Below are 144179 nucleotides of genomic sequence, written 5' to 3'. Positions count from 1 at the left end.
TTCTTGTTTCTTGAATATTTTCTTTCTCCTGTTCATCCTGTTTTTTTGTTTTTGTTTTTGTTTTTTTTTTTTACAACTCCAGTTAGGTGGCTATTGAACTTCCTGAATATCCTCCATGTCTCTTAACTTATCTCCTACGTTTAAAATAGGCAATGTAGAATAATAATAAAGAGCAAGGTCTCTGAGGTCACATTCCCTGGATTTGAATTTCAGCTTTGTTACCCATTAGCTGTGTGACTTTGGACATGTTGCTTAACCCCTCTGTGTATATAATAATTATCCTTAGCTCAAAAAAGTTGTTATCAGAATTAAATTAGTTATTATAACTAAAGCAATTAGAATAGCCTGACACATATTAAACTACTCTTATTTCCTTATTGACTCTTTGCTCTACATATTCTAAAGAGTTCATTGAATTTACTTTTATACCATGATTTTGTCTATTTGTCCAATTCATTATTCAGTCCATTTATTAATTTAAAAAAAATTGGCCAATTGTATTTTTAATTGCAACAAACTCTTTTCCATTTTTTGATTGTTCTGTTTTCATAGTAGCTTATTTTTATTTTCAATTGCAAAATCTTTATTCTGATACTAATTTTTAAGTGTAAATTCTTGTTTGCTTATTAAGGTGTTACCTTTTCTGCATGGCTTTTCCTTTACATCTTGGTCTTTCTCTTTTGTGGTGTTGGTTTTTCTCAAATGACTGGTAACCCTTGATTTCCTTTTTCTGTTTATAATATTGGGAAGTATACATTCTGAGCTTGGCTTAAGCCAAGTCAGAAGTTGGTGAGAATTTCAGAAAACCTTAGAAGAGTTTTCTTTTCTTTTTCTATTTTTTTTTTTTTTTTTTTTTGGAGCTGGAGTCTTGCTCTGTTGCCCAGGCTGGTGTGCATTGGTGTGATCTCGGCTCACTGCAACCTCCACTTCCCAAGTTCAAGCAATTCTCCTGCCTCAGCCTCCGTAGTAGCTGGGATTACAGGTATGCACCACCACACCCAACTAATTTTTTCCTTTGCAGTTGTGTTCAACTGTACTTCCACCCCTTCAATCTGGCCCTGTTATCAGTCAGGGTCCAAGCAGGAAAACAGAAACAACTCTTCATGTTCCAAACATTGATACAGATCAAATTTAAAGCAGAGATTCTTTAAAAGATTGTTGGACATCTGGAGGAGCAACAACAAGATTAAGTTACTCAAAGATTAATAACTACAAGAAACTGCCACTATCTTTGTGCCAAACAGGCAAAACTTTGCCCAAAGATTAGGTAGGATATGCAGCTCAGGTTCCTGCTGTTGGAACCCAGCTGCCTGAGTAGGAACCCAGTAATTTGATCTAAATGGTTGGAACTGGGATCTACAAACTTAAATGCCTCTAGAAGCTTGGCACGTCCTGTAATGTGTGAAGCAGGTGGGCCAGTGGGCATGAAAGAAGGGAGGTAGAAATGGTGACTAGCTGGAGAATGCATGCTCTGCCCAAGATGTTTGCCTTTAATTTTTCCAAATTATTATGCTGTTGAACAAAACCGATTTTCAGCTAAAACCTATGCCTGCTCGTTTTTACTTCTGAAAAATATATACATATTTATTTTAAAGAAAAACTCATTTTCATATTTACCAAAGGGCTAATGCACTTCACAGAGAATTAGTTTACTATTATTGACAGAGTTGAACATTAGCAAATTGTATCCTATTTCATCTTTTTATTATAATCATATATTGTAATATGGATTTGGTCATACAAGTCTAAGAATTCAGTTGGTTTTTGTTCAGTTCTTTTGAGGGTATAGAAAAATAATTCTGTTACTTTTAATATTTTATAGTCTGTTTTTGTAGCTATGTCTGACAAACATGAGCTAGAGTATCATTATGATCTGGATGCTTACCAGATATGAATATCGCTTTTCAGACCATAAAAGGAGCCTTGGGATCATTGGCAAATGGACTAGAACTGACTGAAGCTCAGAATGACTAACTTCATGCTGACTGAAGCAGTGAAGAAAAGAAAACAAGAGAAAGCAAACTGGACCTGTCATATAATCACTTAATTTTTTTCATACACTATTAAATTTATGGGGGATAAAAAACCTATACCAAAACCAAGCAATTACCTTCAATCTGAGGAGAAGGGAACTGAGCTTTTGTGTGCCAAACACATGCCAGAAACTGTATATGTGCATTTTATTTTTCTCAAATCAACCACATAGGGCAAGCATTTTAGTCCACGTTACAGATAGAAAAACTGAGGCTTAGAGAATTTTAAGCACTTTACCTAACGCTATTATATGGCAGCTGTGATATTCAAACCTAAATGGCACATCCTGGGGTCCAGGTCCAGCCCATGCTGAAGTCTGAGGGGAGTGGGTGGATGGACAGAAAGAACACTCGAGGGGCTGTAGGCAGGTGAAAGATGATTTTATTCAGCAGCAGCTCTCATTAACAGCTTACTTACACTAGCTCTTTACACTGTCCTCCCTGTCTTGGCTGCCTGAGCCAGGGGCTCCCACACACCACTGTGTGGCCGGCTCTCTCTTGCCTTCAGGGTCAGCAGCTTAACTCTTTCTCTGGGCACTAGCAAGCCGAACTGTGTCCTGGCTGTCTCTTGCAGACAGACAGCTTTGGCTCTTTCTCTTTCTCTGGGTGCCAATGTGCCTGCTATTCCAAGCTACCTTGAGGTGAGCCGAGCCCCAAAAGCCCCTGTACAGCATTAGCAGGGCAATTATACCTTTTGCAGACAATAGTGGCTCAGAGTCAAGTATGAAACTGCACATCAAACTCACTGAGTCATGCAGGCCTGGATATCTGCTCTGGCATATTCCTTGACCAAAGCACATCCATATACCTTACACTAGATCTGTTTGAGTTCAACAATTAGATTCTCTCCTCTATATCACACTATCTCTTCATGAAGTCAGAAGTTGGTGAGAATTTCAGAAAGCCTTAGGAGAATTTTCTTTTCTTTTTCTTTTCCTGGAGACGGAGTCTCATTCTGTTGCCCAGGCTGGTGTGCAGTGGTATGATCTCAGCTCACTGCAACCTCTACTTCCCAAATTCAAGCAATTCTCCTGCCTCAGCCTCCCGAGTAGCTAGGATTACAGGTGCGCACCACCACTCCCAGCTACTTTTTGTATTTTAGTGGAGAGGGGGTTTCACCATGTTGGCCAGGCTGGTCTCAAACTCCTGACCTCAAGTGATCTGCCCACCTCAGCCTCCCAAAGTGCCGGGATTATACATGTGAGCCACCGTGCACTGCCAGGAGAGTTTTTAAGAGCTGCCAATGTTCTCCTAACACTGTGTTTTTTTTTTTTTTAAAGAGTATTATAATTTTTGACATTTTACTGGCTAATTTGCAAGCAGAGCAATACATGAGTAGAATTATTCCAATTTAACATCCTCTTAGATAACTATGGAGCCAAGGCAAGTGCTGAAGATTATCTGGCAATCTTCTTCCCCTTTCCACAAATAGAGCTGGGATGACTCATGTGCGTGGAATTGGTATTACACACATACACTCAGCACCCTGAGCTGTGGTCCCCAGTGACTTACTTCTTCTGAATGTTGACAGCAGCATCTAAAATCACAGCTAGGAATAGAAGGGGGCCAAGAAATTAGATACCGCTCTCAACTTCCAGAAACCTCACAGTGGCATGATGAAAAAAACAGAGTAAGGCTTCAATAGGCAGTTGGAAGATTAAATTCTGGGATGGTAGAATTAATCAATTTGAAGTATAATTGTTCAAGGGTCAATTGATCCTGTGACTTGAATAAATAAGATGCCCCTGAAAGCCTGGTGGTTCACAAACACTGTCTAGTTTTATTCCCTTTTAAGATCAGCGTGTTGATATGTTTATGAGCAGATAATAGGCATTGCCTAATACCACTAATTGCCACTTAGTGTTAATCTTGGGCTTTCTTCTTCCTATGTGCTTTCTAATATCTTTATTGGTTAATTAGAACAGCACCTGCTGTGGAGATAAGTTAGTGTTGCCATCTGCATCTGCAGGTTAGAGACTAGAAGTCAATAACCACTACCCTGTGGAGACCTCACCTCAGTTTTTCCTTTGCTACATCCTGTTTCAAAATTAGGTGCCCCTGGGAGGACCTACCTACTTGTTAATACTGTAAATAAAATAAAAAGGTCCTAACTGGCTTCCTAACATCTTCCTGTCTTCCTCTAATGTAATCGTCCTTAAAATTTAGCATGCATCAGAATCTTAAACAGAGATTGCTGGGGCCCCAACCTGACAGCTTCTTATTCACCAGGTCTAAGGTGGAGCCCCAAAATGTATATTTCTAGCAAGTTCTCTAGTGTTGCTGATGCCACCTGCCTGAGGGCTACACTCTGAGAACTACTGCTCTAACCAGATACTTCAGGGCTGTCCTAAAAGACAAAGTCATGGGCAGTCTTTAAAGACTTTTGAAAGAAACACCAAGGAACAAGTACTCTGTTTTCCCCTTTGAAATAAATAGAAGTCAAGGGAAAGCTACAATGACTCTAATTTAGTGGATATCAAAGAATGGTTCCCCAGCCAGAAGTATCTGCATCACCTGGGAACTTGCAAGACAGGCAGATTCCCAGGTCCCACCCAGACCAGCTGAATAAGCAATTCTGGAGGTAAAGCCCAGTGATCTGTGGTTAACGAGCCCTCCAAGCACTTCAGTGTGAGAACCACCGCCTTCGATCCCGTCTCTACATGACAGTCAGAGTGATCTTTTTTTCACTGAAATTTTTATTGCAATAATTGTAGATTCACATGCAGTGTAAAAAGTAACACAAGAAGATTCCCTGTATACTTTCCCCAGTTTCCCCAGTGGGAAGATTTTGCAAAACCATAGTCTAATAATGTTATTAACATTGACATGGCACACCTATTTTCATCAGATTTTCCCAGCTTTACTTATAGTCATTTGCATGTGTGTATGTGTGAGTGTGTATATTTGTGAATGTATGTGTGAGTGTATTAAGTGCTATACAGTCTTATCACCTGTGGTTTCACATACCCACCACCAGTCAGCCTTCAAAGCCGCAAGGATCCTTCAGTTTGTCCTTTTACAAGTATAACTACCTCCTTCCTGCATGGCCCCCACCTTCCTCATCCCTAACTCCTGGCAACAACTAATCTGTTTTTCATTGCAAGAACTTTGTCATTTCAAAAATGTCATATAAATGGAATCATACACTATGCAACCTTTTAGGACTGGCTTTTTCAGGCAGCATTATTCCCTGGAGATTGATCCAAGCCATGTGCATCAATAGTTTGTTCCTTTTGATTGTGGAGAAGTATTCTGTGGTATGTGCCACAGTTTGTTCAACCATTCCTGTTGAAGGGCATCTAGATTTATTTTGATTTTTAGCTTGTAAATAATGCTGCTGTGAACATTCCTGTACAGTTTTTTTTTTTTTTTTTTGGTGTGTGAATGTATGTTTTCATTTCTCTGGGGGTAAATATCCAAGAATGCAATTATTGAGTGTTATGTAGTTGCATATTTAGCTTTATAAGAAACTACCAAGCTGTTTTTCAGAGTAGCTCTACTATTTACATTCCACGGTAAAGTACGGATGATCCAGCTTCTCCATGTCCTTACCAGCATTTGGTGGTGTTACTCTTTCAGCCACTCTGATAGGTACGTAGTGATATCTCCTTGTGGGCTTAGTTTACATTTCCTTGATGGAAAATGATATTGAACATCTTTTCATGTGCATATTTGCCATCTGTAATTCTCCTCGGTGAAATAGCTGTTCACGTCTTTTGTCCATTTTCTAATTTAATTTTTTTTGTTGTTGTTTTTACTGTTAAGTTTTGAGAGTTTATTATATATTCCACATACTAATCCTCTGTTGGGTATGAGGTTTGCAAATATTTTCTCCCACTCCGTAGCTTGTCTTTTCATCCCCTGCACATGAACTTTCACAGAGCAAAAGGTTTCTATTTTGATGAGATCTTATTTGTCAAGTGTTTTCTTTTATGAAAAAAATTATTCATAGTGACTTTTTAAAAGATAGTGTGGTGAAATATAAATAACACCGTGACCTTTTAGAACACCTTTATAGGGTGGTCTTTTAAAACACAAATCTAACTATGTTGCTTTCCTATCTCAAACCTTTCAATGGTTTCCCACTGCCATTAGGGTAAAGCTCAGGTAGAAACCCGGAACATGCATAAGCCTTCCACTTCGGCCGCTGCTCCTCCTTGTGCCCTCTGCACTTCAGCCAGATGGGAACATCTCTCTACAATCCTGGGACCATTTTTTTCTATCCATTTCTCCCTGTACAGATCCTTTCAGATTTAGCTGCTTTGCTATGGTTCTCCTTTGTATTCCATAGCACCAACATCTACATTCTGGAAGCATTTGCCGCAGGGAATTGCGAGCGCCCATTTTTCTGCCTCCCCGATTCTCTAAGCTCCTTGAAGTCAATAACAATTTATTCATTTCCGTCATTCCATTGCTGTCAAAATGCCCACCACACAGGAAGCCCAGACCTAAGTGACTAACTCTGGAGATGTGCAGCCCTCCTCACAGCACCACAAGAAAAGAAAACAAAATCTAAACAGAACGTTAGTTCCCACATTGACATCATCCACACCCTCTCTGATCAGCCTTCAAAACATTCTGTAACTATAAAGCGGCCTTTATTGTTGAGCCCTGGTGTAACATCACATTTTGGCAAAGTTTTTTATAAGTAGCTCATCAATTGTTTCTCAAAACCCTTAATGAGAAATGTTTATCTTCTCTTAGAGTTGAGGAAATTGAGCCCAGATAGACCAGAAAACCGCATCTAAAGTCCTATGGCAAATCATTAGCCCTCACCACACAGTGGCTTTGTCTCCTTGGCTTTGACTGGGATGTGTAATTGCTCACAGCATTGTGGAAATCCACAAAGCCTGGGGAACACACAGAGAGAGGTTGTTCAATTCAACATTCTCTTTTGGACCATTAACAAAAGTCAAATGTTGATCACTTTAAACGTCTGTTGAATGTATGAATTGAACAAATACATTTTTATTTTTCTTTCTGTGAAACTAATCATTCTTATCTAGAGGTAGGCTCTTTATGAGTCCTGCTTATCTCTAGCTTACTGGATGGTTTCTGGTTTGTGGAACAGACTCTAAAAAATTAGTAGAATCATTTATACAGCTTCTATAATGTTGTAAGCAGAAAAGTATCTTCACAAATGTCACTCGTTATTTCCTTTAATTTTTGTACAATTTGATCTGTATGTCTTCTTCATTAGCTGAGAGGTATTAAACATGATCATTGAAATCCACTCACATTGTCAGCTCAACTTGAGCTCTCTGTGAGAGGCTCTTACAAAAGGAAGAAGGGCCTCCTCAAAGGGAACAGTGAACAATAAAAAAAAAAACTTAGAAAGAAGACTAAATAGCTACCCTCTCCCCCATATAGCCTGCTTTTTAGCTCTAAGGTAGTATATTCTCAGAGTCCAGTCTCCCTCGACCTGGCTGTGGTTGGGACAACTGTAGGATTAGAGCATCTTCTTGCAACAAGGCTTGACTGACGCTGAATCTCCACTCCTGCCCTCTTGTCCAGAGAGAGGAGAAGAGGGAATAAAGCAGCTTCAAAGCATCATCTGAAGCAGCGAGCTAGATCCAGTGGCAACCCCAACCTCTCCAGGGCTCAGGTCTCACCGCACATGTATTCATCAGAGTAGGACCTCCTCATTAGTGGTGTGTCTGCCCCAGAACTATTGCATTGGGAGCAGAAGTTTACTTCCCATAGGATTATTTTCTCCTAAATCCACCTAGAAATAGATTATAGGCTCAGTGGTTTTTATCTTGCTTATGAAGATAACATTTAACTAATACTGGGACTTAAAACATTTTTGTGGTCTGGTTTTACTCAAACAAGCATCACCTAAACAAGCATCACCTAAACACGTAGAATATTCAGATGGTTTTTAAGGGTCTGCAGAGAAGAAAAGGATGTATGGGGTGAGGAAATACAGGGAGCAAGGAGCTTGGCCTCACTGATAAAGTAACTTCTGAGCAGAGGCATAGAAGGAGGTAAAGAGAAGAGCCATGAGGATATGTGTAAGTGCAAAGACCTGAGACACTGAATGGCTTGCAAGTTTGAGGAGAAGCAGAGATGAGCGTGGCTGGAGATGAGTAAGGAGTGAGGGGAAATAAAATCAGACAGGTATTGAGGGTATTGTGTGTGTGTGTGTGTGTGTGTGTGAGAGAGAGAGAGAGAGAGAGAGAGCACACCACATCCTATGTAAGACTTTATAGGCCTTCCTGAGGGTTTTGTTTCTTACTCTGAATGAGATGGGAAGTCTCTGGATGGTTTTGAGCAGAAAAGTGACAGAAACAAGCATTAATATTCTTTAAAGACCATTGCAGTTACTGTGGTGAAAATAATTAGAGGAGTGCTGTGGTAGGAAGAATTCCCTCCCCCAAGATTTCCGTACCTTGGTTATTCAAACACGAATGTAGGTCCTCCTGGAATTAAAGTTATCAATTAGCTCACGTTAAAATAGGGAACTATCCTGAATTGTCTGGATAGGACCAATCTAATCACTTGGGCCCTTGAAGATGGAGAAATTTCTCTGTCCGGAAAAAGAAAAAGAGAGGCAGAACAAGAGAAAGGCAGGGGAGAGATAAGGCAAAGGGAAGGTCAGAGAGATTTGAGAAAAAAGAGGGCCAATGAGCTGAGGTGTACAGATGATCTTTATAAGTTTAGAACAACCCCCAGCAAACAGCCAACAAGGAACTGAGGACTTCTATCTTATATTCAGGTGGAGCTGAATTCTGCCAACAACTTGAATGAGCTTGGAAATGGATTCATCCCTCAAACCTCCAGAAAGAAACACAATCCTGTCTTGACACTTAACTTTGTGAGATCCAGAGCAGAAAGTCAGCCAAGCCTATTGGACTGGTATGGAATTGTGAGATAATAATTAATGCTATTTTAAGTTGCTGAGTTTGTGACAATTTGTTACAATGGCAACAGAAAACAAATACAGGAGTAAGGGCATTAATTAAGAAATTATTGCAAAATTCTAACAAATATGGTGGCATGGACAAGATAATGGTATGGCAATAATGAGTGGTCCCATTTCATACATATTTTGAAGGTAGATCTGAAAAATTTGCTAACGTGGTGTATGACTGGGAGGAGGAAAGGGTGACTCCAAGACTTTTGGTTTGAGAAATTGAAAGAACAAAGTTTTTCACTTATTGAGATAAAGTCAACTGGGAAAGAAATAGTTTGCAAAAACGAATTTAGAGAGGTAGGTAGGAATCAAATTATAGAGTATTCTGAGTCATGTTAAAAATTTTGAATTTTATATTAAAAGTAAAGGAAAATTACTGAATACTTTTAAGTAGTCAAAGGTTAGGATCAGATGGCCATTTTAAGAAGTTCACTCAGGAGCCCTTACAGGGTGGAAAATGATGTAGTGAAATATCTCCACCCAACGTAAGAAGGTAACTGGAAATTTTTTTTCCCACATTTAGGATGACCAGGAAAGCCAGGATTCTCCAAAGTGGAACCAAGTAGTTTCCTAGCTCGTAAGAACAGAATTTCTCAAATATAAGTAATAAAATAACAGATGATCTCAAAGGAAAAACATCCACATAGATTTCCAGGATTTATTTAAACTACTTTAATTATAGTTACTTAAATGTGTAACAACACTGGGTATAATGACAGTATAATTATTGTTCTTATACCACTATAAAACCAAATACACTTACAAAGTAAGCACTAGGAAAAATATAACTAGAATTTAGAACATAAATAAACTATTATGGAAGATGTTTTGTGAAAACTAAATTGTCAAAGCTTGATTTAGTAGTTAAAAGATGCTGTCTGTACAAATGCCTGTTCACAAATGTATTGTATAAAATGATGTTACTAACATCAAAACTTTGCTTGCTACCTCAGGGTAATCAGATATGTTAGTCAAAATTTTGCCAATGGGCAATCTTTAAAAGGTATTTTTAATGAGGCACAATTTGATAATTCCGTAAAGTTTATTTACTGGTATCAAGATGATATAGCATTGCAACATCACAGATATCTTCATTAACATGGCATTTAATAGTTCTTTTGGATATTATTCATCACATATTTACTTCTCCACTTATTACCAATGAACTATTGCAAATTGATACATACAAAGGTGGAATTTGTTTAATACATCTACTTACAACACAGCCCACTTTATTTGATAATTAGCATGCCTTTATGCAAAGAAGGCAAAAATAAGAAGATAAAATTAAAAGGATTAGAAAGGAAGAAACAAAATTGAAATTACTTGCAAATAATATTTTTGCATAAAAACTAAAAAAAGATTTTTTAGATAAATTAGAAGAATTAGCAGGAGAGTTTGGAAACAAAATTAAATAAATATCAGTATGCATCTCACATGCCAGCAGTAGTTGAAAAATAAAATTAAAGAGATTATTTAAAGTAGCATTAAAACAAGTACCTAATAATAAATATAACAGGAGACATGCAATACCTTTCTGGAGAAATATAAAACTTTTCTGAACAAAAAGGCAGTCTAATTACATGGAAAGCCAGACCAGATTAGAAAGTGCAATATTCTAAAAAGGTCAATTTCCCCTAAGTTGATTCAATAAAATAGTAATCGTATCCCCAACAGGTTTTTTTCTTTGAAAATTGATGCTCTTTTTTATTTTATATATTCAAAGAACCAAAAATAACCAAAACACTTTTGAAGAAAAAATGGGTGAGAGTGACACCCTAATTGTACATGCTTTAGGTAAGGTATTATCAAGCTAAATTGATTACAACTATAAGGTGTTGGTGCAGGCATAGAAAAATAGACCAACAGAACAAATTAGACTCCCAAAACAAACTCATCAATATATGGGATGTTGAAACAAGATGGGGTGGGGTCATACTGCAGATCCATGGGGAAATAAATATTTTTTTAAAAAAATAAATCATTCTCGGAAATTGGTTATCCTTTTAGACAAATGTAAAGTTGTATGTCTTTCTCATGCCGTATTTTTTAAAAAATAATCATAGCTGGATTTAAAATCTAAATGAGAAAGCCACAATTATTAAACTTTAAAAAGACAATAAAAGAGTATGTCTTTATGACCTCAGGGTAGGAAAGAATTTTGTAAATATGGTACAAAGAACATAAGTCATAAAAGATAGATTAACTGAATTACATTAAAGTTAAGAACTTCTGCTCATCAAAAGATACCACAAAGAGAGTGAAATGACAGTCTACAAACTGGGAGAGATTATTGATAACACATCAATAAGATGAGAGAAATGAGAGCTTCTTCTTAATGTGGGAAGGACTTACATAAAAGGGAAGGTAAAGACAAGGGCCAGGGACAGGACATTGTGATAATCAGTAGATTGAGGTCTTTTGGGGAGAAGAAAAAGACATCTGAGCATTCAAGTAGATACTTGCCTTTGATAACCATGGAAACACTTGTCCGTTAGCAGGAAGGATGAAAAAGATGGGTACAGATGCAGGAGTAGTTATAGATTTGCTGGTGCTAAGATGGGGGAGCTCGTGAGTAATAGTTTCTATTTTCTTTTTATTTTTTCATTTTACTTTAAGTTCTGGGATACATGCGCAGAATGTGCAGGTTTGTTACATAGGTTTATGTGTACCATGGTGGTTTGCTGCACCTATTGACACATCCTCTAAATTCCCTCACCTCGTTCCCCACTCCCCAACAGGCCCTGGTAGGTGTTGTTCCCCTCCGTGTGTCCATGTGTTCTCATTGTTCAACTCCCAGTTATGAGTGAGAACATGCGGTGTTTGGTTTTCTGTTCCTGTGTTAGTTTGCTGAGGATGATGGCTTCCAGCTTCACCCATGTCCCTGCAAAGATGTGATCACATTCCTTTTTATGGCTTCAAAGTATTCCATGGTGTATATGTACCACATTTTCTTTATCCAGTCTATCAGTGATGGGGATTTGGCTTGGTTCCATGACTTTGCTACTGTAAGTAGTGCTGCAATAAACACATGTGTGCATGTGTCTTTATAGTAGAATGATTTATATTCCTTTGGATATATACCCAGTCATAGGATTGCTGGGTCAAATGGTATTTCTGGTTCTAGATCCCTGAGTAATTGCCACACTGTCTTCCATATGGTTGAACCAATTTACATTCTCACAAACAGTATAAAAGTGTTCCTTTTTCTCCAAAGCCTCACCAGCATCTGTTGTTTCTTGACTTTTTAATAATTGCCATTTGGACTGGTGTGAGATGGTATCTCATTGTGGTTTTGATTTGCAATTCTCTAATGATCAGTGATGTTGAGCTTTTTTTTTTTTCCCTATGTTTGTTGACCACATAAATGTCTTCTTTTAAGAAGTATCTGTTCATATCCTTTACCCACTTTTTGATGGGGTTGTTTTTTTCTTGTAAATTTGCTAAGTTCCTGTAAATTCTGGAAATTAGACCTTTGTCAGATAGGTAGATTGCAAAATTTTTTTCCCATTCTGTAGGTTGCCTCTTCACTCTGATGATAGTTTCTTTCACTGTATAGAAGCTCTTTAGTTTGATTAGATCTCATTCATCAATTTTGGATTTCTTGCAGTTGCTTTTGGTATTTTGGTCATGAAGTGTTTGCCCATGCCTATGTCCTGAATGGTATTGCCTAGGTTTTCTTCTAGGGTTTTTATGGTTTTGGGTTTTACATTTAAGCCTTTAATCCATCTTGAGTTAATTTTTGTATAAGGTGTAAGTAACAGATCCAGTTTCAGTTTTCTGCATACAGCTAGCCAGTTTTCCCAGCACCATTTATGGAATAGGAGATCCTTTCCCCTTTGCCTGTTTTTGTCAGGTTTGTCCAAGACCAGATGGTTGTAGATGTGTGGTGTTATTTCTGAGATTGCTGTTCTGTTTCTTCAGTTTATATGTCTGTTTTGGTACCAGTACCCTGCTGTTTTGGTTACTGTAGCTTTCTAGTATAGTTTGAAGTCAGGTAGCATCATGGCTCCAGCTTTGTTCTTTTGGCTTAAGATTGTCTTGGCTATATGGGGCCTTCTTTTATTCCATATGAAATTTAAAGTCTTTTTTTAATTATGTGAAGAATGACAATGGTAGCTTGATGGGAATAGCATTGACTCTATAAATTTCTTTGGGCAGTATGGCCATTTTCACAATATTGATTCTTCCTATCAATGAGGATGGAATTTTTTTTCCATTTGTTTATGTCCTATCTTATTTCGTTGAGCAGTGGTTTGTAGTTCTCCTTGGAGAGGTCCTTCACATCCCTTGTTAGCTATATTCCTAGGTATTTAATTCTCTTTGTAGCAATTGTGAATGGGAGTTCATTCATGATTTGGCTCTCTCCTTGTCTATTATTGGTGTAAAGGAATGCTTGTGATTTTTGCACATTGATTTTGTATCCTGAGACTTTGCTGAAGTTGCTTAACAGTTTAAGGTGTTTTTAGGCTGAGATGATGTGGTTTTCTAAATATAAAATCATGTCATCTGCAAGCAGAGACAATTTGACTATCTCTCTTTCTATTTGAATACCCTTTATTTCTTTCTCTTGCCTGATTGCCCTGACCAGATCTTCCAATACTGTGTTGAATAGGAGTGGTGAGAGAGGGCATCCTTGTCTTGTACCAGTTTTCAAAGGGAATGCTTCCGGCTTTTGCCCATCCAATATGATATTCTGTGGGTTTTTCATAAATAGCTCTTATTATCTTGACATATGTTCCATCAATATCTAGTTTATTTATGGTTTTCAATATGAAGGGATTTTGAATCTTATCAAAGGTCTTTTCTGCATCTATTGAGATAATCATGTGTTTTTTGTCATTGGTTCTGTTTATTTGATGGATTAAGTTTATTGATTTGCATATGTTGAACCAACTTTGCATCCCAGGGGTGAAGCTGAGTTGATTGTGGTGGATAAGTTTTTTGATATGCTACTGGATTCAATTCGCCAGTATTTCATTGAGAATTTTCACATCAATGTTCATCAGGGATATAGGCCTGAAGCTTTATTTTTTTGTTCTGTCTCTACCGATTTTGGTATCAGGATGATGCTGGCTTCATAAAATGAGTTACAGAGGAGTCCCTCCTTTTCAATTGTTTGGAATAATTTCAGAAGTAATAGTACTAGTTTCTCTTTGTAACTCTGGTAGAATTTGGCTGTGAATCCCTCCCGTCCTGGGCTTTTTCTTTTTTTTTTTTTGGCTGGTAGGCCATTAATTACTGCCTCAATTTCAGAACTTGTTATTGGTCTATTCAGAGATTCGAGTTCTTCCTCGTTTAGTCTTAGGACGGTTTATGTGTCCAGGAACTTATCCATTTCTTCTAGATTCTCTAGTTTATTTCCATAGAGGTGTATGTTCATAGTATTCCCTGATGGTAGTTCTTATTTCTGTGGGTTCAGTGGCAATATCCCCTTTATCATTTTTTATTCTGTCTACTTGATTTTTCTGTTTTCTTTTTTATTATTCTCGCTTGCTATCTATTTTGTTAATTTTTTCAAAAAACCAGCTCCTGGATTCACTGATTTTTTCAAGGGTTTTTCGTGTCTCTATCTCCTTCAATTCTGCTCTGATCTTTGTAATTTCTTGTCTTCTGCTAGCTTTTGGATTGGTTTGCCATTGCCTCTCTAGCTCTTTTAATTGTGATGTTAGGATGTTGATTTGAGATCTCTCTACCTTTCTTATGTGGGCATTCAGTGCTGTAAATTTCCCTCTTAGCACTGCTTTAGCTGTGTCCCAGAGATTCTGGTACATTGTCTCTTCATTCTCATTGGTTTCAAAGAACTTCATTATTTCTGCCTTAATTTCATTACTTACCCAGTAGTTATTCAGGAGCAGGTTGTTCAATTTCTATGTAGTTGTGTGGTTTTGAATGAGTTTCTTAATTCTGGATTCTAATTTGATTACACTATGTTTTGAGAGATTGTTTGTTATGATTTCAGTTCTTTTGCATTTGCTAAGGAGTGTTTTACTTCCAATTATGTGGTTGATTTTAGAATAAGTGCCATGTGGCACTGTGAAGAATGCATATTCTGTTGATTTGGGGCGGTGAAATTTGTAGCTGTGTCTTTGAAATAAGTCCAGTGATTACAGTGGGATCCTGGTGTGCCTTCACTAGTAGAGGCAGCTACAGTGGCCAAATGCACAGTAAGCATGAGGCTTGTAGTCTCTTAGTGGACAGGAGAATAGGGTCTCTAGGTGGTCCAGTTTACTCTTCCCATGAATCATTTTTTGTTACATATAGTTTAAATAGTTCCCCATATACGAGCTGATAACTGTTGTTCTTTCCTCCTTCCCCAAGACAAAAGATACTTAACTGTTATTTTATTTTTAACATTTCCTTAAAATATAAATTTTAAAAATAGATTTACAGGGTACAAGTGCAGATTTCTTACATACATATATTGTGCTGTAATGAAGTCTAGGGTTTTAGTGTAGCCATCACCCGAATAGCGAAGAACTTAACTTTTAAACTATCTCATTTAAATATTTGAAGTTGAGTCATTTAAAATTGCATATAAAGTTTTAACAGTGTAAGTATATGAATTATTTACTCTGACTGAATTTTGAAACTTTGCTAGTTGTGTTATGTTTTGGGGCATCCACTGGGTGCTGTGATAATTCCAGATAATAAGGTGGTATCCATATAAAAGAATTATACTGTATGTTAAAAGGCACATAACACAATGGAAAGGTTTATGGAATATGGCTGGGCAGGTGTGGTAGCCTTATTATGTGTATCAGCAAAGTTCTTAGTTGTAAGCAATAAGGCAAATGTTAGCTGATTTTGGCAGAAAACATATTTAAGAAAAGAAGCATGGGCAGCTGAGGGGCCCACAGGAAGGACAGAGGCAGAGCCACCATGTGCTGACAGAGCCCTGCACCTGCCAAGGGCACCTTTCCCTTTTTCACATGAAGGCCCTTGACAGACAAGCTGTGGCTTTGGGTGGAGAATCCAGTATGGAGTTACAGAATGTAAAAACTGCCCCATTACACCAGAGGGCTTGTTTGAGGAAGCCATGCAGTGCTCACACCACTGGCATTCCCACTACTACTGCCAGAGAGTGCATCCTCCACTGTTGCCAGAGAGTACATCCTCCATATCTCTGTGGCTCCAGGGTGGGGTGTGTTGTGCTTAACTGCAAAGAAGGTGGGGGAAGCAAGTTCCTGACATATTCAACTTTAATAATGAGCAGAGCCTGAGTCTCCCACTGAGACTCATAAGATGAGGAATTCCCCAAACACCAAAAGGGGAGTCAGATGCTGAACAGCTAAGAAATGCCACACCATTTATTCACTGTTGTTCTTTCCTGTCCTTTTTGTTATTGTTGTTGTTTTACCTTTATTTCACCTTTACGCTGGCATTCTGAAACATAGACAAATGAGTTGGTGCCTAAATGCAATGGAAGACCACAGGAAATCAGCACAAAGCTAAAAAAGGACCAACCTATGTATAAGTGAGGACCTTAACTGAAAAAAGAAATTATTTTTTCAATAATTGTGTTGTCCTTCAGGCAACTGATACTTGTTCCATTCACATGGATGACTGTGTGACATGAACAGATGTGATTGTTGAGGTGTTAGTCCTCAATAGAAGCACTAGGTATGATTAAGCTTGACTCAATTTTTTATTAAAAGTTGACCATGCTATATTATTACTATTGTTATTATCTATATCTACAATGTATAATGAATAGATGTAGCACTGTTAATCCTTGAAAATGTTGTCTTTTGATTTCTCACTTTTTCTTGTCTTTTATTTTCTTCTTTTCCATCATTTTCTACCTGCTACCATAGCAACATGTTTCTCAACCATCAGCCATCCGATCTTGATCCTGGTTAAATTTAATTTAATTCAGTAAGTATTTATTATTTGCCTAATATGTACAACACATCACAGATGTTCTAAAAAATTTAGCAAGAAGTTCACTCCTTGTGTCACTTCTCACAGCTTATAACATATCAAACTCTACCAGATAGATAGTTGATAGAAATGGTGAGATGAATGGAGGGATGTAGGCAAGATACACATAAAACAAATGAATCAAAGTTATGCATCAAATGTCAGGACAACAATCCTCTTTGTCACAACTTCTTTGTTATTGTTGCTGTTACTCTTTTATATCTAAAACAACTTTCTTTTAGTATACAATTCAATATCAAACTTTAAATCACTTTAGAAACTCACTATATAGAAGATAAAACCAATGATGTATAAATAAAAGAAAGCATATTTCATACAAGAAAAAATGTTAGAAATGCCTTTTATTTTTAATTTATTTTTCTAATATTCAGCAAATATATTTTCTTGAAATAGTGAATGATTTGAAGAAACATGCATTTGAGATTAAGAAAGTTCTGAGGCACTTATAATTTATAAGAATTTAATTAAGATATAATTGTTTAAATATGTTGTTTACAATTACAGTCAACTTATTGATAATATTATCTTTTCAATGCTTCACCGGGGCTGTAGTACTTCTGCCTTAGGAGGGCAATCATTCAGTGCTTGCCAAAGCCCAGCAGAATAGGGCTAAATGGCCCCTATGAGGAGTATGTTAAAATCTGAATAAGACTCTAACAAGAATGCAATTACAGCTTTTTATCTAAATATTATCTTGTCACTTAACAGTTCTATAGATATGAATTAGCTATTACTAGTAAATTTATGATGAGTTGAAGATACTTCTGCAAATGACAATTGGTGGTGGTGGTGTGGTAAAGAGAGGGCTAATTAACACATGCTGGAAGAAAAAGACTCTGCTCTTTAAAAACAAATAGGTAACACACAGAATCAACCTAAAATATCAAGTTCTGGGATTTGAACTTGGAGACATTCATGCAAAGTATGCACAGCTATGCTCTGGTTTACATGTTCTTAGTCGACTGGTGCCCCCTTTCGTATAGCTGCTTTTCCTAGCCTCATCATTTCTTTCAAGCCCCCTACTCAATTCCATTGCTTTTCTGAACAAATGACCTTGCCTCCTATCTTTCAGAGAAAACAGAAGCATTCAGGGTAGAACTCTTCCAAAGTCCCAACATTTGTACTGACGTAAAAAGGTGTGTAATTATTTGCTTAATGTCTTTTCATGTCTCCTGCTCCGGGAGATCAGGAATGGAACCTGGCCACCAGTGTCCCCAGGACCCAGTACAAGGTCTGCAAGGTGTTCACTAGGTATCTATTATCTAAATGAATGAACATCCTTCCTTTCTTTGTTTATAATTTTTTGTTTTAAAAGCAAGAACTTTATTTTGAATATAATATATGATCATGGTAAAAAGCCAGAATAGTACCAACTTATATGAAAGGAAATGTTAAAGTTCTCCTCCCTGGTAAATTCCACAGGCTCCTTTCCTTACTTCTTTGTTTTCCAGCTTCAGAAGTCAACCTTCCCCTGAGCCCCAGATTTCATTCTTTTGTTGCAATCTCCTCTAGTAAACACTTCTTCTTTGTGTGGACAGCCAGTGAGCAGGGCTTGGCAGGGCAGTTACACAGAGTGGCCAAAAGAGTTGCAACAGCTGAGGGTTAAGGCAGCAGTATTGCCAGGCAGAACAGTGACTGGGTGCCAAAGATGCTAAATCAATCATCAGGTCCTAAGGGTGAATAAAATAAGAGGCAAAGCAAAGGTCAGAGGAATGCAGGAGGAGGTCAAGAATGTAAATGTAAGGCAAGACTAAGTGAGAAGGTCCAGGACCACATGGGTGAATGGGAAAAGGATACTAAAAAGGCATTTAAAAATTTTATTTTGGGGGATATTACTGTGGGATGCACCAGTGGGTTAATGAAGGCTTCATTGACACTGAGGAGATGTCAGTGTCAACCCTATTAATTATTATCTCTCTCTCCAATATATTGAACACCTCCCTTTTCTCTAATTGTCTTTCTCAGACCACAAATATGTTGTCTTTTAACCTAAACACAAAAGAAGAAAAGAAACAAAAAACCTCTCCGCCAACCTGGTCTTCGCCTCCAACTACCTCATCCAATCTCTCTTCTGCCAATTCTAGACATATTTCAAAGAATAATGTAAACTAATGGCTGGGCACAGTGGCTTATGCCTGTAATCACAGCACTTTGGGAGGCTGAGGTAGGAGGATAGCTTGAGGCCAGGAGCTCGTCGTCAGCCTGGGCAACAAAGCAAGACTTCATCTCTACAAAAAAACAAATAAAAAATAAAAGTAGCTGGGCATGGTGTGTGCCTGTAGTCTCTGCTACTTGGGAAGCTGAGGTGGGAGGATCATCTGAGTCTAGGAGTTTAAGGTTGTCGTGAGCTATGATGGTGCCAGTGTACTCCAGCCTGGGCAACAGAGTAAGACACTGTCAAAAAAAAAAAACGAAAGAAAGAAAGAAGGAAAGAAAGAGGAAGGAAGGAAGGAAGGAAGGAAGGAAGGAAGGAAGGAAGGAAGGAAGGAAGGAAGGAAGAAAGAGAGAGAGAGAAAGAAAGAAAGAAAGAAAGAAAGAAAGAAAGAAAGAAAGAAAGAAAGAAAGAAAGAAAGAAAGAAAGAACTGAAGGAAGGAAGGAAGGAAGGAAGGAAGGAAGAAAGGAAGGAAGGAAGAAATATAAGCTTACTGTCTGTATTTCTCATTTCCCCTTCACTATCCAGCTTAATTGATTCTGTCTTCTATCCCAGTTTATTGAAAACTGTTTTTGCCAAAGTTGCCAATGATCTTCTTATTTCTGTCACTAGATTTGGATGACATGCTTCATTTTTATCTGAACTGACTCTGTGAAAGTTTGATACTATTGCCTTCTTCCTCCTTGTTTTGGCTTTCTGACATGCCCCTCTGCTGGTTCTGCTCCTCTATCTCTGGCTTATTTTTTCACTTTCTTTGTGAGGCTGTATTTCTTTTCTCTCTCTCTCTCTCTCTCTCTCTCTCTCTCTCTCTCTCTCATATATATATATATATATATATATATATATATATATATATATATATATTTTTTTTCCTGTGGACATCCAGGTAACATGGTATGGTAGGGAACTGGTTGTATGTGACTTTCCATTTGTTAGCATTTGCAATAGTCAACCTGCCAAGGCACCTGACCCTGAAACACCTTCTGTGGATGACTGTCTAGGATTTCCACCCTTCCCCACCCTAATACATACACTTTCAATTATTTCCCTGCTTCCTTTTTCTTACAAGAAAGCATCTTTGTTAGTCATTTCATAATATTACTATGATTACAATTTGTTGAGCACTTGCTATTTACCACGGATTCCACTGGGTGCTTCACTTTCCTTCATCTATTTGTTTATTCAGTTATGTCTTTAGTCTGTAAATATTTACTGACATTTATGGCACAGGCACTGTGGATATATATTCTCTAGTTGTTAGAAGTAACTTAGAGGTAGTATATTGTTATTTTACAGATGATGAAACCAAGGTTTGGGGTTGTCCAACTTGCCTCCAGCTCTAAGAACACTCAAGAGGCAGACCCAGGATTTGAATAAATAGCTCTTTCCCTTTCATTAATATACCTCAAAAAATATTCTATCTTTCATAAAGCACCTTATGCCAAGCGTGTTCCTACCCTTTATCTCATTATACCAGTGAGAACATTAGCCTATGGCCTGATGTCACCTTTGAAAACAGGAGGGGAGGATTTACAGCAATGAAAACTCAAAATTCCATAACTTTGTTATTCATACCATCACACATTTTCACAAGATCCAGACAAGGCTGCTGATAAATTATGTAGCTTGAGAATTACTTATTTATTCATGTCTTCATAGTGTTTACAATATAGTGGTAGGGACTGGGGTATATTTTTACATCTGAGAAAAGTCCCAGGGAAGAAAAGAGTACAATTAAATAAAAGCTATTAACAAAGAACTGTGGCCAAGATTGGTGGGGGAGGTGAGCAGGGTTAGGGAAGCTTCCCAAGAGACAAGGGCTGGGCCAGATCATGCACACTATGCATCATTCTATTTATCTTAAGAATGATGATCCAGCAGGATAGAGGTCATATAATCAGATTGGTGTTTTGAAAAGTTCACTCTGGCTACGGTGCAGACAATCTGTTGGAGGGGCCCAGGAAAAATGCACGCAAAATAGTTAGGAAGCTATTGCTGAAGTTGGAATAAGGGATGATGATGGCTGGGACTAGTGGAGTGGTCACAGAGGAAGAGATAAGTCAATGAATTTGATACATACTGAGTAGGTACAATCAGGAGGACTTGCTGACAGATTAAATAAGCAGTTGATGGAGAAGAAGTTATCAAGGTTAAATCCCAGAAGTCTGAGATGCTTAATTTGATAAACGATGGTGCCATTTGCTGAGAGAGAGAAAGGCAAAGGTTAGGGAAATCATGGTTTTGGTGGGTCATGTGGGTTAAACTGAAGACTTTGTGGTATGATAAGATAACTGCTGGGTGTATAGGTCTGTAACTCCAAGGAGAGATCTGAGTTGACGATATGATCTCAGGAGCTGTCATCAGTGGAGGAGTAATTAAGCCATGGGCATGGATGAGATCAAGTGGGGAAGTAATATAGAGTGAGACGAGGAGAGGAGAAGGGAAGGGAAGGGAAGGGAAGGGAAGGGAAGGGAAGGGAAGGGAAGGGAAGGGAAGGGAAGGGAAGGGAAGGGAAGGGGGCCTAGGATTCATCCATCCAGAACGCCTCATGTAAAGGATTAATTTCCTAGTCATTTAAAAGGAAAACACTTTCTGAAGAAATTTATGTACTTCTTAATATTTCTCTTAACCAAGTATTAAAATCTTAATATCAACAAAAAGGTGAAAAAAATCTACACCTGTCTGGCTTCAAATGAATCAAACGTAAGGTTTCACTTATACAAAAAATTCCAAAGCATGCATTTATTTAAGTTTAAGAGTGAATACGTGGGTGTTTGTTATAGGTCTCTGTACTTTTGTATGAATGAAATATTTCATAACTAAACAACAGCAATAACAAAAATGTCTAGGGAATAAAGCCTAAGTCAATAAAAAGTCAGCCTGGAAAATTAAACACCAAAAGCAATTTAGAGAAGAATAAAGGATTAGAGACAATTGCCAAAGAGCCCCTTGGCCCCAATAGAAAAGAGTTTAGGTACAACCTAGAAAGATGCACCCTGAAAGATTCTGCTGATAACTTTTTAAGGTAGAAATTTCTAACATTATAAGGACCACAATAAGTTAAAGTTTGGTTCCGTTTATATTTCAGGGCAATTAGAAGTGAGAAGTTGGCCAATATTATTTTATTTAGCTGTGCAGAAAGGTGGTTGGTTTGGTTTAATGAATGAATGTTACTTTTCCAAGCCTATATGCACAGGAATATTATTTAAAATGTGGAAGAAAACTATGTCTGAAACAAAAGTGGTGATCTACAAGTGATCTCTAATGAGAAGTGGCTTTGGTAGTATAACCAAATAATGAAACTATGTTTCTACTCCTCAATACTATCTACTACTACCATCACTAGCATCCCTTCCTCTCCAGTACCCACAAGAGATGATTTTAGAAGGGATCTTTTCTCTAAGAGCTTACTCAGGCTCTTGTATTAAAGGATATATGGCTTAGTATTGGAGGTTTCTGTACCTAACAAAATGCAAACTATTGTTTTGAGAAACTATCCTTGAGAAATGTGAGACAATTAGAAAAAAGAAAGGGGCATAGCTGTAACTCCCAATGGTGAGGTTATTTCAAAAGAAACTGAGCATGGAGGGCTATACTTAGCCTAGATTATTCTGCCAGACTGGGTTTCCCAAGCCCACCTTGGATCATTCTGTTGGAGTTACTTCCATTGTGTTACTCTAGTAGTAAATAACTCAGACCTAGGAAAATAGTAATGATTGGGGCCCATGCACTAGCTGGTGGGGAAAGGGAAAAGTACTTGCGGTGAAGCCAACCCCTGGAGTATTGAAGGGACAACTACGCTGTCAAGGCTTGAAGAAGAAAGCCTCCCACAGGGGTCATGGACTTAAGGTAGAGTCTAAATTATTCACGAGATGATGGCTATGAAAGGTTTAATTTCTTAAAGACTCTTATTTAGCACAGGAAAAGTATGTTTAGCATATAGTTGTTTCTTCCTTATGTGCTCTAATTTTTTTATTTCTGCCAAACTTTCAGCAAAATGTGATTAAGCCATATAATTTTATATAGTGATATATAGAGAAAAACAAGGAGATGACAAAAATGGAAGTGTTCATCCACCCTCTGAAGCGGGTTGAATAGTGTCCTCCAATAATCCACTTAATGATGTAATCTTATTTGGATGAAATGTCTTTGCAGATGTTAAGGTAACGATCTCTAGATGAGCCCATCCTTTACTAGGGTGAGCCCTAAATCCAATGACTAGTGTCCTTATAAGAGACAAAGAGGAAGATACAAAGAGGAAGAGGCCACATGAAGACAGAGGTAGAGATTGGACAGACCCACAGGCCAAGGGACTCCCCCAGCAAAACATATACTTCTACAAAGGTCCTTGCAAAGGTGGAAGCATTTATTTGAGAGTGACTGGAATTCTAGTTTTAAGCTGTAAAGAGAAGCAAAGCAGACAACGACCTCTGGCCAAGAGCAGTGGAGCAGAGTTGAACATGCAACTCAAAAGATCAGTAGTCAAGTGGACCACTTAGAAGCAGACATAAGTCAACTCCTTTTCTCCTTTCTTAAGAATGCAAGAAGGAAGGGATCCAAAGGGAGAGAAAAACTGATGCTTGGGTTCTGTCGGAATCTCCCTTCAGATTTCAGGACAGTGTTCATCATATGCTCTTTCTTTCGTTTTTTCTTCTTATCGCCTTCAGACTTCTATGCTTGGCAGAGCCTTATGTCTCTCCTATGCCCACATTCAGCTTGTTCTGAGTCTTATAAGCAATTTTGAATAAAATTAGCTTAAATTTTGGTTAATGTCATGCAGAATTTCTTGGGTAATTTCAAAGAATGAAGTATCAGGTTGACAATTTTTTTTACTGTATAAAAAACAGCTTTACTGAGATATAATTCACATACCATATAATTTACATAATTTAAAGTGCACAATTCAATGGTTTTTAGTATATTCACAGGTTTGTGCCACCTTTACCATAATCAATTTTAGGACATTTTCATCACTCCAAAGGGAAACCCTGTACCCATTAACAGTCACTCACTATTTCTCCCCATATCCTTTACTTTATCCTTCATCTACAGGTCTAGGCAACCACCAATCTACTTTCTGTTTATAAATTTGCCTATTCTGGACATTTGATACAAATGGAATCATACAGTATGCATTTTTTCTGGCTGGCTTCTTTCACTTACCATAATGTTTTAAATGTTCATTTATGTTGTAGCATGTATCGATTCATTATTTCTTTCATTGACAAATAATATTTCATTTTATGGACATCTTATTTATTTATTCATCAGTTGATGAGCATTAGGGTTGTTCCCACTTTTTAGCTATTATAAATAATGCTGATATAAGCATTAGTGTACAAGTTTTGTGTAGATGTATGTTTTTATAGGAATGGAATTGCTAGATGACACGATAGTTCTAAGTTTAACTTTTTGAGGAGTTTCCAGACTGTTTTCCAAAGCAGCTGCACCATTTTATGTTTCCTCCAAATGTGTATGAATGTTCCAAATTCTCTACGTTCTTTCCAACACTTTTTGATTATGGTCATCCTATGGAGTGAAGTGGTTTTCATTTTGTAACCCAAATTGCAGCGTCATGCAATATATCCATGTAATAAACCTGTACATGTACCCCTTGATTCTAAAATAAAAGTTGAAATTATAAAAATAAATAAATAAGCAAACAAACAGGGTTATTTGCCTTTTATGATTGAATAGTAGGAGTTTTAAAATTATTCTAGTCACTTATCAGATATATGATTTGCAAATATTTTTTCCCATTTTATGGGTTATGGTTTCATTTTATTGATGGTATTCTTTAATGCAAAAAGTTTAAAATTTTGATGAAATATAATTTATCTAATTTTTTCTTTTGTCACTTGTACTTCAGTTATCATTAAAAAAATCATCCCCTAATCCAAAATATTGAAGTTTTACCTCTAAGTTTTTGAATAAGGGTGTTATAATTTTTCCCTACACTTAGGTATTTTATTCATTTTGAATTAGGTTTTGTTTTTCATGGGAATAGGGGAACAACTACATCCTCATACATGTGGATGTTTATTTGTTTCAACATCATTTGTTGAAAAGAGTACTCTTTCCAAATGAAATTGTCTTGTCATCCTTGTTGAAAATCAGTTGCCCATATATTAATATTAATATGCATAAGTTTATTTATAGACTATCAACTATTCCATTGTTCATACAATCCAAAGTTATCTATGGATTGAATGCAATCACTATCAAAATTCAGGTAACATTTTTCACCAAAATAGGAAAAAATAGACCTAAAACTTGTATGGAATCACAAAAGACCTCAAAGAGCCAAAGCAATCAATCATAGGCAAAAAGAATAAGTTGAGGTATCATACTTATTGATTTAAAAATGTATTATAAAGCTATAGTAATCGATACATTATGGTACTGGCATGAAAACAGACATATAGACTAATGGAAGAGATTAGAAAGCCCAGAAATAAGTGCATGAATTTACAGTCATTTGATTTGTGAAATGAAAATATCCTGGGCTCTCAAAATCACTAAGCTAAAGGGAAAAGTCAAGCTGGGAACTGCTTAGGACAAACCTGCCTCCCCATTCTATTCAAAGTTACCCCTGTGCTCACTGAGATGAATGCATCTCTAACTGCCTCCTTTGAAGAGACTAATGAGAAACTCAAAAGAATGCAACCAATTGTCTCTTATCTACCTATGACCTGGAAGTCCCTTTCCCACTTCAGATTGTCCCACCATTCCAGACCAAACCAATCTTCATTATACATATGTTGATTGATGTCTCATGTCTCCCTGTGATGGTTAATACTGAGTGTCAACTTGATTGGACTGAAGGATACAAAGTATTGATTCTGGGTGTTTCTGTGAGGGTGTTGCCAAAGGAGGTTAACATTTGAGTCAGTGGGCTGGGAAAGGCAGACCCACCCTTAATCTGGGTGGGTGCAATCTAATCAGCTGCCAGCGAGGCTAGAATATAAGCAGGCAGAAAAATATTAAAAGGGAGACTGGTCTAGCCTCCCTAGAGGTTAGGCATGGGAGAAAGCCTACATCTTTCTCCCATGCTAGATACTGTCTGCCCTTGAACATCAGGCTCCAAGTTCTTCATTTTTGGAACTTAGACTGACTCTCTTTGCTCCTCAGCCTGCAGACAGCTTATTGTTGGACCTTCTGATAGTGTGAGTTAATACTTAATAAACTCCTCTCTCTCTATATATGGATACATATATATGTGTGTGTATATATGGATATATATATAGGAGTTTTATATATATGTATACATATCTAATGAACTAATGAAATATATATGTATATATATCCATATATATACACATACACACACACACACACACATATATGAATCGAATAGAATGGGGAGGCAGGTTTGTCCTAAGCAGTTCCCAGCTTGACTTTTCCCTTTAGCTTAGTGATTTTGAGAGCCCAGGATATTTTCATTTCACAAATCAAATGTATGTGTGTATATATATATATATATATATATATATATATATATATATATATATCTATCATTAGTTCTGTCCCTCTAGAGAACCCTGACAAATACAGACTTTTTTACCAGGAGTGGTTATAGAGGAACAAAATATTAAGGGTGGAGTTCTTTTGTTGGTTTGGGGGTTTCTGGAGTTAGCTTCTTAATACGATTAGATTAAAAAATGCTAAGGACTCTACTAATAGTATGGAGGACACTGATAGTCCTTGGCATGAACTGTTTAGAGACTTATGCAAAATAAATGCATTCGACACTCCTGATTTATTGCTCATGAGAGGCAAGGAGTTTAGTGACTCTACACATAATACCTTTGACCATATGGGAACAACCAAGGAACATAATAAAGCTGGTTGGTTGCTCCTAATTTCACTGGACAAAGTGATGAAAGAAAATCATGAACTCAGGGATTCTATCTCCCAGCTTCAGAAGCAGATACTGAGTCTCAAATCTGCTAAGATTGCCCTGAGTGAGAGTCTTATCTCCTGTGGAGAAAGAGCTGAAATTGTGGAAAAACTGACACAGACTTTTACCATGAAAGTGGCTGACCTATGCACAGCCTCCCCAGGTGTCTACTGTCAAAACGAGGGCATGGACTGGAAAAGAATGGGACCCTGAAACTTGGAATGGGGGCATGTGAGAGGACCCTGATGAAACTGGGGACACTGAATTTGTAAAGTCTGATAAACCTTTTTTGCCAGAAGAAACAGTTTCCCCATTACTAGTAGTGGTAACATCGCCTCCCTAACCCATGCTGCCATCAGCCTTTCCACTTTTGTCTGAGGACATAAACCTTGTGCTGCCTGAGGCAACAGTGATGACCTCCCCTGAGGCAGTTGCCAGGCAAGATAACGTTGGTTTCTCCTCAGGAGCCACCCCAACACCCTGTTTGCCTCTAGACTTATAACTAGACTAAAGTACCCGCAGACCCCTAGAGGTGAGGTTGAGAGTGTGACCCATGAGTAGGTGTGCTACATTTAAAAAGAACTGCTTGAATTTTCTAATTTATATAAACAGAAATCTGGAGAACAAGTATGGGAATGGATATTAAGGGTGTGGGATAACGGTGGAAGGAACATAGAGTTGCATCAGACTGAATTTATTGATTTGGGGTCACTAAATAGGGACTCTGCATTTCATGTTGCAGCTCAGGGAGTTAGAAAAGGTTCTAATAGTTTATTTGCTTGGATAGTTGAAATCTGGATTAAAAGATGGTCCATTGGGAGTGAACTGTAAATGCCTGATTTCCCTTGGTTTAATATAGAGGTCTTCCTCTATATTAAATATATCAAAAGGCTTAGGGAGATTGGGATAGCGGAGTGGATTAGTCACTTTAGACCTACTCATACCAGCCAGGAGGGCCCAGAAGATACACCCTTGATCAATGCCTTGTGAAATAGATCTCTGAGGGCAGCGTCTGCATCTTTGAAGGACCCTGTAATTGCTCTTCTCTGTATGTCAGATCTAATAATGGGAACCACAGTCACTCAACCACAAAATTTAAATACAATGGGAATAATTGGATCCTGAGGTGGCAGGGGCCAAGTAGTGGCACTCAATCATCAAAGGCAAGATGGGGGTAGTGGTCAGCAAGGGCAAAGCAGCCATCAGAACAGTCTGACTTGTGTAGAGCTCTGGTTTGGCTAATTAACTGTGGTGTTTCTAGAAGTGAAAATGATAGGAAGCCTATGGCATTTCTACTTAATTTATACAGGTAAAAAGCTTCTAGGTCGAATGGACAAAAGACTAATTTGAATAATAAAAACAGAGCATCATGGTCCCTCAATCAATTTCCAGACTTGAGCCGGTTTACAGAGCCAGAACCCCTTGAATGAAGGGGAGGCCAGGTCCCACTGGGAAAGGACTTTACCACATTACTGACAATTTATGAAGTGAATCTTTCTCCCATCCTTCCCCAAGGAGACCCCCGACCTTTTACCAGGGTAACTGTACATTGGGGAAAGGTAAATGATCAGACATTTTGGGGACTACTGGACACTGGCTCTGAGCTGACACTGGCTCTGAGCTGACACTGATTCCAGAAGACTCAAAACATCATCGTGGTCTTCCAGTTAAAGTAGGTGCTTACGGAGGTCAGGTAATTAATAGAGTTTTAGCTCAGGTCCAACTTACAGTGTGTCCAGTGGGTCCCTAAACTCATCCTGTGGTCATTTCTCCAGTGCCAGAATGTATAATTGGCAGAGACATACTTAGCTGCTGGCAGAACCCCCTCATTGGCTCACTGACTAGTAAGGTGAGATCTATTATGGTGGAAAAGGCCAAATAGAAACCATTAGAGCTGTCTCTACCTAGAAAAATAGTAAATCAAAAACAATATTACATCTCTCGAGGGATTGCAGTGATTAGTGCCACCATGAAGGACTTGAAAGACTCAGGGGTGATGATTCCCACCATATCCCCATTCAACTCTCCCACTTGGCCTGTGCAAAAGACAGATGGATCTTGGAGAACGACAGCGGATTATTGTAAGCTTAACCAAGTGGTGACTCCAATTGCAGCTGCTATATCAGATGTGGTTTTATTGCCTGAGCAAATTAACATATCTCCTGGTATCTGGTATGCAGACATTGACTTGGCAAATGCTTTTTTCTCTATTCCTGTTCATAAGGCCCACCAGAAGCAATTTGCCTTCAGCTGGCAAGGCATTACTATCCTACCTCAGGACTATATCAACTCTCTGGCTTTGTGTCATAATCTAATTTGGAGAGACATTGATTACTTTTTGCTTCCGCAAGATATCACACTACTCCTTTGCACTGATGACATTATGCTGATTGGATCCAGTGAGCAAGAAGTAGCATACACACTGGACTTATTGGTGAGATATTTGCATGCCAGAAGATGGGAAATAAATCCAGCTAAAATTCAGTAAAATTTCTAGGGATACAATGGCGTGGGACCTGTCAAGATATTCCTTCTAAGATGAAGGATAAGTTGCTGCAAGAAAGAGGCACAGCACCTAGTGGGCCTATTTGGATTTTAGAGGCAACACATTCCTCATTTAGGCATGTTACTTCATGCCATTTATCAAGTGACCCAAAAGGCTGCCTGTTTTAAGTGGGGTCTGTAACAGTAGAAGGCTCTGCAACAGGTCTAGGCTGCTGTGCAAGCTGCTTTGCCCCTTGAACCATATGACCTAGCAGATCCAATGGTGCTTGACATGTCAATGGCAGATAGAGATACTGTTTGGAGCCTTTGGCAGGCTCCCATGGGTGAATCACAGTGGAGACCTCCAGGATTTTGGAGCAAGGCACTGCCATCTTCTGCAGATAACTACTGTCCTTTTGAGAGAAAGCTTTTGGCCTGTTACTGGGTTTTGGTGGAAATTGAACATTTGACTACAGATTACCAAGTCACCATGTGACCTGAACTGCCTATCATGAACTGGGTGCTTTCTGACCCATCTAGCCATAAAGTGAGACATGCACAGCAGCATTCCATCATCAAACACAAGTGATAAATATGTGATCAGGCTCGAGCAGTTCCTGAAGGCACAAGTAAGTTACATGAGAAGGTGGTTCAACTGCTCATGGTCTCCACTCCTGCCACCCTGCCTTCTCTCCCCTAGCCTGCACTAATGTCCTCATGAGGAGGTCCCTATTCTCAGTTGACAGAGGAAGAGAAGACTAGGGCCTGGTCACAGACGGTTCTGCACGATACGCAGGCACCACCCAAAAGTGGACAACTGCAGCACTATAACCCCTTTCTAGGACATCCTTGAAGGACAATAGTGAAGGGAAACCTTCTCAATGGGCAGAACTTTGAGCAGTGCACCTGGTTGTGCACTTTGCAGGAAAGGAAAAATGGCCAGATGTGCAAGTATATACTGATTCATTGATTGTAGCCAACGGTTTGGCTGGATGGTCAGGGACTTGGAAGAAGCATGATTGGAAAATTGATGATAGACAAATTTGGGGAAGAGGTATGTGGATGGACCTCTCTAAGTGGTCAAAAACTGTGATAATATTTGTATCCCATGTGAGTGCCCACCATTGGGTGACCTCAGCAGAGGAGGATTTTAACAATCAACTGGATAGGATGACCTGTTCTGTGGACACTGCTCAGCCTCTTTCCCCAATCACCCCTGTAATCACTTAATGGGCCCATGAACAAAATGGCCATGGTGACAGGGATGGAGCTTCTACATGGGCTCAGCAACAGACTTCCACTCACCAAGGCTGATCTGGCTACAGCCGCTGTTGAGTGCCCAATTTGCCAGCAACAGAGACCAACACTGAGCCCTCAATATGGCACAATTGCTTGGGGTGATCGGCCAGCTACCTGATAGCAGGTTGATCATATTGGACCTCTTCCACCATTGAAAGGGCACAGATTTGTCTTCACTGGAATAGACACTTACTCTGGATATGGGTTTGCTTATCCTGCAAGCAATGCTTCTGCTAAGACTACCATCTGTGGACTCACGGAATGCCTTATCCACCATCATAGTATTCTGCACAGCATTGCTTCTTACCAAGGCACTCACTTTATAACTAAAGAAGTTCAGTGGTGGGCTCATGCTCGTGGAATTCACTGGTCTTACCATGTTCCCCATCATCCTGAAGCAGCTGGACTGACTGAATAGTGGAATGGCCTTTTGAAGTCACAATTACAATGCCAACTATGTGACAATACTTTGCAGGACTGCGACAAAGTTATCCAGAAGGCCATGTATGCCCTGAATCGGTGTCCAATATATGGTACTATTTTCCCCATAGCCAGGATTTATGGGCCTAGGAATCAAGGGGTGGAAGTGGAAGTGGCACCACTCACCATCTCCCTTAGTGATTCACTAGCAAAATTTTTGCTTCCTGTTCTCACGACATTAAGTTCTGCTGGCCTAGGCATCTTAGTTCCAGAGGGAGGGATGCTACCACCAGGCGATACAACAATGATTCCATTAAACTGGAAGTTAAAATTGCCACCTGGACACTTTGGGCTTCTCCTACCTTTAAGACAACAGGCTAAGATGGGAGTTACAGTGTTGGCTGGGGTGACTAACCCGGACTATCAAGATGAAATCAGTTTACTACTCTACAAAGGAGGTAAGGAAGAGTATGCATGGAATACAGGAGATCCATTAGGGTGTCGCTTAGTATTTCCATGCCCTGTGATTAGGGTCAATGGGAAACTACAACAGTCCAATTCAGGCAGGACTACAAATGACCCAGACCCTTCAAGAATGAAGGTTTGGGTTACTCCACCAGGAAAAAAACCACGACCTGCTGAGGTGCTTGCTGAAGGCAAAGGGAATACAGAATAGGTAGTAGAAGAAGGTACTCATCAATACTGGCTATGACCACATGACCAGTTGCAGAAACAAGGACTGTAATTCTCATGAGTGTTTCCTCCTTCTTTTGTTAAAAATAGGTTTGTGCATGTATATATTTGTACCAAGAAAATATCTTCATTTTATTTCCTTTCTCTTTTATCATGTGCCATAAGATTTATTGACTTCACGTCAGCATTTAAGTATTGTTAATGTTAAGTAATAGTATTTGGGTTGGAGATTGGTGTTTCTGGTTGTGTAAAGGATAGTTGTATCATGTTAGGCATAATTATGACCTTATTAATGTCTTTATTTGAAGATTATGTATGATCTCAGGAGATGTATATGGGTTCAAGTTGACAAGGGGTGGACTTGTGGTGGTTAATACTGAGTGCCAACTTGATTGGATTGAAGGATGCAAAGTACTGATCCTGGCTGTGTCTGTGAGGGTGTTGCCAAAGGAGACTAACATTTCAGTCAGTGGGCTGGAAAAGGCAGACTTACCCTTAATCTGAGTGGGCACAATCTAATCAGCTGTTAGTGAGGTTAGAATATAAGCAAGCATAAAAATATGAAAAGAGAGTCTGGTCTAGCCTCCCAGCCTACATCTTTCTCCCATGCTGGATGCTTCCTGCCCTGGAACATCGGACTCCAAGTTCTTCAGTTTTGGAACTCAGACTGGCTTTTCTTGCTCCTCAGCCTGCAGACAGCCTATTGTTGGACCTTCTGATTGTGTGAGTTAATACTTAATAAACTTAATAATGTGTATATATACATACACATACACACACACACACACACATACACACACACACATATAATTAGTTCTGTCCCTCTAGAGAACTCTAATACACTCCCTAAAATGTATAAAGCTGAACTGTGCTGTGAGCACCTTGGGCACATGTCATCAGGACCTCCTGAGACTGTGTCGGGGTGCACGTCCTCAACCTTGGCAAAATAAACTTTCTAAACAAACTGAGACCTGTCTCAGATATTTGGAGTTCACATTTTGGTAACCCAATGGGATTCTGAGTGTAGGTGCCCCAACATTTGACAAATCCTCTATTGGTGCTTGGTACCAGCTTGAGCTATCTTTATGGCTCAAACCAATAGGACAATTTGTGGAGGCCTGGAAGTACCCCCTCCAGAGAATCCCTGATCTCCCAAAATTTGGTTGAGATCTAAAGTTTATTTTGCTATATAACTCCTTTTATTTTTGGAGTTTTACTTGCTTCCAATACAAGGAAGGCAAGTGTACTGTGACAATGGAAGTCAGGTAACTACTTTATGGAGTTTGAGCTTGCTTTCGACAGGGAAGATAAGAGTTTTTTTCCTGCTTCTAGGATGGTAGAGAGCCATCTTCAGCCTGAGACCCATCCCTAGGTAAGCAACTGAATTGGGGTTTGTCTTTTCTAAAGTTAAGATTAACAACCAGCTGGTCTTAATTTCTTCTTACCATTAGAAACCTCAGTAATCATATAAGTTGTGCAATCATTTGTTTTACTTAACTTTGTTTTTGGTTGTTGTTTCTGTTTTTGTTGTTGTTTTGGTCTTTTTCCCAGTGGGTTTGATCAACTCTATCCTACTTGATTAAATCCAAACGATCTGACTTGATCAAATCCAAAGGAAGGAAGTTCCAAATTACGAGAAACAAGGCCTCTGAAGTTGCTAAATTCCTACACATGCACACACACACACACACACACACACACACGCACACACACACACACACGCACACACACACACAGGTGACGTGGTAGGGGTTGAATAAAGGCCAGCAAAAGGAAAAAAAAAGATTTTTTATTTTGACTACTAAGGGGCTTTATTTACATAATAAGGCCATGTTTTTGCTAGCTAGGCCAAACTGAAATAGCAATGGCTGTACTTCTGAAATAGCAGAAACTTGTCCTAGCTGAAATATGGTAATGAGATTTAAAAAAGATCTTTTAAAAGAAGATCAGTGGTTAAAGTCAACTAAATTAAAACCTAACATCAAGATATATATGCATATGTGCATATCTGAATGTCTCCTTTGGAAAGGCTGACCAGAAACTCAAAAGAATGCAACAATTTGTCTCTCATCTACCTGCGCCCTGAAACCCCTCCCTGTTTTGAGTTGTCCAGCTTTTGCTTCAAGTTGTCTTGCCTTTCTGGAAAAAACCAATGTTCATTTCACATTTGTTGATTGATGTCTCATGTCTCCCTGAAATGTATAAAACCAAGTTGTGCTCTTATCACCTTGGCCACACGTTGGCAGAACCTCCTGAGGCTGTGTCACAGGCATGGGTCCTCAACTTTGGCAAAATAAACTTTCTAGATTAACTACAACCTGTCTTAGATTTTAGGGGTTCACAAATATAAGGTGTCAAAATTTGGCACAGGGGTTACAAAACTAAAAACCCAGTGAAGACAGAATGATCTTTGCTTGTGTAATCTTTAATAAATAAGACATTGATATTGATTTGATAAAAACAGCTCCATCTTGAATTTAGTAAGATTACTATAACTTCTAATCTTGTGGCTTTATGCAGTCTAGTCTACAGACAGTCAGGTTTGTTTTGGGAAAGGACTGTTATCATCTTTGTTTTGAAGAAAAAATATGAAGTATGTTCCTCCCATAGTTAGTTGGGTCTACTCCCAGGAATGAACAAGAACATCTTGGAGGTTAGAAGGAAGACAGAGTCAGTTACATCAAATCTTTTTCACTGTCTCAGTTATAATTTTGCAATGGCAGTTCCATAACTTTAAATAATGACAATCACAGTTTTTATAAATAATCTAGATAAATAATCAAAATAAAATAATTAGGTAAATGTAATAGGAAAAATACTTGTAGAGAAACTTACAATTTAGAAACTAAAAATATGTTAAATAAAATTAAAAAATTATTATTTGGGTATTTTCCAATAAAAATATATTTGTAGGAAAACATTCTTTCAAAAAAAAAAAAAAGTGTGTCCTTTAAAAAAAGGTGAACATTTTTGTCTAATTCAAAGCTTATTTAAAGGTCATTTAAAGGTCACGTTTAAACAAGGTAACAGGAACCAGGAAATAAAAAAGATGTGAAGAAAGTTATGAAAATAGAGGGTTTTTTTTTAATTTTTGTTTTTGGTAAGAAAGTGTAAAGGTAAATAATTCCATATGAGAAAGAATCTTGTATGGTAAATTTAGTCCCAGAGTAAAATGAATAGTTGTTTAAGTTCAGGACCAACTGGAAAGTCCAAGCATGTCATGAATGGTCTGCGTGTGTCACAATAATAGGATTTATTTTAAAAAACACAAAAACTTTTATATGATCAAGTTATCCATGATAAAAGAGAAATTATAATGGTCTTTCTAGAAATTCGGTTTGATCAAAAAATACTTATACACTAAAGAATTGGTTAGAACAATAAATTTTTCATAAGGAGTTGGTTTACTCCTAATAAATTATAAAAGATTTTAATTTCTTTTAACCCCAAGTTAAACTTTTATTCCATCTTGCTGGTTTTGGTTTTCTCTCCTCTTTCAAAATGTGTGAAATAGTGACATTCTCCTTCAAGTCATTTTCAGTTTATGTAAGTTTTTTTTAATCCTTTTTGGGTTCTGTTTTTTGTGGCTAACAAATGTTTTCTTAAAGGCCTAAAGGAAATGTTTTCTTCCAAAATAATATTCTGTGCACTTCAAAAGGTCTTTTCTTTTGCCTTTTGGTAACTGACCTTGAGGTGGGAAATGAAAGAAAAAAATAAAAATAAAATTAAAACAAGAAAGAAATAAGATTTCCTGTATTAGGCTGACTTGTCCCAGAGGCAGCAATGAGCACAGCCCAGACCCAGGGAAAGTCTTGATAATACTATCTGAGAAGCTAGGACACAAAGGAATGTGTTCTGGAGACTCTCCCAGCACTCCCTCAACATAGAGAGAAGAGAAACAAATTTTCCTGTTTTATGGTATGAGTTTATAAATTCTTGTTCTCTGTAACTAGTAACATCAAGTATTCTGTTTTATCTAAGAAGTACTGTGAAGGTCATGAGAAGCCTAAGCAAGCCTAAACTACAGTTGTCTGGGCACCATAGTGAAGAATTTGAGATAAATCAGTAAAAGGCTCTTTAGAGCAAAACATAGATAACAGACATCTGGGTTGCTTGGCAATAGTCATGTGTAATCCTGAGTTATGAACCTGTTACAGTTTGATTAATCATCTTTGTCCTGCCTCTGTATCCCTGCTTTTGCACCACTGTAAGCCTGCTTCAAGATAGTCCACCACCCCCTTTTTGAAGTGTGTATAAAAGTGAAGTGCTGTCTTTGTTCTGGGCCCAGTCTTTGAACGTTAAGTCCGCTGGACCTAAGTGCACTCAATAAAAAAGGATATTTTTATTGTATACACCCGAAGGTCTCTGTCTGGTCCTCCTGATCCCACAACAACCTAACAGATTTTACATTTCATCAAAATAATTCCTATGCCATTATTATTAAATTTGGTTTGCTCGGGGAAAACTGAGATTAAATTTTTTAAAATTAGGATTATACATCCTTGTGTCTTCCTGTATGTGCTTTTAAAGTCCTTCTGACATTGAGTTACAGGGCTTTGACTCCTGGGTCTAAAATGAACACCAAGTCCTGCTAAATCTTAAACACTGAAGCAATTGAAACCTCATCTTCAGGCCTGATAGAAGATGTCAATCAAAATAAACTGCCTTCCTGAAACACGGGGCCAGAAGTTAAAGCTATTCAATTCTTCAAGGCCCAGGGACTATCGCAGAAGAGGTAGGTGTGTGAGACTGTGATGGCTGATTTTAAGAGATAAAATAAGTTCAGTTTCTCTATAAATTAATCATTAATGTCAAAGGCATACTGATATAAGACCAACTTAATCATTAATATAAAAGGCATACTGATGTAAGACCAACTGATGTAAGACCAACTTATGTCAGATTAATAAGGTTTTCTTGAAGCATTAATGGACTCCTTAATAAAGTTATAAAGGTTATAAAGGCTTATGGAAGTTATATCCTATGATCAAGATGAAAATTTTATAGATTGTTTATAAAATTTGGAAAACAAATTTAATTGACTTCATGCTGTTTTTATAGGGCTTATTGTTTGGGAAATTAAGTCTCTTCTCTCAAAGAATAAAGACTTTCACCATTTTTTGAAATCTTTGAGTTATCACTTTGGTTAAATGAATGGCTAATTTTACCATGGCCTGTGATCCTAGTTTTTAGCATCAAGTGTTTTAAACCATTGATGTTTCACAAATCTTCCAAAATCAAATTATAAATTATGTCTTTTTCTGACCGAATTAATCCTTTAAGATATTATTAATAGGCTCAAGTCCAAAAATGACAGATTTGGCTTATTTGGTATAAACATTTTACAGGAAGTATTGTCAAATATAAAATGGTGTTTGGTTTTCTTTGTGCTATACTTGTAAAAATATGTTATTGGTATGTGTCCCAAAATCATGGGAAACTCCTATAATTCTGATAGGACTTAATGTACATCATCAGTAATAATTGTAATGGTTATGTTAAATTATTGTGCGTCATGGAGGTAACAAACTTCCTTGTCAATTGTGTCTTTGACTATGGCTGCCCTAAAACTTTTTGTCATACTTGGACAGTTGTCTTGTTTTGGTCCTCTTTAGAAGGTGGTTTTATAATCATCTATAAAACTGATTGCAGGTTTCTGATAACTTTGTAGATTGTGACATCAGAATAGAGGAAAAACTTAGGACTCATGGAGAGCTGAAATGTTCATGAATATCAAGCAGAACAGGAAATAACTGCATGGACTAAACTAATAGAAGTCTGAAGTAATTTTTTTTTTTAACTTTTTGCTTAAAATGTTGCTGACCCTTTGTTTTGTTTTTCAGAGTCAAGAAAACTTCTTTCTAAGCTATTTACAGCTGTCAACAATTGAGTAAATTATACTCCTGTGAACAAAATTTGGAGCCTATTTGTTTCTCTCTACCTGATTTCTACAGAATTTGGAAACTATTTGTGAGTATTCTTTACTTACAACAATACAGTTATTTACATAAGTGCCGTAATAATCTGTTTTCATTTGTAACAGGGAACAATTGGAGAAACTGGTTATTTCACCAAGGCTTTGACTGCAATGGTGTGCTTTCCTTTAAGGAATTAAATTTGACTTATGAAGCCAATAAAAGCCACTTGGAAAAGCTGGCTTCATACCCTGTCTACACAGTGCCTGTCCAGGGTTGTGACATGTGATAAGTAAAGAATATCACTTTCTGACAGGCCCAGGATCCCCAAGTTTATCTTGGAACCTCAAAAGGAGAAGAATTCACCCAACTTATAGGTATTTAATTGTACAAATCCATAGCTGGGCTCAGCTTTTTAAAATGTCTCTATAGTCCCAGCTACTTGGGAGGCCGAGGTGGGATAATGGCGTGAACCTGGGAGGCGGAGTTTGCAGTGAGCCGAGATTGTGCCACTGCACTCCAGCCTGGGCAACAGAGCGAGACTCTGTCTCAAAAAAAAAAAAAAAATCTTATCTGAGATTCCTTCTATGGAACAAAGTTACCACAAAGCCAATTTAAAAGCCTATGTAAAAAAAAAAAAATTATTCTTGCTGCACTGTATAAAAACAATTAGGCCAAATATAAAAAAGCATACCAGTCCCACCATGACTTGTCTTTAGTGAAAATGGGCAACTGGAGAGAGAAAAGTTATGTTTCAAAAACTATAGTACACCTGTTATTAGATTCTAGTCTCGTCCAGTGTTTTTCAATTTTTATTATTTTCTACACTTTGGATCAAATTCTAATTTTGCTTGGTTACAAGTCTTCAAAATAATGTTTTCAATTTTTTTGCTTGTTTTCCCCACATTTTTCCTAATTTGGAGTCACTGAAAACTAAACTGTGCTTTTGTAAAGCCCTGCGAACTAAAGCTAGATTATTTAAACTTCAGAAGAAAATAACAGCAACCTATTTACAAACGTAAGCTACTTTCTTTTTTCTTTTTTTTGAGACGAAGTCTCCTTCTATTGCCCAGGCTGGAGTGCAGGAGTGCAATCTCAGTTCACTCTAACTTCCATCTCCTGGGTTCAAGCAATTCTCCTGCTTCAGCCTCCCAAGACGCTGGGACTACAGGTGCACACCACCATGCCCAGCTAGTTTTTTTTTTTGTATTTTTAGCAGAGACAGGGTTTAATCATATTGGCCAGGCTGGTCTAGAACTCCTGACCTTGTGATCCACCTGCCTTGGCCTCCCAAAGTGTTGCGATTACAGGCATGAGCCACTGCACCTGACCATAAGCCACTTTCATATCCACCTACTGATGTATGGACTTCAGAGTAATGTGGCCTATATTGATTTTCCAGGATTGTTCTCTTGTTTGTTGTTTTTCTTCCTTCCTCCCCTTATTTCCTCTTCATAGGACATGAAAGTTCACAACCATCTAAAAACGAACTTTTCTAATAGCTTGGTGCATATATACTTCCTAGCCATGACAGATCAGATGAAACCTGAGACTGCAGACTAATTTTCTTCTAAAATGCTTTCTCCGAAAGATTTTAAAAAAGAAAAGGGGGTAAATGTGAAAGGAAAATATCTTGGGCACCCCAAATCGCTAAATTAGAAAGAAAATTCAAGCTGAGAACTGCTTAGGGCAAACCTGTCTCCCATTCTATTCAATGTCACCCCTCTGCTCATTGAGATAAATGCACATGCGATTTCCTCCTTTGCAAAGGCTAGTCAGAAACTCAAAAGAATGCAACCCTTTGTCTTGTATCTACTTATGACCTGGAAGCCCCCTCCCTCCTTGAGTTGTCCTGTCTTTCCAGACTGAACCAATTTTCATCTTACATATGTTGATTGATGTCTCCTGTCTCCCTAATATGTATAAAACCAAACTGCACTCTGACCACCTTGGGCACATGTTGTCAGGACATCCTGAGGCTGTGTCATGGGTGTGCATTCTAGACCTTGGCAAAATAAACGTTCTAAATTAACTGAGACCTGTCTCAGATTTTCAGGGTTCACAAATCTTTGACAAAGTTGCCAAGAATGCACAACAGGAAAATAAGTCTGTTTCAATAAATAGTGTTGGGAAAACTGGATATCCACATGCAGAAGAATGGAATTAGACTCTTTTCTCATACCATATAAAAATTAACTCAAAATAGATCAAAGATTTAAATGTAAGGCCTGAAACTGTAAAACTACTAGATGCAACATAGGAAAAAAGCTTCTTGACATTGGTCAGGGCAATTATTTTTGGGTATGACCCTAAAAGCATAAGCAACAAAAGCAAAAATAGAAAAATTAGACTGCATCAAACTAAAGCTTCTGCACAGCAATGATAACAAACAACAGAATAAAGAGATAATCTATTACAGAATAGAAAACCATTTGTAAAGCGTATATCTGATAAGAAATAAAACATCAAAAGTATATAAGAACTTAAACAACTCAATAGCAAGAAAACAACTAATCTGATTTAAAAGTGGCCAAAGGACCTAAATAAACATTTCTCAAGAGAAGACATACAAAAGGACAAGAGGTATATGAAAAAATGCTCAATATCTCTAATCATAAGTGAAGTACAAATTAAAACCACAATGAGATAGTGCTTCATACCTGTTAGAATGGCTATTATCAAAAAGGCAATAGATAACAAGTGTTAAGGTGAGGATGTGAAGAAAAAGAAACCTTTGTACACTGTTGACGGGAATGTAAATTCCTATAGCCGTTATGGTAAACAGTATGAAGGTTCTTCAAAAAATTATGAAATGAAACTACTATTTGATCCAGCAATCCCACATCTGGGTATGTAGCCAAAGGAAATGAAGTCAGTATGTTGTAAAGATATCTGCACTCCCATGTTCATTATAGCAGTACTCACAATAGCCAAGATATGCAATCAAATTAAATGTTCATCAACAGGTGAGTGGATAAAGAAAACATGGAATATATACACAATGGAATAGTATTCAGCTTTGAAAAAGAAGAAAATCCTGCCATCTGCAACAACATGGATGAACCTGGAGGACATTATGCTAACTGGCATAAGCCAGGCACAGAAAGACAAATATTGCATGATCTCACCAATATATGGAATCCAAAAAGTTGAATCCATAGAAGCATGGAGCAGAATGGTGGTTGCCAAAGGTTTGGAGGTAAGAAGATTAAAAAAATAGAAAAGTTAGATTCTTTTCCTTCTATAAAAGTAGAGGTATGCCATCAATGGAATCTATGTCATCAATCTGTTCCATTGATGGCATATATCTTCATTTATAACTACAACATTGTCTTTACTAATTGAAGGTGTAAGCTCTGTAAGTTTGTTCTTCAAGATTGTTTTGACTATTGTGACCTCTTGAATTTCATATGAATTTTAGAGTCAGCTTGTCAGTTTCTGCAAAGAAGACAGTAGGAACTTTGATAGGAATTGCATGGAATCTGTATATCAATTTACAGAGTATTGCTGTCATCTTAATGTTGGGTCTTCTATTCCGGTAACATAAGGTGTTTTTCCATTATTATTTTGGATTTTCTTTACACAAGATTACATCATCTGCAAATAGAGATAGTTTTACTTTCTTTTCAATCTAGATGTTTTTTACTTCGTTTTCTTGCCTAATTGCCCAGGATGGAACCTTTAGTACAATATTGAATAAAAGTGGCAAGAGTAGATACCTTTGTTACCGATTTTAGGTGTAAAACATTCTGTCTTTTATCATTAATTGTGACGTTAGCTGTGAGTTTCTCATCAATGCTCTAACATTAACGATGTTCCCTTATATTCCTAGTTTATTGAGTATTTTTACCATAAAGAGGTGTTGGATTTTACCAAATGTTTTCTCTGCATCTATGAGATAATCACATAGGTTTTGTCCTTCTTTCTATTCATAATATGTATTATATTGATTCTTGGATGTTCATCCTACATTGCATGCCTAGGATAAATCTCACTTGGTCATGGTGTATACTTTTTATGTGTTGCTAGATTTGGTTTACTAGTATTTTGTTTGAGGATTTTGCATCTGCATTAATAGGAGATGTTGACCTGTAGTTTTCTTTCGTATAATGTCTTTTTTCTGGTTTTGGTATCAGGGTAATACTGGCCTCCTAGAAATAGTTGGGAAGTATTTCCTCCTGTTAGTTTCCTATTGCTGCTGTCAAAAAGTTACCACAAACCTACTTGCTTTGAACATCACAAATATATTATCTTTCAACTTTGAATGTCAGAAGTCTGAAATGGTTACAATGGGCTAAATTTAAAGTTTTGCAGAGCTGTGTTTCTTTCCAAAGATCTAGGGAAGAATCTGTTTTCTTGCCTTTTTCCAGCTCCTCAGGCCCTCCACACTTCTTGGCCTGTGGCTCCCCTTCATCTTTCTCACAATGGGAATTCTCTGGTCTTAATTATAGATATACTTTGGAAATATTGTAGGTTTGGTTCTAGACCACCAAAACAAAGTGAATATTGCAAAAAAATGAGTCACACACTTTTTTTTTGTTTCCCAGTACATATAAAAGTTATGTTTTCACTATACCGTGGTCCATTAAGTGTGCAATAGCATTATGTCTAAACAATGTAAATACTTTAAAAATATTTTATTGCTACAAAATGCTGACACAGAGATATAAAATAAGCATATGCTGTCGAAAAAAATGGCATGGATAGTCTTGATACAGGGTTGCCTTAAACCTTCACTTTGAAGAAAACACAATATCTGCAAATCACAAAAAAGTGAGGCACAATAAAATACAATATGCCTGTATTTCATTTCCTTCTACTCCATTTAAGGACACTTATTTTTACCTGGCCCACCTGGATCATCCAGTATAATCTCTTTACCTTAAGGTCAGCTGATTAGGAGACATAATCCCATCTGAACTTAATTTTCCCCTTGCCATGTAACAGGACACATTCGTGGTTTCCAGGAATTAGGATAAAGTTACCTTTGTGGAACCATTATTGAAGAACTTATAAAGACATTTAATAGCCTAATGTATAGTTTATTTTGGAGAATATTTCATGTGTACTTGAGAAGAATATGTATTTTGCCTTTGTTGGGCAGAATGTTATATAGGTATCTGTTAGAGGTATTGAAGTTTCCAACTATTATTGTTGCATAGGCTACTTCTCTCCTCAATTCTGCCAGTTTGCTTCATGCATTTGGGGACTCTATTGTTAGGTGCATATGTATTAATAATTGTTATAGCTTTTTGATGGATTGACCCTTTTATTATTATAGAATATCTCCCTGTCTCTCGTAGCATTTTGTAGTCTTGTCTCTGATATTAATATAGCCACTCCAGATTTCTTATGATTCCTGTTTGTATGATATAACTTTTTCCAGTCTTTTACTTCCAATCAATGTGTATATTTGAATCTAAAGTGTGTCTACTGTAGACAGCATACAATTGAATCTTGTGTTTATCTAATTCAGTCTGGCAGTTTCTGCCTTTTTATTAGATTGTTTAATCCATACAAACTTTGCATTATAGTAGTTTTAATGGTTGGATTTTTGTCTGTTCCTTTACTTCTTTCTATATATCTCATATCTTTTTGTTCCTCTATTCCTCCTCTACTGCTTTCTTTTGTACTGAGCAAATATTTTCTAGTGTAATATTTTAATTGCCTTAATGACCTGTAAGACTCTAGAGCTCGTCATGTACATGCTACTTATTAGAATCTACTTCAGACTTATACTAGCTTAATTTTAGTAAGCTATAGAAACATTCCTCCTGTGTAGCTCTATTCCCTTTTCCCTCTGTATGTGTTATTATTGTTCTGTGTATTACATCCATATATGTTACAAACCCAAAAATATGTGGTTATAATTATTACTATATATAGTTTTGTCTTTTTAATAAGCCTAGAGAATAGAGGAGATCAATAATATGTTTATAGAGTATGTTATATTAACCTCCTTATTTCCCATTTCTAGTTCTTTTCATTTGTTCCTATGGATTTGAGTTACCATCTGGAGTAATTTCCTTAGCTTAATACAGTCTTCCTCCCAATCCCCTTTTGTTTTTGTCAAATATACTACATTTCTATATGTTTTAATATAATATATATTATTTCAAACAATTGTTTTTGAAATCAGTTAAAATAAGAACAAAGAATAAATATGTATTTGTACTGTCTTTATATTTACATAATTATACTTGCCGGTACTCTTTGTTTTGTTTTTGTTTTTGTGAAGATTCAAAATGCTATCTGGAGGTCACTTACTTTGAACCTAACAAATTTGTTTTATTACCTCTTGTAAATTGAATTTGCTAATAACAATTTATCTCAGTTTTTAATTATCTAGAAATGCTTTTATTTTAACTGCATTTTTGAAAGATAATTTTGCTGAATATAAAATTATTGATAGACAGCTTTGCATTTTGAACACTATTCATGTCATCCCATTGACTTCAGAGTATCTATTGTGTTTGATGGGAAGTAGGCTGTTTATCTCATTGTTTTTCCCTTGTACATAATGAATACTTTTCTCTTGCAACTTTCAAAACTTTGTCTTGCGCTTTCAAGATTTTGAGTATAATGTCTGAGTGTGTATCTCTTTGTGCTTATTCTACTTGAAGTTTTTTGAGTTGGATGTACAGATTTTTTTAAAAAATCAAATTTTGAGAAGTTTCCAACCTTTATTCAAGTATTTTTTAGTACCCCACTTTTTTCCTCTCCTTCTGGTACTTTTATTACACACATGCTGGCATGCTTAGCAGTATTGCACATTTCTCTAAGGCTCTGTTTATTTTTCTTCATTCTCTTTCCTCTCTTCTTCATATTACATAATCTCTTTTAATCTATCTTCAAGTTTTCTAATTCCTTCTTCTGCTAGTTAGAATCAATTATTGAGTTCCTCCATTGAAATTTTTATTTCAGTTCTTTTACCTTTTGTCTTCAGAATTTCCATTTATTTTTTAAAATCCTTTACAACTTTCTATCTTTATTTCTGGCTGTGAATGTCAAAGACTGTAGTTGTTGTCTGCCACTGTAGGACCTTAAAAAGAAGGAAACCTTGTAGTAAGCTGAAACTACAGGAGGCAACATGGAGAAAGAAACCAGGTCACTCATGACATTACAGAACTGTGCAGAATAACACCATCCAAGAAGTACACCCTACTTCTGTGTTTTCCCATTATAAGAGCCAAAAGAAGCCTTTATTATTTAAACCAATTTGAGTTGAGTTTTCTTTGTTTGTAGCCGAAAGCATCCTCACTGATACAATGCCTAATGATGAAAAAATATAGTTTAAAAATTTTATTTCTTATTTGACTACTATTTCCAATTACCTGCCAAACACCGAATACTACGACTTATATATTCTGGCCACTTACTAGCAGTACGACCTTAGGTAAGTCTTGCCTTTTTGGATCTACCTCGATTTTCTCATCTGTAAAGGATAGGATGATGAGACCGGACTAAATTTTTTAAAGATATTTTCCTACTCTGATACATAGAGTTTATTTTAAAAGTCAATATCATTCCTCCATTATTGTTAACTCATCATCCATTAATTAATTGAAATTCTTTGGATATCTACAAGCTATTTGCTGAAACTGAAATGATAAACAAGACATGGCCCCTGATCTTAATGAGCTCATAGTTATTAGTAAGATAGATACGTAAGCAATTACCTAACATAGAGCAATAAGTGATATCAAAGATGTACATAACAAACTTTAGGTGTGACTCTAAATGAAATATGGATCAAGAAAGGCTTCAAAGGGGAAAGTACATATGATTTGTGTTCTATAGATCAATAGAAAATCTAGAGGCAGATGGTAGGAAATAGAACATATTTTATTTTAGACTCACAGGGTATATGTGCAGGTTTGTTATATGGATAATTACCTAGTGGTAAGGTTTGGGTTTCTAATGAACCCATCGCCTAATAGTGAACATTGCACCCAATATTTTCTTTCCTTTTTTTTTTTTTTAATGAGATGGAGTCTGGCTCTGTTGCCCAGGCTTTCAACCCTCATTGCCTTCCCCACCCTCCTCCAAACAACATATTTTATATAGAGAGGATATTAATTGCAAAAGGCAAAAAGCAATCATAGTTAATAAGAATAATAACAATAATATTAATAACTAATATTTGCTGACTATTTACCACATGCCACTTGCCATTTTGTTCCATGTTAAGTATCATCTTGTTCCATACTTTGACAATGTAATGGTAATGAGATACACCATTATTATCCTAATTTTACTGAGGGAAACACAGAGAAGTAACACAGCTTACTCAGGTCCTAAGTGATGGAACCAGGCTACAAGCCCAGGCAGGTTGTCCAAGAGCCACTGCACTGCAAAGCTTGGATAAGACTCCAGTGAGATACTGTATCAAAAGACCCTTTTTAAACAAGGATGTATTCGATCTAACTACAAATGAAGTAGAATAAGATGTATAAATCATTTAAAATAATTAGAATTATTAATGGGATAAATAATATTAAAGGAATAATATCAAAGGCATAGTAGCCATGTTCTGAAAGAGGAAGTAAGTAGTTTTCTCGGTGGAAATTTCTGTGTGAGCCTTCAATTACCTGTAAAATGGAACAGTAGAGTTCATATCTCATGGGCAGTATCAGAACAAGGTGAACAACATGTACTTTTTTTTTTGTGAGATAGAGTCTTGCTCTGTTGCCCAGACTGGAGTGCAGTGGCACGATCTCGGCTCGCTGCAACCTCCACCTCCTGGAGTCAAGCGATTCTCCTCCCTCAGCCTCCCAAGTAGCTGGAATTACAAGCACATGCCACCACACCCAGCTAATTTCTTACATTTTTGGTAGAGATGGGATTTCACCATGTTGGCCAGGCTGGTCTCGAACTCCTGACCTGAAGTGATCCTCCCACCTTGGCCTCCCAAACTGTTGGGATTATAGGCATGAGCCACTGCACCTGGCCAGCCGCATGTAACATTCTTAATCAACCATCATCTATCAGCAAGATCATGCTGTCTTAGTTCCTTCTCTCATAATTCTTTAAGCCTCAGGTTAGGCGTTACCTCCTTAGGAAGTCTCTCCTCACTCTCTTTTTCCCCAGGTGGAGTGGAGTGTCCTGCCTCTGAACACACACTTTTTACTTAGCTGACCTCTGTCACTGTACTAACCACCTTGAAAACCCACTAGAGCCTGTCATCCTCAAAGACTATTAGCTCCATTCTCATGTGTGTATCATGTCATCTGGCATAGAGAATTCAGATATTCAAGAAATGTTCATTGAATAAATAGAAAAATTTAACTTTTCACTTTGCAAACAGGGAATGGAGTTCTTCAGATTCCTCCTCTTTCCCCAGCATATACTGTATGTTATTAATGTCTCCATGAAAGAAGTTATGTAGGGATTTGTGATTGCAGCTTGGAAATTCCAGCTCTGCGTCTTTGAGGCATCTTTCACCACAAGGCCCAAGCACATATGTTATCAGTGGAGCAAATTTTCAAATTTCTTTTTAGTGCCTACATGAGATGGGTGGAAGGGTGGGGGAGAGGGGAAATACTGAGAATTATGTGATTCTTATGCTCTTTCTTTATCAGGAGCCCCTGAAAAGCTCCCTGTTTTTAAATGTAAGAGAAATTTTGTATATACATCCCCTGTTTTTAGTGGCCATGGATCTCAGTCTTTTTTGATAACTTCAGGGCACAGCTGTGCCTAATCTTCAGGGCACAAGGGTGGGCTCCTGGGGGTGGAGAAAAGTAAATGTTCCTAGACCGTGAAGATTTGTCTCTAATCATGGCAGAGAACCAAGAACTGTGGTCTCAGATGACCTGAAGCCACTGCGACCCCAAAGCCACCCAGTGTGAGGCCAAGTGAGCAGAGCAAGCTCCTCCCATCTTCCCTCCTCTGCCCTATCCCTCCCAGTATCACCTCCACTGCTCTGAAATCTAAATAGATCCTTTAGCCTTCTGGCCCAGAAAGAGGAAGGGGAGAACAAGTTTCTCTCTGAGAGGCCAGGCCTGGGGGCCTCAGCTTCCTAAAGTGGAAGCCTGAGGTCTGCTAATGTCTTTCCCTCCAGCATCTCCTGATGCTAAACAAATGCTAAACAGATCACAGACCCCACAATTGCACCAATTGTTTTGTCAGAGTGAAGTCACTAGCTACTGTACTTATTGGTGAGGTGGTAATATATAGTAATGGGAAGCCACATTCCCAGCGTCTTTTAAAGAAAACTTAATAGCCAACTTTTGCATGTGTTTCACAAAGTAATGCAAACAGATAATTTACCAGAAGAGAAAAATTCAGTTAATATCTTCTGGTGTCATATTCCTTCATTAAATATTGGCATTCTAAATACTTACAAATTACCTGCCTCTCTTCCTGTTCCACATAGAGTTAAAACAATGTTTGCCCAAAAGCAATATTTGCCTCCAAAACCATAGGAGTGAGAGTCAATACTCCTTGATAACTGTCCTAAAGAAGTATGCAGAAAAAGATTGCTCTCCCCAGTGCTAAATCATAGCCTAGGCATGAGTCCAGCAGTTGAGAAACTCACAACAGAGGCTTTGGGCTTGGATACTGCTAACGCAGGAACTGCCAGGCCCTAGCTCCTTTCTCTCTTCTGCACTCAACTAATTTCTTGACATTAACATGTAGGAGAGGCTTTTATGGCAGGATGAGGAAAGGGCAGAGCAAAAAGGAAGAAGAGGAGGATGTAGGGGCTAGCATGGCCTCTGGTTCCTGCCCTGGGTCCTAAGGAACTAAGGATTCCTTTCTCCCTACCACTGCCCAGCCCATCCAGATGGGGGAGTCCTTGGGACAGAAGCTTGGGAATTCTTGGCAACCACACTTTGGGGATGGGCAAGGGTGTCCCTCTCTGAACTTTTCCAAGTGATTCCATCAACACCTGGAATGAAGTAGGTGCCAGAACATAGGAAGAGAATCAGGGGACAACTGCTGCTGACAAGCTGGTCTATAGGCATGTGAGAGGTTCTCTCACTGGATACACTTAGAAATAATTAGGGGTGTTTTGAAACAGAGGAACCAGGTCCTAGTGTTGCTTTCATAGGAGATTGCATATATTACATATAAATAACAAAATTATATTATGTTAGGTTATGTTATACAATATCATACCATATCACATCACGCATATTATATTATCCTCTATTACATTTAAGCTTATATAGGAATGGAACTTTGTATCTTAGAATGGATAGGCACTAAATATTGACGAATGAACAGTTAATGCTTTACTACATTCGGTATAGTCCCTTGTGTATAGAAAGAGACAATGGATGAGTTTATCCTTCTGCACGATTTCACATTTTTAAAAATTGCTATTTATTATAATTCACATAACAAGTTGCTGAAAAAATACCAGTTTTTATAAAGCATCTCCAGCATGGAATTGTTTTAACTAAAGTTTATGTACATTTCTTGGTCATGTACTATCCTTTACTTTCTTTTATTCCACTTTCTTTTGTTACTAAAATAAGCAAAAGTTATGCAAATTAATTTTGCTGGCTACATAAAACAGCTGGTTTTCATAAATGAAAATAGAATTGAATGTTTTTTTGCAGCTAATCAGCATTCTGTTTTCTTTGTAATTATTTCCTCATTAAGACTGGGGTACTATGAGAACATATTATAGAATAATTACATGCAAGTTCAGGTGTATGAATTTCTTCCTCCAGCAGGGAGGATGCTGTGGCCATCCTCCTTTTTCCCAGGGCAATGTAGTGTGATCAAGTGCTGTCCTACCTTGCCTTTAGCCTCCCTTTACTCATAGCGGCCATGTTATTTTCCACCTACTGAATCAGTTTCACCTTAGGCCAGAGGAATCTTATAATCAGGGATTCTTCCTTGAGTCACTTGGGTAGCCAGAATTGACAATAGGTTTTTGTATTGTTTCATCTAATCTAAGTTCTTTCCTCTGGAACCTGCCTTGGACTACAGTTTCCTTGGAGGGACTGGTATCCTGTCCCCAATTTCCAGAACCATGGTAAGAGAAGTCCATGACCAAAGTGCCCTGGAGTTTCCTATCTCATGTCTCTTCTCCACTACCTCCACACCACTGCCTAGAATTTCCGAATTCTGCCTAGAGGTAAAGACCGTGATTCACTCCCCTTGCTCAGTTCTCCTCCTCCACATTATGACTGATTGTTCCCAGATCTCTGGGTTGTGTGACCTGGTAGACCTGCCACCCTCTCAATGCACCCCTCAAATCTGTCTCCTCAGTGGGTGAGCTTGGTCTAGATAGTCCCAGTTTAGTGGGAGCAGGAACCACTTGGGGAACCTGTTAGAAATGTAAATCCCTGGGCTCATCCCAGAAATTATAATTCAGTAAGTCTACAGTGAGACTAGGTAATGTTTTACATTCTCATTCAAGGTGCCATCCTGGGAGCTTACTTTACAAAACACTGACCTGGTGCAGGCTTCAGGCCAGTTGGTGACGGCTGCTGAAATTCATGGACCTGGTCTTAGGAGCAAGCAGGAGCCATACAGCAGGTATTGACACTGAAGCACAAAGAACACAAGGATCTCTGGGCCCAAGTCATTCCCTGACATTAAGATAGGGTCCTAGGAAGTGGTGAGAGCTTGCCTCCCAAATAGGCATCCTTCTGACCTGGTTTAATTTTATGCATTTCAAGAGATACAACAGTGGTTTACAAATCTGGTTACCCATTATAATGACCTGTGGTATGCCATGAAAATATAGATTCAAGGGCCACAGCCCAACATTATTACTGAACCATCTTCTCCAGAATGGAGTGTGGGAGTTTCTATTTTACTCCATGCTGCAGATAAATGTGATGCAAACCTGTGGTTGCTCTGTCAGCAATTAGAAACTAAAAGGATATTCATATTACTTCCTGGTACCTGAGATTCATCCCTTTGGCCTGAAGGTTATTTTATTATTCTGTTAACATGCAAACATTCTTGGGAAAGAGGAATCCTTCAAATACCAAAGGATAGTAATAATTGACATTAAACACAACCATGTTGCTTTTGGGAGGGTATTTAGGTATGTTCCAACAATGTCTCAGTTGGAACCATGAGGCTACTTAGCTCTACATTCCTTTGTAGGAATGTAGAATTTGAAATAAGAATATGTACATATTTCTTAGCACTGTTCCCTGCCATCCTCACAATTACCTTCATGTAGAATACTTCTTTTTACATAACACGCCCCTCCATCAGACTACAGTCTTAAAAATAGAGAGCTTCTAATTTGTCTCTGTATCTTACATTATCCAGCATGTAAGTGTTCAAAAAAATCGTGGCTTAATAAGCAGAAGATAGTGGCTTTATTCTCACATCTTAATCCAGTGGGCTTATCAGGACTTTTTCTCTGAACAGGTTTTAATAGAGAATAAAAAAAGAATGAGAACATAAGAACCCTGGGATGCCATCTGTCATGGGGGCAAGAGAAAACTGAAGACATATTAGACAGATGTCAAATGGTCATATTTTTTTCTAGGTCAGCTCTGGAAAGGGTGAGCCTGTTTCATATCAGGATACCTCCTAGGCTGCCCATAATATAGGTCTTTGCAGGGCTTACTCTGGAGGCACACAGAAGAGGTAACCGCCCTGTGGGTTTTGGTTTTCATAGTGCCTAAAGGCTTGCTTCCCCTCGATATTCAGTCTGCTGATATCTAAGTAAGAACGAGCTCCTGATAAAATGAGAGGACACTAAATTTTGATGGAGTATCTAGAGATTGAGACACTACACCCAGAGGAAGAGCAGAGAATTTGCTTTCACACTTGGTAGAATTAACTTTTTTGCGCTGCAAGAAATAGGAAATAGGGCAGTGGACAGGCATCAAGGGACAAGAGGAAAAGGAAAGACACTTAAAGGAGAAGGTTGGACAGTGTGCCAAAGTCACCCTCCATCCAACTTACTCTTCTGTTTATCACCAACCTAAAGAGGGCTGTGCTTAGGTAAAGGGTAGGGACTCTCCATGGTGGGATAATTTTATACTGAAAGCAAGGGTAATAGAATAATGGATTGATGAGGAGAAGACTCCATTTGATGAGGATGTTGGGAATTTATATTTGGATATGAAATGCCATGATCATCTAGAGAAACTCAGATACTAGCTCATACCTTTAAAAGGCGATACTTGAGTTTATCCAATGGGATTTACCCTTTATGACACAAATTATGCTGGTAGAATGAAAACTGGTTGCATTAAAAAACATAAAATCAAAACTTAGAATTAAGGTGTGACTTTGTCCTTTACACATTAAATATTGCAGGATCTTGCAACACGTCTTTCCTAACATACTACATGCTGCAATATGTCAACACAAACTGAAGAACAAATGTAGGACTGCATGTTAATCTCAGTTTCATATTGACTTTCCCACTTTTTTGTTTGTTTTTGTGTCTAAGGGTTAAAGGAACCTCTCTTGACATCATGTACCAAATCTTCCTTAAAGTGGAGGTACTCTGGCCTTGCATCTGAGGCTCATTCCTTTCTGACTCACTCAGAAGCTTTTTCCAGTTCACAGTCTGGTTTATTATAAGGGCCAGACTTTTTTTTTCTGAACCCTTTGTGGCAAGTTGAATTAACAAATTCCTTCATGCCCCATCTTGCTCATCAGTGGAGGATCCGATATCAAAAAGATTCCACCGAGCTGGATCATTTCTGCCAGACAGCAAAGGGAGCAACCACTGACAAGTAGTGCACTCTGATGTTTAGAGCCATGTGGCTGACCTAGGGCAGGGCAAAGACAAAAGCACCGTGTTGAGGGTGGATGAGACTTTCCGCTATTAAGTAGGGCCGGGATAATAAAAGTAACCCTGGCTATCTCTGGAAAAGTAGTGAGTGAGAGGTATATGGATTCACAGGAAACCTAGTCACACAGACCAGCCTATGGTAGGGGGACAGAACTGGAATCTTAGTTCCACATTTATCCCATTTTGGGGACTAGAGCTTGTCTGACTCTGGAGAAAATGAGTAGAGAACAGCTGAGCAGGTCAGGTGTCCCTTTTGCTGCTAAGGCAACTGCTCCACTGAGATGAACCCCCATCGTCCCACCATCTCAGGAGCACCAGCTCATAACCCGCTTCAACTGCAGGCTTCCTACAGCTTATAAATATGCTAAGTTGCAATCATCTTTAAGAAACAAACATTTTCTCATACTCATCTTTGAGTCATTTCCTCAGTGAAATCTCTCCCCAGACCCAGTGTATCTTTTCATCCCTGAAGTTTTGTCATCCTGTATTTATTCCTGTCACTTTTTGATTAAAATATTTGCTTCTACCAACTTATAAACTCCACAAAGATGGGGACTGCTCCTGGTTTTGCTCACTATTCTGTTCCTAGCATCTAGCTTTTAGCAGGTACCCAATAAATAACTGTTGTATCAGAGGAGGAGATGGGGTCATCAGACTTGAATAGGGGGCTACCTATGGGCAGGCCGAGCCCAGAATGAGAGACATCTCAAGGGAGGTCAGTGTCTGAGAGGCACAACCTCCTTAAGAAGGTGTTTGTGCTAGGGCCTTCCTTTGTGCAGCCAAATTAGCCAGAATTTCAAGTTTACTTTTCTATTCTGGAATACCCCTGAGATGTGTTTCACTCTTCAGAACTTGGCATTATGTAGAGTCCTGCATTTGTGGGCTGATCAGGCAGGACGGCAATGAGAGACAAGGGCCAGAACCAGACCTTCCACCTTCCTGAGAGTCTCATCAGAGAAAGGACTGGAAGGGCACTGGTCCCCCAAGTGGAGTAGGAGGCAGAATGGTTCCTGGTCAATGACTGTTGCATGAAGAGGCACAGAAGACGACTCCAATCAGATTCAAATTCTCCAGTGTACCACATAGGTTAGGAAGGTTTCTTCCTTCCAGACCAAAGTAAGGTAAGGCCCCTCATCAAATTATGTTGTAATTTTAGAACCTCTACTGTCCAAAGTCTTTTTCATAGTAGTATTTCAATCAAAAATATTTTGTTTGATACTATTATACTCGCATCTTTAATAACATTATTTACTGAGCGAAACTTCTGAAAAGTAGAGAAGCTTGAATTGATTTATCCATCCATCCATTCACTGATTTATTCAGCAAAAATGTTCTGACAAAGCATCTACAGGACTTGCAGCCTCAAGAGGAACCATGCAAACAACTGATTACATGATGAGACAGAATAGAAACAGCACTGCAGCACTGAGCAACTAAATACTGGAGTGGATGAAAATGAGCACCTGATTCTGACCCCTTTCATGACACCCATCTCCTGCATTTGAAGATGAAAAGTTGAATGTTTCTGTAGAATTTTGCAAGTTTTGTTCCATTTTAGATTTAGCCTTGTGAAAATTAGAAAATAGATTAATATTCTCTATCTCTTCAGAAGGCAAAAATAGGAAACTGGAGCTTAATTTTGGCAACCAAGGAATAAAAGAAGCAAATACGCAGAATTGGAACAATTGTAGGCTATGAAGACCATTCAAGTATAAGGATCAGTTAGCCATCTCTCTTGAACTAAGGTTTCAACATAAATCAAATCCAAATTCATATAAAATAAAAACATTTTGCTATCATTAGAAGACTTTTAGAGGTTCCTGCAGTTATGACAAAGCAAAAGAATTACTTTATAGAAATTTATTTTTAAAATCATAATTTTATGGCTAAACGTGCCATTTGGGGTTGGCACCACTGTAGACAGAAAAGCAATAATGAGTATTAGTAAAGAAAATGCTCAGAAGAAAAGGGAAGTGAGCTGTGGAAGCAGTGTTGTGAATTTGGAGTCAGAAAACCTAGTACATACTTTCGTTTTGTCATTTATTGGCTCCATGTCTTTGGAAAAGGCACTTAACCTCTCTGAACCCAATTTCCTCTCCCATTGAAAGGGGAAAATAAAAATACCTACATGACAGGGTTGTTTTGGTATAAAGTAGCATAATACACGTGAAGATACTTTGAAACCTAAAGCAACTTTACTAGTTATGATAGTTATTCTTGAAAAATAATTCATGTTAAAACTCTACTGTCAAATAAAACATTAATTATACAAAAGACTACTAAAATCACTGCAACAAGACTTCACAGTGATAATCCATAAACCAATGAACTTCACAGCACTGTCATATGGTGTTTAAATAATAATTATGTTCTATGTCCTTCCTAAGGCGTATGTTTATGTTAAAGTCTATTAATATTGCAAATCATGATCATGGAGAAATACTGCATGCTCTATCCCAACTTAAGAGTGTCATCGAGCTTTTGACTAATTAAAAACCTCAAAGAACAAGACACCCCAAATAGCCAAAGCAATCCTGGGTGAAAAGAACAAAGCTAGAGGCATCACACTACCTGATTTCAAAATATACTACAAAGCTATAGTAACCAAATCTGCATAGTACTGGCATAAAAATAGACATAGAGGCCAATGGAACATAATAGATAACCCAGAAATAAATCTACACATTTACAGCCAACATGTTCTTGATAAAAGAACCAAGAGCATACACTGGGGAAGGGACAGTCTTCAAGAATTGGTGCTGGGAAAACTGGATATATATAAATGCAGAAGAATGAAACTAGATCCCAATCTCTCACCATATACAAAAATCAAATCAAAATGGATTAAAAACTTAAATCTAAGGCCTGAAACTATGAAACTACTAGAAGAAAACAATGGGGTAAATTCTCCAAGACATCAGTCTGGACGAAGAGTTTTTGTGCAAGACCGAAAAAGCACAGGCAACAAAAGCCAAAATAGGCAAACGAGATTATATCAAGCTAAAAGGTTCTGCATGGCAAACAGCAACAACGAATCAACAAAGGGAAGAGAAAACTCACAGAATGGGAGAAAATATTTGCAAACTATCCTTCTGACAAGGAATTAATAACCAGAGTATGCAAGAAGCTCAAATAACTCAATAGTAAACAACACAACAACAACAAAAAAAAACCCCTAAAATTTAAAAATGAGCAAAGGGTCTAAATAGAAAATTTTCAAAAGAAGACATACAAATGGCCGACAGGCATATGAAAAAATGCTCAATATCACTAATCATCAGAGAAATACAAATCAAAATGACAATAAGCACTATGCAGCCATAAAAAAGAATGAGATCATGTCCTTTGCAGTGACATGGATGGAGCTGGTGGCCATTAGCCTTAGCAAACCAATGCAGGAACAGAAAACCAAATACTGCATGTTCTCACTTTTAAGTGGGAGCTAAATTGTGAGAACATATGGTCCTATAGAGGGGAACCACACACACTGGGGCCTATCAGAGGATGAAGAGTGGGATGAGGGAGAGAATCAGGAAAAATAACTAATGGCTACTAGGCTTAATACTTGGGTGATGAAGTAATTGATACAACAAACCCCCATGACACACGTTTACCAATGTAACAAACTTGCACATCCTGCACATGTACCCCAAACTTAAAAAATAACTTAGAAAAACATATATATAACTACATTTAATCTTTTCTTAAAAAATGATGTCCTCTCGCCCTAGTTAAATGGCTTTTATCAAAAAGATAGGAAGTAACAGATGCTGGCAAGAAAGTGGAAAAAGGGGAACCCTCATGCACTATTGTGGAAATATAAACTAGTATAGCCATTATGAAAAACTGTATGGAGGTTCCTCATAAAACTAAAAATAGAACTACCATATAATCCAACAGCTCCACTTCTGGGTATATATCCAAAAGAAAGGAAATCAATATATTGAAGGCATATCTGAACTTCCATGTTTTTTGTGACAATACTCAAAATTGCCAAAATATGGAATCAATCTAGGTGTCCATCGACGGAAGAATGGATAAAGAAAATGTGGAACGTATACACAAGGGAATATTATTCAGCTGCAAAAAGAATGAAATCCTGTCATTTGCAGTAACATGGATAAAACTGGAGGTCATTATACTAATTAAAGTAAGCCATACACAGAAAGACAAATATTGCATTTTCTCAGTGACATATGGGAGCTAAAAAAGTGGATCTCATAAAAATAGAAGATTGGTGGGTATAAAAGTGCAGTTAAATAGAGGGAATAAGCCCTAGCATGTAGTAGATTAGTAGGATGACTATAGTTAACAATAATAATTGATTGTGTATTTCAAAATAGCTAGAAGAGAATAATTTGAATGCTTCTAGTATAAAGAAAAGACAAATATTTAAGGTAATACATAGCCCAATTACACTGATTTGATCTTTACAAATTATATGAATGTATTAAATTATCACATGTGCTTCAGATAATATGTACGTCTATTTAAAAAATAAAACCTTTGAGGAATCATGATAATTGTAACAGTGTTTTTTAAACTTTTTGCAGCATAGAACTCTACAAGTATTAGCTTCAGTTCTGAAAAATATATTTCATAAATTTTTAAATATAGATTTTTCTTAAAACAAAAGCAACCACAACAAAACCAATGACCACTCCTAAACTCAGAGTGTTAAAATAATTTTAGAGAGTTCCAATCAATTCAGCTTTTCAAAATGATGAGTAACTTCTAACTGTTCTATAAGCTTCTGTTTTTCTCCATCACTAAGTGTGTTTGTAGTACCCTCTTAAGTGACAATAAGCACTATGTGACAATAAGTGCTTAACACAATAAAAACTACAATTGTGTTTGTAGTTTCCTCTTAAGTCAGGAAAGCAATGTATCAGGAAACATTCTGTATTTTTCAGATGAGAAACTGAGCCACTAAGAGCTTAAGAGACTTGTCCAAGGTTCTATAGCTAGTAGGTGGCGACTCTGAGATTCTAAATCAAGCTATGTACTCTACAGCCAGTGAATGATCTGAGGAGAAACCAAAATGTGTTTCACAATGTGGCCCTCAGGAATACTCATGTCATTGGTTAGAATTGCTTCCCATCCTTTCAAACACAAGTTTAAAAGAAACTCTTGAGGATTGGTGAGCAGATTCAATGTGGCCATTAATGGTTCAAATTTTTTATTGTAACACAGAAAATAAAGAGTTGTCAGTTGTCGCATCCTACCCAGGCATTGCTTCAGATCTTCTCAGACGCTATTGATGTATAATATCCATAATTTTATTGTTTTATAGATGAATACAAGTCTCATTTAACCTCAGCCCACAGCTGATTAATATTATTAGCATATATAAATGCATAACTCATAGTTCTCTATTACATTAGACCATGAACCACTGCTTTTGATCTCTTCTATGCTAGCTAAGATATAGATGTCAAGAACTGATTAAAGAAGCTGTCCATTTAAAAGTTGAGCAGTTGCACAGTAAACCAGTTTGTGTCTTGGAATTACTTATCTTGAGAAGACTCAAATGGTCTTATCTTCATTTGAGTCTTCCTTCTCTGGAATGGCTTTTTGTCTTATAAACCTGAGTCTTGCTTTTACTAAATTGCAGGTTAGAAAAAGAGAAATGTGTATCTACCTTGATCTCACTAATTCTCTCCAAATCCTAGCAATTTTGACATTTTAGTAGCTTTATAAAAGATGTTTATAAAATGAGAATCAATGGAGAAGTGTGATAATGTGAAGAGAATCTAGTTTCAACATGCTTATAGGGAATTCAAAACTATTCTGATATAGTCTAATTCCACAAAATGTAAACTTCTTGCTATGATAGAAAGGTTTACCATATTTGCTTGGGGGCTCAGAAGAAACTCAGTTTTTATAAAACAAACATTTTTATATAATTTTTTTAGGTTCTAAAATTGTAGCTCCAGTGAAAATGTGTTACATCATCCTTCTATTGAATCTGTATTGTCAGATGGTCCTAGTACAGTTTGATGTGTATGTGTGTGTGCATTAATGCAGTGTTCTTAGTGTTTCTGATTATTATGCATTATCCAGGTGAGTTTCTGCTGTTATGTTATTTTTTTAAAGCACTAAGTTGTTGCTGGTGTTACAGTTACTGGGAACTATAAAACGAGAAGGTTCTAAGTGTTCACGATATGGACAGGCAGTGAGACTTGCCCTTCTAAATAAAGTCAAATTGGATGTGTGAGAATTCAGAAGGTAAATTGTGTTGCCTGGTGAGTTAGTTACACTGTGGGGTCAAGGTCTCCATAGGATAAATTTCCTTCCCTAAAGAATAACAAGTCACTACTAAATAAATGGGGGATTGTGAACGTATTTGTTACATGGGACTTCTTTGAAACAAAGAAGGTTTAATACTAGAAAATAGTTTTAACGTAAACAATTTTCCGTACAATGGTAGGTTGTAACTTTAATAAACAGAATTGAAGTTTGAGTGCTATTTATTATTATAGCTTAATTCCTTCTTCATGTATACTGAGGATTATGCTTAAACTGGATTTCTAGGAAAAAAAAATTATCACCAAAGACCCACTCTTAAGCACCAGCAAGTTATCCCATTTCTTTAATGCATAAAGTGATGTTTACTGTGACTTACAGGTTTTTCATTTGTACTGTTTCCCCAAATGTTTCTTTTTCTTTATGTAAAGTTCACGTTTGTCACCTCCATACCAGGAGGAAATTTAGTGAGTTACCTACCGTGGACACTGTTTTACAGACTTTAAAATAAAGATCCACATGTACTTTAGCTTATAGGACAGATCCCATAAATGCAACCTTGACGCATGGAAGAAATCTAACCGTCGAAAAATAAACCCACACCAGGATCTTCTCGGTTATCCCGGACCCAGGAAAGAGGGAGCAGGGTCTGGGCAGGCTTCACCCCTGAAGGACAGCTGGACATCTCGGCCCCACCTGGGAGGATGCTTTGGACTACTTCTCAGGTTGCCGCCTGACGATTGGTGGCTGGCCTGGAAGGGAGGGTCCGCAGGAAACGCGACACTGGGGATGCTGCTCCTATCACGTGATGGAAATTGCCACTCTTTTTTAGAAAGGCGAAAAGAAAAGAAAGAAGGGTCTCTCCATCCATCCCTTTCTGACACTTCCCCTGAATCCCGGTCTGGAAAGGGTAGTAAAAGAGGCGGGTGAGTGAAATTTTTTTTTTTTTTTTTTTTGGTATTTCCTGTTAGACTTAGAGACGCGTCAATGTCCAAATTTGCAGCTGGATCTCAGTCTATGGGATGGGTGCTTGTGTGTATGCACGGGGGACACTCACACGTGTGTAGCCCGGTCTCTCAATCGTCTGGGGCTGATGTCGGCCTCTTCATGACGTGCTCATAGTTCCTAATTCTTATTATTTTCCAAAGAGTCACGCTTTGGGTGGGTTATTGCAGGCTAATGACTCGGTTGACTAGAAATAACGTAAACTAGGGCACACGGAGGGAAGAGATTGATTGGGCGGGCTCATGTGTGACTTCTTTTCAAGGAAAAGCGGTTGTGCCAAGGTAGCCTATTCCCAGGGGGCTGGGGCATGGGGCACCTCCGCCCACCGCCCTGGGATTCCCTGGGCTCTTGCATTTCGAGTTGGTTGTATTGAGACTGTGTTCCGTGGCCGCGCCGCCTGCCTGGCTGAAAGGCCGGACTCCCGCCGGGGGAGCTGGCTCCACCACCGCTTGGGATCGTGCTGGCAAGGTGTTACCCAAGTCCCTGGGCCCGCGCCCGCGTCCTCAGGACTGGGACACTGGGTGGAAGGCTTAAAATAGACCTGTCCTCTCTGACAGCTGGGTCACCCCAGAGACCAGCATGATTCCCCGGGCGGGGAACTCTGGCCTGGGGAGCCCCCAAGGAGTCTCTTTCAAGGGAGAAGGCGAGAGCAGAGCTGGATGTGGGCACCTGGTCTCTGGGCTGCGGGCGAGTCTGAAAACTGCGCCAGCGGTTCCGAAGGGGGCTTCCCGCGCGGTCGGAGCGCCGGGCCTGCTGCGTGCTGGAGTGAAGGGCAGTGCGGTGCAGAAATGCGAGCCGGGACGGATAGCGGGGTCGCTGGAACCGAGCTAAGAGAAGCCCAGGGAGGAGGAGCCCGGGAATTGATTAAATGTTAGAGTTGATGGGGTAAGGACAGGAGGAAAAATTGAGAGAAGAGCGAATGAAGGAAGAAAGCGAGTAGGGGGAGAGGGAACCCGGACGCAGGAAGCCCGGAGAAGCGTGAGCCGGGAGCACCCTTGAGTCCAGTAGAGGTGGTGAGCGCGGCACACCAGCCGTGCGCCCAGGCAGCGCGCGGTGAGGGACTCTTCATCTAGCCGTGGCACAGGTGGGCGCTGCGCTCTGGGCCAGCGCAGGGTGCGGGTTGTGGGGGAAAACGGCAAATGTCCTAGCTCCTCTTTGTGATCCAGCAGGGAGAGGTGGGAGATTGCCCTTACTGTGAGCACCAGGACTGACCCTGGAATGCTCACTGGGCTGCTGACTTGGAGGAAAAGGGGCGAACTAAGCTAGGAAACTCAGGGGTACGTGGTCGCGGGTGTGCCAGGGCATTTGCAGAGGAGTGCAGGAGGCAGTGATGCGGGCGCTTCTGAAACTTGTGAATTTGGGCACTTGTGAATCTCCCGGCTAGGGCCGGGAGATTCCCGGGCCGCGGTCCTTAGTTGAGCCTTTAGATGCTTGGGCCAGATTACACTGGAGAAGGATAGGTTGGCACTTGTCTATTTCTTAGAGAAAAAGCTGCATATCTACCTGTCTCAGGGAGATAGTAAATGCCGAGATCTTAAATGCACAGTGTGAAGGGAGTAGGAGTGGCCCTAGAGCAATAAGCCCATCTGGGCAGGCACTTCCCGCAGACTCTACCTAGCCCGGAGCCCCATCCTCCAAGGCTAAAGGACCTACTGTTTGGTTATCCACTTTGTTGTGGGGGCGGGGGCGGGTGGGCAGGCAGCTTCTCACCTTAAAGGAAGCGGGAAGAGTCCAGGGCTTCAGCAGTGGATGGCCTGTTCCCAATTTCTAGCTATCCTATAGCCATCCTTTTTTGCTTCTGGGCAGCTGTGACATAATCATTAGGGCTAAACTAATGTGTTACGTTGTACAGAGAGCATCCTACATATAGATCTCAATTTCCAGGGCCAAGCAGGAGGTGGGGGAAATCAACCCATGTTTTATGTTGTTGTTGTTCCCACTACAAACAAGTCTCCTAAAAAGTCGCTGAAATTGGTGAACTCTCTCCTGTGCAACACAAGAAGAGTGTGTGTGTGTGTGTGTGTGTGTGCGCGCGCGCGTCTGACAGAGACAGACAGACAGAGAGAGAGAGAGAGATAATCTCTCAAATTCTAACAAATAAATATATAGAAAATCTAAGTTTTGGGTAGGAGTCTGTAAAAATAGAGACACTGAAAAGAATATCTGATCTTTCCATATTTCTGAATACCAGTGTCCAAAGACAGGAAGCTTTTTATCAGGCTGATTTTATCACAAAGCAACAAAAGGCTGGAAGATTGGTGGTGTAAAGAGATGAATAACTTTCTTTGGAGGCTGCTAGGACAGGAGGCAAACTGGAGGCTGGTCTCAACTAGATTAATGGTAATTCTGGCTCACACATATGTAGGAACTTTTACATCATATGTTTCTAAGTGCTTCCTTTATGTTAACATTTGACTTTCATAACAATCTTATGAGATAGATTCTATTATTTTACCCAATTTATAGGTCAGAAAATGAAGATACACAGTGTGAAGAACACAAAATATTTTGGAAGTTCTACTTGGGCATTAATTATTCATAAACATAAACGAGAAATTGTCTTTCACTTTGTTCTTTATCATGGAGGGGAGCTAGACAGATGACTTCTAGGGACCTGGGGCTGGCTTCTTATTCTATTACTGACTAATCCTATTCCAAGCAAGCTAAGGACATGATCATGCAGCTGAAGTCTCTGGAGTCTTTGCAGTCTCAGGACTGGATTTTTTCTACATAAGTGACATTTGAGAAAGGAATAGTGTACCTGTGTTCCATGTCAGTTTGTCAGCACAAACATGTGGTGAGGACAATCACAATGCACATAACAGCTTGTGGACTTTGTGATTAATGTTTTTCTTCTTATATGGCATTGTCTTTGCTCATTTCTGCAGTGTTTTCAGGCATCTATGTATCAGGTTTTTTTTCTTTTTGCCTTATGCTATTTTTAGAACCTTAATCCTCCTTTCTTTATTTTTTACATATCCAAAGCAAAGATTTCTATAAAAATCAAAGGCTTAGTTGCATATTTTATATATATCAAAACAATAATGTATCAAAATAATTACACAGTTTTAAAAAATGTGCTTCCATGTATCACTTGAAATCATCTTGCAAGCCACTAGTGCCCTGATGATGTCCTGTGGGAAGGATAAGGGGTAGAAGTAGGGGAGGGACAAATGAAAGGAAAGGTGCTTTAAGAGCCAGGCTTCATACTAAGCTCTTTAATATGAATCTCATTTAATCTTCACACGATATTCTATTCTATAGGTATTTGTTATCTCTGTTTCACAGACAGGAAATTGAAGAGGTTAAGGAAAGAGCCAAGAGTCATATGGCTAGTAAGTAACAATGCTGGTATTAGAATCAAATTCATCCTAGGCAAAAGCTCCTGCTTGTTGCAATAAAGACAGTAGTAAAATAAAGACAACCAGAGGGAGGAGAACAAAAACTTAAGGAAACAAGGGTGTTAGAAATGTGTTACATAACACAATGCGGTGTGAGAGATGGGAGAAATGGAAAAACAGAATCACTTCCATGTCTTAGTTCTTCCTTCCACTATGTATGTAATGACCTAATTTCACTCATTCATTCCACAAATAATTATCAAGTGTTACTATCTTCAAGAAACTACATTAGGGAGTTTCTTTTATTCCTATCTCCCTAGCACCTAGCACAGTGCTGGGCAAACACCAGGTGCTCAAGAAATATTTGTGGAACAATGAATGAGTCTACTGGAGGAAAGAATAGACAAAGAAACATTTGCAATACAGCATGATTAAAAACCGGGAAAAAGTCTTGGCACCATGGTTCATGCCTGTAATCCCAGCACTTTGGGAGGCTGAGGCAGATGGATCACCTGAGGTCAGGAGTTCCAGACCAGCCTGACCAATATGGTAAAACCCCACCTCTACTAAAATCACAAAAATTAGCCGGGTGTGGTGACATGCACCTGTAGTCTCAGCTACTCGACAGGCTGAGGCAGGAGAATTGCTTGAACCCAGGAGGCAGAGGTTGCAGTGAGCTGAGATCATGCCATTGCATTCCAGCTTGGGCAACAGAGCGAGACTCCGTCTTAAGCAAACAAACAAATAACAACAACAACAACAAAAAATCAGATTTGAATACTCTACCAGAGAACCTGACTTAGGAAAAGGGTCAGAGAACATTTCAAGACCAGGTGGTACCTGAGCAAGGTTTTGAAGTAGAAATAAAAGTTAGCCAGGCAAAGAATTGGAGAATGTGAGGAAAGGACTCTCAGTGGAGAGACCAGACTGAGAAAGGATAAGGAGGGGAGTCAGTTCGGGAATTTGAGAGTTCAGTACTCTTAGTCAGTAGAGAATGCTTGGGAGGAGACTGGGGAGGGAGGTGTGGTCATGGAGGTCCTTGCATATTCTCTCTGCAAGTGTCCCTTAGCTCTGCCCCTTCCTTGAATTTTGAAAGTTACTTGTGCTAACAGAACAAAGTAATTGAATGCAAGAATTAGCAATACATTTTATTATTTTATTGTGGTCCTATAATAGAAAGCATATAGCTTTTTTTGATTGCTTTTAATGTTAGGATTTAGAACTAGTGCTCAAATGGAAAGATAAAACAACAGAGTCTTATCTTTCCATTTGAGGGGAAACCAAATTATTTTTCTGGTTCTTAAGGGCGTATTCTATTTTAGCATAGATAAAATTTACAAAAACATACAACAAAATCCAAACAAATGTTCTTCTATGCTTTTATGAGGGGAGAGGTGGAGGGGATTTATCTTCTGATTTTAGTTTTTAATGGCTATATTTTTCATTTTGTATATTATATCTGAGTCAGAAAGTAAAAACGTATTTAAAAAAGGTGAGGTAGGGAATTGAATGACAGTAACAAATGCTATCCTTTTATCTTTTTAGTAGGTGTTTATGCCAGTCAAGATCCTGGATTTTCATAATAGACTTTGACAACTTTTGTTTTGTAAGGATCTATTATTCCAGATTTTTATTCCAAGCTCAGAGGTCTGCATACCTCTTTACCATATCCATGCTTGTAAAATACTGTTGGTCATAATGTTATTAGGAAGGGAATTCAATTACTTCTACCACCCAAAGCATTATTTGAAATGTTAACAAATGTCCATATGAAATGTTTTGTGATAGCACGATTTCCTCTATCATAACTAAAATAAAGGAAAAAGGAGAGGAGACGGAAAAAAGGACTAAATAATACTCATGCCAGACAGTCCAGCCTAGAGAATGTCGTTTCCTGTATATGATTATTTCTTGTTGGCTATTTCTGCCTATTGCTCCCAATAAACCTAATGTGGATTCATCATTAAAATGACTACCATCTCAGTTCCCTGGTTTCCCCTTAAGTTTGTCTCTTTTGTTCACTACTGTCACCCTGGTGCCTCACACAATGCCTGGTATAAACAGACACTGGTACATGTTTTTGAATGAATGAAGGAAGGAAGGAAAACCTGTTTCTTTCTCTGTTTTTTGACAGAAAATATTCTTCAAATAAACACTTTTTTCATGGACCTATTAAAGGCCTTTGCAAAATGATTTTGTGTATTGTTTATAGTCAATATAAATAATTTTAAATTGTTTATTTAATTTGCATGGTTGCACATGATTAAGAGTATAAGCTTGGTAGGCAAGGCAATGTGGATACGAATCCTAATACCATTATAAAATTGGGCTTCCTGGGCTCAGATCTTGATTCTATCATCCAACTTCCTGGCTTCCAATTTTGGCTCTCCCCCTTTTCACCTGAGTTACCTTGAGCAAGTCAGTCCACCTTACTGCTTCACTCATCTCTGAAATGGGGAAAACAATAGTTCCTACATCACAGGGATTTTAGGAGGATCACATGAGTGAATATTTGTAAAACATTTAGAATCATATCTGACACTTCTAAAAATAGCAGCTATGGTATAGAATTATTGTGATGATGATACTGCATGGCACATAAAGGCTCAATAAAGTAGGATTGCTACTATAGATATTATTGCAATTCTTCATTTCTATAATCTGCTATGAGGATTTGGGGCCCTAACAGCCTTTCCATTTTTTGGTCCAGTGAAAGTCGTATTGATTCTACCTTCCCTTTCATTTATAACTCTTTCTACCCACCCTATGTTCGTCCTGACATTTTGCCTTGTGTCATTTGTTCATTTTACACTGCACACTCCTAAGGGCAGGGACTTTGCTTTTTGTTTTGGCACAATTTAATAACACTGGGTACACTCGCGGTACTATAAAAATGTTAAAGAAGAAAAAGAAGAAAAAAACTAGCCGGGCGTGGTGGCGGGCGCCTGTAGTCTCAGCTACTTGGGAGGCTGAGGCGGGAGAATGGCGTGAACCCGGGAGGCGGAGCTTGCAGTGAGCCAAGATCACGCCACTGCACTCCAGCCAGGGAGACACAGCGAGACTCCGTCTCAAAAAAAAAAAAAAAGAAGAAGAAAAAGAAAAAAGATGCAATTTATCAACAGGCAACTTTGGCTTACAGAGGGATGGGTCGCTGTTCTGTCTGCAGTGTTGGTACTCCTGCAGGCCGCCCAGCAGCATCTAGAGGCGTGGCTGGGAGCTCTCCAGTGACCACACGTCCTGGGAGGCCACTGGGGTGTGCGCAGCGCCTGGAGCATGAGCCGGGTGGTGGCGTGCACGGAGGACCGCGGGAGGCTGCCGCCTCGGGACACCTCACTCACACAGGTTTGCTTGCTGCTTTTGCGTGGCAACTTGGTTAGAGGGACCAGGAGAGCGGGTGAGACGAAGGTGGAGGGAGAAAGAGAAAAAGACATACTGCAAAGCACTGAAAAACCAAGCAGGTGGGAGGGATTCATTAAGAAGAGAGGCTGTGGCAGTCCTTGCTTGTAAGAAGCGTTTCGTGCATGCCAAATGGTGCTATTTAGGCTATAGTCTTGTTTCTGAAATTTTTCCAAATGGGAGGAATGTGTTTCATGGATGCAGAATATTCTTTAAAACCGTATGACCAAACTGACCTCTATTGTTAAAGTGATCTAACTAAAAGCGTTCGTGTTTCCAACCTTGCTTTGTGAATGCCTGAAAAGCAATCCAAAGGTTGAGAACACTGGGAAACAGAGTTATTTTATTGCAGTCCTGAGAATACAGTCATTACTGTTTTATTCCTTCTTATCTTTTGAAGCAAAACTTTACTAATTCTTTAGTAACAGTATGCTTTAAAAAAAGTATCTGACACATTTTTGGCATGTGCCACTATGCTATATTTCATTATTCTTTCTGTACAGAGGCATCTATAAAGAATATATGTAAATATATATAATATATATATTTAAACTTTGTATATTAAAGTAATTATAGATTTGCATCCAGTTGCACAGAGAGACCACCTAAACCTTTCACCTGGTTTCCTCCAGTGGTTACATCTGACACACTTTAGTACAATATTAAACCCAGGAAGCTGACACTGGAATAATGTGTGTATAGTTTCGATGTCATTTTGCCACATATGTGGATTTGTGCAATCTGACCCACTATAGGCCAGTCAAGATGCAGAACTCCCACCAGTATCTTCCACGAGATGTCCCTTGTTCCACCTCTTTAACATTATCTCCACCTCCTCCTCGCTACCCCTGGCAACCACTTGTTTTCCATCTCTATATTTTCATCGTTCTGAAACTGTTATGGAAATGGAATCATACTGCCTGTGATCTTTTTGAGACTGAGTCTTTTCTTTTTTCACTCAGCTTGATGTTCTTGAGATCCATGCAAGTTATTTAGTAGATGGATAGTTTGGTCGTTTTTCATGCTGAGTAGTATTCCAGTTGTTTGACTCTATCTAGTGCTGCACTTTTTCCTTTGCTTTTTAAATGCGTGAAACTTGGAAATTCAGTGGGATTGAGGAGGTACTGGAGGGCACTTGGAGAGGAGAAAAGTATGAGGACAAATGTGAATATTTTTATTTTCAAAATGACATTTGTGTGTGTTAGGGCAAAAGGATGTATACACTCCATCTTCATTTAAAACACTGGAGGATTGGAAAGGAGAAAAGGAACAGGACAGAAAAAAAGTACGTAGTTAGACAATAAGGTATAAAATCTAGTACCTTTTAAAATTTCTACAGCCGTACAGTAATCTGTGACTTTACCTTAGTTAAGACATTTCAGAGTTCTTGAAATGAATCAAAACAATGCCTCTGCAATTGGAAGTTCCCTGCCAATCTATGCTCAGACACATACTGCCAACTGAGAGAAAGAGGCATGGCTGGAAATGACAGTGAGTAGCTCTTGGGTTTGACAGGGGTCACCTAGAGCCCAAAACAGCACCTTTAGCCCAAGGGCAACTATCAAAGGCAGATGTTCAGGTTCAGAGACTGTCAGTGTTACACTACTCTGACCTCCACCTCATCTGCTGCTGGGAGGAGGCCTCCCAGAGGTCCCTTCAAGTCAGGTTTTAAAATGAAATGTTATTCTTTGTCTGCATGCTCACAAGCATGAGAAACCTGGAAACTGGAGGCTGTAACTAGCCAAGGGAAATGCATCACTGCTGAATAGTACCTGGAAGACTTAGGCTAAACCCCTCCCTTCAGCCAGAACCCATTGGAGAACTCCACCCACCTCCAAAGACAAGAGAGAACAAAATATCCACTACTATCTGAAAGTATTTGTAAACATCCCTTTGAGGTTTCAGAATTTCACATTCTGGAATTTCAGAGACATATTGTCAGTTCACAGAATGAAACACTCAGTCTGGAGCCCTGACTAGATTTGAGTTTAACTGAATGCGCTGCCCTGAGACTCCATTTTAATGATTTCTGTTACCAGAAACATATTCCTTGTCCTAAATCTTGGGAAAGGATGGAGTGTAGCTGGCAATGGTGGTTCCAAAGTCTCAACATGAAGAAACATCATAGCTAAAATAATTTATAACTCTTTTTATAGGCCGATCTGCTTTTCTGAGTCTTTTGAAATGGAATAGAATCATTTGTGTTGTCTTCATAATGTGTTTTATTTTAAGTAAACATTAAATACCTCACATCACTTTGCAGGCTGTTCTTCTGGGTCATATCTCCTCTGTGTCTGGGCAGGGCAGATAATTTAATCCTATAATCTTGAGGGAATGAACACTTCTCTGTAAGTCACAAGACCAAACAAAAGACCTACTGAATTTTGTATACCACTCTTAAACTGCTTCCTTATTTGACTAATGATGACAGTCATTAGGAAGGTGTGATAAGACATGTAAATATGTTTACTATAATTCTCAACATTGCAGGCATTGTTTTTTACAGGGGGATGGGAGGGCTGTTTTCTAATTTTTTTTAAAGCTTTTTCTTTGAAGAGAAGTAATACAGTTTTTGAAAGAAAAGTAAACTAGAAATGCCTTATGTGCATTGTATAATTACTTTTAAACTATATGTTAAACTGCATATGTTGCATAATTACTTTAAAATGATTTCATAATATTATCATGGTATCCACATTGAATAATTAAACCAAATATAACGCTTTCCATTATTCTTTATACCAAAATTCCTTAAAGTTCAAACTTCTTAACCTGGTAGTTAAGATCAACCTCAACCAAACTCTACACAAACATTCTATTTGAGCTGAAGTAGACTCTTGTTTGGTGTTACCAAGGTCAAACTTCTGATCCCATGTCCCCTGCCTGGAATCCAGTCTTCTGTCTCTGAAGTCACACCGTTCTTCCTACACAAAATCTACTCTATTTGCCCCAGCTCTCCAGTTCGGTTCCACAGGTCTTGGAGACAAGGATCCTATCTTATGAATCATGTTCAACATAAAGTAGGTACCCAATGGTAATGGATTGTCTTAGGAGCTGGGCTCAGAAGTTAGACAGTGGGTTGTGAGTTTTGGTTCAGTCATCATGCCAGGACCTTATTAGCTTTGGTCTTTGAGTAAGTTGTCTCTCAACCCTAATTGCTGTCATAAGAAGGGGTAGGCTTTACGCCTATCAACTAGGAAGAGAGAATCTCCAGTTGCCCACTCGCTGAGATAGACACAAATAGGAGTTTTCCCTTCTTAGGTCTCATAAAAATATGTATGTTTGGCAGATTTTATTTTTGGTAAGAGATTCTAGCTTTATTCTATTCCTGTGACTGTATCTTAAATAATTACCCTTTGTTAAGTGATTGGAACCCTATGTGTACATGTGTGTCAAAATAACACCCTCCCAAAGATGTCAAAAAAACTAATTAAGGGGTGTGGTGCATACATGCACATTTCGTATGCATACATTTCATGATCTTACACGTAGAAGAATCCTAAAGACTCCACAATAAACTCTTGAATCTAGTAAGCAAATTCAGTAAAGTTTCAGGATACAAAATCAACATACAAAATCAGTTAGATTTCTATATGTTGACAATGAACTATTCTGAAAGGAAATTAACAAAACAATCACATTTATAGTAACATCAAAAATAATAAAATACTTAGGAATGAATGTAATTAAAGAGGTAAAAGTCCTGTATACTGAAAACTATAAAAGGTCAATGAAAGAAATTAAAGCAGCAAATAAATGGAAACACATCTTGGGTTAATGGAATGGAAGACTTAACATTGTTAAAATGCCCATACTATCCATGGTGAGCAACAAATTCAATGCTGTCCTCATCAAAATCCCAATGGCATTTTTTTACAGAAATAGGAAAAATAATTGTAAAATTTATATGGAACCATGAAAGACTCAAAATAGCCAAAGTGATTTTATGAAAGAACAAAGCTGGAGCCATCATACTTCCTGACTTCAAAATACATTACAAAGCTATAGTAACTGAAACAATATGGTACCAAAAAACAAACAAAACAACAAAAGCAGTATGGTATTGGTATAAAGAGAGTGATAGATCAATAGAATGGCATAGAGAGCCTGGAATTAAGCCCACACATATATGGTCAACTGATCTTCAACAAGGGTCCCAAGAGCACACAATAGGGAAAAGAAGGCCTCTTCATCTTTATCTTACATCTTAAACAAACAACAAAAAACTAAAAGTGGATTAAAAACTTGAATGTAAGACTGGAAACCATAAAACTCCTAGAAGAAAATATAGGGAAAAACTTTTTAACATTGGTCTTAGTAGTGATTTACTGGATATGACACCAAAAGCACAGGCAACAAAGCAAAAATAGACACACAATACTACATCAAACTAAAAGGCTTCTGCACAGCAAAGGAAATAATCAATAGGATGAAAAGGCAACCTATGGAATGGGAGAAAGTATTTGCAAACCATGTGTCTGACGAATTGAATATCCAAAATATATAAGGAACAGACCTGCATAACAAATAACATGATTTTAAAAAAGGATCAAAGGACTTGAATAGACATTTATTCAAAAAGACATACAAATGACCAACACGTATATGAAAAGATGCTAAACATCAGTAGTCATAAAGAAATGCAAATTAAAATCACAATGAAATATCACCACACACACATTAGTATGGCTATCATCAAAAACACAAAAGATAGCAAATGTTAGCAAGCATGTGGAGAAAAGGGAACTCTTGTACACTGTTGGTGTGGATATAAATTAGTACAGGCAATATGGAAAACAGTATGGAGTTTCCTAAAAAAATTAAAAATAGAACCAACAATATGATCCAACAATCCCACTTTCTGGGTATATATCCAAAATAATTGAAATCAAAATCTCAGAGCGATACTTGCACTCCCATGTTCATTGCTGCGCTATTCACAATAGCCGAGTTATTGAAACAACCCAAATGTCCACTGACAGATGAATAGATAAAGAAAATGTGGTGTATCCATAAAATGAAATATTACTCAGCCTTGATAAAGAAGGAAATCCTGCTATTTGTGACAACATGGATGAACCTAGAGAACAATGTGCTAAGTGAAATAAGCCAGTCACAGAAGGACGAATCCTGCACGACTCCACTTAATATGAAGCAGCTAGAGTAGTCCAACTCAGAAGCAGAAAATAGACTGGTGGTTACCAGGGGCTGGAAGAAGTGGGGAATGCAGAGTTGCAGTTAAATTGGCATAAAGTTTCAGTTATGCAAGATGGGTTAGTTCTAGAGATTGGCTGTATAGCATAATGCCTATCATTAGGCACTAAAGTGTTGTTAGTAGAGTAGATTTCATGTTAAGTGTTCTTACCACAAACAAAAGTAAACAAAAGGACACAAAGAAACTTTTGGAAGTGATGGATATGTCTATTACATTGATCATGGTGACAGTTTCACAGGTGTATAGACATGTCCAAACTTATCATTGTATACATTAAGTATGTATGATTTGTCAGTCATACCTCAATAAAGCTGTTAAAACAACACATGAGGCCCACTTTAAAATCAAAATTTTATTGCACATAATTTAACTTTTCAATGTTTCAGAGTCATCACTATAAACTTCATCTATAATGGCATAACTCAAAAGTGCTAGTTAATTAATACTTCTAGTTGACTGAAGGAATTTATAGTGTCTTCTTTCTTCAACTTCTGGGGGAACTACCAAGAAAACTATGTTTGGTATTTCCAAACTAGGAAATTTACACGAATCTTTTCAATTGGGAAAGTTTTCAACATTCCCAAGTACAGAGAATAGTGTAATGAATCTCCAGCTTCACTTGGTTTCAACAATAATCAATACTTGTCTGTTGTAGTTTATCTATACTCATATCTTTTGTGCTCTGCTGCCCCACCACAATCACTACTAAATTATTTCCAAGCCGATCTAAGTCATCATATAATCTGATCCATGAATGATCACTATGTATCTCAAGAAGATAAGTCTTTAAGAATAACTAAAATATCATCACATCTTAAATATAACCAACATTTATTTTCTTATTTTAATTTTTAATTGGTATTTAATAATTGGTACAGAGTGATATATTGATACATATATATAATGTGTAATGATCAAATCTGGGTAATTACCATATTCATCAAACCAACATTTTCTTAATATTATCAGTATTCATGCAGTGTTCATTTATTTCTCATATTCTTTCTCTCTCTCTCTCTCTCTCTCTCCCTCCCTCCACTTAGTTTGAATCAGAATCCAAACAGGGTTCCCACTCTCATTGGTTGTTGAGTCTTTTAAGTCTCTTTCAGTCCTTAGAGTCAATAACCTCTCAAGTCTTTTTTTCCACATCTTGCAATTTATTTGATGATGAAATCTAGTTATTTGTCCTACAGAATTACCCATATTCTGAATTGTGTTGATTTACATGACTTTTAAAATGTCATTCTCAAACTCCAAAATTCTGCCTTCTTCAGTCTAACCCACATAAAATTGATTCCCCTTTTTTTTAAATTGCAACTTGTCATTTCTTTTTCTGTTGCCCTGAGGATCCTCCAGGCTATATGTTGCCTAATTTTGATCAGTTTCACTTTAATACCCATGATTTACCTAACATTTCTTCCTGAAAGAACTTAGCCTTTTTGGAGTGTCCTTTCAGCCAGGTTTCAAAATGTGTGCTCATCTACTCACCCAGAGGCACTTGCTCAGCTTTCTGTAAGACTGCAAGATATAACCAGTAAACACTAGGTGTTGTTTTGATTTTTAAAATTGTCTCACATGGCTACATTTTAAAAGTATTTTTCGATTACTGATATACATAGAAATATTTGTTACGCAATTATGTATCTGGGATTTACCTTAAAATAATGGGAGGGGGGCACAGTGGTTTAGATGCAATGACTGGCCACAGTTGATATTAGATAATGCCAGCTGAGGGTTCCTTATATTATTCCATCTACTTATGTTTAAATTTAAATTTTTTCCCATAATAAAGAAGTAAAAATGAGTTGTACTATATTACCAAAACTAAGTAATCAGACATTTCATTTTGGGGTCTAGATTATAATACTTTTGCCAAGGATCATGAAAAAATCATGTTTAAGGAACAATTTACTTGCTTTTCTCATTCTGCAAATCTGATCTAGCTAAAATAATCAGCATATAAATAACATTTAAATAAAACAGGGAACTGGTTTGGAATGAATGAAAATATGACTCATATAGAAGTGGTTCATAGGTTTGGTCTAAGCTGCTTCTCTTAAGACTCTAGTGTGGCAGAGCTCATTGACATGCCCCAGTAACTTACCAGTAGTTTACAGAATACTCCAGAAGACGAGAGACAGCAAGAGACAAACCACTGGATTATCTCATAAGAAACAAATGCGGCCGGGCGCGGTGGCTCACGCCTGTAATCCCAGCGCTTTGGGAGGCCGAGGCGGGCGGATCACAAGGTCAGGAGATCGAGACCACGGTGAAACCCCGTCTCTACTAAAAATACAAAAAATTAGCCGGGCGCGGTTGTGGGCGCCTGTAGTCCCAGCTACTCGGGAGGCTGAGGCAGGAGAATGGCGTGAACCCGGGAGGCGGAGCTTGCAGTGAGCCGAGATCGCGCCACTGCACTCCAGCCTGGGCGACAGAGCGAGACTCCGTCTCAAAAAAAAAAAAAAAAAAAAAGAAAGAAACAAATGCTAGCATGGATTATGAAGGTCACACTTACATGATCTCCCTACTACAATGACAGATGAACATGCAGGTCTTATTTTCCCAAGGCGAAAGTCAAAAGAAAACTTTTACAAAAGTCTGTCATCTTCTCACTTTAGTATTATTTCTCTCTATTATATTCAACTCTTGAAAAAATAAGAGAATTTAACACTTTATGCTTACACTATTCACCTATACTAGAAAATATTTTTAAAGAACATATAACCTTTGTTAATAATAATTTTCTATTACTTTATTAGTATATCTAAGTAATTTTACCAAAAGGAATTAATTTTAACTGCAATCAGCTATGCAAAAATCATAGTATGAATTTGCTTCAATGTGTCTTTTATGAAGTTGCATGAATTTAACATCATATATGCAAATCCCAGTCAGTCTGATTGAGAATAAGAGAAAAAGAGTAAGGACCAGGGGCTCAATGATAGAAAGGGAATATAAATGGAAGCACAGTGAGAGGAGATCCTTTTGTCTAAAGACTTAGAAGACATAAGAGGCTCCTGGGGCTTCAGGTAAGGCCTTAGAACTGGGTTTTGGTTTGAGGGGAGGCAGCAACAATAAGTGCAAGAAGGGTTGGCAATTTGTGCCTTGTGATATCGTTTTCGTGCACCAGGTTAAAAACCTCTGCTTTGAGAGGCAGAGGAACAAGTTTGAGAAATATCTACTCATCTAGACCTAGTAGGTCAATTAGGTCAATTAAAGTTATCAGAAGTTTCTCCTTGTCAAGCATCTAAGTGAGTCCTGTTCCTGGATCAACACTGGGGTTAGCAAGCAGGAGATAATTCCTCTAATCCATAAAATCAAAAAGGCATTGGATGTCTTGATAGAAAAAGGCCAAACATGTCCCCTGGTATGTGTTTATCTACAACAAAGTAGTATGAGTTTGCAGTTGTTGGAACTCTTGTACAGAACCACTCTAGAAACTTTTTTAGTGAGCAAAAGGTGATAACTCAAAATTTAATTTTATTTATTATTGTCACTTAAAACTATGTAAAAATATCATTGGTTATTTTTTTTTAAACTTCTATTTGTGTGAAAATGTTTTACAGATATACACAAGCCTGGCCCCAACTGTGTAAACCATATCTTCCCTTTAAGCTATTAAGCTACTCAACCTGAAATTTTCCGGTCATGGACTTTTCAGGAATTTGATTCCCTCAACTGGGTAAGAGGTTATTCTATGCCAAGATCTCCCAGTACCTCTGGATTGTTGCTTTCTATATGGTTACTTTCTAAATTTTTGGATCAGAATTGAAATTAAAAGCCTATTTGGTGTCCCTTTGTAATTCTCTCAGTAAGACTAATATATATGCATATGTTTCTGAGTTTCTACCATTATAACTATTTTGTTTTGCAAAAAAAATTAGAAAACTGTTCAATAGTCCATGTGAATTCATTTTTATTACTCCTTTATTCTCCACTAGAATTAACTGAGAAAAAAATAAATGAGTGCACACCTTCTAAATAGGGAAAGTGGGGAAATAGTTAAGCGTGGTAGGCTTCAAATTCACTACAGGGTTTAGGCCACCAAATATGCTGATTGAGGCCAAAAGAAGGCCTAATAAGCTGCCCATATTTTTATATCTATAAAAATTGAAGTAACATTTTACACATATAGTTTAGAAATAGGTACAGAATGTTTTTTGTTTGTCTGTTTTTTAAAGTTTTTTGAGGTTCACTTTTCACAAATTATACTTCAGACATACAGAAAGTGTCAGGCAAAATAAAATAAAGACATTATATTTATGTATTATGCTTTGTCCAAAGTGACAGTCATGACCCCAAATTCTTACATGTATGGTTTTGTGTTTTTTTCGCCAGAGTCAATATTATGTATCTAAATATCACCCTTTAAGATTCCTTTTGTAAAATAATAGTAATAAGTAACTTAGACATTTTCTAAGTAAAAGGTTTAGAAGTATTCTATGGTCTCATATTAAAATATTGCTGCTATACATATTTCTGTTTTGCAGAATATCTCATTGGTACCTATCACTAACAGATTTTTGTATGTTTCTTTAAAAGAAAAAGTTCTCCTTATCTTAGAAACACATATATGCTTTGTGTTGCAGACGTTGCTATGGCAAATTAACAGATGTTGCAGCAGTGCTGGAAGAATTAAGACCATGTCAGCCTTTCTCTTTGAATATATATTTTTTCAGGGCCTCCTATGTGTGAAATGTTAACTCCTTAACAAGTTAACACAAGACAAGGAATGCTAATGCCCAAGTGGCTGGATATTTTAAGGAACCCACTAAAGGACGCCATCTCTCTTGGGTACCTATTAATATTATTAATAACAAAAATTGGGAACCATTCCTGAAATGTTTGCCAGGAGGCCTATGAATTAAATTTGTCATCTGATTTTCAGCCAAGAAATACAGAATTAAATTTTTGAATTGGAGTTTAGTTATTTAATATTGATTATTATGTTGAATTCAAAATAATCTACTGCTTATAGATTATTTTATGAATAGATTCCCATAAACATATTGTGTGCCTAGGCTATTTTATGGAGCCCACTGATTTAAAAACATACAGCCAACAACAACAGCAACTAATATGTATTTAGCTCTTACTCTATCCCAGGCCATGTTCTAAGGTTGTAAATTATCTCATTGAAGAAAAGTAAATAAAGAAGACACATGCCTTCTTTACTAAGCTACTGCTCTGTGCAAAAATAAAAAAGGAAGAAAGGGAGGGATGGAAGAGAGGAAGAGAGGGAGGAGTTGAATAACAAGCAGAAAATGGTCTTAATTTACCAATCTACTCAAGAAATAAAAGGAAGGCCATCTCAATATGATTCATATTCTCTCTCTCTATATATATATGTGTGTGTGTGTGTGTGTGTGTGTGTGTGTGTGTATCTTTTAGCCATTTTTAATCCTTGAAAAGTAATTTTGACCAAAAATCTGGTTAATACAGTATACTATCTCATATAGATCTTCTATTCAATTATTCCCAAATAATTTTAGCAGCCATAACATAGAATAACTGTGATTACATGAGACAATGCAAAGCTTTGGAAGAAAATTGTTTCTTAAGCGTTTTAGGTGAAAACTCATGTGCCACAAAGCCATGGTACATGATCTATTTCTGCACACTGAAATGAATAAAACTCCTCATTTCTAAATATCAAAGAATGAGTGAAACTGGACCCAATAAAGTATTTGACACCACAACCTTTTAGTCTACAACTCAAATTCTAAGCACTCTTAGCCAGGTTAACCTCAAATTAATGAGAAGTAGCATGTATGCATGCTTGCAAGACTGCCTTGAATTTAAGAGATGTAAAGATGGGAGATTCCCATGTATCTTATCCCAAGACAAGTATGTGGTCTTGTTTGATCAAGAAACTGCCTCAAAGAGAGCCAGTCATCCATTCGTGCTGCCAGTTAATCCATACACTGATTCATAATGATTAAAAGTGTCTTATATTTGGTTCTACTGAATGTGATTAGACCAAAACTGTGTGGCTAGCTGTTTTGGCAATTAGTACTAAAATGCTCAGCAACATCAAATGGTACAGTGTAAGTGAAATGTAGGTCACTTACTTTGGCATTTGGAAAGTGTGTCATGGTACATCTTTGGTCTTCATATTTTATCAGTCTCACAAAAAAGATTAACCCAAAGCAAAGCCAGCCAACCCCCTAAAATCTGCTAGTACACTTGCATGTTTAAACACTGGCTCTGATGACAGGTTCAGGGGTAAATATGTACCATGGGGCTGTTCAGCTTCACAGGTTGGTTAATATTAAACAAACACATATTGCAAACTGTGCCTTGTTACGAGGTTGTTTTCTGAGATTCCAGGGGTCAGAGTCAAAACCTCACATTTTTCACCTTTTCCACAGTGCTAATCAATAGTATAACAAGTGAAATAATAGTCTAATACACAGTAACAATACACTTTCAAAGGAAAAAGTGTTGAAGCTAATTTAATTCTATAATCAATTTTGCTAATGTCGTTTCACTTTTGTAAACAAAGAACAATAGAAATACCTTGTATGTTTATAATGCTATATGTCCAATACCTCATTTAACCCTCACAGTAACCTTGTCTAAGTTTCCATTAGACCCAGTATTAAAGAGAAAACTGAGTTCCAGAATATTTGCATGACTTTACTTATTCAAAAAAGACTTATTAAGTAGATATCATATTAGGTATTGAAGATGGAGACAATTCTTTAAATATGCATATATAACAAATACTCACAAATGTTCACTGTGTGCCAGATGCTCTTCTCAATGCCCTACAAATATTAACTTACTTAATCGTCATAACAGCAGTGTGCGGTAGGCACTATTATTATTTCCTTCTTGTAGATGAGGAAACTGAGGCACAGAAATGGCAAATAACTTGCCCAAAGTCAGACAGGATAAAAGACAGAAGTCAGATTTAAGTCTAGGCAGTGGGGCTCCAGAATCTGTACTATTTAACTCTGTGCTGTGCTGAATAAGACACAGTGTCTGTGTCTGAAGACTTCAGAGTCAAGAAGGGCAGACATGTAAACAAACGTTTTACAGTGCAGCACTTAAGCTCAACAGTGAGGCTTGCAAGAGGCACAAGCAACACAAAAGGAGGAAGGGGTTAACTTGACTTATCTAAAGTCTCTCAGCTCCTAGGCGGCAGAGTGGCGATTGGATCCGAGTCCTTGAGTTTGAACTCCAGAGTCAATGTGTTCTCCATTTCACTGGGCAGATCATATTTGAGAAAAAGAGTTTGGAATTACAGTGAGAAAACAATAGCGAACTAAGAGGAACATAGCATCTGAACACAGGATGAAAGCTGAGCTCATCTGAACAGAAAATAAAGGACTGCGCTTTGTAATAAATATAAATACAGACACAGATATAGGTATGCAGATGTCTTTGTTTATATAAGATATAATTAATAAATTAATATGCATATGTATATGTCAACAGAACTCTTGTGAATATCAGCTCAGCTGTAAAGCGCCCGGGTTATCTTAAGGCTTATGGTCTGTCAGAATAAAACGGGGCCAATGTGAGGAGGCAGAAGGAAAGCCAAAAGACATGGAGACACTGGTGTCAACCATTCTGGGTGCATAATAGATATTCAAAGATTACTCACTGATGGAATAATTGGTTAATTGACTAATTGATTAAAAACGGGAAAGGGAATTTAAAAAAATACTAAAGACAGCTCATTCCAATTCACATTTGGTGAAAATTTTGCAAGGGGAATTAGTGAAATTGAAACATTCAGAATTGAGATTTCATATCAACATGTCAGAATTTTATGTCCAACATTTCTTTTGGATGACCACTTTGATATTTCTCTGACCTCTTTTTAAGTGTAGTTACTACTTACTGACATTGCTAAGGTTTTTAATCCAAACAATGGCAAAAAAGAGTTCCACAGGGAGAAAGAAATTTGGCTAGTTTGAACTCCAGTCATGTTTATAGTTTACTTTAGGTTTGTAAAATTCCTTGTTTTAATTTACTAAAATAAAAAAAATGTGTACATTTTATCTGCTGCCACCAATAGTTCTGTTGTCACCCTAGGAACTATGTACTATTTTATAAATGAGAAAAAGCTCATAGAGTTTACCAAGTTGTTGATAGTACAGCTAGTAATTAATGGAGTCAGAATTAGAACCCAGATCTTCTGAATCAAAGTCCAGCACTGAGTGTTAGCATAACAGAGGAGAACATTGTTCAGAACAAGAGAAGACTTTCAATCGGGTGTCAGAAGACTTCTCATGTAGATAAAAAGGGATAAACAGAAAGTTTCAAGACAAAAACAGTGAAGCTCCTCTCAGGATTCCTCAGAAAAGCTAATGGTGAAAGTCTTAAGTAAACATCAAATGAAATGCCATCAGCCTTTAATTTAAAGAGAAAGAAAAGATGCAAGCAAAACTATTTAAGTCAGTAAGATTGTCTTATTCACATGTAAAAATCAGACTACCCATCCAAATAAGCACGAATCAATCTTTCAATTGTTACTTTTGACACTATACAAGACCCTCTTAAGAAATAATTAAAGAATATAAATGCTTGCAAATTAAGATATTAATATTACTGGAAAATTGCTCATATATAATTAACAAGTATTGATCTTCACCTAAGTAGATTTTAAAATAATTAAGACAAATTGAAATATGTGGAATTTTAGAGTCTAACTTAAAAAATCAACTTCAAATATCTAGGAAGGAAGAGTCAGGATTTCTATAGTTAAAGATTCAACTCCTGTAAAACTTGCAATTAACTATTTTTTGACATAGTTTACATCATTTGAAACAAAATACTTCATGAACCTAAGCTTTTCTGTTCTTAGCCTAATACAACAATCCTGATGGTCCAAACACAAAGCAGAAGCCCAGGTCCACATAAACTCTCTAGGGATGCAACGTAGGAAGGATTTGCCTCATGCTACCCGGGTGGTTTTCACTGTTAGTAGTAACCTTTATTATCACAATTTCAACAAAACACATTTTCTTCAAATATCTGAAATCTCGAGCTCTATGTGGAGCTGCTGAGCTGGACTTCTTTTATGAACTCATATGAATTAAACATAACAAAGAAAAGACATGGTATCCACAGCCCTCTGTGATCCCTGCAGTGACCTTTCCAGTAGTGTTTTCCATTCTTTCAGAAACACCCAGCTGCCAGGAACTGCTTCTTGCCTCCTTGCCTTTGCTTGTGCTATCTGCTCTGCCTGCAGTCTGCTCCCCATCGCATTTCTCCTGCCAACCTTCTATTTGTTCTTTCGGCTTTAGCTCAGCTGTCACTTCCTCCAGAAGCTTCTCTGCCCCTCGCAAGCTGGGTTGGGTACCACACTTCTCCTACCCCTCAGATGCCATGGACATTTTGTGCATTCTGTTACATATTATATGCCCATTTTTCTCAACAATATTTTGAGATCTATTTAGAATATCTCTTGCAGATGGGGAAAAAACAATCGATTTTTTTCCATTCTTTCAGAACAAACTGGAGATGTATAATTTTATCTAGATTCTAAATAGCTCATAAATGCCCATTCAGAATCAAAGACTTTTTAAGGGAGTTGATTGTTTGCTGGTTAAGTACCCCAAAATAGAGATTTAGCTAGTGGCTAATGCCCAAAATTTGATTAACAATTGTTGAAAAACCTACAATAGGAACTCTTTGTTTTGTTACTTTTGTTTCTAATTCTGTTTATTCTTTTTTGATAATAAAAGTAATCCGTATTTTTTAAAGGTTAGCCGGCTAATATAGATGAAATAAACTAAACACTATCTACATTTCCACATTTTGGAAATAACCACGATTAACATTTTGATATACATGATTTCTCTTTGCATCTATTTTATATGTTGTGTACATAATTTTTATTTTATTTATTTATTTATTTTTTATTTATATTATACTTTAAGTTCTGGAGTACATGTGGAGAATGTGCAGTTTTGTTACATAGGTATACACATGCCATGGTGGTTTGCCACACCCATCAACCTGTCACCTACATTAGGTATTTCTCCTAATGTAATTATCCCTCCCCTAGTCCCCTATCCCTCGACAGGCACCGGTGTGTGATGTTCTCCTCCCTATGTCCATGTATTCTCATTGTTCAACTCCCACTTATGAGTGAGAACAACATAATCTTCAAAACAACATAGGGACCTTATTATTATTAGATTTTTCTATCTCACCATTTAAAACTTATTTTAACTATAATTTCCCTATGTCCTAATTTATTTGAACACAACATTTGTAATTACTGCTTAATATTGAAGTAAGGCAGCTCTCTCTAAAGCAACTAATGGGTCCTTGCATATAGCATGAATATTTACTGTTTCACAATTGGTTCTGAGGCTAAGAAGAAACTACTGCATTTTAATACATAGCAGAACCCTTCAACTGAATATTAGAATGTCTCTCGCTGCAACCTCATACATAAGTTTTAAAGAAAGATTTTGAATGCACAAATTGAATCAGTGCCTGTAATAAAGATTTTCATTCATTCAGTGTTTATATAGTACCTATTATACACAAGGCATAGTCTAATATTAATCAAGGTAAACAAGAAAAGAGATTACTTATAAACATACTTGATTACATCTAAACATACTTGATTCCATCCCAAACCTAAATATACCATCTGCCCAAAGTCTGCCCTCTGCTGCTGTCCCACCGAATGAAGTCAAAACGTTTACTTTTCTGAGTAGAAATTGCATTCTATTCTGAATTTACTTTTTCCTATATTCAAAGAAAGCCTGGTGCTACCAATTTTATACCCAGCCTTCCAGGAATTATAATTCCTAACTCAAGCAGCCATAAATTACAAAACGCTCAGTTAATGTTCCCATGCTGGGCACTGCAAACTCCTGTGGCAAAGAATGAGTGCATTAGGCAACAAGTGTCCCTGTGAAGGGCTCTGACTACACCATGGCCCTACCCTGGAAGTTGCTTGGAGTCCAGCAGTAGAAATAAGCTTTGCAGGCAGAAGCATGCCCTCTTCTCTGCCGAGGAGTCCTGACTCGGAAATCCTCCCGAGTTCATTAAAAAGTGAATTAGGAAATGTCAATGACACTATTATTTATCTCTCTCTGCTCATATTCCTTTGAAGACATTTTCTAGTGAACATGCATTTCTTATTTCAACATTCTGGATAGGATAGTAAAAAGGCCAGCCTGAACATATTTTTGGTTAGTAGGGATACTGATTCTTTGAAGCATACGTTCACATTATCACCATTTAGAAGGGCCCCCTTGCTTTTAAAGTCTAGCCACACAGCATACTGGGTCACAGCTTAAATTACCAAAAGTCCAAATTTAAGCAAGATGATAACAGGTTTACAAAGTCCAATCACTAATGAAATTACAAAATCAAAATGCATCAAAATTGTTCTGGTAGGGACAGGCAGGAATGTGAAAGACAGCCATGGAAATTAATATGCTGTGATCTAAGAAGAATGTAATTTTTTTAAACTATCAATTGCTATGAACTAGAAAGAGAGTCAGCACAGCCCAGCACTGCTATAATATGTATTCTGTATGAAGAACTCACATTAACAAGGTGAGTCAGTTTTCAGGAAGTATTGTTATTATAATTATATATCTCTTAGCAGTTCTGTTTTCTCAAGCAGGCATTTTAAAGACTAGAAATTATTCTTTAAAGCAAGGCTCTAAAAGTTCTAATTTAACAGTTAGAATTTCAGTACATTATTTAAGTTGTAATCACTCATAAGTCTTATAGACCTTGTTACATTATATTTCTGCTTAGGTAGAAGTCTGAAATGAACTTGTGATACTTTTCCCTGTATCATTTCAGTGTGGGATCAATAAATGAAATGGACCAGAAGGATCTTTTTCAAAGGTGAAAGGCAGAGGCAAAATATAGACATCATGGGCTGTTGTCTAACCAGAATTTTTTAAATTTAATTTTCTTGTTTTGTCAGCCGAGACTAAAAGCAATTTTCTATTTAGGTCTGTGACAAAGTCAATAAATTTGTCAACCTGAACCAACCTTGTTTGCTAATTTTGCAACATAGTAGTTGACTATTCAAACATTTCCAAAATGCTCCATTATATAACTGTAAAGGTGGTTTAGGTTGGGTAGAAGAGAGTGGCATGCGATCAACTAAGCAATTTCCTCAAAACTCATGGGTCATTGCATTTCACTTGGTGAGGTTTCTGAGAATGGAAAATCAGAGCCTCTCCCAGGGGCCTGGGCTGAAAATCCTTTAGGGCTTCATATTTGGGAGGGTCTCAACTCTAGATTTTTTGAAAGTATCATCAAATGAGCCTAATCCTATAGTCATTTGTATTGTATGTGTGTTGAGATGTTATTTTGTTAAGTAGAAATATTTAAAATGCACTACATTTTAGTAATCCCATTTTGGATTAAAACAATTTAAAGATATATATGCATATCTGGTGTCTTAAAAAATAGAAGTGGCTCAGGCTTCCATGGAAATCTGAGAGGCTTTGCCAAGGTGAATTAGAAAATTATTAATCTTTACTTCTCTGTTTGCAATTAATTTGATATATGGCTTTTGGGGGATAACACTACATTATCTCTTCTTTTATTTCTAATTTTTTATTTTGTAAGTTGAGGTTAATAATTATAGAACCATGTAAAGAGATACCTATAGTATACCTATGTTTTCATTACTCTACAAGTGATAAAAATAATATGGTAGCCCAGGTATAGAAGTGCTTGACTCCCCTTCATCATGGCAGAGAATTCTGCTATTTGAATAATTTAGGAAGATTTCTGTAACATTTTTTTTTTATTTTTTTTTTTGAGACGGAGTCTCGCTCTGTCGCCCAGCCTGGAGTGCAGTGGCACGATCTCGGCTCACTGCAAGCTCCGCCTCCCGGGTTTACGCCATTCTCCTGCCTCAGCCTCCCGAGTAGCTGGGACTACAGATGCTCGCCACCTCGCCCGGCTATTTTTTTGTATTTTTTTACCAGAGACGGGGTTTCACCGGGTTAGCCAGGATGGTCTCGATCTCCTGACCTCGTGATCCGCCCGTCTCGGCCTCCCAAAGTGCTGGGATTACAGGCTTGAGCCACCGCGCCCGGCCTCTGTAACATTTTTCTATGGATTATCTCTATTTTTCTTTCTTTCTTTTTCTTTTTTTTGCAAATATCTATATTAAAAGAGAAATAAAATGAAGAATTTGAAGTGCCAAAACAATGGCATCAAAAAAGATCACAAATTCTCTTTAATGCTGTAAGTCTGAAAACCAAAAGGCAGATGGCAAATCTATATTAAAAAGAAGTAATCAAAATATTGCTTCTTTCTGCAGTCCTGCTAATATCTTCCACTTTTTAGGAAAGACCTGGGAGGTCAGATAGACATTTACCTACGATGTGATAAAAAAATCAATTAGATTTTGAGTTTATGAATCTATAATGAAAGGTAACTAGTTGGAGAATAAGCCATCATAAATACAATGTCGTATAGAAAAGTTAACAAGAAATGGAAGCAAGAAAAAAAGGGAGATGACCTAAAGGGAAACTGAAGTGAGAGCAAAGAAAAGCAATGAATACAGAAACAAAGGCATTACAAAAGTATTAAAAAATAGGTAATTTGGTTCTTAGTCACTACTGTTTCTAAACGTCTTCTTCCAATTTGGCTACAACCAAATTCTATTTTCAAATATTATTTTGTCCTATGACTAAATTAGAAATTTGTGTATAGTCATGATGAGAACAACAGGTTATCTCTCCCAATGTCATTGCGAAATACCCTGATGTTCTAAGAGATTTTTTTTTATTTATTTGTTGACTAATTTTAACTTGATCCCACTGTAACTTTCTCTTTAAGGACACCTTTGGAGTTAGAAATTTTAAACCATATAATCAATGATTTTAAATAAGTATAAGAAAATTTCTTATTCAATGTACAGGTATAATCTGAATCACTGTATTTTGAGCCAACAGTCTTGTATTTTCAATAGATAACATTACATTGGGATGTACATTCTAAGACCTTCTTTGTACTATTTGAAGATGATAGTCATAGATTGATGAAAGGGGTGTGGAAATGAATGAATTATCACCATACTCTCTTACTCTATGTAAGGAAAATGAAGATTTTTATTGCTTGTTCTTGTTTTTCTTAAAATGATCACTTAAAATTCATAGCATTGTGAGCTAGTGAACGTGATAAAAAGAAATAGGAATACAAGAAAAAGATTCAAATTACCATTGGCTCCAATTTAAATTTTGTTCATTTGTCCACCTTTCCTTCTGCCATTATTCTCAGATAGGCAAACATCACCAAACCCAAACTATCAGCCAACCTTCCTACTGGCCTCCCTGTACCTACCTGCACCTCCACCCCCACCTCCATCCCATCATCTCTCCTACATTTTTACTGTGCTGATTTTCTTACTTTCTTCAGAAGCTTTCAAAAGATCTTCATCACTAAAAATCTGAGTTCCCTAGACTTAACACCTTTTGCAGTCTGTACTATTCCATTCCGTTCTCCTATTTTGCTCCAGAAGGTCTCTACTGCAGCCAGAATGATTCTCACTGTTGCCAGAATATACTTCTGGCATTTTAATTTTTAGCTTTTAATTTTAATCCAACATGCTAATTTACTGTAACTGTTTAGTATACTTGAAGATCAGAATTACAAGGATATTTTTCATCTAGGATGTCTTTCCTTTTCCTCTCCACCTACTAGGATCTCACATGGACTTTTAAGAGCTGGCTCAAGGTCTGCAGGCTCTCTGAAATCTTCAATGTCCTCAGCCCCTAGGGACTCTTTATTTCCTGGAGTCCTGGAGCATGCTGTGCAGTTCTGCTAACACTAATCAGGTTCTAGTCTGGGAAACCAAGTCTCCCTTTATGTGGATGTATCTTACCCCCAGCCCCTACCCCTATAGACACACAGACCAAATCTCATATATCTATTCATGGTGGCACATATTTGAATTTCTTATGTGAAGGTCAGGTTAAAGTGTTTGTCATCTCATTCCCAGACTTGTTTCATTATTCACTACTTATGTATTTTTCATTTTATTCATTTTTAAGGTCTGCCCATATTCTGATGATTAGCTCTTTCTATCACGATACATGAACCAAGCCTGAGCCTAACTGAATCTGTTGCATGTGCCATGCATTAAAATTCAAATAGCACAAGTCTATTACCAAATGTGCATGAGATTACATTGTGGTATGATTTTAATAAATATTCAAAACATTAAATTATAATGCTTGAGTCTGTGTTGTGCTTATGAAAGAAAAGTTATTGTGAGTTTTGTTGAGAGCGGATCATATATTTCATTAATTTTGGCCACATCTGAAAATGTCAAATGATCTAGGGAAAAAAATAGTCAAACAATTAACCAGATACATTATTATTTTAATTTATTAACTTTTGCCAAATTAGTTTTCATGTGTGTATATTTGATTTTTAAGTCAGTGTTAGAAAAGTTTTGTAATAAGAATTTTGCTATGTAGAGTAGGTTTAAAAGAAACATGATTAAACTCTTCAATAGAAGTCTCTAATGTGTGCTTTTAATTTTTATCCAATGCTAATTTACTATAATTATTTACTATACTTGAAGATCAGAATTACAACAAAGCCAAAGCTTACAATTTTAGCAAGAGTAAAACTTTAAGGATCTATACATTTATCTCCACCCTATTTTATATGATATTATAATTTAATGTAAAATTAACATATTGGAGTGCGTTCATTCTTGTTCGATTGACCCACTATCAAATGAAATTTTAACAGAATAGATTTGATTTTCTAACAATTATTGCAATTTTTTGCATGGTTAATCTTATATTTTTCTGATAACTGCAAACAGAAAGAAGTCTTAAATTGGAAGCATCACTATTAAATGATGGAAATAGAAATTTTAAAAGAATTTTTTTGAGATTTCTCTACCATTAAAATTGGTACATTTGTTATTATCACTGTTCCCCTAGACCATAATACTTCTCATCTAATAAAAGACAAAACTATGGGGTAACTCTAAAAAATAGACAATGAGCTAAGAGACAAGTAAAAGTAAGTTTACCATACTAAGCAGTTAATAGACCAAACAGGCACATTTGGAAAGGAAAAAAAAATAGTTAACTACACATTTTGTTTAATGTTTAATGTTTTGCATCGACTTAAGAATGTTTTACTCAAGGAGCAATGTTTAGTTTTCTTTTATAGAAATAGGAATTGACACATCTGCTGTAATCTAGCATTGCTTCTGATTGGTTATTAGATCATTCATGTCATAAATACTTAAAAGGCAAAGAACTCTCAATTCTTGATTGGTTTGTGATTTGTTTCTCTTGCCTCACTTTCAGAGTAGTGTCTAGTTGATACATCTTAATAGCAGAATAAATAAATGATTTGCCAACATATACAATATGGTAGAGTTAAAAACTCTACCTCTGTCTACCTCTGACATGTGGAGAGCCAAGTAGATTTTTTTTAATGGAGAAAATAGCTACTTAAAAATTCTTTTAAAATGCCAAACAGCCTTTTGCCTACTCAGCACACTGCCTTTGGTGTAAGAGTGGTGGCTGATATTGGCCTGTGATTTCCAGCTTCATGGCATCTTGGGTACTGTTTGGAAGTGTTTGTTATTCTGTAAAATTTTTTCTGAAAAGGTCAACAACTCAAAAGAAAATAACTCTTTCACTATGTAATCAATATTTTCTGGAGATTTTGATTATAATGTTTCATTAAACAATCTGACCTCATAACTATTGTTATTGTATTGTTTTACTTTGACTTCAACTCATAAGTCTTTTGAAAAAGGAATATTTCTGTATTCATCAGTCAACCAACCTAGTAGAATTTTAATAGAGAATGACACCAACCATGCTAAAACTTCCAGTGATTATTTTATTGTATAAAAGCCAAAATTCTAAAAGCAAATAGAAATTGGTGTAACTGATAATCCAAATGTACAACGGTAAACTGACTTAGCTTCTCTTTTTTTTTTTTCAAGAGCTGACGCAAGTTGGACAGAAGGAGGTGTTGGGGTGAGGTGGTGGTGTTGATTGGCTTGTCTCGTTCACTCCCACTGGTCTTTAAATCAATGTCTAGATCTCTAAAGGTTCATAGAAGTTAAAGCTGTTACACAGGCCTGCCATTCCAAACAAGTCAGGAAAGCCTGCACAGGACTGGATAAATAATTAAGGTACAGCCGTTTTTACGTGAATATTTGCAGTGCTAAAATAATGCTTACTTTCTTATTTTTATTGTGTTGATTGTTTATTCATTACAAATTAAAATGTTTGAAAATACTAACTTCTTTTTCTCATTTTAGAAATGACCAATTCAGTACAATGTCAAACACTGAAATTATTTACCCAGGTCCTGATTGCAGTTTTCTTTTGCAGATAATTTTAGGTTTAAGCATAAAATTAGGACAGTGAATAATAAGAAAGGGAAACATTGCAAATACAACCAGTAAAATGTGTTTACTTATTTATATCTCCATGTTGATCATGGACTGTAATGAAGAATTGACACAATTTGTCTTAGGAAAAAATATGAAAGTTTGGAAGTACATTCACAATATTACTCTATTAAAGATTTTTGTTTATCTTGAAAACAAACAAAAAACTCACAAAATTTTTGACTAATCAAAGAAGGAACATCACTTTAGTGCAGCACATGTGAATGGCTAAGAGTTTGGGCTGCACCATTATCAAATGAAAAAGAAAAACTGTTGTGTCTACCTTTTCTTCTTAATTTGACCATTTTAGTTAAGGAGTATTTTTAGAACAAAGTTACTAAAAGAAACTAGGGAATTGAATGGAATATAAGCCTAACTTTAGATTTTGAAGGAGTAGAGTCAGTTATCTAAAAGTAGAGGTGTTCTCCTCGAATTTATTAATCAGACAGAGGAGAATTCCCAGTGGATTTACGTATTCCTATACCTTGAGTATCTTAGAGAGCATATGTGGATGGTTTTAGTTAAATGCCCAGGGTATAGTAAAACTAAGAGTGTTTTGTAACTCAGTGGAAGAATATTTGAATTGATGATATATATCACATTCATGAACACTGGGCTAAAAGTTTTAGTTTTGACAAAGTAAAGAAATTTAGGTGTGTTTTTAATAAAAGATTGCCATTTAGTTTATAATTCAAGATCCTCCAGTTCCGATTTATATTTAGATAGTGTTCTGGGATTTTCTTGAAAGTATTTACATTTATACTCCTAAGAAGTATGTAAGCAACATTTAAGATCTGAAAAATGTAGCTTTAATGACTCAACTTTTGAGTTTTCTTTAAACATGTATACAGTGTGCTTTAAGGTTATTGGAGCTATTTTTTAGTTATGTGAATTAGTTTAAAGAAAGTGAAAATAATTATTCCAGAGAAAAAGTACCTCTGGGAGTGGTCCAGTTACTATTATAATGAATGGAACTTACTGCATCCAGAGTTCATGACAGATTAGGTATCATGCATTAAAATGTGGAGCATAAAGAGTTCACTATGTTAATATCATGTATGCTACATATCCCTGTGCATTCTGGAAACTACTGTTTGGGAAAATATGAACTAAAATTTATGTGGCAATTTATGTTTAAGATGACTATATTTTCTTCTAAGATCAGAGCTAGAAAGTCTGTAAACAAAATCGCATATTCAAATCTTATGACCAGTCCTTTATACCTCATCAGATGGATGCTTTAATTCTTATATTAGCAAGCATGTAATCTTTTCAGCAATGGGAAAATACCCAGTAGTTGGTTATTTATCTTAACTTTTCTAGTTTTTCCTAGATATTACCTGTAAGCTATATCTGAGTTGGGGGGGGGGGGGAAGGAAATGCTAAAATATTAGCACTAGCAATGGGAAATAGTCAAGTAAGTACAGTTCTTCTGTTATTGTTGGTTTCTTCTTTAAGAGCTACCTCAGACTGAATACTTTTATGGAAGCTAATTTCTGTGAGAACTCATGCTATAGACCAACAAGCGCTCTCACTGACAAAATATGACAAGAATGGCATTGTTGGGGAAATTAAGAGAATTTAATATAAAGGTAATATTAGATTGTAGTGTGAAAGCTACATTCATTTATCTGTGGTACAGTGTGGATGTAGATTTAAATAAGTTCCTTGTATACAAGATGATTTGGCTTTTAGAAGTTGCATGACCCTTGCTCAACCAAAGGGTAAATGATAGGTGAGGCTATCTGCTACCTAAACCTAAATTTCAAAGTGAATTTGTCAGTACTGGGTAGGCATGAAAGATGAGACAGATAGCAATGCTGGGAAATCTGCTCTGGCAATATTAGCTCCCTTTTTCACTTTCACTTATCAGGTAAAATAAATGTTTACAGTAACTAGGGAAGGTCAGAACTTTTGCTTCTCGACTCAAGGACTGTTTCGCTTTCCAGATTTGATATCTTTCTTTGAAGTTGAACCATATAGGTAAAATTTAAGAAATTTACTATTTTGACACTCTTACACCCTGAATGTCTTAGGCACCCATCCAAAGAACAAGACATTACAACATTTAATAATTAGAATTTGGATATAAAGAATTAACTACTCAGACACTTAGATATCTTTTAATAAATATGATAAAAATGAAATTATTCTAATATGATAATATTCTAAATACTTGGTTTCAAGTTTTGACTTTGTATTTTCATGAAGAGTGAATTGAATTAACAATGCAGTTGAGCACTGCTGTGCTGGAAAATCCAGTCTGTTTCTGCAAGACCTCTTTGTATCACAGAGAAACTTAACTTTAATGAGGCGAAGGGCTAGACTACAGAAAATTCTGTTGAACTCAATTTGACTTTTCTTTTAGAAGCGTTTTGAACATTCTCTGTGCAACAAAGCTATTCTTTCTCCTGGCAATCAGAGGAGAGCATTTTCATTTCATTTTGAAGCATTATCCTATAAAACTGTAATCAAAAAGCATGCCTCTATCTATTAATATAACACAGATCATATAAAATTGCACTTATCTTAGTGGAATGTAACACTAGGCACTGTGTTAGATGCCAGGAATATGTAGAATCCACAACCCCAGCACCATTCCTATTCTCATGAAGTTTCCTGCCTAAGACAGCTAATTATCAAATAGGCAACTAAAAGAGTAAGTAGAAAGTGTGATAAATACTACGCAGGGGAGGAAAGCATATAGTGGCAGATGTAGTGTAATGTGGGGTCAGAGAAGGACACTCTGACCAATTGGCCTTTAAAGATTTTCAGGTTGGTTTAGTTAACATTAGGAGGGACCTGGCTAAGAATGTGGGGAACGGCAGTCCAAGCAGAGGGAACAGTGCCTTAAGAGGTCCTGCAGTGGCAATGGGGAGATGAAAGAAGCCCAGTATATTCAGATGGGATTCAGTATGAGATGAAAGAGCCATGTCTGGGTCGAAGTATATAGAGCTTCCAGTGTATTAGGAAATTTGACTTTCGTCTAAAAGTGATGACAAAATCACAATAGGGCCTTCAGTAGGGCAGCCATTCGGAATAACATAGTGGTCATGGAGATAGAAGTGGATGAATTCTAAATAAATGTTGAAAGAAGGACTGATAGGACTTGGTGATACACTGGACATGAGTAGCGGGTGAAGGATAGAGAATGGGACAGGCAGGTCTGCCCAGTGAGCGGTTGGGTGAATGAAGGTACCATGTTCTGAGATGGTAAACAGCAGAAGAATCTATGCCTATGAAAATTTTACGTTTCAATTACAGTATTTGCCAGCAATATTCTTTTCTATCCTACTCATGCAACAATTCTTTGATTAATTCAATACATATTTATTCCAAGAAAAAGGTAAAAATATTAATTATATTATGCTCTAAGAGTTTGCTCAAAATCTGTTTTAGTAGGCTGAGTTCCTCAGGTGCAAGGAGTCTGTTTTATTCATCCTCTGTGTCTTCCACAGTTTCTGATTAAATTTTAGCAATTATGATATAGTCTAAAGGCTTCAAGGTATATACTTTGTGCTGTAGACAGATGATTCAGAATATTTAGTTTCTCATAATGTGCTAATTCTTTTTGAATTGTGCATTTAACATTGTTCCCTTAAAATAGATCAGTAATATCATCTTCAAAGTTAAGATATAAGCTATGAAAACATGTCCCAACTTTTGTGAGAGCTCCCTTGGCCAAGGCAAAAATGGAATACTTTTTTTTTTTTTTTGAGACGGAATCTTCCTTTGTCGCCCAGGCTGGAATGTAGTGGTGCGATCTCTGCTCACTGCAACCTCCAATCCCGGTTCAAGCCATTCTCCTGCCTCAGCCTCCTGATTAGCTGGGACTACAGGCATGCACCACCACGCCCAGCTAATTTTTGTATTTTTAGTCGAGATGGAGTTTCACCATGTTGGCCAGGCTGGTCTCAAACTCCTGACCTCAGGAGATAGACCCTCCTCAGCCTCCCAAAGCGCTGGGATTACAGACGTAAACTACCATGCCCACCCCAATAAATATTTTATATATGCTAAAACAGTGTAAAATTAGGTCTTAATTTGTGCATTTGTGAAGGGGCACCTACCTCACTCATAATGTTTGTGAGAGTTTTGAGACTTCAAAGTCCTCTTGTAAGTGTCTAATTTTGCATATGAAATACTATGTATGTTTGCAGGTAGATAAAGACATCAATTCAATTCTGATTACTGGAAGAGAGAAAACAGATTTAAATTTATTGAAGGCCTACTATATGCCAAACTTTGACACTCATTATCTCATTTACATTCTCACAACTCTGCTTTGTGGTAAATAATATTACCTTCATTTCATAGAAGATGGAAAAGACAGAAGTTAGTTAATGTAGCCAGGATTTATACCCAGTTTTGCTTACTGCCAAAGCCATAGTTCCTGTTCCCTGATTAGGCTTTAGTTCTCTGTAGTAGAGACAGCAATACAAAGGTGGCATAGCATGGAGGCCACTCAACTTGGTGCCTCCATTACCTCATCTGTACAATGGGAATAAGAAAAAAATTGTACTCACCTGAGAGGACCGCTCTGAAGAATTGATAGACGCAAGGCCTTAAAACAGTGGCTGGCATGTGGTAAGGGCCATATGAGTGTTTGATGTATCTTCTTTAAAAAAATTCTTGGATTAGCATGGCTTAATGCAAATGAAATGAATGAGGTTCTTATTAATATACAAAGTAGAACAGACTGTAACTGAAGCTTCTGGACTGCAGTCATGTATACTAACAGCAGCAAAGATCTCAGCCCCACTGCCCCTTCCTCAGAGAACCCTTCCCTGATCTCGTAGACTAAGTTGGATACTATGAAAGACACTGCTATGGCCCCTTACAGGGGCTGGATAAATTAAGGATGGGGGAGGGAGGGAAGCATGCCAGTCACTGTGACCCACATGTGCAAATGACCTGAGATGTAGAGAACACGGTGAATTTCTGGAATGGAAAGACTAGTGTAGCTAGAACACTAAGGTGAGGAGAGTGTGGAAGGAGATGAGATCAGAGATGTGAGTGGACCAGGTAGAATGTTACTAGGATTGTTCAGAATTTTGGACTTTATCCTCAGAGTAAAGTGAAGACATTACAGGGTTTTAAGCAAATAAAGGATATCATCTGTGTTGTTGCTGTTATGTTTCAAATATCCCTCTGGCTATTGGATGAAGAATGAATGGTAGGGGCAGTTAAGGAAGGCAAAAGAGAATTCAAGATCAATTAGGAGATTTTTACAGTAGACATGATAGTAGCGTGGACAAGAGTGAAGGTGAAAGAGATGAAAAGAAAAAGACTAACTTGAGAAATACTTCAATTCATTGTAAAAGTCAACCAGGCTTTTGTAAAGAACTGGATGTGGAAGGTAATAAAGAAAAATTTATAATAGAAGGCTCTTATGCTTTTGACTTGAATAACTGGATAAATGGTGACAACATTCTTTGGAGCGGAAACATTGGAAGAAGAGGGCCTATCACAAGTAGACTTTGGGCACATTGAATTTAAACTGCTTTTGAGATATATAGATGACATTTAGGCCCCCGAACACATGGAACTCGAGGGCCCAGGAGAAGCCTAGGCTGATGTAACTTGAGGAGTCTTTGTTATATGTATTTGTCGGAGTTCTCCAGAGAAACAGAACCAAGTGGAGATAAATAGATAGACAGACAGGTATAGAGGTATATAGATATAAGATGACATTTATCATGGGAATTGGCTTTCATGATTATGGAGCTAAGAGGTCTCAAAATATCTGCAAGCTGGAGAGCCGGAAAAGCTGGTGGTATAATTTAATCTGAGGCCGAAGGCTGAGAAACAGGATGCTGCTGGTATAAGTATCAGAATTGCAAGATCTGGGACACAGGAGCTCCAGTGTTCAAGGGCAAGAGAAGGCAGGAGAAGATGGATGTCCTAGCTCAAGCAGAGAGAGTAAATTTGCCCTTCCTCTGCCTTTTTGTTCTATCTGGAACCTGGAGTGGTTGGAGGATGCTCACCTTCAGTGGGGAGAGTGGATCTTTTTTACTCAGTCTATTGATTCAAAAGGTAATCTTTTCCAGAAACACCCTCACAGACACACCCCAATATAAAGTTTTACTTGCTATCTTCCCATCCTTTAACACAGCCACAATGACATATAAAATTAACCATCACATTATATGAAGTCTTGGGAGTGGATTGGAAGAATGGGACTTAAGATCTAGCTTTAAGGAAGTCAAGCAATGAAACTTCACACAAAATCATATTTTTAAAAGGACAAACCACAAAAACTGTGAAAAGTAATAGTGGTGTCATCAGCAAAGAGAAATTTTTGAGAATTCCTGGAAGGCAGAAAGAAGATAGGGTTGGAAAATCTAAGAGAAAAGGAACCAAGATAAGTGTGTTTTTTCCCATAGGGTGCCCTGTAGTTAGCTTCAAGTTAAGTATATATAGACAAAGAGGAGGCATAGATCATGGGTAACCAGTGATCAGATATCCACCAAGGAACCTCAGTTTAGGCATGATAGTCTGTTTGGGATACTGTTTTTGACTATAGGATAAAGCTGTGATCCATTCTGTAAAGAAAGCTCAAGGAAGGATGCTAGTATAAGTATTAGGGCCTCTACTGCAGACAAAGAGGTATAACAAGCAGGAATGGAAGCTCTACCAAAAAGAAGATACATTAAAATGCTTCACTCCCAGAGTAACCACTCCTGGAGTGGCAGCTGTGTCTGGGAGTGGGATGCTCCTCCCACAGACAAGCAGCAGAAGAGCCGCTTGCACAGAACCTACAACGGAGCAGCCCATCAGTGAAATGGGCCCACACAATTTCAGAGAAGCTCTGAGTACCAGCTGTCCAAGCTAATTAATGCGCTCCGTCATTCACAAGTATGAACAGATAACCTAGGACACTCGAAACTAAGGAAAACGAGCAGCATGGAAGAGAAGGACCAAAGGGAACAAACAGAATAACTAACTTCAGAAGAAACATAATTTAGGGAACAAAAGGAACTTCTGAAAACCTCACATCAATATCCTTAGAAAAATCTGAGACAATATTGTATCCATAAAACAAAGAAAGTGATATGAAAAAAGAGAAAGAGGATAAGAGCAAATTATTAGAAATTAAGAGCGTGATTGAGAAAAATAGTCAGCTGACAAGTTGAAAAATGAAACGGATATAGCTGAAGGTGAAATTTGTTATTTTGGATGTGACATTGAGGAAATATTCCTGGACATCGAGCAATAATGAACAGATCGAACATAAACAGAAAAGCTTAGCAATATGGATCAAGAGGTCCAATACCTGATTAATAAAAGTTTTAGGAGCAAACAAAGGGGAAGAAATAGTTTTCTTTTTAAATAGTAGAACTTTTTTTATTTTTAGAAGAAAATGTGTCTTCTACAGAAGACAGACACAAGCCTTTTGATTGAATGGGCCCTCTGCATGCTGAGTATGATGAATTTTAAAAGCAACTCACATCTAGTTACGTCGTAATAAAAAGATAAGGATAAAAATTCTAAAATCCTCAGAAAGACATTGATAAGTTATCTATAAAGAAATAAGAACAAGACTCATCTATAGAAGCTAGAATGGAGAAATTTCTTCAATATTCTAAAGGAAAATGCTTCTGAATCTAGAATTCAAACAATTGATAAAGTTTGAAGGCAAAATAAAGACGTTTTCCAACATGAAACAACTCAGAAATTCTATTTACGGACATAGGCTCATTCTGTGAAAAAAGTTATTCAAGGCATTATTTTAGCATAATGCAAAATAAACTGCAGAAAGAAGATAGAATGGCGTTCAAGAAACTAGCAGCTGAGAAAGACTCAGAGGTTGGAGGAGGAAGCCATTCAGAATGAGAAAGAGCATAGAAAATTTGCTTTCAAAGTTTTGGTAATATAGAATTATATTTTATTTGTGTCAAATATCCCACTTTGTCTTTAGGGCATACTATTTATATAATGATAATACTGTAATTGCTGCTTATTGGTTTTACATGTTTAGAAACAACCTACAAGCAAGTTATGACACATTTGTTTCACAGAACAAGATGAAAATATTATGATCTTCAAATTGTAAAAGCATGTTATTAACTAAAATAATTATGAGTGTAGGGGAAGGAAGAAAAGAAAAAGTATGCTAATATCCTTATTTTTTGTAGGTAACCAGTCTAAAATCAGTAAACCAAGTCTAAAAAGCTTTAGTGAATTATTTAGATCTAGAATGGCTCATTTTAAATGACAAGCTAAAAGCAGAAACCATCAGCAGTGGTTGCTGCTGGGAAGTGAGACTGGTGCTGTGTGAAGAGTGAGAGAAACCTTTGTACTCATTTAGTGAGTTTTTTTTTTTTTTTTTTCTCTTAACCATATGCAAGTCTTACTTCTATTCTCTCTTAGCTTTTAACCTGTTTCTTCTTTTTTCTTTTTTTTTTTTTTTTTTTTGAGACGGAGTCTCGCTCTGTCGCCCAGGCTGGAGTGCAGTGGCCGGATCTCAGCTCACTGCAAGCTCCGCCTCCCGGGTTCACGCCATTCTCCTGCCTCAGCCTCCCGAGTAGCTGGGACTACAGGCGCCCGCCACCTCGCCCGGCTAGTTTTTTGTATTTTTTAGTAGAGACGGGGTTTCACCATGTTAGCCAGGATGGTCTCGATCTTCTGACCTCGTGATCCACCCGTCTCGGCCTCCCAAAGTGCTGGGATTACAGGCTTGAGCCACCGCGCCCGGCCTAACCTGTTTCTTTAGATCTTTTATGTACATACACTTAGGCTGCCTTATATTAATAATAGATTCATTTTTGTTCCTCCTGCTTAAAACACTGTGTGCTATTTTTTTTAAATTCTGAGAACTGCTTTCTTTATTTCTGGACAATTCTCTGCCATTATCTCTTTCTGTTTTGTCTCACCCTAGTCTTACAATTGTCTATATTGGAATGACTATTAGTATGTGTTTGAACTTGTAATTCTTATTTCCCCCATTCCTCTTAACTTCTTGTTTGTATTTTCCATTTTTTAATCTCTTCGTGCTATAATTTGAGTGATTTCCACACATCTTTCAATTTTATGACTCTTCCTTCAGCTGAGTTTTTTTTTTTTTCAATGATTCTATTTTTTCTTTTTTTTTTTAGAATTCCTTTTTTGACTCTTTTTCCAACTAGCCTGTTCTCCTTTTATATTCCTTTATGTTTTTATTCTGTGAAAGTTATTCTCTTATTTTGAATGTTTTCTTTTACTTTTCATTATAATAATGTAAAAGTCCCTTTTAAATTGCTTTGTTATTTGTAGTTCCTTATATGTGAATTTTATCATTTCTTGCGCCTACCGGCACTCTTACTAGTGAGTTTCCATGTGTGTTTTATATGTTTTGTAATTTGAGGATGTGAACTTTTCCCAGGTATGAGTTATCTTCCAAAAAAGTACTGCCATGGCACTGGGTTGTGGAGGTATTCCCATGTGGTAGTTTCTGTTTGTCAGAGGAATTGCAGATTTTGTGACTTCTGGAGCAATTTTTATGTTAGTTTCTCTGCTCAAGATTTCCTTATCAAATGGGTATTGCACATTTCAGGACCACACCTTTCAAGAGTGATAGTGTTTCTCCTAATATAATGGTTCAATGATAACTGAATGAATCTAACGGTAAGAATTTCAGAAGAAATTATATCAACAACATATAGTAGATTCAGGGCATTTTTCAAAAACACAATGCCAGTCCACCCCTTTTCACTTTACAGTTGAGGAAAATGAGGTCCCCAAATGTTAAATGACTTATGCTGAGATCCAATGAATTAAAGGCAGAGCAGAGCCTAAAATCTAGATCTCTTTGCTGTTAAAATACATTTTAATTTGACATAGATGATGACTGATGCTGACCCAGAGGTAAATCTGAACTTTCTTTTGTTACTGTTCTTAACTTTGGTTTCAGGATCCAAGTGCCTAGAAAGTGACTTCCTAAACTTGATCCTCACCTATGTTGCATATTATCAAGCATTTGCTGGTGTTAATTCTTTTCTGTCCAATTAAATTAAAGCAGTAATTTTCTTTCTAGTTATTGCTAGTAGAGACACTGGTAGATTCTGCCTTGGCAGACCTTCCTTTGTCAAGAATTTACTTTTGTCTTCCTTTCTTTTAAAACATGCATCCCACTCACAAATACCTAAATTTCCTTGAAGACTGCTGCCATGTCTTAAGATTTTTTTTTCTATAGTGACTAGTAAGACCTGCCATTTTCATTACACATAGACACTCTATAAATATCTGCTAATTTAGCAATTATTAGTAATTTCCTTTCTTCTCTTCCATTTTTTCTTTCTTGTATTGGGTAAAGGAACCTTTCAGGATTTGCTTACGTAAAATTTTCAGGAGTTACCTTCCTTCCTCCCTTTTACAGAGAGCATACAAAATGTAGATGATTCATATTCACTTATTTCATTTAAATAAAATTATAATGATGTATGTTGTGTTCTGTTTGCAGAACAGAGTGTTCTGAACATCAACACAAAGTGGAAGAACCTTAAGCTGAACGTACAGTATATTATTTACACTGAAGGGGCTTGTGTGTGGACAAGAAAGCGCTGACAGCTCAAATGGATCCCATGGAACTGAGAAATGTCAACATCGAACCAGATGATGAGAGCAGCAGCGGAGAGAGTGTTCCAGATAGCTACATCAGGATAGGAAATTCAGAAAAGGCAGCAATGAGCAGGTATGGGGTTAAAAATTACTAGGTTCCATGGAAAAATAAGACAAGATGTGGACATGGAAAACAAGGGTCTTGATGGGACGAATTGGATTTATTACAGGTAAATTTGAGATAACAATGATATTGATGCTAGCACATCAATTCCCTGGTCCTGAAATACACTGATAATGTCAATCTATTTTGTGACTATTTAGAATTGAGGTTACAATGTCCTTGTCTCTATTAATAATGTGTAATAATTTTAATTATATTAGCCTCTTGCTCCTCTTACCTTTCTCAGATTCCTCTTTGTTGCTACACCTCCTGGTTTCTGTAGGGATTCTTTTCTCTCTAAATGTATCCTCTGGGCAAGCTCACTCACAACAATTATGGCCTCACCAACTGAATATATGCCATATCCCCAGCCTGTTAAATTTCTCTACTGAATATTTCAGATCATTATATCTGGCTGTCTACTACACATCTCTACTGGACCACTACTGTGTCTGAATTGCCTCATTTATAAAGTTAAACCTGTAATGTCTAATATTGAACTGCTATCTTTCTCTTCAAAACCAGCTTCTCCTCTAGTAATCCCCATCGTAGTGAAAATCACTGCTGTCATCTAGCAACTCACTCAAAAGCCCCTAGGTGTAAACTTTGACCCACATAGCCAATGGTCAGTCATACCCAGTTGGTTTGACCTTATTAATGCTTCAAATACACCCACTTTTCTGTACCCATTCTACTGTGGTCTTACCTTAGGCCTGCATTAAATGCGAGATAGGGAGAGTCCTGATTTGTCTCCCTGTCTTACATTTTGCTCTCCTCTGTCTAGCCCTCTACCCTCCTGCAAGAGTAATCTCTTAAAATTGCAAATTGAATCAATTTCCATCCTTAGATAAAACCCTTCTGCACCTCTCCAATAGCAATAAGAGAAAGTAGATTACACACTGCTGGGCACATAAGGTCCTTTGTGATCTGTTCTTGACCTGCTGCTCCTGTCCTGTTTTTTTGCCCTCTCCTTATCTGTTACTTGTTGCCTTCACTCATTCTGCTCCAACTGCCTGGAATCAGTCACCTGCTCCCCCTTTCTCCGTGTTGACGCCTCTTGTCCTTCAAGAATCAGCTCAACGTTAGGTCTCCTATGCAGCCTTTTCCAAATTACTCTACTCCCCCACGTAGAAGTGACCGCCCCTCCTTTGTGTACCCTCTCCTTGTGCAGATGTTAATTACATCACTACTACAGGTTAATGGCCTCTGTGGTCCCACCACCTGCCACATTGTCTGGTGCATAGTAAGTGCACAATAGTTATTTGATAAGTCAATTGATTTCCCACAAAATGTTATATTGAGTTGTACATGATTCAGGATGCTCAGAGGGGAATTTTTGACCAAATCTAGGCCTGAAATAGAGAATATTATGCTCAAACAAAGACTTCTCATTTTATCCACAGCACCCAGAAAAATCCATCAGGAGAAAGCACTGTTCTTCCTTCAAGTAGCTCAGTGCAATGAACTTTAGGGATGTTGGACTAGGGAGGCCACTAAGATGTAAATTATGGCATTTTCTAAATCAGGTGACCCTTGAGGAAACACTAGGGTGGTAGAAGATAGGGCTTTGGAGTCTGCAAGTAGTTGCCTGACTTTAGAGAAGCTCTTTGTCCTCTTTGAGCTTCAGTGGAAAATGTAAAATGGCAAACCAACAGCTACTTTTCAAGGATGAGATGGGTGCCCAGAATACAGATGACATCCAATACTTTTTTATTACTTCTCCTTCACTGCATTACCCTCAGTAAATTGATTCAAACCTGAGGATGCTTGTTTCTGAGAGGGATGTACACAAATATGAGCTCTGCCGAGGTTGACAGAGCTGAAGGGGACACCCTCCTAAGAACTGTCATAGCGTCATTCCACTTGATCCTCAAAAGCCAGAATGGAAAGAGCATGAATGCTTTTGTTAAGCTTCATGCAATGTGTTCCGAACCACTCACAGTGACTTACCTTTTATCTCCTAGCTTAAACATAGGTAATCATTTTGCAGTTTTAAAAATCAGTTTAAAGAGATGGGTTTTATCTATGTGTGGTTTGGATTGAACCCTTAAATGGAAATTTTTGAGAAATTCAACATAATGTATTTATTTGTGATCATTATACTTGCGTTTTCAATACATGCTGGGTTTGGTATCAAAACATTTAACATACTGGGGACATTTCTCATCTATTTTATACAATCTTGGCATGTTTAGTGACTACAACTCATCTCATGCCGAAATAAGAACATGCAAATGCCTCAAAGAAAGAAAATCTGTTTACTTTCAAATTCTCAATTTTAAAAACTACTCATGGAATACAGATTTTAGTTTATTGATTAAAATAAAGAGTGTTGGACATTCCAGAGTTTAAATTCTAGGTGGTACTTTTGTTTTTATAGTCCTCAGGCCCATTTTAGGCTTCATTTTATCCTGTCATTTCAGTCTCCAACTGTGAACATTAGGTACCAGTCTTCACATAGCAGGTACATTAATTACAGACCATTAATGTAAACCACAAAAGAGTGGTGGGGGGGGGGCGTGTATGGAAATGGAAGGATGCAACAACTGAGGGCATTGTGCTTTCTATGAGAAATATGGGGAGAAGGCCAGGAAATATTCTTAACTTGTGTACTCAGAGCTATTTATGCCTTGAGTTCTAGAAAAGCACATAAAACTTTGTGATTTTGTCTGCTGTTTCTATCTACATCTCATACTGTTTTTTGTTCTCAAAAAGTAACCCCACCATCCTCTTTCGTCTCCAGGTTATTTTCAGGATTAGTTTCTGTTATAAAAAATAGTTTGTACAGGTCTCGTAGAATGATTTTTTTCTATCTTATTTCTAAGGTTTATTTATTTATTTATTTATTTATTTATTTATTTATTTATTTATTGAGACAGAGTTTCACTCTTGTGGCCCATGCTGGAGTGCAATGGTGCGATCTCGGCTCACTGCAACCTCCACCTCCCAGGTTCAAGCGATTTTCCTGCTTCAGCCTCCTGAGCAGCTGGGATTACAGGCGCCTGCCACCACACCTGGCTAACTTTTTGTATTTCTAGTAGAGACGAAGTTTCACCATGGTGGCCAGGCTGGTCTCGAACTCCTGACCTCAGGTTATCCACCCGCCTTGGCCTCCCAAAGTGCTGGGATTATAGGCATGAGCCACTATGCCTGGCCTCTAGGATTATATTAATAGAACAATCTTTAATTATTTTATCTTTCTTTTCATGTAGGAAATGTCCTAAAATTTTCAACCCATCAATTTGAAAGCACTTTTAAAATCATACATAGTTTAGCATTTTATATAAAAACAACTAAAAAGTCTGTGACATTTTGCAATATAAAAATGCAATGGCAGCAGCAGGCCTTATTAATTGAGCCTCTTGGAAATGTGGCTGGTCCTAGGTCCGTAGCTTCAAAAGCCCTGGCGTGTAACTGCAGGAGCTGACCAGCACAGCTCTGTGACCAAGTTGTACAGCTTCTAGCCTGTGTCCAAGAAAACCACAATCACAATGTTCTGTGGATAGTGACATATTAAAGTTTTCTTTCCCTCTCAACTCTTCTGCCAATTCATTGAATTGCTTTCATAATTTCCTTGGTTTCATTCATTATCTGTTAATAATCCATGCACATTTTGAGAGTAATTAAAATGCATATGCACACACAGAAACAACCAACACAACACAGAGCTACCACTGAATTACTTTCCAATAAGAGATATATGTATAAATGATTGTACCAAAAAGAGAAAAAAAGGAAAATACCAGCTATAGGGCCCTGCCTGGGACCGCTTGGTGCCGGAGGGAGAATGGGGTCTCCCTCTGGGTATGGGAGGGTATGGGCCTGCTGCTTCACCTTTCTGAGCCACAGTTCCCTGTAGGAATATTTTGAGCATCACAGTGCCTAAGCATTTAATAAATATTTGTTGAATTAATAAAATCATCTGATTATAGTGTGGTAGTAGTTCAGAAAACTCTGACATAACCCTATACTCTTTCTTTGGGAGGGCTCTAAATGGGAACACAATTAGTTGTAGTTAGTCTCTTGCATAGCTGATGTGAGAAAGAAGAAATGTAGTATAAACAATTTTTTAATAATATTTCCTTCCTTCATAACATCCTTCTTCCATCCCAAAATATAGTTGTAAATGGAGTTCAGTTGTTGGTCTGGAATGACCACTAGTGTGAAGGAGGAAAAGAAAAATGAATTCGGGCATCTAATTTTTCCTCCTCTGATTACTTAGACCACCTGAAACATACAAAAGATTCAGAGCATATATATAGATGTTTTCACTTTCTTATTTGTGTGTGTGTGTGTGTTGTTCAGTCAATTTGCTAACGAAGACGCTGAAAGTCAGAAATTCCTGACAAATGGATTTTTGGGGAAAAAGAAGCTGGCAGATTACGGTGATGAACATGTAAGTGAATCTATGTTTTCAGGCAATAAACGGGACTGAGGGTGTCTGATCTACCTAGGTCTCTGTGGGAAAACAATGTGACTGAAATTTTCCAAGCCTTGATCAGCACATTCTCTGTTTATTCAGGCCCTTACTGGAATAAGGGCTTGTTTTTTCCTGTTCGCCATATGGCTGCATAAATCATTTATGAAATTTATGTGTTTTGGGGGGAAATCATTCTAACCCAAAGGTAATCTGCAATCATACATGTTTTCCCTTCTTTATGTGACTCCCCTTGTAATTTGTATTTTTACCAAGGCCTCTGCTTTTGTAAAACCAAGCACTGCATTCCATTGAAAATTACATGCTTTTACTGATCTTGAATAATGGCTTTACTCACTGTAATTTTATCTTAGTCTTCAATTTTGGACTGTAATCTGCAGAAAATATAATGTGAGAATAAGGATAACCCCTAAAGGTTTGCCCTTTGGCAAATGTTTGCTTATAATGCATCCCTTCTTCTTCAAGCATCCCGGAACCACTTCCTTTGGAATGTCTTCATTCAACCTAAGTAATGCCATCATGGGCAGTGGGATCCTGGGCTTGTCCTATGCCATGGCCAACACAGGGATCATACTTTTTATGTAAGTGAATGTGTATGTCTACCTTTGGTGATGAAGTCCATGCATACCTGGTGGCTCTTTCAATTAACAATCTCAAGTTTGATCTTTGTGAACATGAAGGAACTGAGAAATATTAGTGAATTCCTCTGGCTTTTAGATAGAACTGCAACCTGAGGAAAAAGTCAGAGGAGGCTACTCATGGTACTTGGTCACCCAACCATCCCTAACCCAATGGCAGAAAGTGTATGTGCTCAACCAACCAAAGTGCTGGAGCAGCCTCGCCAGAAGAATTTTGTTGTTCAGTAGATACTTGAAATAATTTGGTGTTTAGCAGCCAAAAAGATCTTTCCCAGAAGCAAATCTAATTTTATCTCACTCTCAGGAAAGAAACAACTAAGTCTAAGGCCCTGCATGCCCTGGCCTACCTTATGTCCCATTCCCTGTGCCCCTGTGTGACAGATACACTGGGCACAATTGCCTTCTCTCCATCCCATGAAGATGCCACATTCCCTCTCACCACTGGACCTTTGCACATGGTCTCGGAACCCTCTTCTCTATCTTCTTCATCTAGTTAACTCTTCATATGTCAGTTCAGCCTCACCTGAATACTGCCTGCCCTGATCTCCATGACTGGGGCAAATCACCACATCATACACTCACCACAGTTTTAATGTTTTAGTGCCATTTGTCTGAATCATTTTGTTAATATCTGTCTCTCTTGCTAGACTATAAGCTCTAGAAAGTTGAGCCCATGTCTGTTTCTACTCACCAATGTCTCTACCTCCAAATCTAGAGCAGTGCCTGGTACAGGAAATATTTGTTGAGTGACCAAACCTTATTCCTAAACCTACGCACTTTCACCCAACTTGTCCAAATGCTGCCTAAGGATAGCGGCATCTGGTAGTTGACCTGTTGGGTGGATACTGCACTGTCTATGACAGACAACAACAGACGTTTATGTGCGTCATGTACAGCCTGGTATTTTCCAAGATATAGTTGGCATCAGTGGAATTTTTCACAAGAATAAAGTCTGATGTTAGGCACCACTGTGGACACAGATCCTAATCCCAAATGCAATGCTAGAGAGTTAAATAACTGTCTAAGAATGCAACATTTATATCATAAATATGTGCTGTTTATGTTCTGAATATCACGTATGATTAGTAATCATACAGCTATTTGAGGGCTAAGGATCAGGACTATAAATATTTATCTTGTGTTAGTGCTTTGAACTGTTTTATGTATTATATTCTTTAGCTGAATGGGTTTTTATATCAACTTTACTTTTATGTAAGCCATGTTTTGAAATAAACTAGGATTTTAATAATCTGAATTTTAATAGCCATATATATAGTCATATATTTGTATGTTTTTGTAGTGTGCATTACCTCTAAGACAAAAAAGCTGCCCTTCCTTATTAATTATACAATACCATTAAAATGAATTAGGAAGTTATAGATCACTGATAAATAGAAATAGGAAAAACTTCACCCAATCCTACAGTCATAGATCATCTTCATGAGAGAAGAATATTCCACTTTTTAAAATGAGGGCCTCATTTTTTAGCAGATTAATTTGGTCAGAACAATTAAATCACTAAACATGATGGGGTGTGTTTTGTGTGTCTAAGTAGCACAGACTGGGTTAAGCTTTCTCTCTTAATTTATAGCAAGTGACACAGTATTTTATTGGTTTTACTCTTAGTATTTTCTGCCAGAGAAAGTATATGTTTAGAATGCAGGGAATGTGCATTATTTTTCCAGGGAACAAAATTATGTAATCTGAATTACAATATTCCTTAAAAAGGGTTAAGTTCATAACGCATATGGAAAATTATAGGACTAAGTCATTGGTTAGTTCTGGCAGACATACTTTATGTAAAATAAGAGCACAATATAGCTACAGGGGTTATAAAATTTATAATTCATGGTCCAAATGTACATTTGTACTACTGATTTCATTGGGAACTACCAAAGGATTAGATCAATTGTGGGGAAAGTGTATTTTTTTAAAATAAATAGAGATAAAGATTTTTTTCTGAATTCGAGGTAAAAGTTGGCATTGTTTCTCCATTTATTATGTAGATGCTTCTATCAACATTCTTATTTTTGCGCTCCAAATCTTAGATTTGGAAAAATACCAATCAGTATAAACATAAAGAAACTATACATGCATGTGGGGGTCCTGACACCAGAAGTGACTCTGAAAGAAAAAAAAAAAGAGGAATTTTCCTGTCCCATCCTTAGCTTTCTCTGCTTTCTCTATTATATATGCAACTGCCTGCCCCTCTAGCTTACAAAGTGCTTTGTTATCTAATGCACAGGATCAGCAGTAATGCAGCTCAGACTACATGCTTTGGCTTTTGGATTCCTAGATTTCAGATTAAGGTTTAGTCAGACTATTGAATAGCCCTTTAATTCTAAGTGCTGATGTGAATATCATGCAAATATGATGTACATATTCCCATGTGCTGAGTAAGTAGATGTAGCATTTGCTAATTTTGCTACACACTTAGCATATAAGTTGTGAACCAGATTCTACCACGGCGTAACATTTAAAAAAAAAAAGTTAGGGACTTCAGGTAGTAGATTTGGACATGTAAAATACAGCACATTCTATTTCTATGACTTTAAAGGGTATGTGTAGAGTTCTGAAAAGAATTTCTCAGCCTCCCCCAAATCCACATACTTTTGGAAAGTCTATGATTGAAAAGATGAATGTGATCGTTTATTGTAACATCTAACAAAATTACATTTTATTTATTATAGAAACTTTATTACCTACTCTCTCTTCCCTTTACAGAATCATGCTGCTTGCTGTGGCAATATTATCATTGTATTCAGTTCACCTTTTATTAAAAACAGCAAAGGAAGGAGGTATGCTACCACTTGAGTTCAACACATTCTATTTTAATTCTCATAAAAGAGTATTTCAGTCTGTTGCTTCATAACCTTAGGATGATTGTAGTCAGTTTCACATTTCATTTTCTTCTGAGCCCAGTGATACAATCTCTCAGTGCTTTTAGTTGTTTGGGCAAGTGAGAGGCAGGAGGGAAAGTCAACTGAATCAGGTTCAAGACAAATAGAAAAAAGAAATTTCTGACATATGATAGAAATAACTGTTTTGATTTGCTACATGCAGTTAAAATAAATAAAGCCATTGATTCTTGTTTGGGGCACATTTTGATATATTGCTTATTGGTTTTTGAGGTTGCAACTTTTGGGCTTATAATTTCTATATGATGTTTATTTACAAGTTTGAGACTCCAGTGTGGAATTATATGACAAAATATTTTAGTCGTTAAAACAATATTTTTAACAAAGCTATTTTATCTTTGATTGTAGGGTCTTTGATTTATGAAAAATTAGGAGAAAAGGCATTTGGATGGCCGGGGAAAATTGGAGCTTTTGTTTCCATTACAATGCAGAACATTGGAGGTAGGGGATATACTTTTCAATGGATCATGCAAACTTTCTATAGCATGTTAAATTAATAAGAAAACTTACAGCAATGAACAGGCACTTCAGATACAGAAAAATTGCTACTTATAGTTCTTAAATTTTAAAACTATAGTTTCTTAAATAGATTTGTGTCCCTCTTTAATTAAAAACAGCAATATCTAAGAATGAAATAACATGTAAAACCCTGCCAATTGAATTCTAGGATTAAAATATAAAATAAAAGCTTTCTTGATTTTTAATGTTATTACAACATGAATTGTTGCTCTTAAAAATTGAAGAATTTGTGCTTATTTCTGTCATTGCCAAAACGGTTGATGTTTTCTATATGTGATTGAGTTCATTTTACAAAACTGAAAAGTGGGTGTCTGGGGGAACATGGCCAAATGCTATGGTCCTTGAAATGCAGCCTGCACTGAGCCAGCCCACTAGACAGTCTCTAGAAGTTTACTAAGGCAAGAGTCTGGCTAGGCATCAGATGCACTATAAACCCAGGTTTGTTGATTCTATGGATTATTATAATTCCCACTGAATTATCATTTCCAGTGTAGGACCTAGAAATATATATATTTTTAACAGTGTTCTCTCATTGGTGTGTTTGCCCACCAGCTTCATACGGTTTCTGTTGTGTCTTTGGCCCTCAGAAAGCATCCAGACCCATATTTCAGATGTCCCGCTGGCTGCTTCCTGGCACATGGTCCCAACCATCTCCCCACATAGTGACACTTACTCCCTCTCCTCCTACCCAGTCCCTAAACCTGCTATTCTATTTCTCTGATCTTTCTTTTCTCAGTGAATACCACCAGCAGTCATCCAGTTTCTGAGGACAGACATCTGGATGTTAGCGTAAACCTTTCCTTTTCTCCAACTCTGCATGTCCAATCAAATGCCAAATTCTGTTCATTTGATCTCTTACTTATCTCTTGAATCTCTCCTCTCTGTCCATCCACATGACCACAGATGATCACCATTTTTAGCTCAGACTATTGTAGTAGTCTTCTAACTGGTCTTCCTGGCTTGAGTTTTCCCTGCTCCCAGATAAACTCTAATTTGTTCTCCAGATACACTTTCTCAAATTTAAGTCTGTTTCTACTTTTGTCGTGCATAAAATTCTTCAGCATGCCCTCATTATTTTCAAGGTAAAACTTAAATTCACTGGACTGACACAGGATTTTCATCTAGTTCTTCTGCTTATCTTTCTAAACCTTTCCTAGCAATGCCCATATCTATCTATCTATCTATCTATCTATCTATCTATCTATCTATCTATCTATCTATTATCTATCATCTATCTATTATCTATCTATCTATCATCTATCTATCATCTATCTATCTATCTATCTATCTATCTATCTATCTATCTATCTATCTATCATCTATCTATCATCTATCTATCTATCTCTATCAATTTATCCATCATCTATACCCTACATGTCCTGTGTCAAACCATAACAAATTATATTTAGTCCCCTAACAGTATAATTTTAATATTTTTAAAAATCATCCATGCCTTCTTTTCACAGACTATTTTCTCCCCTTGAATGTCTCTCGAAGTCCTCCAACCCTACACACACACACACACACACACACACACACACAAACATTTTCTCTCTCACTTTGCTCACCTGGCCTATTGCTTCTCTAGACTGTTAAATACTAGTTCCTCTGGGCTCTCGTGGTCCTGTTTGTATGTATCTGGTATGTAACTGTTTTCTAAAGGATATTTTAAAACACTTGAGTAGAGAATAAGCTTTTGGAGTCTGATGGACCTGAATTTGAGTCTGTTTCTGTCACTATCTGTGACCTTGGGAAGATCACTTTACTCCTTTGCCTAATTGTTTCATGTATAAAATTACCTTACAAAGGCCATTGTGAGGATGAAACAAGGTAACATATGGCACATAATAAGTGTTCTGTATATGCTTCTCTCTTCCCTGGTTCTCTGCTTCCATATCCATGTCTCTGGAGTTGCCTGAATTATTTTTTAAATAGGCATTTAAAAAATTATAAAACAAATATATGATGATTGTGAAAAACTAAAACACTATGCAAATATATAAATTACCAAGAAAAGTTTGTGTCAGTCACCCTCAGAAATAACTACTCATAGGTTTTCCCTTATGCCTAATTCAACAAATACATTGAGTATTGTTAGTGTTGGATCATCTTATGATACCGATTTTCAGCTTTCTTTTTAAATTTAATAATATGCCTTGAATATATTTGCATGTTATTCTTTTTAATGATTTTTGAGGTTTCCATTACACAAATGTGCCATAATTGGTTTACAGTATCCTTATTGAGGAACAGTTCGATTGTTTCTAATTTTTCACTGTTATAAAAATGCTACAATAAATAAACTTGCACAGAGATCTTGCAAACAGGCAACCCATTTTAATAAATAAATTCACTGGAGTTATCGAGGATTTCTGGAATGCAGAAATTTCTTTAGTAATCTAACTATACTTGCCCTGATAATGGATATTTGGTAAGCAGATAAATAAAATTCAGCCATATCTTAATGATTTGTGCTTAAGGAAATTTTTTTATATGTTAAGACTACAATCTTGGGTAGAATTTGACAGTAATATCAGAATGGTCTCATTTTACTGGTTTGGAGCCATATGCATATTAGCTCCCCAAATCCCAACAAATAGACCACTTTACATTTGTTTCAAACTCTCAGACTTATTAAGGTTTAAAGTATCAATCTTTTCATAGGATTGCCTTATAGTTGGTCTAATTTAACAATAACCAGGTATTAGCATAATCAACCCTGAACTCAACAAGCTGAGTGGCAGCAGCATCAGCTGTGGTTCAAAGTATAGCCACTACTATGCTTCTAAATAATGGAATAAACTCTAAAGCAGTCTCTGGGTCAAGCCGCACACAAGTAAGAGGTGTGACTTTAAGGGAGTAAGATGAAATGTTATAACATCACCCCAGGAAAAAATGCCCTCACTTTGGTTACTTTCTTTGATTAGTTGATATTTGGTGTAAGAGAAATGTCTCGTATTTCTGTATTTAACAACTCTACATTTAGAACATTTAATTTTCTCAATCCCCTCAAAAATTAACATTTACTGCAGATGTTTTCACATTAACAGATTAATGTCTGGATTATTCTGAATTTTTGAAGATCAAACACGTTAACATCACTGGCATCACTGAAAATCAGCAATTAATAGCTCTAACATTGAATGGTACCATACCAAGCCAGCTAATCAGAAATATCTCCTGTGTTCACACTCTGTATGATTTAGCTTTAGCCAAGGTCTTTGCAAAGATTAACCAGATAATGTGTACAGAAGATACATCTGCTATTGTAAAAATCGTTTCACTTTGACAGTAGAGAAGAAGCACCAGCCCTTCTGTTTTAGATGTAGTCCGTCCTTTTCAAGCTGTGTTTTTGTGGACATGTCAACTTAACATCTTGGAGTTTTTATATCTCCATCGGTGGAATGAGAATAACAACATATATCTTGTCAACTCACAGGGTTTTTCAGATGATCAATTGAAGTAATGTGCAGGACTAAACAATGTGGGGAATTATTATCACCACTGTTACTTTCATTTGAAGTTAAGAAAGTATTTTTAAACTCAGTAGTTTAATTTAAAATTTAAGTATGTGTTTTAAAGTGCCTGTCAGCAAAAATTCACTGGAAGGATGTAGGACACACTTAAAGTTTTCATGTAAAATTTGTGAGTTCTGTTTTTAACTGAATCTTTTGGCCATGTGTCAACAAATCAGCGTTATCCTTCACCAAATGGATGGGCTTGAAAAAGGCATGATGCAGGAAAATTGTAATGTTATGCATATGAATACATATTCATTTTTTCTGGGAGAGGGCTTGTAGATTTCATCAAGAAATCTTTCACTAGAGTAGATAATGACTCATATATCACTTACCTAGATGCTCATGAAATTTTGCCACTATATAATTCCTTAGTTGGTCAAAAGGAGAGTAAGATGAAGTGGGGGTGGGGAACGTCTTTGACAAAGATGGAGAGAGTCATCTCTTGTATTCTTTTATCAATCCGGGAAGACTTTGGTTCCGACAATAAGTGGTCTGAGACTTTGTGTGCTCCTCAGACAGATCCCAGAGGACTAGATACATGCCCGTCTGCAGAAAACCAGAGGGGATGTATTGACTCTGCAGATCTGCCCTTTGATTCTGCCATCTCTCAGCTGGCCATGCCTTTTGTTGCCAGACTACTGCCCAAGTTATAGACACTAACACAGGCACACTGAGTATGGGCTATGATGATTTATAACTGAGGGCAGAACCTTAAAACTGCAGCTTCACTGTAAACTTTGGAGCTGGCTTTAACACAGAATCAGCCCTGATACTGTTAACAAAGGTCCACCTACAAAAGCTAGAGGGTCAAATGTCTATCTTGGAAGAGAACTTGGAAGCAGTGCCAAATACACAGTGAGTTTTTTTTCCATTTGGGGGATTAGATGTTCATCTTACTTATCCCAAATGTCATAACTTGCTTGCATGTGACTTCAGTGCTATCCACACCATCTAAGCTGTCACATTTTCCATTTTAGCAATGTCAAGCTACCTCTTTATCATTAAATATGAACTACCTGAAGTAATCAGAGCATTCATGGGACTTGAAGAAAATACTGGGTATGTCTTATGTTCCCTCTGTGACATCAAGTGACTCATTCTACTTGGTCTTTTCTGATTCTAAATACTTGTCTCTCTCTTCTAGAGAATGGTACCTCAATGGCAACTACCTCATCATATTTGTATCTGTTGGAATTATTCTTCCACTTTCACTCCTTAAAAATTTAGGTAAAGATATTTTCTAACTGGAAATATTTTTATTTTTATTTCACATTTAAATAGGTAAGCTAATTGTAGATGCCATATTCACCTTCCAAAATGCTTCTTCTAACTTCTAGGTTATCTTGGCTATACCAGTGGATTTTCTCTTACCTGCATGGTGTTTTTTGTTAGTGTGGTAAGTGATGTGATGACATGACCCTTGTAGGCTGGTTAGCATAAGATTCTTTCTGTGCCTAAATTAGTGTCCTCATTTTGTTCAAGCACTTCACTAATATGAAATAGTTCTTGTATCACAAGTGATTTTCTTGTAGACTAATTTAGAACAAAAAAAGAGCAGCTACAATTTAAAGATAGTTGAGGTGGAACATCAAAGCTACTACTAATGGTTTGGTCTAGGTACACTGGTTATATATTGGATAAAAAGGAACACTTCAAGCAGGAACATGACAATAATCTGGTATTTAGAACAGTAGAGAAGAGTCCCAGAAGAGAAAGAAGAATGCTACAGCCATATTCACATGAATCAGCCATTCTCTCTTACACATTCTACCCATTAAGACAGGACAAGGACAGTGGAATTAAAGAAGAAATCCTCCTCTCCAGGCCCCTGACAAAAGAGGGAATTTCTTGCACTATCATGAATGCCAAAATTTACAAAGCATTTCCCCAAAGAGGTAAAGGAGAAGGAAAGAAGGTTTTGAAGGCCCATGTCACTTTAGTTTGAAGAAATAAGGAAGTGATCATCTTTCTCATGGAAGGGCATGAAGGAGGGTGGGAAGGATTCATGCAAAATATTGTCCTGTTAACTCTAAGAGGCAGAGCTGCCAATCACAGCTTCAACTCTTCCCTTAGAACAGAGGTTAGAGGGAGTTTACTTTGTCCATTAGTCTAAAAGGATTGCCTAACTGAGCTCCCTCACACCCCACCCCATAAGCCACACATATGGATTCTTATTTCATTGTTTTTTCTCAAAAAGCTGATTTTTTTCTTTTTTAATGACGGAGTCTAGGTGATTTACAAGAAATTCCAAATACCCTGCCCTCTACCTGTTTTGGATCACAGTGTTGGAAATCTGTCATTCAACAACACGCTTCCAATGCATGTAGTAATGTTACCCAACAACTCTGAGAGTTCTGATGTGAACTTCATGATGGATTATACCCACCGCAATCCTGCGGGGCTGGATGAGAACCAGGCCAAGGGCTCTCTTCATGACAGTGGAGTAGAGTATGAAGCTCATAGTGATGACAAGTGTCAACCTAAATACTTTGTATTCAACTCCCGGGTAAGTGAGAGGTCCAGGCTTCTAATGAGTACAGTTATGTGTTTTCTAAGTTTTTATTCAATAAACTGAGATGGCCTGAGATCACCATCTATGTTGGAATGCTAAACACGTGGTGTTGTCTTTGTTTTTCAGACGGCCTATGCAATTCCTATCCTAGCATTTGCTTTTGTATGCCACCCTGAGGTCCTTCCCATCTACAGTGAACTTAAAGAGTAAGGCAGCCATCATTTTAGCATTCTAATTTGCTTTGAAAATCTGCTCATATGTTCAAGGTTCTTTAAGAGGAAACACAGTTTATAGCTTCCTCTTCAGAGAAAATATGTACTCCATCCACCCTCAGTAACATGCTTTAATCAGAAAGGTGGGAATCAGCCCACCACAGCACTACCTTATTTGCTTCTTTCTCTCCTTTCTCTCCACCATAATGGTTTGGGGGAGGGGTTCATGGCAGGTGGACAAGGAGCCGCCGATGGTTGTAATAATTTTGGCAGGTGTTGGGAATTTAAATTTAAATTTTGTTAGGAAGAAGTGATGTCAGCTGGACTAGAAATGAAAACACCCATGACGACCAAAACTTATGGTTAGGGGCAGCCTCGATAAGCCACTGATGTCATTTACAGTCAGCACCTAAGCCTTGTCTAGAACACATTCGTTACAAGAGATGTGCCAATATCTGTCCTTTGTTGTCTTATTTGTACAATAGAGTCACTGGCTAGAAAATCTTGTTTCTTCTAGCTGATGGTCTGTGATTCGTTTGTATTCTTTTCCCTTTGAAGTTGTTGGTATTTGCTTGGAAACAAAGGATATGAACTCATTATAGCTGTTTTCCTCTTTCCCTTAAGGAAGGGTATTATATAATAATTCTCAACTTCTTTAATCTAGACATCAGTAACCTCAGTCTTCATTCTCACTAAATAGCAAAACTTTCCCTATAAATTCTGATTTACCTCATAAAAAATTTCAGAACACTTTCAAGTATTTTGATGTCTTTGATTTACTTTGAAAATCACGTGTAGCAGTTATTCCAGAAGCCTGACAATTGATCTTTGGCAGTCAGGTTCCCTCTAGAATGATTTCCAGAAGCTTTTCAGGTAACAATGTCAGGATTTCCAGTAGTCTGGACTCTTGGCAGTAGTACTTTGCTGACTCTCGTAGGTTCTTTTCCTCATCTAAAGTCATCTCATTATGAAATGCAAAAACTTTCTATGTTAGAAGCCTGTTTGATCTTTATGTTAATTACATTCTTATTCAGTGGGCAGGCTTACTGACTGACATGAAGTAGACTGTTCCTCTTCTAGGGAAATGATTGTGTTTAAGACTGAAGGAGTAGTGTTTAAGAAAAATGGAAATGAATCCTCATTAGCTCTCTAAGACAAATTTAAACCAGCTATAAGTTTATGTACTAGAAATATGTCTTCACGATGAACAATACAGATACACTTTTTTATTCATTATTTTAATTTTGAAAAGTGATTTTTTTTTGTAAGTCTAAAAAACAAAGCTTGGTGTTCTTTATTTTTCCAGTCGGTCCCAGAGAAAAATGCAAACAGTGTCAAATATTTCCATCACGGGGATGCTTGTCATGTACCTGCTTGCTGCCCTCTTTGGTTACCTAACCTTCTATGGTAGGTCACTCTGTGAAAGTCATTCTCTATGTGCAAATCCTTGTTAGGCTGATCCTTGACCTGGGTAGGTATGATTTTTTTAATTGCCTTCTATAAGCATGATCTATAGATGACACATATTCAATTAATATACTATTTTAGCTTTGTCACTTGACCTGAGGAAATGGGGCCTGATTCAGCCTGGCTAACAAGTTACAACAATTTGTGAATTAACACATATTTCATAAAAAATATCCCTCAAATGAAATTATTTTCCTTTAGGGACAGATGATATTTCTTTGGCTAGACTCCATAGTCCAACTCAGGCTAGAAGTGATGAGAATGAATCCACTTGCATGTGATAAAGCTCCTTTGATGGAATTATTAACTGCAAAGCAAATGGCAGGGAAACTGCCAGGTCCTCAAGTTTCAACTTGCCTCCTATTTACCAGTCAAATCAAACCTGGGAGCTTGGGACTTTAGGTAAAATTTCTGACACATCCATTCTATTTTGTTATATCAAATGATTTCCTAAGAAAGAGGACATGACAGAATTTCCTTCAATCTGAGAATGCACTACCAAAAAAAAAGTGACTGTGGCCACATTAGATTATGCCTGCAACATTTCCTCTCTGGCATCTTAACAGTTCACAAAAGGAATAGGATTGTACTCCTTCCATGAAGTGCGGCCACATATACAGATTTCTTGGAATCACATATTGACCTGGTAGCATATGTTTACATGAATCAGTGTATCAATATAAATATATTTTTGTATAAGCCTCGTTTTAAGGTTTTTAACTTAATTTTTTTTTTTTTCTTACTGACTTGGTAAACTGAATTGAAGGTATGACAAATTGTGGAGGAGAGATTCAGGAGTAGGCCACCATTTGCTTGGGTTTTCTTTCTATTTGACTAATATTTGACTATTAACCAAACATGTGCTTTAGATTGGGCATTAACTTTTTGCTGGTTGTGAAATAATGAATGTCAAGGTCAATACTACTGAAGGTATTTTCACTCCTTTTTGTCTGATCTTGAGGTGGAAATCCAACTACATTTGATTCCATAAATATTTCCTTGTTATTTGTGTTTGGAATCCTGAATGAATGTGTTTTCAAGTAGGGCAGCATCTTCACCTTAGAGTAGTATCCGTTGGGAGACCCTGTAAAGATTATACTAATTTATCCCTGCATGTTACTTATACTTATTTTAATGAGTTTCATAAGACAAGCAAAAACTTGAAAAAGTCCAAAAATATCTGTTTTAGGGTGGTGATGGAGTCATAGTTGTTGAGCTTGAAAAAATGGTAGCAATCATTCATCCTAGAGTTTACACACTGGCTTTGTAAACTGCATCAGGAGTGGCTGCACAGGTTGGGGCAAGGGAGGTGGTAGGCTGGGAAAGACAAGATATGGGGCTTGGGCCTCTCATCCCCTTCAACAAGAACACCTTAGTCTTTGTCTGATTTGTAATTGCTTCTGTACAGCAAAGATAGATTTATCACAATGTAAATGAGCTTGAGAGGCTCTTTATTTTGTATTATAGCTTCTGCAACTTTATAAGCTTCAGGACCTCTTGGTTTATTTGAATGAAGGTTGCATAGCTAATGAGCTCAGAGGCAAGACCAGAGGTGCCTGGATTCCCAGACCTAGGTCTTTTCCTCTGTTCTGTGTTCTCTCTATAAAATGTTGCCATAAGTGACCCGTGCTGATTTGACAACACCAAGCGGGCTCATTCTCTTCTTCCTGATGTAGGAGAAGCTGAAGATGAATTACTTCATGCCTACAGCAAAGTGTATACATTCGACATCCCTCTTCTCATGGTTCGCCTGGCAGTCCTTGTGGCAGTAACACTAACTGTGCCCATTGTCCTGTTCCCAGTAAGTACATAAGACTATGATGAAAGAAACCTACTTGACCCCATAAATTAGCACATGTGTTCTACCTTCATTTTGATTTAATTATAGGGTGAGTTTGCAATTGCAATGCCTGAGGATATTGTTATTTTCCTATAGCATTTTGAGCCACTTAAAATTGGCCATTTAATGTGCAGATAGAGCAAGTCGTTTCAGGTGATATTTTTATAGTGTAGAAAAAAATCATAAAACTTATTTTTAAACTCAAATTTGAAAAGTGGAGCTTGAGCTTCCATCTTGTGGATTAGTAAAACTGAGTAGGAGTTTATATAACTTTGGAACCTTGAAAACCAAAACCATGTTAACTTTCAAATCATATTGAATTTCATCACAGTTTTGAAGGCATTTCATTTTTTTTCCAGTTTGTCGTGCTGCAATAATATCCAAAAGTTGCCTTATTTAACCTGACGCCTTGAAGGCTAATGAAAAGGGGATTCATGTTAAGTAAATTATATACCAGAAAAAAATTTTTCAAAAAACAGTTATGCTATCTATCACATATCTCTTTCACATGCGGCCTCTGCCAGACTCATACCAGGTCACCCCTTCCTGGCATTTGTCATTGGTGTCAGTTTGTTCTGAGATCCCAGAGCAGAGCTGGTAGTGAAAATTTGGGCTGTGTGAGTTAAAACCACCACCTAAGGATAAACACAGGTCTTCACCCTCCTGCCAACTCCTCTTTCATAAACACTGAATTTACTCATTCATTTGAGGGGGAAAAAATAAGTGACACAGTAACCAGCACTGTCCTGGACATAATGTTCCATACAGGGCTGGCATAAGAAGACTATTTCTATAATGACACTGTGGTCACTTTAAATGCAGCTTGTGTGCTGAAATATATTTTGGCACATTCCTTTTTCATGAGTGCATGAAATCAGATCTGTATTACTATGGTGGCTAATATTTTACTCTTAAATCATGTCTTGCCCCTAATATATCTGAAAGTATTTCAGATGACATACACATACCTTTAGCCTAAAATCAGCTCTGTCTTGGGTACAAGACAGAAGATAACTATAAACAGAAGGTATATGATAGGATAAAATTGCCAGGCAAACAACTTCACTGAGAAAATATCTGGAGCCCTTCTTTTTATGTGTAAAAAAATCACTCACTAAATATTGGCACAGTACAAGCACTCACATCATTGTAGAATCAAAGCATAAGAAATCTGTAATGTGCTTCTGTATTGCTTTATTCATATTCATATAGTGTTTTCAAACCACGGTCTTAAGGGATTGCCAGAATTGGCCATTGTCACACAGACAGCTGGTAACAGTTCAACCAGTGCAGCTCATAGCCCAACACTGATGGCTGCAATTATTGTCATGGGAAGTAGAAGTCATTTATTGATGAACATTTCACTTCAGCATGGAAAATCCAAATCTCCCCTTAGAAATTCTTACCCTATGTGAGAAATAAAGCACTGGTATAAATCTGACCATCAGGAACAGCAATAGTGTGTAACCATTAGATGCCATTAGAACTAAAATTGACCATAAGAACCAGAGTTCAGAAAAATGACTAACTGCTATCCTTCATTATGTATTTCCACTCAACATTAGCATTTATAAAACATTTTGCACATTATCCTGTCCTCACCCTTGTAATGTTACATTTAAATAATCTATGTAAGTGCTCTACTGCCCCACAGAGTCATAAGTCCCTGGGACTTGTGGATGTGCACAGTGACTGGCACAGAGGGTGAGCTCAGTCGTGCTGGGGAAGAAAAACAGTCTTCAAATGAAGCTTGCCTTGTCTTGAAATGTATAAACTGCCTTTTCTAGCAAAAGCATAGACACTCTTTCCCTTGGTGACATGTGAAACGAATTCAGCTGGGTTGAGGATCTGGGCTAAATGAACCAAACCTCCCTATAGATGATGGATACATAGAGATGCTTCCTTGAGTGGATCTCAATCAAGTCTTCTGAGGCTAAATTCAATTTTTTTCTTTAGTAAAATGATAAAAGTTGTTATTGGTGCTTTTGCTTGTTTATTTCATACAACTTAGAGCTCAGATTTTCAATGTGTCAAATGCTGACTCACAGCATGTTTCTCCTGACAGTTTATTTCATCTAAGGAACTCTTGACCAATAAGAAGTTTATTTACTTGCCTTGATATCACCATATATTAATAATAAAACAAATAAAACCTAATCTGGATTAAAATCTATCAGCTTTAGACTGGGGTTTGTTTTTCTCTACTTCATTTATTATCTTTCTTTTCTCCAATCAGGTTAGTTTTTTCCTTCTTAGTAAAAGGTGCATAGTAACTGCTTGTAGGATTTGTTGAACAAGTGAATATATGAAATGAATTAAGATAGTGTTTTCAGTAGCAGCCCAACATTTCTTTCTCTCTTAGTAGTGGGCAGGGTATCTATTATGGAATGGCACCTCCTTCCAGAGGACTGATCATGCCATTTTCAGCTTATGCTTCCCTTTATGCAGTAAAGTTCCCATATTTCCATAAAGAACAGGAAACTAAATAATGTTAATGGTTATATCATGAACACACAGACTCAAATTTCACCTGCTATGCCTTTGAAAAAAGATCCCTAGCTACTTGTATTTCATCTTATAGTTAAAATCATTCTTTTCACTTATGTTGCCTTCAGATCTGTTTTGAAGTGTATGTAGATATCGACATAGAAATGCAGCATATATTGCTATGAACTGCAGTGGAGTAGTGATTCGTAGGTATATCCAACATCCTTGCCTTAAGCAAACCTGCAAAATCAAAGTGTGAGCTCTGTCTAAACAATGGGAGAGGCTTTTTTTTTTTTTTTTTTTTTTAAAGAGTTAGAGCTAAGACTCTCACTTCCTCCTGTGCCTCCACATTTTTGACCTTCACATTGGGCCCCTGCATCAGAACACAGCACGACCTAACAGGATCCTGTTCAGGACTCTTTCTCTGGAAATAACAGATGTTTTCTCTAGAGCTGCGTAGACCTTAATGGAATCATTCTGGGTCAGAGGCCCTGGATGGTGCTGGGGACCTCCCCTCACCCACAGCATCTGACCCACATTTCCAGGTTCCTAGCAACTTGTGTCAGAAAGAAAAGGGCACATAGCTAAGTGTAAGAGCAGATAAGTTTCGGTGGGAATCAGCAGTGGCCTGCCCTGGCAAAGGTAAACAACTGCTGGGGACTTTTGGTCCTAGGCTCACTCCTCAGGGAAGCACTTTAACATGGATTGATCAGCACGTTTCCTTCCTGATCTTTTCCCCCACCACCACCACAAGCCTAGTACCTCCCTCCCTCTTTACTCTGTTGCCCTCTTCAGGAATGCATTGGAAGCCACCTTCAGTTCTGTTTGAAATTTTCTTATTCCTTATTCACAAAGAGGAGGAAGCATTTGTGTTTACTCCAACCATTCTACCTATTATTCCCATAAACTTTCTGTACTCTCATATCATCAGGCCAAATGTTAGTCTTTCTGGGAGCCAGGAGGCTGCCTTCCCATTCAGAGGCCCTGGACATACAGGACTGCCTCTAACTCACTCGAACTCAGCTTATTGTCCTGAATGCACCATTTTAACAAATGACTACAAAACAAACTGTGACTATTTTCTGAAAATGAACCTATATTTCATACTTGTTTATTCTATCTGTTTAACACTGTGAAACAAATTGTCCTCAAGCACTATGTATATACCATAAAAAGCTTATTTTAAGCCTACCAATTAGACCAGTTTTGACAATATTGAATAAGCACTAATTGCAGATCATAATGTAGAATTATAGGCTGCTGAGGAAAACAATATCACACCATTTGCTTTCCTCAGTTTACTTTTCAGAATGAGTTTCATAACGTTCACTAATCCAATTTTTAAAATTCTTTACAAAGTTATTCTTAAACTATTTCCAGAGACTATCTGGTTTGTCATTTTAGAAATGAAATTGCCTTTTCAGCCTAAACAGATGGCTTTAATTTTTGGTGGAGTGGTATGAAAGGAATGTCACATGAGAAATTGCAAGCTATTTAGTTTGAATTTTTTGTCATTCATACATGTTTCAAAATATATTTGATGTTTTCCCTCTTTTAAATGAGTTCCCATCTCTGCACCTTAAGTGACTTCAGAACTAAAATTTCAAAGTGAAAATCAATCACAGCATTTCCAAAAATGTGAACTCCTGGCTTAACCGAAGCATTCACTTACTGGAAAGCTGATAGAGTAATTCCACTAAGTCAAAAAAGTGTCCTCTAAAAGATTCCAAAGATAAGAGTGTTTTCAACTTTGTTAAGCTGTACAAACACAAATGCCACTCCCTCCCTCTGCCCACAGGATCTTTATCCAGTTACAACAGAGTAACTTGAGCAGCTGCTGCAAAGTGAGCCTCTCTTGACCCTTCGCCTACTTATTTCAACTGCTGAAGTAGGGCTGAAATCTGTCAAGGATCATGAAGGGAAGGAAAAGATTCCTACTATTCAATTTAATTTAAGCTTTTATTGAGTGTCTGCTGTGTGCACAACACTGAGCAAAAAAGTCTGAGGAATGGTTAGATTATTAGGTCCTATTCCTTGCCTTTCATAGATTTACAATCTATTGATAGGGAGACGTACAAAGGAGACAAAGAGGAAGGAGCAAACACAAAAACGTCAAAACTTTAAGATGCCACCCTAAAATTTTATTTAAAAATGTTAAATAAAATGCAAAATTAAGGAAAACCTGGATTTGTAAAAATTCCTTTCACAATCTTGTGTAAATCAACTCAGTGCTTGCCCTTAATGTTTCATCCAGTCTGATGAGACATGTTTCATGATCAACAAGGGTTTTACTGTGTTTCTTAATTATGTGTCTTACCTGTTATCTCTTTCCGACTGAGATTATTTTTGACAATAAATTCTGAAAACTAAGGAAGTGAACACATAAAATATTGTCTTATAAAGTACGCTAAGGAAAAAATGACACTCCATCTCAAATATCAAAAGTTAGCATCAAGACTGCACAACAAGATGAAAGTACAGTCATGTACTTAAAAATGTGGACATATTCTGACAAACGCATCTTTAGGCAATTCTGTCATTGTGCAAGCATCATAGATTGTACTTGCAGCCTAAATGGTGGAGTTTACTATACAGTAAGGCTATATGGCATAGCCTAGTACTCCTAGGCTACAAACCTGTACAGCATGTTACTGTACTGAATAGTGTAAGTACCTGTAACACAATGATTAAGTATTTGTGTACTCAAACATAGAAAAGGTACAGTAAAAATACAGTATTACAACCTTAGGGTATCACTGTCTTATATGTGGTCTGTTGTTGACTGAAATGACCATACTTAATACCACTGAACTGTACACTTAAAAATGGTTAAGATGGTAAGTTCTATGTTATGTATGCTTTATAATAATAAAAAATTGAAAAAAAAAAGCATCAAGATCTTTTCTGGGAAAAAGAAAAAGAAAGAAAATGCATTAGAGTGATGAGAATATTTGAAATAATAAAGTAAAAAACAAATAAATGATCTTGCCTTTGAACTTTCTTGTTTAAGATTCGTACGTCAGTGACCACACTGTTATTTCCCAAAAGACCCTTCAGCTGGATACGACATTTCCTAATTGCAGCCATGCTCATTGCACTTAATAATGTTCTGGTCATCCTTGTGCCAACTATAAAATACATCTTCGGATTCATTGGTGAGTTTCAGAAAGGCTTCAATTTGATCAACCCAAACTCACGCCCCATTAAATGGTGGACAGGGAACCAGTGCTGGGTCATCCAGATCCCCGTCTTTCTCAGGCTCACGGATTCCCTTTATCCCTGTGAGGCTCTGGTGATTGAGCTGGTCACTTTCTCTTCCTCCTAAGTGACACTGGGAGCTACCTTATAGGTCATTTAGTCAAGCTGCTTTTTCTGACAGATGAGGAAACTGACCCTCATAGAAGTCAAGTCATATGCCTTGGTGTGGACCCAGGATTTGGACTTAGGTATTAGCTCTGTCATCAGGAAAAGAGGAAGATAGATTTTACCTACCAGAAGCTCTCTGATACTATGAGTATCAGCTGAACATTAAAAGGTATCTTCAGAGGAATAGGAGGTTGATTATGTAAAATGTATTATTAGTATTTCCCATAACTGCATGGTCCATTAATTTTCATTCTACTCATTGAGGGGTTACTTAAATTTTAAACACAATCTAAAACTTTAAAAGAACCATGTGTAGGCAACTTGAAAAGTAAGAGGTGGATAGGTGTGTCATGAGTTCAGCCACCTTAGTATGTATTTATATTACTAATCCCCTGTAAATTTGTGTTAAATTCAGCCTCTTGTTGCTTATTATTTGTTGCATATACTTATGCAGCTTTGATGTTAGGTACATTTTAATTATCTCTATAAACATATCTTCTATGAATAAATAACCAAGATGAGCTTATGTGACTTGAATGTGTGTTTTTAGTGCTAAGTATAGGATAGCTTTATATTTGGTTTGTTTAAAGTGTGTGCTGGCATCTCCTTTACTAAGACCTGCTGGGTAAGACATTGACCTTGCCCTGTATTTGTCTTCTCAGGGGCTTCTTCTGCCACTATGCTGATTTTTATTCTTCCAGCAGTTTTTTATCTTAAACTTGTCAAGAAAGAACCTTTTAGGTCACCCCAAAAGGTCGGGGTAAGTAAACCTTGCAATTTCCCCCATTATTAGTTGTTCTTCCAAGTAATTAGAATAAACCGGAAAATAACATAGTTCAGAAAAATGAATCAATATACAAGAACCAAAAATCAAAAATGTGCTAGAACTCTCTGGTAGCAGAGAAAGGAGATATATTCTGAAACTCAAATGATTCTACTTCAAATATCAAACATCCTGTGTTGAGTCTGTCATACATGTCAAATAGTAGTAGCCTTTCCCACAGGCACATGAGCTTCAGGCACATAGCAGTGTCCAATACCAAGCTGCTGTTGCACTATCCACAGAAAATCATGGAAGAAGGAATTAGACTCTCTAGCGGTGTTATGGAATAATTTAAATATTTTGGTCATGGTTGTTAGTTTTGCAAAGCCAAAAGAAAGATGTTGCTTTTATTTTCCCCTCCGTAGTGCCTGTTGTCCCTGGTGTGGACTAAGATCCAGCACAGAACCATTCATCGTTCTGTTAACTTCTTTAGATACAAAATACGGTCTTGTTAAATCAGGGAGTATACGTTTCTTTTCCATAAGACTACTATAGAAACAAATGCTAGAAATAATTGTTTTTCCAATAAGGAAACACTATCTTTCACTCCTTAATAAAGTCATGTTAAGACTTGAAAAGAATATTTCTTACTGAATCACTCTGAATTTTTCCCTTGAAGTCATTTACCTTTGGGATGTTTCAGGGACTTCAGGATAGTTTGGTATCAAAAGGTCCATCTAGCAGCTTGCCCCCAAATTTTAACTCTATGTAGCCCATCTTGCTTGGATTTTTACAGCAGTGTGAACTTGGCAAATTACTTGTCCTGTTTGTGACCTACTTTCAGTTTGGCCAATTGTGAAATGAGTACAATTACCTCCTAGACCCTTTCTAGTGAAAAATTTTTAGTTGCTGCTTTCTTATATGTAGAATTAGGAGGTATGTGATAAAATGTAAGGCCTCTTCTAGTGTTAAAATGCTGAAGAATTTTATATGTAGGTATGTACATATGTCTTTATATATATGTGTGTATATTATATGTATGCACACACACACACACACACATACACTTTTTGTTGCCACATCTTTTAAGCTTTTGGTTTTGTTTGCTTTATAAAATTAGAATCATATCATATAGGCTATTCTTTTATAACCTGCTCTTTTTCACCTAAAAGGTTGTAAGCATTCTCTAGATTGTTGAATTTTTTTTCTGTTCTTTGATTTTTAATAATCACAGGGTATTCCATCTTCTTGACGTACCAAATCAATTAACTGTTACTCCATTGTTGAACCTATAGGTTGTATCTTTCCACTGTATTCGTCTTCCTTCTCCAATTAGGATTCGAAATTGACTGATCGGTTAGGCCTGGGCATCTGAGCTATTAAGAATAATATGGCTCAATATATAGATCAGATTGCCGTATTATGTAAATAACTAAAAAACAAATTGTACTAAGTATGGTTTCTGTGTTCCTAACAAAGTCTCTCTGAATTATAGGCTTTAATTTTCCTTGTGATTGGAATCATCTTCATGATTGGAAGCATGGCGCTCATTATAATGGACTGGATTTATGATCCTCCAAATTCCAAGCATCACTAACACAAGGAAAAATACTTTCTGTTTCTATTGGAAATGGTTGCAAGTTATACTCCAAAAGACATTTGAATTATCTTGATTGGAATGTTATTCATAGGAAATAACAGGAAGATTCCAAAGACGTTTACCAGTAATATCACTAGGCACCTGTAGAAGAGGAAAATCACTGTTTTTGTCAAGGAAGGTTGTGTGAGTGTTTAAAATAAAACCTGTGGTGCACATTTCTACCCAGGTCTTACTAGAACAGTGTGAGATGATGAAGGTGTATTTTTGCTGCTTTACGAGCAGAATAAGGGTAACTGCATGTAACAGTCATCAGATAGTACTCTTTCCCCTGCTGTCTCCTCACCCTGCACTCCCTAAAAAAGTACCAAACATTTGTATTCTCAGAACATCAAACAAAAATGTCCTGGTGGCAAAGCTATCACCATTTAACGCCTTCTCTCAGTCTTGCACCAAACTCTCTGGTCTGTTTACTAACAGAGGCAAAAGGCATGTCTTAGGAACTGTTTCTGTAAGGTACATGAATGGTCAGACACCAGTCTAGAGCATCTTACTGTCAACAGCAAAATGTTATTTTGCCCACCCTGTTTGTGACATTGAGTTAGTGACTTCTATATTCAATAGATTTTTTTTGTAAACGTTAAAACATCTATATTTAAATGTTAAAACACTAAATATAGAGAGGGGTTTTATTTCAATCATAGAGCAACAACAAAAATAATGCTGATAGCTAAACTGCCTGTTTTAGAGAGCATCTGCTTTTTCATGTTATTCCTAAATCCTCTAGTCATACTTTTGTCATTGAACAATGCTCTCCCTCTCGTCTTCCATCCTCATTCAGAATTTTAAGAAGACCACAATCATGTGGAAATACACTACCCAGTATTGTTTGATACATTTTTATTTGATAAATATTCAGTGCAGGAAACTGTGATTTGCTATATGTTTATGTATATAATCTTATTCTGTAGTCATCAGAATGTTAATGTATGGTACATTTGATTTTTATTTTTTACATGTGTAGTTTTCTTTCTTCACAAAGCATTTATATTTTTGGGGGTGGGTGCAGGGAATTAAGTTGGTGGGCTCAAAAATCCATTCATATGTATCTGTCTACAAATGTCTGGGGATAATTTAAATTTGAAACCTAAGTTATATATAGTTCGGCAATGCTCTTCTTCAATATTTACAATAATAGGATGATCTACAAGAAAATAAGTTCCTTTTTGCAAATTATTATCAATACTAAAGTTGCTCTTTTAATTTAGCATGTCTAAAATAGGATTTAGTTCAGTTTAACTCACACAGGTGTTTGTTGACATTCATTGGCCATTTAATACAATGTTGAGTGGTTCTCCATAAAAGTGTAAGTGCTAACACTACAAAGAAATGCACACAATCATTCTCGCTCACTTCTATAACAAACTTACATAAAATGGATTTAAAAATTCCTACTCACAGCCTAAAATTTCTGGAGTTTACTACTTTTATTTTCAAATCATAGTAAGAACACTTGCATATTTTATATTTTAGTAAAGCCAATTATGAAATACAAGTATCATACATGTATGATAATACTAAATCATATTTCAATAAACTTTCTGGACTGTGCCTAAGAAAATATATTGGTTTTATGCATTATTTTCTAGAGGTATAATACCATAAAATGGTGCACTGTGCTATGGAAATTGAGCATTACTAGAAAGTATCATAACTTTTGAGCTACTATTATTTGAAAAAAATCTGCCAAATAGCATCATTAAGAAATATTTACATTTTCACTCATCTAAAGAGTATACAAAAATAGAAAATGGAAAAAGGTATCTTCTGAATGTTCAAGAGCATCCTATATTGCCAAATAATAAAGCACCATTTTTTCTTCATAACCAAGATTAAAATTCATATATACTGCAGGGCAGACATACATATTATAACTTGTGCTGATTAACCCCATTTGTAAACAGATGAAAATTTTATTTTCTTATTTCATTTATAAGATGGCTCAATGTATTGGGAGGCTTCTTTTTTATTACAGAAAGTGTATATTGGTATATAATAAATTAACTTTTCAAATGACTATGATGTGATTTTTGATCTATTGTTAAAAGAATGCTGTGTTATTTGTACATGAAACAAAATTTAAAATCCAAATACTGTCTTTCTTATATTGGTGTATGTTCCATTTTCATTGTTACCTTTGACACAAAACTAACATTTATAGCCATCATCATGAAAATAATTGCCATCTTATTTTGGCAAAATAGATATTTAATCCTAAATTATTATGATTATAATTTTGGTATAACATGTATACCACTTAGAGTGAATTTGGAAGAAATGAGTCTTTTATGGTTAGTTCAAAAGAATCCATTGAAGATGGAAAATGAGAGAATAGAAGAAACATGTGAATAGTAAAATAAAGAGCAGAGAAAATATGGAGGCAGGGAAAACATGCGAGTCCTAAGGATTGATTATGAATGAACAATTAGGGGGATTGATGAGTCATAGGGTAAGTATATGCTTAACTTTATAAGAAACTTCCACATAGTTTTCCACAGTGTTTCTACCATTTTCATTTCCACCCATACTACATACGACTTCCACTGACTCCACAGCCCTGACGACATTTGGTGGTGTCTTTTGTACTTTAGCCTTTCTAGTGGGTCTGAAATGGTGACTCATTGTGATTTTCATTTCTGCTTCTCTGACAACTAATGTTGAAAGCTTTTCATGTGTTTAATGGTCACTCATATATCTTCTTTTGTGAAGTGTGTATTCAAATCTTTTGCCCATTTTTAAAATTTAGGTTTTGTCTTTTTATTGTGTATTTGTAGAAGCTCTTTAAATATGGATCTATGTATGTCCTTTGTCAAATTGCTAATATATTTTCCCAGTCTATGGTATGGTTGCTTATTTTCCTAAAGGTGTCTTAATCACATCTTCCTGGGGACAGGTCAGTATAGCTCAAAGGTTTGCAATTTATGTCTTAATGAGATAAGATTAATCAGAGTGGTATAGTCATAATTAAATGTTTTGATGTCCTGGGCCTATATAGGTAGGAATGGATCATCTAACCAAGATGCAAAAAAATAATAATAATAATAATAATACTTAGAAAAACTTATTTTAAATTAAACATCTTTATAAAAGCAAACTAGATCAGCATACGTTAAAGCTAGCCACAAGGCAAAAACTATACCAAGAAAAAAATAAAAGAAATTTTAAAAAGAAGCCTCAGAAGCCTCTTGATATGGTAGGGATCTGTGTCCCCACCAAATCTCATGTAGAATTGTAATCTCTAATGTTGGAGGTAGGGCCTGGTGGGAGGTGATTGGATAATGGGGGTGGTTTTTCTTTAACACCATCCCTTTTGGTACTGTCATAGTGAAAGCGAGTGAGTGATCTCAAAATCTCATTGCTTAAAAGTGTGTGGCACTTCCCCCTTCTTTCTCTTCCTCCTGCTCTGGCCTTGTGAAGTGCCAGCTCCCTCTTCACCTTCCATCATGATTGTAAGTTTCCTGAGGCCTCCCCAGAAGCTAAGCAGATGCCAGCATCATAATTCCTGTACAGCCTGCAGAACCATGAACCAATTAAACCTCTTTTCTTTATAAATTATCCAGTCTCTGGTATTTCTTTATAGCAGTATGAGAATAAATTAATACACCTCCTATCCTCCAAACTTAAATCCTAAACTTTAATTTGTTGCACACCTACTCTTAAAGATTGACTAAAGGAAGTTCTTCAAACACAAAGTAAATGATAAAAGGACAAATGTTGGAGTATCAGGAAAGAAGAAGAAACGAAGGAAAGATAAGAAATATGGGCACATACATAAGACTATTCTGTTCTTAATGAGTTTTATAAATACATTTTTGACTGGAAAAAATTACTGATATTCAAGACAAAGTTTCTTTTAATGGGGAAAGTAAGGGACCTAAATAGAAGTAATGTGTCTACACTTCATTCAAGGTGGTTAAATGCTGATACCAATAGACTGCAATAAGTCACATATGTCTAATGTAATATACAAAACAACCACTATAAAAACTATACACAGACGTACATTCAACAACACTATAAATCAATTAAGATGAATTTATAAAAAATGTTAAATAATGCCCTGGAACCCAAGAAAAGCAAAGCAGGAACAAGAACCAAAGAAAACAAATAATAAAATGGTAGGCCTAAACACTAATATATCAATAATTACCTCATAAGCTAGTGGTATGAATATACCAATCAACAGAGATTGGAGAGTGAATAAAAACCATGACCCAACTATATGCCATTTATAAGAAATTTACTTCTAATTCAATGACATAGCTGGTTGAAAATAAAAGGATGGAAAAAATATACATTAAAAAATTAATAATAATATAAAGAAGGAGTATCTATACTAATATATGGTAAAATAGACTTTAGAGAAAATAAAATTACTACAGGCAAGAGGTGTCCATCTTATCATGAACATAAGAATAAAGGATCAATTAATCAGGAAGAGATAAGCCTAAGTATGCACACACCAAGTGATAGGCTTCAAAACACACGAAGCAAAAACTGATAGAGCAGAAAGGAGAAGTAGGTATATCTGCATTGTAGTTGAGGACTTCAACACCCACCTTTCAGAAACTAATAGAACTACTAGATAGAAAATTAGCAAAGATATAGAAGATATAAACAACACAATCAACCAACAGGTTCCAATTGATATATATATAGAGAGAGAACATGGAACAGTCTACCAGCAACAGTGGAAAACACAGCTTTTTCATATTCCCATAATAGGCCATATTCTGGGACATAAAACAAACCTTACAAATTTAAAAAAATTGAAATAATATAGAGTTTTTTTTCTGACCATAAGGGAATCAATTAAAAATCAGTAAGAGGCAATAGCAAAATGTCTAAATAAATGAAAATTAAACAACACACTTCTATATTACCCATGGGCCAAAAAAGAAGTATCAAATGACATTTAAAAATACCTCAAGCTGAATGAAAATTTTAAAGTCACATATTAAAATATGGAGGATGCATTCAATGCAGTGCTAGGAGGAAAACTGATAGCACTAAATGCTTGTATTAGAAATGAGGAAAAGTCAACCAGGCACAGTGGCTCACGCCTGTAACCCCAGCAGTTTGGGAGGCTGAGGCAGGCGGATCACGAGGTCAGGAGATCGAGACCATCTCGGCTAACACGGTGAAACTCCATCTCTACTAAAAATACAAAAAATTAGCTAAATGTGGTGGTGGGTGCCTGTAGTCCCAGCTACTCAGGAGGCTGAGGCAGGAGAATGGCATGAACCCAGGAGGCAGAGCTTGCAGTGAGCCAAGATGGCGCCACTGCACTCCAGCCTGGGCGACAGAGAGAGACTCTGTCTCAAAAAAATAAGTAAATAAAAATAAAAATTAAAAAAAAAAAAAAAAGAAATGAGGAAAATTCTCAAGCCAGCAATCTAAGTTCCCATAGCAAGAAACTATGCTGATGGATTGATGAAAGGGTAAAGCTGCTGCTAAGATAATAGAATTCCCCATTTTGCTGTGCAGAAAATGGAAAAAATGAAATTGGATTATTTTACCAAATAATTACTTGCCTATGAAAAGTACTCATCACATGGACCATTTTCTATTTTAAAATGTGATAAAATGAAGTACTGTTTAGTCATGCTTTGTTAGTATTTTGGAAAGTTGTTTAGAATCAAGGGTTGACTCAATTATATTATTTTACTACTGACTCCAGCTCTTCTGATGGGAGAGTAGAAAAATCAGGGACTGGCCGGGTGCAGTGGTTCATGCCTGTAATTCCAGCACTTTGGGAGGCCAAGGTGCACAAATCATGAGGTCAGGAGAATGCTAACACAGTGAAACTCCATCTCTACTAAAAATACAAAAAATTAGTGGGACCTGGTGGCATGCACATGTAGTTCCAGCTACTCGGGAGGCTGAGGCAAGAGAATCGCTTGAATTGGGAGGCAGAGGTTGCAGTGAGCCAAGATCGCACCATTGCACTCCAGCCTGGGTGACAGAGAGAGACTCTGTCTCAAAAAGAAAAAAAAAGAAAAAAGAAAGAGAAAAAGAAAAAGAAAAAAAAAAAAACCAAGGATTGAGGCTCTGGAAGTCTGAATGCTAGTCAGCACCTCCTGCCAGGTGATCCTGGGAAAGCCCTTCCCTCCATCCAATCTCTACCATCAGAAAACACCAAGGAACTGAACTGGATCATCCCGAGAGACTCTCTGGGTCAAAAAAGGAGGCTGCAGCTAGTGGGAAATTTATCAAGTGAGAGTTGTGAAACAGCTGGGTTCCTATGATATTTTAAAATATCACCTAGGCCAGGTGCAGTGGCTCTAGCCTGTAATCCCAGCACTTTGGGAGGCCAAGGTGGGCAGATCATCTGAGGTCCGGAGTTTGGGACCAGCCTGGACAACATGGCGAAACCCCACTTCTACTAAAAATACAAAAATTAGCCAGGGGTGGTGGTGCACCTTTAATTCCAGCTACTCAGGAGGCTGAGGCATGAGAATCGCTTGAACCCGGGAGGCAAGGTTGCAGTGAGCCAAGATTGCGCCACTGTACTCCACCCTGGGCGATAGAGCAAGACTCTGTCTCAAGAAAACAACAACAACAACAACAGCAGCAACAACAACTCCCTGAAAGACAGATTGCCCCACAGATTGGGCAGAATCTTGCGTTAAAGCAGAGGGTCCAGATATGACCTACTGGTTTATACAACTCTTCAAATCCCAGCCCTGTGTTTTTCTTACCAGTGACACATACACTGCTATGGACTGAATGTTTGTGTTTCCCCCAAATTCATATGTGGAAGCACGACCCGCCAATGTGATTGTATTAGTCTTTTTTCACACTACTAATAAAGACATACCAGAGACTGGGCAATTTACAAAAGGAAGAGGTTTAGTGGACTCACAGTTTCACTTGGCCAGGGAGGTCTCACAATCATGGCAGAAGGTGAAAGTCACCTCTCACATGGTGGCAGACAAAAGAAGAATGAAAACCAAGTGAAATTGGTTTCCCCTTATAAAACCATCAGATGTCATGAGACTTATTCACTATCATGAGAACAGTATGGAAGAAACCACCCCCATGATTCAATTATCTCCACTGGGTCCCTTCCACAACATGAGGGAATTATGGGAGCTAAAATTTAAAATGAAATTTGGGTAGGGACACAGCCAACCATACCATTCTGCCCCAATCCCTCCCAAATCTCATATCCTCACATTTAAAAACCAATCATGCCTTCCCCAGCAGTCCCACAAAGTCCTAACTAATTTCAACATTAACTCAAAAGTGTGCAGTCCCAAGACAGCACAGGTCTCTTCCACCTATGAGCCTGTAAAATCAAAAGCGAGTTAGTTATTTCCTAGATACAATGGGGGTACAGGTATTGGGTAAACACAGCCATTCCAAATGGGAGAAATTGGCCAAAACAAAGGGGCTACACCCATGCAAGTCCAAAATCCAGGGAGGCAGTCAAATCTTAAGGTTTCATAATGATCTCCTTTGACTCCATGTCTCATAGCTGGGTCATGCTGATGCAAGATGTGGGTGCCCATGGTCTTGGACAGCTACACCCCTGTGGCTTTGTAGGGTACAGGCTCCCTCCCAGCTGCTTTCATGGGCTGGTGTTAAGTGTCCGTGACTTTTCCAGGTGAGCAGTGCAAGCTGTTGGTGCATTTATCATTCTGGGTTCTGGAGGATGGTGGCCTTCTACTCACAGTTCCACTAGGCAGTGCCCCAGTGGGGACTCTGTGTTGGGGCACCCACCCCACATTCCCCTTCTGGACTGCCCTAGCAGAGGTTCCCCATGAGTGCCCTGCCCCTGCAGCAAACCTCTATCTGGACATCCAGGCATTTCCATACATCGTCTGAAATCTAGGCAGAGCTTCCCAAACCTCAGTTCTTGACTTCTGTACACCTGCAGACTCAACACCAGTGGAAGCTGCCAAAGCTTGGAGCTTGTACCCTCTGAAACCACGGCCTGAGCTGTACCTTGGCCTTTTTTAGTCCTGCCTGGAGCAGCTGGGACACAGGGCACCAAGACCCTAGACTGCACACAGCAGAGGGACACTGGACTTGGCCCACAAAACCAATTTTACCTCCTAGGCCTCTGGGCCTGTGATGGGAGGGGCTGCTGCAAAGGTCTCTGACATGCCCTGGAGACATTTTCCCCATTGTCTTGGGGATTAACATTTGGTTCCTTATTACTTATGCAAATTTCTGCAGCTGGCTTGAATTTCTCCTCTGAAAATGGGATTTTCTTTTCGACTACATTGCCATGCTGCAAATTTCCCAAATTTTTATGCTTTGTTTCCCTTTTAAAACCGCATGCCTTTAACAGCACCGAAGTCACCTCTTTAATGCTTTGCTGCTTAGAAACTGTTTCTGCCAGAAATCCTAAATCATCTCTCTCAAGTTCAAAGTTCCACAAATCTCTAGGGCAGGAGCAAAATGCTGCCACTCTCTTTGCTAAAATGTAACAAGAGTCACCTTTGCTCTAGTTCCCAAGTTCCTTACCTCAATCTGAGACTACATCAGCCTGGATTTCACTGTTCATATCGTTATCAGTATTTTGGTCAAAGCCATTCAACAAATCTCTAGGAAATTTCAAACTTTCCCACATTTTCTTGTCTTCTTCTGAGCCCTCCCAACAGTTTCAACCTCTGTTACCCAGTTCCAAAGTTGCTTCCAAATTTTTGGGTATCTTTTCAGCAGTGCTCCACTCTACTGGTACCAATTTATTGTATTAATTTATTTTCACACTGCTGATAAAGACATAGCCAAGATTGAGCAATTTACAAAAGAAAGAGGTTTAATCGATTCACAGTTCCACATGGCTGGGGAGGTCTCACAATCATGGCAGAAGGTGAAAGACATGTCTCACATGGTGGCCCACAAAAGAAGAATGAAAACCAAATGAAAAGGGTTTTTCCTCATAAAACCATAAGATCTCATGAAACTTATTCACTACCATGAGAAAAGTATGGAGGAAACCACACCCCCATGATTCAATTATCTCCCAGTGGGTTCCTCCTGCAACATGAGTGAATTATGGAAGCTACAGTTCATGATGAGATTTGGGTGGGGACACAGCCAAACCATAACAGTGATGGTATTTGGAAGCAGGGCTTTTGGGAGATAATCAGGTTTAGAGGAGGTCATGAGAGTAGGGCTCCTGTAATGAGAATAGTGTACTTATAAGAAGAGAAAGAGACCACAGCTCGCTCTCTGCCATGTGAAGATGGTGAGAAGGTAGTCAATTGCACACCAGGAAGAGGCTCTCACCAAGCACCAAATCCACACCCCCCTTGATTTCAGACTTCTCACCCTCTAGAATTGTGAGAAATAAATATCTGCTGTTCAATCACCCAGTGTATGGTATTTTGTTTTGGCAGCTGGAGTTAAAAAAGACACCAGCATGCATGCACACACATACACTCTCATTGTACTACATGCACATGTGCATAAGCACACGTACAATACACACATAACATACTATACACACATATGTGCAATTTCATTCATATATACACACCGCACTACATACAAAGCTCATGTACACACGCCCCTCACCATCTACCTTCACACACACATATCACTCAGCACCATGCCCTTGATCCACATTGATTGGTCATTCTCCAGGTTTACAAGGTCCTTTCTCACCTTTCTGGCCTTGACACATGGAATATTTCTCTGTGACCATCTTCATCTGACTCATTCTTCCTCATCCTTCAGTTCTCATCTTAGATGGTGCTTCCTCCAGAAAGCCTTCCTGACATCCCCATTCTTCTACCCTAACTGGCTTAGATCCGATAGGGCCCTGTTGTTGGGTCATACAATAGCTCCTGCTGATCTATGGTTCAACTTTCCATAGTTTCAGTTACTGACAGTCAACCACAGTCTGAAAATATTATATCCAATAATATATTTTGAGAGGGAGAAAGTCCATATTTATATAACTTTATTACAGTATAATGTTATAATTGTTCTATTTCATTATAAGATGTTAACCACTTACTATGCCTAATTTATAAATTAAACTTTACCATAGGCATGTATGTAGAGAAAAAAACATAGTATTCATGGGGTTTAGTACTAGCCATGGTTTCAGGCATCCATTGGAGGTCTTGGAATATAGCCCCTGTGGATAGAAAAAAGCACTGTTCATTTTTTTTGTAACTCCTTTCAGTGATGTCATGTTGCTGCTTGAAATTGGTGGGAATCTTTACACCATGGAAATGGACAAGCACTATAAATCAGGAACTTTTTTTCTTTTTTTTCCTTTTTGCATTTTTTTTGGTAGAGCCAGTAATTAGACTAAGCATACCACTAATTAGACTCCACATGGTCTTCCCATAACACCTCATAATTTCTTTTTATTTATTCCTAACATGTATTACCCATATTTTCTCCTTGTCTATATAGCCCACCAGACCATAAGCTCTGTGAGGGCAGATGCTGCCTATCTTGTTTTTTACCGGTACACCCAGTACCTTGCATAGCTCTCAGCTACATTGATCTCAACGAATATATTTAGATTGATTACTAAATGAATTCTTATTATCTCTCTCCTTCTATTTGGTATCTGACATAGTCAATCTCCTAATTGTGGATCATAAAGCCATGGGATTGTGGTTACAGGACAGTTCTGCTCCAGATAACAATGAACAACTCATCAGAAGCTGGGACTCAAGCTCTGGAGCAACATCTGTGAATTAAGAGCTCAGTCCTTCCAGGGTGACATTACCCTTTTATCTCCAGCCAACTTTTAAGAAGGTGGAGGAGGCGAAGCACTTAGAAAACGATGAGATGAGACTTCACAGCAAGACTCCAAGAAACTCTACTTGCTGATGCCTGAACTTGCCTTAAAGAGAGATAGATCATTTCTTTCCATGATCAGAGAGAGATATCAAATGTAAATGTCCTGTTAGGAGTGACATGTCTTGTTTCAAATCCACAATTCAAGTAAAACATTCCTACAAGATCTTTCTTTAAAGCAAACTTTGATGGGAGATACAGAGGGAAGCAATGGAGCCAAGAGCTGGAGAATGCCAATTGCCTAAAATGGGGGAAGGAAAATAGAGTAGACAATTTACAAAAATAGTTGCCATCAACTCCACCACCCCACAGCAGGCGCATGTCCCTCCTTCTGCTCCTCCCATGAAGAGGGGGAAGTCACCTTGGAGCTGGACTGACCTTAACTTGCTTTGACCAATAGAATGTATTCAAAGTGACCATGTGTCACTTCTGGGCATTTAAGTGGATGCTTCCCTTTCACACTTTCTGGGGAAGCCACTAGTAAGAATTTGCTGTGCACCCTTCCAGACCTCTTTTTATATGTTCATATCATAGATTAAAAATACAATCATTTTATGTCATTTTTACTTTAAAATTTTTCCTGTGTATATATTTAGGAGGTCCAAGTGCAGATTTCTGACATGCATATATTGCATCATGATGAACTCTGGACTTTTAGTGTACCCATCATCTGAAGAGGGAACATTGTACACAACAGGTAATTTGTTCAGTCCTCATCTCCTCTTACGTTTGTAGTCTTCTGTCATCCCACTCTGTATGTCCATGTTTACCTATTGTTTATCTCCCACTTATAAGTGATAATACATGGTATTTGACTTTGTTTCTGGGTTATTTCACTGAGGATAATGACCTCCAGTTCCAGCTATATTGCTGCCAAAGACTGGTTTCTGTTTTATGACATTTTATAACATAAATTTATACACTGTATCTATTTTATAACTTCCTTTTTTTATTTGGTAATAATTTTTGGAGATTTCTGTTGATAGTATACAGGTGTAATTTATTGCTTTAACTACTGTAATTCTAGAGTATAAATATATCACATTTTATTTAACTATTCCTCAAGTAATGATCATTCATTATTCATAACTTTTTCATTATTACAAAAATACTACATGGAATTATGCAGATCATGACACATCTCCACATATACATATGCAAGTGTTTCTCCAGCTGGATCATATAGCATGCACATCTTTAACTTAATAGAAGCCGCCAAATTATTCTAAAAAAAAAAGCATCAATTTTTTCTTTTACCAGCAGTATATAAGAGTTGTTTTTTCACACAATTTTTTAACTCCCCAATATTATTATTTAATATTTGCCTTTATGATGGCTAGATAATCTCATTGTTTTAATTTGCATAAAGCTAATTACATATTTAGCAATATATTTACAGTCATTGTTTAATCATTGAAAGTGCTTGTTTATATTCTTTGACCATTTTTTCTGTTAGAATGCTTCTTTTCCTCTTTTTTTTTTACATAAATCTGCATTACCAATTTGTTACAGACATGGTGTTAATATAAACTTTAAATTACCTAAAATAAGTCTTCCGATTTCAAGTAGAGAGAGCAGTTTAGTCACAGGGAGTAACTGAGATATGTATATCAATAAAGCAAATATTCATAATAATGAGAAGACAGGTGAATAGACAACTACTGAAGCAAGACTATGCTGACATAAAATGTTATTTGAAAAAATAGTTTGTCCTGAGGTGTTTTAAAATGATAGCTTTATTTAAGGAAAATTCTCTTGCCCAAATAAAGTTATAGTTTAAGAAAAATTGATTTGAGTGTCCTGTTTTCGTTTTCATGTTCTTCCATCAAAAGATGAGTGAGTATTCCATAATTTTCATACTTTCTTAGTTCATTTGAAGTTTTGATATTTTATAACCTCCTTAATACTAAGTATGATGATACTGCTTTGCGATGGGAAACATACACTTAGCACAGCATTAAGTATTATCCTGTGACGCGGAGGGTTTTTAAATTTAGCTTTCAGCAAATTAGGTGACTAGGGATATCGAAAAAATAAACAAAGCAGGTCAAGGCCAGGCATGGTGGCTTACACCTGTAATCCCAGCACTTTGGAAGGCCTAGGTGGGCAGATCACTTGAGCTCAGCGGTTTGAGATCAGCTTGGGTAACATAGCAAGACCTGTTCTCTACTAATAATAAAGAAAAATTAGCCAGGCATTGTGGTGCATGCCAATAGTCCCAGCTACTCAGGAGGCTGAATGAGGCTGGAGTGTTGCTTGAGCCCAGGAATTGGAGGCTGCAGTGAGCTATGATAGTGCACTGCACACCAGCCTGGGTGACAGAGAAAGACCCTGACTCAAAAAAAAAATTATTTTCCAAACATTCATTGACTCCTTGGAAAATTTTGTAGGAACATGATCTACCAATCAAACATATTGGTGAATGCCTAAATGTGCCCTCCTCACCATTACAGACGTCGCTGACCTACTCCATCAGCAATGGCATTTGCTTACCCATTTGGATCACTGTTGCACCCACTTACCCTTTCAGAAGCCCCAAAGTTTCACGCTCTCAGCCATTCTTCCTGTATGAAAACCTGCTATTAGAATAAGGTCTTATATCACGCATTTATATCTATGGCTGAATATAAGCCAAATGTTACCTTCTTCCTGGAGTATTTACATAGAAAACTTCTCTCAAACTGAGATTTAAAGCTCTGATTATTAATCGTGGGAAAAACCCCACACAGTATAAAGATTACTATCTTGCCATTTTTATGTGTACAGTAGTGTTAACTGTAAGCACCTTATTGTGCAACAGATCTCCAGAACTTTTTCATCTTGCAAAACTGAAACTCTATACCCATTGAACAATTCCCCCTTTCTTCCTTCTATCCCCAGTCCCTGGCAACCACCATTCTACCTTTTGCTTCTATGAATTTGAGTACTTTTCATACTTTATATAAATAGAATCATGCAGTGTTTGTCTTTTTGTGTCTGGCCTATTTCACTTTGCATAATGTCCTCAAGGTTTATCATTTTTGTGACTGGCCTATTGCACTTTGCATAATGTCCTCAAGGTTTACCCATGTTGTACCCTATGACAGGATGTCCTTTTATAAGGCTGAATAATATTCCCTTATATGTATGTATATACCACATTTTCTTTATCCATTAACTCATCTGTGCACATTTAGGTTACTTCTACCTCTTGGCTATCGTGAATAATATTACAATGGACATGGGTGTGCAAATATGTCTTTGAGATCCTATTTTCAATACTTTTGGATGTAATGCAGAAGTGGGATTGCTGAGTCATATGGTAATTCCATTTTTAATCTTTTGAGGAAACTTCACACTGTTTTTCATAGTGGCTGCACAATTTTACATTCTGACCAACTAGAATGTTTCTTACCTATTCATACTTTTATATATCCTGGATAATAACTGCCTGTCATATATGACAAATATTTTCTTAAAGCCCATCTCAGGATTTTTAGCATCTTTTAAAATGTCCTTTTTCATACGGTAGCTTTTTATTTTGGTGTGGTCTAATTTATCATTTTTCTACTTTAATTTTTCTTCCAAGCCCAAAGAAATAAATATGTTGTTTTAAACTTTAAAAAATATTTAGGACTTTATCTGTAATTTATTTTTGAATATGGTATCAAGATTGAACATACTTTTTTTCCTCATAGGTAATCAGTTGTTTTTTCTCTGACTTGAAAATGCCATTTCTGTCATACAAAACTCTTACATGGAGCAAATTCTCCTTCTATCATGTTACCTTGGCTTTTACCTCCCAAATCTAAGTGGAAATAACCACAAGATTTTCCCCTATTATTCAGCAAGCATGTAATTGAATGTTTTGAGTGAACAAAGGTAATCATGGTCACAACTGAGTTGGAGAAGGAATTGTGGAATAAATGGGGAGCACAGAGATTTACTTTGAAGAGACTCAGGGAATATAAAGCACACACAGATCATTACTTAATAGCACTAAAGAGTAATAAGGTCAGCAATGTAAGGTGTAGATAAGCATAGAAGTGCTGTGGGGCCCACTCTAAACCAGAGGTTACTTCCTGGGAAAGTGAGCCAATCCTTCTTCCTTCTTTCCTTCCTTCCTTCCTTCCTTCCTTCCTTCCTTCCTTCCTTCCTTCCTTCCTTCCTTCCTTCCTTCCATCCATCCTTCTTCTTTTCATTTGGTTTTTGAACTGTAACTGTTTTTATTGTGAATAACAGGATTTGAATATACCATTTTTCCTCTGGCTTGTTAGCAGTATATCATATATACATGCACACAAACATACATACATGTACACTATATATACATTATATATACATACATATATAAATACTATATACACATATGTTTACTTACATATGCACAATATTTGTTTTTATATATTTATTGTTCTTATTTTAATAAGTAGCAAATAGTAACTTAAGATCATTTGGATTCTTATTTCTTGAACCACTAGAGAGGCTGAACATTTTAAAGCTATATTTGTTTGCTGTTTGTGTTTTCTTTCTGTAAATTATATTATGACTGCTACTTCTTTGTTTATTGAGACTCAGCTTTCAATCCTTCGCCAGATAAAGTTTTGCACGGTTCCAAAACTGATTTCATTATCTCCCCAATTCCCAATTTATTCCAATGAGATTATTATTTAATTTTACTATATCAGCTCTATGTTGTTCTCCACCCAAATCCCTCTCTACAAATCCACATGGATTTTGCCAGAATTATTTTTGACAGTTTCAGGCCATTTTGACACTTGGCATTCATACTTACCTGTATATATTCTTTTTAAATTTTGTTTCAATTTTTATTTTAGATTCAGAGCATACATATATAGGTTTGTTACATGGGAATTTTGTGTGAGATGGTTTGTGGTACAAATGATCCCATCACCCAGGTAGTCAGCATATACCTGATAGGTAGTTTTTCAGCCTTTGCCCCTTGTTCTTTCTCCCTCTTCTAGTTGTCCCCAGTGTCTATTGTTCCCATCTTTATGTCCATGGATAACCAACATTTAGCTACCACTTGTAAGTGAGAACACGATGTATTTGGTTTTCTGCTCTGGGGTTAATTTGCTTAGGATAATAGCCTTCAGCTGCGTCCATATTGCCGGAAAGGACGTGATTTTGTTCCTTTTTACAGCTCTGTAGTATTTCACAGTGCACACATACCACATTTTAAAAGGCCATTTCACTTTTATTTTTAGTTTTTAGAAGAATGGAAACAAAATGGCCTATTATTGTGGGTTATCTTAAAAGTATTCTCATAGGTAGATGAAAGAATTGGCCTACCAGATAGGGTTAATTATATTCACACATTAAATGTTGGACAAACTCTACCAAATACAATTCTAGTTGCAGTATAATTTATGCCAAACTGTTTAGGTTCAGGGGTACACGCGCATGATTGTTATATAGGGAAACTCATGTGACGGGCAGGAGGGGTTGCTATACAGATTATTTCATCACTAAATTATTAAGTTTAGTACCCAATAGTTATCTTTTCTGCTCCTCTCCCTCCTCCCACCCTTCACCCTCAAGTAGACCCTAGTGTCTGTTGTTTCCTTCTTTGTATTCACGAATTCTTGTCATTTAGCTCCCACTTTTAAGTAAGAACATGTGGTATTTAGTTTTCTGTTGCTTCGTTAGTTTGTTAAGGATAATAGGCTCCAGATCCATCCATGTTCCCATAAAAGACATGATCTCATTCTTTTTTATGACTGTATAGCGTTCCATGCTGTATATGTACCACATTTTCATTATCCAATCTGTCATTGATTAGCATTTAGGCTGATTCCACGTCTTTCCTATTGTGAATAGCGCTATAGTGAATATTTGCATCTATGTGTTTTTATGGTATTTATATTCCTTTGGGTATATATCCAGTAATGGAATTGCTGAGTCAAATGGTGTTTCTGCTTTTAGCTCTTTGAAGAATTACACACTGCTTTCCACAACGGTTGAACTAATTTACACTTCCAAAAACAGTGTGTAAGTGTTCCCTTTTCTCCACAACCTCACCAGTATCTGCTATTTTTTGACTTTTTAATAGCCATTCTGACTGATGTGAGATGTTTTTGATGTGCATTTCTCTAATGATCAATGATATTGAGCTTTTTTTCAAATACTTGGCCACATGTATTTCTTCTTCTGAGAAGTGTCTGTTCATGTCCTTTGCCCACTTTCGAATGTGGTTGTTTTTCTCTTGTACATTTGTTTAAGCTCCTTATAGATGCTGTATAGACTTTTGTCAGACGCATAGTTTGTAAATATCTTCTCCCATCTGGAGGTTGTCTATTTACTCTGTTGACAGTCTCTTTTGCTGTGCTGATGTTCTTAAGTTTAATTAGAGCCCACTTGTCCATTTTTGCTCTTGTTGCTATATCTTTTGGCATCTTTGTCATGAAATCATTGCCCATTTCTATGTCCAGGGTGGTGTTGCCTAAGTTATCTTCAAGGGTTTTTATAGTTTTGGGCTTTACATTTAAGTCTTTAATCCATTCTCAGTTATTTTTCCTATGTGATGTAAGGGAAAGGTATGGTTTCAATCTTCTGCACATGGCTAGCCAGTGGTCCCAGTACCATTTATTGAATAGGGAATCTTTTCCTCATTGCTTGTTTTTGTCAGCATTGTTGAAGATCAGATGGTTGTAGGCGTGCAGCCTTATTTCTGGGTTCTCTATTCTGTTTTTGTGCCTGTCTTTGTACCTGCTTTTGTACCAGTACCTGTTTTTGTACCAGTACCATGCATTTTAGTTACTATAGCCCTATATTATAGTTTGAAGTTGGATAACATGATGCCTTCAGCTTTGTTCTTTTTGCTTAGGATTGCCTTGGCTATTCAGACTCTTTTTTGGTTCTATATGAATTTTAAAATAGTTTTTTTCTAGTTATGTGAAGAATATCATTGGTAGTTTGATAGGAATAACATTGAATCTGAAAATTGCTTTGGGCATTCTAACCATTTTCATGATGTTGATTCTTCCTATCCATTAGCACGGAATGTTTTTCCATTTGTTTGTATGATCTCTGACTTTTCGAGCAGTGTTTTGTAATTTTCATTGTACAGATCCTCCTTGGTTAGCTCTATTCCTAGGTATTTTATTCTTGTTGTGGCAATTGTGAATGGGATTGTCTTCCTGATTTGGCTCTCACCTTGGCTATCACTGGTGTATAGAAATGCCAGTTATTTTTGTACATTGATTTTGTATTCTGAAACTTTGCTGAAGTTGTTTGTCAGCGGAAGGAGCTTTTGGACTGAGACTATGGGGTTTTCTAAT

At 37.3% G+C, this 144179-nt stretch overlaps 1 protein-coding gene across 6 annotated transcripts; it reads left to right on the top strand.

The window, feature by feature from the left end:
* Positions 1–59548: 59548 nt before the first annotated feature.
* Positions 59549–128140, top strand: SLC38A4 (solute carrier family 38 member 4). Of its 6 annotated transcripts, none has more exons than XM_005570642.4 (16): positions 59549–59657; positions 99525–99755; positions 104091–104181; positions 104689–104804; positions 107586–107659; positions 108128–108220; positions 112797–112878; positions 112964–113046; positions 113157–113215; positions 114050–114325; positions 114458–114537; positions 115850–115950; positions 117687–117811; positions 123348–123492; positions 124366–124463; positions 125962–128140. In XM_005570642.4, the coding sequence occupies exons 2-16, from the start codon at positions 99637–99639 to the stop codon at positions 126061–126063; spliced, it is 1644 nt and encodes a 547-aa protein (XP_005570699.1). In that variant the 5' UTR covers positions 59549–59657; positions 99525–99636; the 3' UTR covers positions 126064–128140. The 6 variants fall into 6 exon arrangements, 4 of the variants coding, with proteins under 4 accessions (XP_005570699.1, XP_073862008.1, XP_005570698.1 ...); XM_005570641.4 differs by lacking the exon at positions 59549–59657 and adding an exon at positions 88743–88822; XR_012419734.1 differs by lacking the exons at positions 59549–59657; positions 115850–115950 and adding an exon at positions 88743–88822.
* Positions 128141–144179: the final 16039 nt, after the last annotated feature.

Source organism: Macaca fascicularis, chromosome 11 (genome assembly GCF_037993035.2).
Source record: "Macaca fascicularis isolate 582-1 chromosome 11, T2T-MFA8v1.1".
In the NCBI taxonomy this organism is placed as follows: Eukaryota; Metazoa; Chordata; class Mammalia; order Primates; family Cercopithecidae; genus Macaca; species Macaca fascicularis.
Note: the sequence above shows the minus strand (reverse complement) of the source record. Positions and strands in the feature narration are given on the sequence as shown.

Excerpts from the sequence above, each read along its gene's own strand:
- SLC38A4 (XM_005570642.4), top strand. The coding sequence starts at position 99,637 with ATGGATCCCATGGAACTGAGAAATGTCAACATCGAACCAGATGATGAG. Across the intron at positions 112,879-112,963 it reads GGACTTGAAGAAAATACTGG|AGAATGGTACCTCAATGGCA; the intron begins GTATGTCTTATG and ends TCTCTCTTCTAG. Across the intron at positions 124,464-125,961 it reads GGTCACCCCAAAAGGTCGGG|GCTTTAATTTTCCTTGTGAT; the intron begins GTAAGTAAACCT and ends TCTGAATTATAG.